General features: G+C 41.4%; 2 protein-coding genes and 1 pseudogene across 9 annotated transcripts; 2 read left to right on the plus strand and 1 right to left on the minus strand.

Moving 5' to 3' along the window:
- The first annotated feature begins 16339 nt into the window (after positions 1-16339).
- Positions 16340-51346, plus strand: LOC112310639 (A-kinase anchor protein 17B). Of its 8 annotated transcripts, XM_053917520.1 has the most exons (9): positions 16340-16604; positions 19825-19890; positions 24410-24468; positions 24660-24721; positions 28528-28629; positions 41509-42278; positions 43332-43462; positions 45044-45275; positions 46870-51346. In XM_053917520.1, the coding sequence occupies exons 6-9, from the start codon at positions 41526-41528 to the stop codon at positions 48496-48498; spliced, it is 2745 nt and encodes a 914-aa protein (XP_053773495.1). In that variant the 5' UTR covers positions 16340-16604; positions 19825-19890; positions 24410-24468; positions 24660-24721; positions 28528-28629; positions 41509-41525; the 3' UTR covers positions 48499-51346. The 8 variants fall into 8 exon arrangements, with proteins under 8 accessions (XP_053773495.1, XP_045056943.2, XP_045056940.2 ...); XM_045201008.2 differs by lacking the exon at positions 24660-24721 and having other exon boundaries at positions 24410-24514; XM_045201005.2 differs by lacking the exon at positions 24660-24721.
- A 2236-nt stretch (positions 51347-53582) lies between these two features.
- Positions 53583-61243, minus strand: PGRMC1 (progesterone receptor membrane component 1). Its single transcript, XM_024567096.4, has 3 exons — positions 60829-61243; positions 57390-57545; positions 53583-54792 (listed from the first exon to the last, which is right to left on the minus strand). Exons 1-3 carry the CDS (start codon positions 61151-61153, stop codon positions 54689-54691), a joined length of 585 nt encoding a protein of 194 aa, XP_024422864.2. The 5' UTR covers positions 61154-61243; the 3' UTR covers positions 53583-54688.
- Positions 61244-61268: 25 nt separating this feature from the next.
- LOC112310868 (prefoldin subunit 6-like) lies at positions 61269-69693 on the plus strand (annotated as a pseudogene).
- The last annotated feature ends 58900 nt before the right edge of the window (positions 69694-128593 follow it).

The raw sequence follows: 128593 nt of genomic DNA on the forward strand, positions 1-128593 counted from the left end.
ATTTCACATTTTTTTCTTCACCTAGAGTTTATCTAATTAGCAATACCATTGCAGTTGTGCAACGTCATTAACACAGGGAAGGGAGGGCAGTGGCACGTATGGAGAGCCTACTAAGTGTCAGATGCATGGTAGATATGCAAAGTGGCCTCTACTTCCTCAGACTGCACTCACTGGTCAATGCACTCCAGGCTGACTTACACCATCTCCATTTCTTGGAAATGCTCTTGACAAGATGGCCAATTACTTCTCTGTCACTAAATTTTAATAGACATTTTTCAGTCCTTGTTCGCTTGCCCTCCTAGTAGCAGTCAGCCAGATGACCCCACATTTCTTATCAAAGACCCTCTTCTTTTAGCTCATTATTACAGGTTTCTGATTCTACTTCCTAAATATTTTTATCTTTCCACTTTATTCCATATCCACTGCCACCACCCAAATTAGTCTGAAACGCCATCGCTTCTTGTCTTGACTATTCCAATAGTATCTTTTTATTTTATTTTTTAAAATTTTTTATTGTTGACACTATTACAGATGTACCCTATGCCCCGTCCCCTTTGCCCACCTCCACCCAATTCCCACCCACTCCCCTGCCTTCACCTCACTTCCAAAAACCTCTTTTAAATACACATTTTATTGTATGATAATTTTCCCCAGATACTGAGGTATAATTAACAAAATTATAAGATATTTAAAGTTTACAACATGATTTGATGTATTTATACATTATGAAACCATGTTAATGTATCTATCATCTCACATATTAACCTTTTTTGTGGGAACATTTAAGTTGTACTCTCAGCAAATTTCAATTATACAATATAATGTTATCATCTACAGTTAAATAGCTTTTACTCTCTCCCATTTCCCACACCCTCATCTCCTGCCAGTCTATTTCCTACACAACTGCTAAAGGTCTCTCCAAACACTGATCACATCACCCCCATGGTTATAACTCTTCAATGCATTTTCCTTGCTATGAAAATTAGTATCGTTACTCTGGTTTACTGAGATCTTCCTCCTCTGGTTCTGGTCTGCCTTGCCAGCCGCAGCTTGGGCCATTCTCCTTTTTCATCTTTGTCATTAAGACTTCTTTGGGTTGCTTGAATAAGCCATACACTCTTTCATTTATGGATCTTTGTACATGCTCTTCCCTCTGCTTGGACCACTCTTGACTTATTTATTCATTCATTCAACAAATATTCATTAGATGCCTACTAGTTGCCAAGCACTATTCCAAGTATTGGGGATACACAAGTGAGTAAAATAAAGGTGGTATTTTAGGAGGAGAAAGATGAAACATAATAACTATAATAAATAAACAAACAAACTGTCTAGTGTTTTAGAAAGTGATACTTGCTATGGGGTGAAAGAAGAAGTAGAGAGCAGGGTAAATGTGATCAAGGCTACAAGGAACAGTGAGTGAGTGGGTAGGTGAAATTTTTAATGGGGAGGACAAGGCAAGGCCCATTGAAAGGGTGATATTTAAGGAAGGACGTGAAGGAGGTGAGAGAAAAAGCCATGTGGCTGTCTGAAGGAAGAACTTTCTCGGGGGGAGGCATAAGCCAGTGCAAACCTGTGAAGGGAAATTTTGTGGGGTGTGTTTGAGGAACAGCAAGAAGGGTGGTGTGGCTAGAGTGGAGTGGGTGAGGGGAAGTATAGTAGAAGCTGGTGACAAAAAGGTTTTTTTTTTTTTTTTTTCTGAGTAAGATATGAGGCTATTGGAGAGTTTTGAGCAGAATAATTATATAATGTAATTTATTTTATGAAAAGATCCCTGTGTCTGCTATGTTGAAAATAGACTGTAGGGAGGAAGATGATAGGGAGGGAGCAGTGAGACTAGTCAGGAGTATTGCAATAATGCCAATGAGAGGTGATGGTGGCTTGGGCCAGAGTACTAGCAGATGAGGTGGGAAGAAGGGGTTGGATTGTGGATGTATTGTAATAGTATAGTCATCTGGATTTGCTAGTTGAATTTAGAGTGTGAGTAGGGCCATACTCTATGTGTAGGGCCTGAAGCTTATATAATTTGTGGGCCCTTGTTTTAAAAAACACAAAATTAAGTACAAAAGTGAGTACAGTAGTCTGCCCTTATCTGTGGAGGATACATTCCAAGATCCCCAGTGGATGCCTGAAGACCCCTAGTGGATAGTACTGAACCCAATATATACTAGATTTTTTTGCTATACACACATAACTATGATAAAGTTTAATTTATAATGGGTACAGTAACAGATTAAAACATTAACTAAAAATAAAATAGAACAATTATAATAATATATTGTAATAAAGGTTTTGTGAACATGGCATTATTAAGTAAAGTAAGGGTTGCTTGAACACAAGCACTGCCATACCATGACATATTGAGATGGCTACCAAGTGACTAATGGGCGGGGAATATATACAGTGTGGAGACATTGGAAAAAGGGGTGCATCATGTCCTAGGTGATGTGGGGTGGGACGGAGGAGTGGGGTGGGACATGAGATTTCATCACACTAGTCTGAACAAGGTGCAATTTAAAACTTATGAATTGTTTGTCTCTGGAATTTTCCATTTAATATTTTCAAGCCATAGTTGACCACAGGTAAGTGAAACTATGGATAAGGAGAGACTACTGTAATATGTTCCAGTTTCTAAAAGGTTTTCACATATGACACAAGCATCAACATAAATTGAAAACATGAGGGCATGAATCATAGGCAGTCTCCAGAGGGGGCTATAAAAGTGATACTGAGTAAAGAAGCAAGGAAAAGGGACAACTACCAGAGAATGGAAATGACTGTTTCGTTCCCCTAGAAAAATTGGCTCACAACCTTTAAGCCTTAACTTGAAAGCAAGCCATATGGGATTTAGATGCAGACATCTTTGGGGGGCCACTATTCTGCTTACCATGATTTCCCATCTCCCTATCCTGGAGAGCCTATTTCTCTTAATCATCCACAGACACTTTTCCGGTGGCATCTCCCATAATGCATGACTCTACACTTTCTGTTTATATTCACAGTACAGTTATATAAGAAAACCTTGGCTTTTGAATTTGTTGTTTTTCTATTTTGGTTTTAGTTAGATGCACCTCAACATAAAAGGGACTTTCTCAGTCTTCATTGGTAGAGAGTTTTCTATCCCTGAATGTCAACTAACAGACCCTAGGAGGGCTCCTTTCAGTCCTGAAATGTCTGGGTCTAATTTTCAATAGACTTTAAGGAATGAAGCTGATGGGTGTTTTGAAGTGGCCTGTTACTCTGGGTTCATGCAAGTCCATCAGGCCCCTGGTCTCTACCACCCCTAGCTTTCCTCTCCCATAGGCCTCCCCAGCTCCAATTAGAGAGCAAGTCCAATTTTTCAGTGTCTCATGCAAAAACTTTCCTCTCATATCCAACATCTAAATCATCAGGAAATCCTGTTGACTCTACCTGCAACACATAAGCAGAACCTAACCATTTCTTAGATCTCCACTGCTACTACTCTGATCTATGCCACCATCATCTTTCTCCTTAATCATTGCATTGGCCTTCTTATTTATTTATTTATTTATTTATTTTTTAATTTTAATTTTTTATTGTTATTCAATTACAGTTGTGTGCCTTTTCTCCCCATCCCTCCACCCCACCCCAGCCAAACCCCCCTCCCTCCCCCACCTCCACCCTCCCCCTTGATTTGGTCCATGTGTCCTTTATAGTAGTTCCTGTAATCCCCTCTCCTCACTGTCCCCTCCCCACTCCCCCCTGTCCATTGTTAGATTGTTCTTAACTTCAATGTCTCTGGTTATATTTTGCATTGGCCTTCTATTTGGTCTTCTTTCTTTCATATTTGCCTTCCTTCAGCTAGTTTTTTTATATCCTCACTCAAGGATATGTCTATTGATTTTAGAGAGAGGAAGGGGAAGAACAAGAGAGAGAGAGAGGGAGAGAGAGGGAGACATCCATGTGAGAGAGAAACATCAGTCAACTGAACCTGCAACCCAGGTATGTGCCCTGACTGGGAATCAAACCCTCAACCTTTTGGTGTACAGGACAATGCTCCAACCAGCTGAGCCACCTGGCCAGGGCCTTTCAGTTAATTTTAAACACAACAGCCACAGTGACGCTCTTAAAATGTACTTCAGATCACATCACTCCTCTTTTTATAACTCTCCAGTGGCTCCCCTCTTTTTCTGAGGATAAGGTAAAATCGTGGCTCCCAAGATCTCATTATCTACTACTTTTCCTCTCCTTCTCTCAGTCCCAGCCCATAAACCTCCTTGCTCCTCCTTGAACATGATAGATAGGTTCTTACCACAGGTCCTTTGCACTTACTGTTTCCTCTGCTAGAATGTTCTTCCCCCAGATATCTGCATGGCTCTTCTCTCACATCTTTCAGGTATTTACTTCAATGTTTCCTTCTCAGTGAATCCTTTTCTGGAAACTATTTCTAAAATTTCAATGCACCCTCTACTACCCCATCCCCCTGTCCTACTTAATTTTCCTCCATAGCTTTATTCATCGTCTCACATTATATGAGGTCTGTCTAGAAAAAGTCCAGCCATTGGTAATATAATGAGAATGGTTTGAGCAACATCAGTGCAACCTGGCAGCCAAGGAAAGTGGACTGAATGCACATGAGTGAACAATGACAACTTCACTGTACTAGTCAGTGGGGGTGGTAGGCGTTCTTGAGTGGGCATGTGTACTCTGTGGTCACCACACTCAAAATGACTGAGCGAGTAGAGCAGCAAATCTGCATCAAATTTTGCATTAAGCTTGAACATTCCTCCGCAGAAACTATTCAGATGACTCAGAAGGCTTTCAGGGATGATGCAATGAGTGCAGCACAAATAAAAGTGTGGCACAAACGCTTCAAAGATCGTTGAGAATCTGTTGAAAGTGACCCATGTTCTGGAAGGCCTGCACCAAGCAGAACACCAGAGAATGTTGAATGTATATGGGCAGCAATCAATAAGGTCCGCAACTCACAGTGCAATAACTAAAACCTGAGCTAGGGATTCCAAAACCTACTATGTCTGACATTTTGATACAGGATCTTGGCATGAAACGTGTTGTGGCAAAATTCATTACATGGCTTCTGCTACCAGAGCAGAAGGAACATTGTGCTGCAGTTACTAATGACTTGATTCAAACCACTACCAATGAGCCAGATTTCCTCAAGAAGGTCATAACTTTGAAGGGGACGAGGTGTCGTTATCATATGTACAATGTTATCTTCCTCAATAAATGTCCCTATTTTTCATAGTACATGGCTGGATACTCTATGGACAGGCCTCTCATATACGTTGTTAATTGTTTCACTCCTCCAATGTAAATTTCAAAAGGGCAGAGATTTTTTCTTTGTTTCATTCATTGATAAATCCCTGTGATTTAAACTGCCTGTTACATCATAAGTGCTAATAAATATCTGTTGGGTGAATGAATAAATTCATGAATTTTACATGTTTCCTACAACCCAGTCCCCCACAAACTATTCTATCACCTAATTCCAATATCACAAACTTCCAACCATTTAATTGAGACATGAGTTCACTTTGCATCTTAACAATGATGTTCCAAAAGATTAGCCCCAGATGGACTTGGGTATGAATGCTAGCTCTGCCACTTTGTAGCTGTGCATAAGATCCAAAGCAAGTCACTTCACTTCTGTGAGCCCCAGCTTCCCCTGTGGAGAGTGAGATTATTACCTGCAGTGCATGGCCCAAAGATGGGATCATACTACACACACTGCTCTGCAAATGTAATACCTGCAGAAATCAGTTTCGTACCCATATCCTTACCTACTGGTCCTTTAATGTCTATAGGATAGACTTTTAAAATTGAGTTGCTGGTCCCAGTGGCATGTGATTTTTAGAATGTAAATAAATGGTGCCAGATTATTTTCCAAAAAGGGTTCTAACAGTTCATACTCCTACCAACTATGTCTGAGAATGCCTGTTTTCCCATACACTTACTAGTACCAGATGCCATCAATCTTTTCATTTTTGCCTACCTGTTGGGGTAAAGTGGTGCCTCATTGTATTGACTTCCGTGTTCTTTATCACTTGTAAAATTGAACATGTTTTCACACACACACACACACACACACACACACACACACATACATAACTTATCTCCATGCCCTCTTCTGTGATTGCCTTCCCTTTGTCCAATGGTCTTTTGAGTTTGTTTGTATTTTTCTTATCAATTTATAGTTTGGGGGTATGGACAGTGACTGCTGATAGGTACAAGTGCCTTTTTGGAGTAATGAAAATGTTTGAAAATTGGGTTATATGATAATTCCACCACTCTATAAATATACTAAAGAGCTTTGGATTTACAATTTATACCAGTGAAATTTATGGTATATAAATGATATCTCAGTAAAGCTGTCAAAAATAAAACAATTTGAAAAGGTAATTTTAATGGTTACATAAAATTGCCTTTTATGTAACTGTCATATTTTACTAATGACCTCCAATTGCTTCTAATTATTTCCAATATTTCATGGTCATAAAGATTGTGATAAAATCTTTGTACATAAATCTCTGCTTTGTCTCAGGATACATTATTAGATGGGAATTACTAGGGGAAAAGATACTATTTTTCAGGGGGAAGTATGATTTCTAATAAAAAATAGGAAAATAATTGACAGTGATTCCATCTGAACATTTTAGAGTTTTCTCATTAAGTTCAAAGTGTCATATTCAATACCTCAAAACTGTTGTTGGCCTGCTCCTTCCTACTACGGTGACACCAAGTGTCACTATAACTGGTGGGAGAGAACAATTTCAGTTCTGCTCACAAAAAAATATGACGTGTACTTCTCTCTTTATCACCAGTTGTTTGTTACAGACCAATTGCTAGAAAAACAAGATGAGAAGCTAAATTGCTTTCCCTGCTCAAATCTGTGGGGAATGGAGTCTATATTAGTGTAATTTTTGAAAAAGCAGGAAGGACTGCCTATCTGGCTTTATCTGCTGTTTCATACCACCTTCACATCCTGCTAATATATGCTGTAGAAAATGCAATAAAATAAGAATAATAAGAATGATGATTGATACTATTGACTAGTAACCATAAGGTCTTTCTGTGGACAGAAAAGAATTTATCTTCTTCGTTAACTGTGATAAATGCTAAGAAAGAAATTCATCCAGAAGGATTGTGAAGAAAAGAGTTTTTATTTCCTCTCTGTTCTCTGGACCCACTCTCAACCTGAGTCCTTCCTACCCCATCAAATCTTTAGCTTTATCTGGGAAAATTGATTGATGGTGGTTGATTTATTGATTTCCAGGACATTAGCAATGTTTAAGAGAAGAGGCTTTGTGCTACACTGGGAAGTTTACTGGGCTAGCAACAAGAATCCTGGCTTTTAATATTGACTCTGCTATTTATCTGTTACATGACTTTAGGAAAATCATGTGCCCTACGTGGCTCTCAGTTGTCCATCTCTAGTTAATTTCTAAGGGTTCTTCTAACTATGGTTTTAAGGAACAATAGAATAAGGAGTCTTCCATTAAAGACTAGGGCAGGGAACAGATTTACAAGTTGAGGTCAGAATAGAGAAACTAAGTAATACCTGAAACCTATTATGATCTAGGATATTTTAAATTATATTCTTAAGGTCATCATTAAAAAATACACTTGAGTTTGCACAACTCCATGCACTTACTAAAATCACAAACTATATGCATTCAGTGCTGGATTTTGTAATATGTAAACTATACCTTGGTAAAGCCTTAAAAATGTACATTTGATTGTCACTTCATCTCCAAAGAATCATAAGTACGGTGTATAAAATCATGTGAATTGAGAATCTGCTCATTTACTTGCATGCATGAAAATGGATTGAGAGCAAAGAGACAACTTAACAGTCCTGGGAATTTTGTTGGCTCACAGAAGCTCCCCGACCTCAGACTCTGGGGAGATTGATGGAGCTAAAATGTCATTGTCACAAGGGAGGCAACTATGATTTCACTGACAAACCCTGTAATTATGGAACACGATGCTTAGTTACATTAATTAGAAGGGAGTGAAAGAGTGGAGCTGGAGGTTCTGCTGGCAGGAGAGAGAAAGTGTGCAGGTCAATCCTTTCTAAAGTGTGCCTGGAACATGCAGGAAATGGAGAGAGGAGAAGCTGAAAAGTAGCTTGGAGGCAAAAGTCAGTTTGAAGGTCTCTAATAGTACGAGATTCACTGTATATCAAATAAAATCACACACACACACGCACACACAGTTTAGCACTTTAGCCCTGGCTGGTGTGGCTCAGTGGATTGAGCACTGGCCTGAGAACTGAAAGGTTGCCAGTTTAATTCGCAGTCAGTTCACATGCCTGGGTTGGGACCAGGTCCCCACTGGAGGCATGTGAGAGGCAACCGCACATTGATGTTTCTCTCCCTCTTTTTCCTCCCTTCCCCTCTCTGTAAAAATAAATAAATAAATTCTTTAAAACTACTTTAAAAACTATAAACACTATATAACTACAAAAAATGACAGACAATACAGGCACATGGTGAAAATTCAGATGGCATAAAGAAATGGTATAAAGAGATAGACAGTAAAAAGCCAGTCTCCTTCCCATCATTGTCATCCATTTGTCCTTCTCAGAAGCATCCACTATTCTAATTCTTGTGTATCTTTCTGAAGATATTCTATTATCCTATACATATACAAATATATGTGTGTGTGTAATCTCACAAATGATAGGATACTATTACACTAATTTTTTGTCTGTGATTGTTTTCACTTAAAAACAAACCTTGAAAATCACTCCTTATATTCATTTACTTTATTCTTTTTAAACATCTATATAATGTTTCCTTGTACTGCAATTTAAGCAGCCCCCTTTGAAGGACATTAAGTTTGTGTCAATGATTTATCTTTTTAAATTGAATTCACCACTCAACAGCAAAATCAGCTTCCAACATGATGTTACTGATGAAGGTTTTAGATTTTTTTTGCTTAAATGCCAATTTATTTTTATTTGTATTTGTTCACTAAGAGTAACAATCTCAGTGTCCTCAAGACATTTTAAAAAACTATTTTAATGATGCAGCAAAGAGGGGCAGGTAAATCCAACTACAAATCACTTCTTTTTTTAATCATTTTTACAATTGTCATTCTATTACAATTGTCCCAATTTTCCCTCTTTTGGCCTCCTCTGCCCAGCCCATCCCTGCTCCTACAGTCAATTCCCACACTGTTGTCCATGTCCATGGGTCACTCATACATGTTCTTTGACTAGTCCCTTCCCCTTCTTTCCACCATTATCTCTCCCTCCTTCCCTCTGGTCACTTTTAGTCTGCCCCATGTTTCCATGCCTGTGGTTCCATTTTGTTCACAACTTAATTTTGTTCAATAGATTCCTCTTATAGGTGAGGTCATATGGTATTTCTCTTTCACCACCTGGCTTATTTCACTTAGCATAATATTCTACAGTTAAAGAGCTGAGTTGGCCTGGCCAGATAGTATCTGTCAGGCTGGACAGAGGTTGCTATATATTCAGGTTCCAGTTTGGAAGAGGAGCTCAAGCCTTCAAGAACACTTCAGAGAGGAAGTGCAATGGCATGGAAAGACTTCAGGGTCTGGACTAGAAGACTTGAGTTCCAGCTCCAGTTTTGTCACTAACTAGCTGTGTGACCTTGAGTAAGTGACACCCTTACAGGTTTGTTTTTTCCTTGTGATTTTAAATAAAGGTACAGAAATATCACACTCTTTTTTAAAAAAGTATTTTATTGTTGTTCAATTACAGTTGTCTGTATTCCCCCCACCACTCCCCCCACCCCAGCCAAACCCACCTCCCTCTCCTGCTTCCACCCTCCCCCTTGGTTTTGTCCATGTGTCCTTTATAGTAGTTCCTGAAAACCCTTCTCCCCACTGTTCCCCCCACCTCCCCTCTGACTATTGTTAGATTGTTCTTAACTTCAATGTGTCTGGTTATATTTTGTTTGCTGTTTTCTTTTGTTGATTAAGTTCCAGTTAAAGGTGAGATCATATGGTATTTGTCCCTCACAGAAATATCACACTCTTAATGCTATTGTAAAGGCTAGATAAATTAATAGAATTTCATAAAGTGCTCTAAGAAACAGACATAATGCCCAGCTAGCCAGAGCTCCAAGTAGATTAAATACACATATGTACACAAATTGTAACCCAAAAGCTAAAAGATGGGCTGAGAAAGAACTTGCCTCTTCTTGGCTAGATAGCCAAGTATATTAATTCAGAACTTAACAAAGAGCAATGTAACTCTTTTTGAAAAAGCTCCTATAACTCTACCATTTCAATGTTCATCCTTGTCATGAACTGTTGGAAAACATACTACTACTCTCTTTAAAGAAATACTTTCTTTTCCCCCCTTCATAACTCTATATTACAACTCGCTGACCAAGGATATAAGTTCATTATTATCAGTGAGAGCAAAAGACAGGATTTACATTTTAAGGGGAAAATGCTCTCTACTTATGTATGCCAGTACTACAGAGAAACCCAGCAGATGTTTTTTTAAAAGGAATTAGACTATTGGACATTTCATTGGAATGAGACCTAGGAATAGTACTAGGAAAGAAAAACCAACCAGCACCCTTTAAGACACAGAAAGGAGAGAGAGGAGGGGGGGAGGGAGAGGGAGAAAGAGACTAGAATGTAATTGATATAAGATTTTTAGAGGGCAATTTGGCAATATACATGTTAAAATTAACATGCATACCCTGTCCTCCCTTTCATTCCTGAAAAATTCAGTTGTAAACCCATTAGGTGAGGCAGAGCAAGGTAGGCATCCTTGCCTACCTTAATGGGGAATGTGGGGGACCTAGATTGGGGTGTCAAAGACCAAGCAGAGTGGAGAGGGTGTCCCTGTGGAGGGCAGCCTGGTATGAGGACCAGAATGCAAGCAGCTTGATGAAAGAGTCTCCTGGATGGACAACCTGGTGTGGGAAGTCAGGGACTGAGGAGGTTGACAAGGACATTCCCTGATGGAATAGCATGGTGGTGGTATCAGAGCCTGAGCAGGATGAAAAGAGAGTCTGTGTTGGGGGGCAACCAGTAGTGGGGAATGAATGGCCCCAAGCAAGGAGAACTGGCATAGTGTCAGGGAGAATGTCAATAGAAATAGAGGATTGGTTACTGTATTACTTATCTATTTCTGTGTAACAGTTTACTGCACAACTCAGTGGCTTAGAACAACAAACACTTATTACCTCAGTTTTTGTGTGTCAGGAGTCTGGGCACAGCCAGTCTGGCTCAGAGTCTCTCACACATTACAACCCGAAGACTCAGCTGAAAGTCTATGCTTCCAAGCACATTCATTTAGTTGTTAAAAGGATTCAGGTCTTCATAGGATGTTGGCTGAGGGCCTCAGTTTCTCCAAGACTGTTGGCTAAAAGCATCCCTCAGCTCCTTTCCATGTGGGCCTTTCCACAGAGCAGCTAGCTTGAGAGAGATAGAGATAGAGACAGAGAGACAGAGAGACAGAGAGAGAGAGAACGAAAGAACTAGACAAAAAACAAAGTCTTCTTGTAACCTAATCTTGGAAGTGACATCGTACAACTTTTGCCAAATTTTATCATTAGAAATGATTCAGTAGATCCAGCTCACACTCAAGGAAAGGTGATTTATACAAGTGGATTAATACCACTAGGCATGGATCATTGAGGGCCATCTTACAAAAATGTCCATACTACCGAAAGTGATTTATAGGTTCAATGCAATCCCTATCAAAATCTTAATGGTGTTTTTTTTTAACCAAAATAGAAAAAAACTATTCTCAAATTCATATGAAAACACAACAGACCCCAGATAGCCAGAACAATTTTGAGAAAGAATAAAAAAGTTGGAGGTATGACACTTACTGGTTTCAAAATATATTACAAAGTGACAGTAATTAAAATAGTATGACAATGACATAAAAACAGACATATAGACCAATGGAACAGATTAGAAAACCCAGAAATAAACAGACAAATGTACAGTCCACAAGAGTGCCAAGAATACATAATGAGGAAAGTATAGTCTCTTCAACTAATGGTGCTGGAAAAAGTAGATATCCACATACAAAAGAATTAAATTGGACACATGTAATAAAAATCAACACAAAATAGATTAGGAATTTAAACATAAGACCATAAACAATACATTGAAAGAATTTATTTGCAAAGATATGTGCAGCCCTATGCTTATTGCATCATTGTTCATGGAGGCCAACACATAGAAACCACTGAATTGTCCTTTGCTACACAATTGTATAAGGAAGAGGCAGTACATATATACAACAGAATACTCCTCAGTCATAAGAAAAGATGAAATACTGCCATTTGCAACAACATGGATGGATCTTGAGAATATCATGCTAACAGAAGTAAGTCAGAGAGAAAAATTATGAATCTTATGATTACTCATATGTGGGATTTAAAATTGAAAGTAACAAGTAAACAAACAAGAAAAACAAAACCTCATAGACACAGACAACAGTATCATGGTTAACAAAGGGAAGGCGGTGAGAGTAGAAGTGGGAATGGGGGGATAAGTGGTGATGGAAGGAGACTGTACTTTGGGTGGTGAGCGCAATGATGCAATATACAGATGATGTGTTATAGAAATGTACACCTGAAAACTGTATGATCTTATTGGCCAGTGTCCTCTCAATAAATTTAATTAAAAATTTTTTAATCTAAAATTTTAAAATTAAAAAATATTGCCTTTATTCATTAAAAAAAGAGCAGCTTGTTAACCATTTGATATATGGCCATCCAATCTATTATATACAGTATTTGCTAGTCTAGTGGAGATTACGTTGTACATATAATTTAGTATTCTGTTTTTCTTCCTTTCCACATGTCATTTTCCTTTTAAAACGTCTTTTCTCAACTCCTTTTAGAAATAGCCCCAGATTCATTTTAGAGAAGAAGCAGAGTCATAAAATCCTTGGAAAAGAAAAGCATGGGAAAAAAAGATTGGAAGAGGAAACTATGGATCTGCAATTACTAATAAATTACTTCCATTTACTTACTTAAAACTCTGAAAATCTAAAGTCTATTTTTTCCTCTTTTCCATATTTGTATTATATTTGTCCCTATTCACATTTGGACAGTTTTGTTGGGGTCAGTATGCTTAAGTGACTGTGTCTGGGGAACAGTGGGACATTTGGGAAAATTTTCCAAAAACCCAATTTTATGGAAACCAAAAGTAAATTATTGCTGTTTTAAGCTACCAAGAAAGGATATAATAATGTTGAGTAGAGTACTAGAATATTAAACTGAAAGTATAGAGATTATCTGGCCTAATTTCCCTCAAATTTATGAATGGAGAAACTGAGCCCCAGAGAAGTAAAATAATTCACTAGGCCACACAGCTTTTGATGACAGAGTCTGGACTAAGTAGGCTTCCTGATTCCTAGATCACTCATTTATAAAACTTCTGAAACCCTTTAAATCAATTAACTAATCCCTGTAAAAACTGAGTGAAGTAGGTTAATGTTATTTATTCTGACTTTAGAGCCATTTACTGAGAAAGTGATTAAATATCTGTAAGCCAAAATGATTCTATCGCAATTAGTTATGTTTTTAATCACTCCAAAAAGCACAGACTTTTAATTGGCCTTATCATCTTAGGAATCAGCTTTCAGTTTCTTGGTAACCAGTTTAAAGATCATCACTTCTACCCTGGCCAGTGTGGCTCAGTGGGTTGAGTGCCAGCCTGTGAACCAAAGGGTCGCCAGTTCGATTCCTAGTCAAGGCACATGCCTGGGTTGCAGGCCAGGTCACACATGAGAGGCAACCACACATGGATGTTTCTCTCCCTCTCTTTCTCCCTTCCCCTCAATCTAAAAATAAATTTAAAAAATCTTTAAAAAATGGGGGGGAGGGTAGAGGTGGGAGAGGGAGGTGGGACTGGCTGCGGTGGGGTGGAGGGATGGGGAGAAAATGCAGACAACTGTAACTGAATAAAAATAAGAAAAAAAGCAGAGAACCCAACACACTCACAAAATAAGGACATACCCTCACATATGCAGAACCCTTTGACAAACTGGGTTTTAATAATTTAAAGTAAATGTGAAGGAAAAGAGTCATAACTTTTAGCCTTCAAACTGCCAAACTTGATGGAATGAGTCTGAATATTATTTAATGATACTTGTGCAGTAGAGAAAAAATTAACTTTCCTTCTACCTTTCTAAGTTTGTTTGGCTGGTCTAATAATTAATTTAATTTGAGACAGATTAACATAAGAGAATAATCAAATTTATTACATATGTACGTATGTGGTTTCCCTAAGAATAAGGGACCCCAGGACAAAACAGGCAGTTGAGGCTTATATGCCATTCTGGACTAAAGAGGAGGCAGGGGTTTTGGGACTTCAAAGGGAAAGTGGGCAATTCATAGGTAGATGAGAAGAAGCAATCATTTGGTAAACATTCTTGACCAGAATCCAGAAACAGTGGGACAAACTTTGTAGATTCCCCCATGTGTCTGCCACACTTAGTTTATATTGTGCTTACATGATAATTCCCTTCCTTTAAGTGGGTTTTTCTATCTGAATTCCTTTAGGCAGGTAAGTGCGAGATACAAGCCTCTTCTTGAGTCTTTTGTTTCTTAAAATAGCCAGCTTAAATAATCAGTATCCCAAAAAGGCATATTTTGGGGTAGCAAACTCTGCTTCCCTTCTCTTGACAAGGAAGAAAATCCCAGTGTCAGTTTCCTCGAACTCTTTAGTTGTTTGGATGAATCTGATGTCCAAACTGATCATTCCAATTGCGTGCCTGATATCTCTGTGGCAATGGGAATGGAAGCAGAATTATTACACTCTACTTGGATGGAAGGATCAAATCAAAAACTTAAAAATTACATTTTTATACCTCCAGTATTTGATGCATAGTGGGTGTTAAGTTAGCTGTGTTCAATGACTAAATAAAATACATGACTGTTGTAGGTCAGCACTAAGAGGGTAAGGAGCAGCTTACTCCAGACTTCATATCAAAGGCTTAGAAGTGTGGGAGACCATAGCTCATTTGAGAAACAACAGGAAATTTAGTTGACCTGAAGTAGAGAGTGTTCTGTGGTGGATGTGTAACAGCTAGAAACGAGGCTGAGCAGGTGAAACCAGATCACGAACGGTTTTATATTCCATGCTGTGGGTTTGGGATCTTATCCTGAAAGCAAAGGAGGAGGGGGTGACAGAAAGGGAGTAGAAAAGGCTTTGAAGCTGGGGTCAGCTCTTTAGTTGGAGCATGATGACATGATTATATTTGTGTTTTAGAGATGACTCTGACTTTTGATGTAACATGGATGAGGAGAGGAGCATTGGGAAGCCAGCCAGGAGGGTGCAAACAAGATGAGGACCTGACCAAGGCAGTGGTAGCAAGCAGAGATGGAAAGATATTTAGGATAGAATGAGGGACAAAAAGGTGCTAGAAGGCAGAAGCTACTACCTTGACAGAAGAAGGTGAAATTAGCACCCTTCATACAAACAAAAGCCAATGACATGTGCCACTAACCAAGTAAAAAAGAGCCCTGTGATAGCAGCAGTGGTGAGAAATAGCTCAGAGGTGAGTTGACAGTAAATCTAATATGTGTCAGCCACGTGATATGGCAGTCGAGAAAGCAAATGTCATCTTAGGGAGCTCAAGTAGAAAGTCTAGTGTCTAGACAAGGGAGGTGCCAGTCCTGGTGTGCTCTATACAGAGGGGCCTGTGCCCTGGGGTTGGGAGCATAGGGAGGGGGGTAGGATAGACTAACTTTCCACCTTCCATTTTCTGGTTGTAAACTCAGAGAAGAAACTTGAACCCAGGTCTTTGGAGCAACACATTTCTCAACCATCCTGCCTCAGGGATGAGGTGAACAACAGTATCCCTCTGTTAGCTTTCTTAAAAAAAAAAAAAAAAAGATTTTATTTATTTATTTTTAGAGAGGGGGTAGAGTAGGATAAAGAGAGGGAGAGAAACATCAATGTGTGGTTGCCTCCGGCGCACCCCCTACTGGGGACCTGGCCTGGAACCCAGGCATGTGCTCTGACTGGGAATTGAACAGGAGACCCTTTGGTTTGCAGTCCCATGCTCAGTCCATTAAGTTACACCAGCCAGGGCTCTGCTTTTTTATACTCGTTTATTCAAAGGTAATAGGTCACGTGGAGGTCCGCAGGCTAGGTATGTTGCAGTCTCTGAATGATTGTAACTTTCTTCAACCGTTAGGGATGGGGGGAGCCAGACAAAGTCTGGCCATCACCAGGAGCAACCAAGCAGTAGGATAAACTTTGGCTCTGGCTTTGCCACACGTTGGAGGCGGGACTACTTGAATGGTATCTCAGGAGAAGGCGATTGGCCCAGTGGGAAATGGAAGGGGCGGGACTAGTCCACTGTTGCCGTGGGTTCTTAGAGCAAGTTGAGGGTTGGCAGCGAGGGGGTGCAGCCTGCGCGGGGCTGCAGCTGGGCGAGGGGCGCACAGGGCGTTGGCACCAGGGTGCGCGCTTACGTCGCCGACTTGGATGCAAGGAGAACGCTTGTGTCATTCAACAGCTCGCCTCGCCGGCCGTAGTCTCGCTGAGCAACGGGGAGCTTTGCTGGTGCAACTGCAGCAGCTGGAAAGAGGCGGCGGCTGCGGCAGACCCACTACCTCAGTGGTAACCTGAGCGGAGACGCAGTGGCTTCTGAGGCTCCGGTAAATGCCCTCAGCTCTGCTTGCGGAGAAAGCGGCCGCGTCCTGCTCCGACCGGCCTGCCTGGCCTACCGGAGCTGTGGGGCCTTGCAGACAGGGCTATCCTGGACCTTCGGTGGGGATTAGGAAGGAGATGCGCAGGAGACCCGGGCCACCCTGTCTGCCCCTGCAGTCAGGTTCTCCAGAGATGCGGCCAGGCTCTTTCCCTGGTCCTCTCCCTTCACCCTAGACCTTGTCTCACCTCCTCTGGCCCTGGCGCGGTACTAGGTGGTGCTTAGGCTGCTGCTCCAGCCGAGGTCACTCAGGGCACCCACCTGGGGTACACTACCAGTGGTATGCCCTTAGGGGAAACTGAAGGTGCCCTCTCCTGTTTGATCCAGAGATGGGGGGCGTTCGCTCTGCGATGGGGACCTTGGCTTCAGGGACGTGTCAAGAGTCTCAGCCTGAGGTTTCTGGTACAGGTACAATCAGACCTTTTCCCATCTGACTAAGGGAGCACGTTTAACCCACAACCTAGGGTCCTGACTTCAGTTGCGGGTGGGCAGTGGAGCTAGGGGAAGAAGCAAGTTGGAGAAGCCCACACTGTAGGAGAAACTGCCATCCCTGAATGCAGAGATATCGTGGAGTACTTGGGTCCCGTGTCTTCTTTATGTTTGGGCTACTGCTTTTTGCAATTTTATTTAAAACCCACAACTACGGGAGAACTTTGCAATGCTGCTAACTCCAAGGAGTGAGTTGTATTGGAAAACCGGGTTCTAGCATGAGAAACTGGTTACCCTTCGGGCCTTTTCATTATCTATTTTTTAGATTGGGAATGAGGTCTCCACTATCATGCCCGTTTTGTACTGTTTTCCTGCCTACCTTTGATCTAACTTTGTAACTTCATGCTGTTGACAATGTGTAAATTTCTACAGCACAACAGGTAGAGAAAACCACTCTATAGGACATTATAGTTGGCCTTCTCAATTTCTGTTTTTTGTTTGCTTTTAAAAGAATAAGACATTCCAGTAGTCACACTTTTTTCTGTGCTTTGTTTGGGAGGGAGGCAATCACTGAAAACACGGGTAACTTGAAGCATGGAGTAACTTGCATGAAGGTATTTTTACTCTGCTTGTTGTTAAGCACAGAGAAGACGTGACAAGGGGAATAGGCCTGCTGGCACTGGTGCCCAAGGGACCCCAGCTGTGCATATCGGAGGATGGGTGGGGCTGACTTGAGGTGGAGTTAACATTTGGGGGACTGGGCCAGCAGAGACCATCTTAGCTCTGGTGGGTCATGCACTTTCCATATAGTACAAGCCAAAGATCACACCTGCAGTTGGCCCATTTATCTGGGTCCCCTATCATACACTTGTGTGGAGAGAGTGGCCTTTTACTGGTTTCATGTGTCATTTCCAGCATCAGAAGGAAAGGTGAGGCACAGAGGTTTGGAAAAGTAGAGATAAGGGTGATGGTGGTGGTGTGTGTGAAGGAGGGAGGGAGGGAGAGAGAGAGAGATTTCCTTTGAACGTTGAAGCAGCTTTCTGCCACAGACACTTGCCACATGTTTATCTTCCCATCATGCACTCCTGCCTTTGCTAGGAAGAGGGACTTTTGCTGAGTTGTTTCAGAGGCAGGGTGGTAGTACGTGTGCAACTCTGATTTAGTGTCCAGTTGGGTCTACGTGAGTGCTATGTTATATCCAACATGCTCCTGGAACTTTAAGAAACTTTGATTAGTCTACATTAGCTGGGAGCTGATGTAGACTAATGCCTGGGGCCCAGTCTGAGCAAATGTGGACCACATGGAATCCAGTCATGCTTTGCTCAGAAAATACAGTAAAAGGGTTGACCCACTTACAGGAGGAGAGGAAGGTCAACCATAGTAATAACAAAGCTCACATTAATTGAGCACTTATTTGGGATTAAGTACTTTATTTGCATCATTTCCCTTAAGCCCTCAAAAATTCTATAAGGTAGGCCCTATTATCATTTTCTGAAGCTCAAAGAAGTTAGACAAATCATCTAGCTTGTCAATGGCAGGGGTGGGATTTGAACCTAGGTCTGCTTGACACCAGCTCTTGAACTCAAAAGCATTTTACTATTTACTGTTGCAGAGAAGGTTTCATAAAAGAGGTGGGAGGGGCCCTGAATCAAGTTCAGCCTTGGATGAGTGTGCTTCAGCCTGCACAATGTTTTAAAAAGCCATTCAATTAGGGGTAAACATTGAAAAACCAAAAGAGTCTTTAAAAAAAAAAATCAGGATTTCCACCTTGTCTTGAAATGCCAGAAGGCCTGGCCTGTATTTCACCTGAGGAAAGTAGAGCTGTGTACTATTGACCCGTTTAGTTGGGGTCTGAGCTAAGGTCATGGCCCCATGATCTTGAGACCTACCTGACCCTGCAGGCTACAGACCCCTACTCTAGGGAAACAAGACCACACTTGCAAGGATTCTAATTCAGGATTAGCTTTTTGTTTTACTTTGTAATTAGGGAATTGTTGGAAATGCGGTAGAACTGACTCTGTGAAATGTAAATAATCTTTACACATGATGCTGTGGACATCACTGGGGAAGGGTTGATGGCCAAGGACTGAGCATTATCCATAAGTGGTACCTGTCCTCCAGGCTGGGGTTTTGATGCCTGCTGTGCTTGGGCCCCAAAGAGACATTCTGGCAAGCCTTGCTATTCTCCTTTAACCTTCATTTGGACTCAGTTTTTCTTTCTGGTGAATACTTGGTGTGTATAGTTTGTGGGTCAAAATGATAACAGTTCAAGGAAAGAAAACAACTCAGAAATGACTACCTAAAAAGTATCCTGTTAAAAAAGGTTAATCTGGAAGTCCCTGAAGTTTCTCCATATGTTCTAGATGGACAGAGAAAAGGCATTTCTGTATTGGTCTTTGGGGTGGAGTTTTTCATTGTGCAGATGTGACCTGCACTGTCAGTCATTTAGCATCTCTGGCTATCTGCCCACCAAATGGTGGCAATACCCCTCCCTACACCAGTTATTGCGACAACTACAACCAGCTCTCTCTGTGCATGTCCCAAGACTCTTGAAGGAGCACTACTAGCACATTGAAAACTACTGAAGCATATTCCCCAAAATTCCAGCACTCTTTTCATGTGAAGGAGCATTAAAACCATTATCAATATTCTGTGGTCCACAGTATCTTATGCTTCTGATGGCATTCACCATTTATTTCCTCAGATTCCAGTTAATTGTCTTAATTTCTTTCTCTTTCTAGTCTCCGTTATCTGAGAGTGACTCATTATTGTGTCCCCTGAAGAGTCTTACACAGAATACATGCTTGGTACGTACACCTGATTGATCTCCAAGTTCACTGATTAGTGTTGATAGCTCTAGGAGCCTGAAAGAACAAAAAAGTCTGCATTAGCATTGCACAATTCATGTTTATGTTCTATTATTACTATTTTCACTACTATGTTCCAGGCACTGTTCTAGGCTCTGGAGATGAAATGGTAAACCAGGCAGATGCAGTCCCTTCCCTGATGGAATTTGCAGACTGGGGGTAGAGATGGCAGACATAAAAAACATTAACAAGTACCCATGTTAATTTGATCATTTTGTTGTTATGGTGAAAGTGAAATGGGCTGACATGCTACAACATACAATATGGCAAGGGTGGGAGCAGTGCTGTTTAAGACTGTGTTCAGGGAAGACTTCTCTGGGCCATGTGTGAAACATGAGAAGGAACCAGCCATGAGAAAATCTTGGGGGAGAGAGCACTTCAGCTGGAGGGAACCACAAGTGCAAAGGCCCTGAGGAGTGATCTCACCTTTAACTGGAACATAGTCAACAAAAGAAAAAAGCAAACAAAATATAACCAGAGACATTGAAGTTAAGAACAATCTAACAATAGCCGGGGGGGGGGCAGTGGGAAGAGGGGATTACAGGAACTACTATAAAGGACACATGGACAAAACCAAGGGGGAGGGTGGAGGTGGGGGAGGGAGGTGGGTTCAGCTGGGGTGGGGTGGAGGGATGGGGAGAAAAGGCAGACAACTGTAATTGAATAACAATAAAAATAAAAAAAATAAAAAAGAACAGTAAAAAAGCCAATATGACTGGGATGGACAGAACAGGGCAGTAGGGAACAAAATGAGTTGAAAGAGATGGGTAGGGGACCACATTTTGAGCATAAGCAGTTTGGATTTTGTTCAAAGCATGGTGGGAAGCCACTGGAGGATTTTGAACAGAGGAGTGACACAATCTGAATTAAGGTTTTCAAAAAAAAGCATTATAGCTGTTGTGTAGCATAGATTCTCTGGGGTAAGGATGGAAGAAGGGAGTGCAGTATGGGAGGCTGTTGCAGTAATCCAGGTTAGAGGTGATGGTGGCTTAGAGCTGGAGAGTAGCAGTGAAGATGGAGGTGGATTTGGAACGTGTGGTAAATAAAGGTGGAGCCAAATGGACTTGCTGAAGGATAAAATCTCGGGGAAGGGAGCAGAACTCCTGGCTTTGAGCTTGAGAATGTGGGTGGAGGGTGGGTCTGTTGGGGAGATGGGAATCACTGGGTGACTTCCAAGAGCTCTCTTGCACTTGTTAGGTTGAGATGTGAATGAAACATTCTGCTTGGAGACGTTGAAGAAGCAGTTGAATATCAATGTAATGGTTGGCTGGAGCTTCACCCTATATAAAAATTAAATGCAAATTAAAGCCACCTTAAGTTGCCATTATATACTAATAAAAGTAGCAGAAATAGAAATGATAGTGATCCAATGTCAGCAGGGCTGCAATGGGCTGCATGGGAATCGGGCATTTAATACTGCTGATACCATGATAAGTCAACCAAATCCTTCAGGAGAACAGTTTGATAATATGTAATAAGCCATATGAACTTATTCCTACCCTTTGACATGGTAATATATGTTGACATGGAAATCATTTTGTTAATCCTCACCCGGGGATATGTTTATTGATTTTAGAGAGAGAGGAAGAGGAGAGAGAGACAAACAGAGACATCGATCAGTTTTTTCCTGTATGCATCCTGACGTGGGATTGAACCCGCAACCTAGGTATGTGTCCTGACTGGGGATTGAATCACAACCTTGTAACCTTTTGGTATACAAAGCGATTCTCCAACTAACTAAGCCACCCAACCAGGGCTAGAAATTGTTTTGTTTTTTTTTTTTTAATTTGGACAAAGATTTTCATAGTGGTACCCTTTCTTTTACTAGTATAGAGTAGTACTGGTACTCTTTTGGAAAGAGTAGTGCTCTTTCAGAATAAAGAATTGGAGCCCTGGCCTGCATAGCTCTGTTGGTTGGGGCATCCTCCCATAGTACCTGAAAGGGTCGGTGGTTCAATTCCCAGTCAGGGCACATGCCCAGGTTGTGGGCTCAATCCCCTGCTGGGGCGCATGCGTTGATGTTCCTCTCTTTCTCCCCCTTCTCCTCTCTCTTGAATGAGAATAAAATAAACCTTTAAAAATAATTGGAAAATACAAATTCCTATGAAGATGGAATATCTAACCAAGTATATAGTAACTCTGCAGAGTCTCTGTAGCATTCTGTCTATATAGAATTTCTACAGAAATTTGTTATAGTCATGAAAAATGAGAAATGTGTTCACAATATCAATATCTGAATTTATCAAGCAGGTACAAAAACCAAATCACGATCTATAACTACACTGTGTAAATCTCAATGCTGTTCATACAGAAAATTGTAAATATACAGTTGTCTTACTTTTCAAACCACTTCATCCACTGTTTTTTAAACACAGCAAAGCAATACAATATTTATTCACCATCTCCAACAACAAAGCTTTGGAACTAGGAAACAACCCTTTTGTAGAAAGCAATCTCCTTCCCACCGGGACCTGGTTATTGTTCACAAATACAAAGTACACAGAACATCTGCTTTATGTGAACAAATTTTAAAACATAGCTAGAGATATACCCCATTCTGTAAAGTATTTTAGGCAGTTAAGAAGGCTTGTACCATCAAGCCTGTTAAATAAGATTCTTCTTGTACTGTCTTTTGGATAAACTGCCGATATCTACCTATATGTATAAGAATCCCCTCCTAGGAAGAATGAATTTGATTCTCCTTCAGTACAGGACAAAAATAAATAAACACATGTAACCTTGGAACTTACAGGAATTTTAAACGGTCTCTGAATATGAAACAAAACAAAGCAAAGCAAAGGGGAATTACAACTTTTTAACCGAGTGCTGCTACCCCACCTCTGGCACAGCAAAAAACAAGGCTGTATTGTGCAGAGAGAAAGGTGAAAGTGGTAACAACAGCAAGGATAGAAACTCAAACCAGAGAAGAAAACAAAGAGAAAGTTAATAAAATGTGCTTTGAGTGCTGCTGGAGATACAACTGGCACAAGGCTCACAGGTCCTTCTTCAATACAATACTTCCAAACTCCAATGAAGCAACATTTTTAGAAATACCTGCATTTTCCCCAAGTCTACCCTCAAATTATCTGTAAGCCAACACACATGGAAATTACTCACATTTTGCTACACTGAGGATACACTGCCAATAGGAGGTCCCGAAGTATGCAACCATACCCCCATAATGGGAGGTCACATTCCAATTTAGTGACATCATCCTGTTCATCTTCAAAGTTATTTTCTACCAGTACCTCAGTTCTATTTCAATACTAGAGCTGTCCCTGGGGCTAGAGGTGCAGTGATTGAGAGCTCTCCTTTGGCTCAGATCAGGGAAGAAAATAATTGCTCTAGATGTTCTATAGTGGAGCATATGGAACACACCAACCTCTAGACAGACTATTTCTATAACCTTACACATAAAGGCTACATATGCAGTACACTTGAAAAGGTAGGAACCAGTACATTTTCACGGGTAATGTATCCTCTTTTTCAGGTTCATCTTCTCCAGTTCTGACCTTAAAAGGCAATTTCTTACAATTCTGAATCCAGAAACACAATGTTCCCCATACCCTTAAACACACTGATTTGTTCACCACTAGTCCAACAAAATCATGTTCCAAACCTCAGCTCAAGAGCTCCGTAAGAAAAGCTTCCTTGACCCCTCTACGTGGACCTCTGTTTTGTCCCAACTTCATCACAGGCGTTCCTCTAAACAGGATAATTACATTGTATTGGTATTTCTTTATCTTAAGAGAATATACCATCCTTTAACTCCCAGTATTCCCAGACCTTCCTCAGTACCTGCCTGCACACGGCAAGTATTAAAAAAGATGTTTGACAAATGAAAAGATTATTTTTTCCAACAGTAACACAAAATGACAAAATACTGTTCATCAATAATCATATACAGCCCTGGCTAGTATAGCTCAGTAGATTGAGTGCCAGCGTGCGAAACAAGGGGTCACTGGTTCAATTCCCAGTCAGGGCATATGCCTGTGTTGCGGGCCAGGTCCCCAGTGGGGGACATGTGAGATACAACCACACATTAATGTTTCTCTACCTCGCTTTCTCCCTCCCTTCCCCTCTCTAGATATAAATAAGTAAAATCTTCAAAAAAAAAAAAAAAACAAGCAATCATATACACAACCCTGGCCAGTATGATACTGGGTGGGTGTTCTGCAAACTGGAAGGGTCACCAGTTCAATTCCAGGTCATAGTACATGCCTGGGTTGCGGGTTCAGTCCCCTGTAGCAGCATGTACAAGAAACAACCGATCAATGTTTCTCTCTCACATCAATGTTTGTCTCCCTCTCCTTCTCTCTCCCTCCCCATCCCAGAATCAATAAAAAGAAAAAAGTCATACACACATACCTAATATCCTAGCTGTTCATTCTACATTCTTGTTATTTTTTGTTATTTATTGCATTTCATCCACTTTTGACTTTGTTACTCTTTTCTCTAGTAGTGTTCTCTTGTCAAGATGGCACAACAGCAGTCCACCATGAAGAGTTGACATGAATTGTGACTTCTCCAGTCTTTCCTCCCTTGAGCACGTTTTCACCATAAGGTATTGGGTAACGTTCTATTCTGCAGGGCTTGTATTCAAATAAGTTTACCTTGGTATTTTAAAAAGGTTGGGAAATACTGCTCTCCCAGAAACTACTTAGTAGTGCCAAGCATGGCCCCATGTAAACGCTGCTTTTGCCCTGTAGGTGGCGACTTGTGGGCAGGAAGTTTGCTGGCAATTTTCAGATTGGGAAGATAAAACAGAAAGGTAACAGTGATGACTTCATGATATGCATTTCCCACAAGTTACATTCTGACTATTGAGTGAGTGAGGCAAAAGTACGGAATATAGCCAGCCACATTCCTTTAAATCCCTGATAGCTTTTGTGTTTTTAGTGTGAAGAAGAGAAAATAATGAGTCTACTTCAGTAATATTGTAGTAAATTAATCCAAGTTATAAATTGATATTCCTGGTCGGAAGTGTCTGAAGAGACATATTCTACAACAAAGATGCTCCTGGTGCTAACAAAGGGGCAAAAGACCAAAAGATTGGTCAGCCAGGGCTGCGACTGCCCTGTGTATATTTTAAAAATTACTCCCTCCCTTGCCGTCATGGAGCGACTCCCATACTCACCAGCAGACTTATGTAAATGCACTTGTGCAGAAAGGCTTAACACCTCTCTTTACGTTAATTTATTTTTTAAACAATTTTTAAAGTTTTGTTTGTTTTTTAGAGAGAGGGGGAGGGTCTAGAGAGAAAGAGAGCGAGAGAAACGTCAATGTGTGGTTGCCTGTCACGTGCCCCCTACTGGGGACCTGGCCTGCAACCCAGGTATGTGCTCTGACTGGGAATTGAACTGGCCACACTTTGCTTTGCAGTCTGGCGCTCAATCCACGGAGCCACACCAGTCAGGGCTATTTTTATTAGCCTTGGAAAGTTAATTTCACAAACATTATCAATAAAGGAAACATTAGTATTATCTTTTAAAATAGGGAAGTAAAAATTGAAAATAAAGTTGCCCAGAAATGAATTAACATGATTCTGGTTTTCTGCATTTCAAGATCAAAATTTCCCATTCTAAACTCTACTTTAGAGCAGGATTTCTTTGAACAGTAGTAGAAGAGGTTTGCTCTCAGTAGAACGCTCATATTTCATGGTCACAAATTCATCATTGCTAAATGGCTGCAGATCTCCAAAAGTCCCTTTCTTTCTGTTTCCAAAGCCCACAGTGCCCCCAATAAACCCTTTAGGACCATCTTAACTAGGGAATTTAGTCATATGGTGGGCCTTATCTTGGCTATATCATATTATTACAATACTGAGAGGGCCACTCATTTTAATAATGTGATTTCAAATTTTTTCAAGATCAGAATGTATGGTCAGCCTCGGCTTTAAAATTGCTTTTCAGGTTAATGATGTGTCAGAACACATGAATGTTTATCCAAGACCTGTTGACTGAAGAGCCAGAGAATAGTTCTGTTTGGTCAAGACTTCCTAGGATTCTGTACTAGCAAAGAATTTGACAATTGGCTAGGTTGATTTGACCCAAATACACCTTGGCTGCCTCATTAACTATAAAAATATGTTGATATAATTTTATACATCTTAAATGCTTACAAAATGACTAATTTTAAGGTTCAAAGGCCTGGAGAAAAAGAAAATTAGCAAAGAACTACTTTGAAAGATGATGTTGAGTTGTGCAGGTGGTCCTATGTTTTTCACTGTTTTTTAAAAAGTGTCTTATTCAAATGTTCTTGCTGGCACTCTGACAGCACATATTTATGAAAGTGAGAAAAAGGGAGAGAGAATGAATGGTGGGTATTTTACTTACAACTCAAATACTTTTAAAGTTTTAAAGTTATATTTCTGATAGTAAAAAACAAACCCCCAGATGTACCAGGAATCTCTGTAATATCTTATGAAATGAAAGAAGATATTGGAGTGACCTTGGATTCAGACTCCACAGAATGTGTTGAATTTTCACTGCAGCTTAAAACAACCATTTTAGGCTTGTGAGAACATCTCAAGATTGTTTCCTTTTCTCTCTTCTCTTATTCTACTGTTATTGAAGTAAGCTGTGCTACTAGGTATAGAGGCAAGGAAGATGAGGTAGAGAGATGATTAGAGAAAGCAGACATATTCTCTGAAAATCTCTTAGAAAAGTTCTGGCATGGGTAGCATGTTGAGTGAAATGTTTTTGTACAGCTGTGTACACAAGATACTGCTGGAATGCACACTGTAAACATTATTGAATAACTATAATTTTTTAAGGTTGGAGAAACTTTCATTTGCCTCTGCAAAGATATTAAAGAATAAGCGATTTCAATGGTGTTGTTTTAATCAGGTGATAAGAAAGATATGTGTATGTGGTGGTAGGGGGTTGGGGAGGTCATAGAAGAACATAACAGAACAGAGGAATAGTTAAACATGTTTAGTTAAAATTTAAGTTTTTGGCCCTGGCTGGTGTGGCTCAGTGGATTGAGTGCCAGCTTGCAAACCAAAGGGTTGCGGGTTCAATTCCCAGTCAGTACACATGCCTGGGTTGCAGGCCAGGTCCCCAGTAGGGGGCACATGAGAGGCAACCACACATTGATGTTTCTCTCCCTCTCTTTCTCCCTCCCTTCCCCTCTATCTATAAATAAATGAATAAAATATTTTTAAAAATAATAAAATTTAAGTTTTTGATAATACACAGAGGCTATAACTTTGGCTTTTGGCATTCTTTGCCATCAAGGCTTGGTTTATACTAGGCTCTTAAACCTTTGTTGAATAATCAATGCATATGACAATGATTGGTGAAAATGATGGGAAAATGTTTAATGAATCCTCCCATTGCTCTGAACTGAAACACAGACATATTAAAAGTGAATTTAGAGGGTTAATTAGGTTGTTCTAAGGAATCAGTTTTAAGTCATAGCATAACTTGGTCTCAGTGATTCCACCTCTTTTGGTATATGTACCTACTAAATAATGTAACTAATTTAAAAAAGATTATTTAAAAATATGTTTATTTTGTTTAAATGAGGTTAAAAACAGGGATTGTGCAGGGATAAGAGCACAGACCATTTTAGATCTATTTTCAAGAGCAAAGTAGGGCCCTGTGTAGCTTTAACTACATTCAAGGATTAGCACACTGGAATTTGGAGTTGAGAAAGTATCCTTATTTAGAATAAAGCATATCTTAAAGTTGAGTGTTGGATGTCACTGAGTATTTCCAGAAACATCTGTCTGTTATTACTGTAAGATAAATCGGCTATGACTTAAACATTCTGCAGCCAGATCAGCGGTTGCTGGGAGTGGGAGAAGGATTATACACGGGCACGAGGAAAACTTTTTGGGGTGATGAGCATTTTCATTATCTTCACTGTGGTGATGGTTTCATAGGTGTGTATACATATGTCAAAATTCATTAAAATGTACACTTTTGGTTACCATTATCAATTTAAATGTACACTTTATGTTACCATATATCAACTATGTTTGAATTAAGCAGTTCTTACAAATAACTTCATGCATCTAGTGTTAAACTGGCCAACTGCTCTTTTGTTATTAAAAATCCTTTTCGAATCTCACAGGGTTCAGTCCTGACTCACACAATCTGTGGTTATGGGTTCAGATGCCTCTCGGCATTTACAATGACGGCAGATAGAGGGGATATCTAATGGTGGAGGGAGTTGCTATTGTATTACTCAGTTTTGATCATTTTTTGTGCAAGTATATATTACCAGTTGTGAATTGCTTCCTCTTAATAGTTTGCTATTATGTGAGTTAACTCTTTTCAATAGAAGAAATTAATACAAAATTAACATGTTTATTGTAAACATTCAAAAACTGAAGCAACGAGATGTATTCAAGAAGGTAAAATGGGAAAGTCCATTCCTCTCCTACACTTCCATTCCATTCCCCAGGGGAAATATTGTTGACAATTTGATGTACATCTTTCCAGACTTTATATGTAGAGGGGTGTCTCAAAAGATAATTTTCCTCCCACTTTCTAAGTTCTTCTAGATGGGTTAATAATGATATTAACGTGAGACAGATTAACAGGAGAAAATGTCCAAATTTAATTACAGATTTACATTTGGGGCCCTCACAAGCTACAAGACCAGAAGACAACATTGGGCAGTTGAGGTTTAGTGCTTTTTTGGACAAAGGAGAAGGGGAACAGAACAGAGGTATGGCACTTCAAAGGTAAAGTAGGCAATTTACAGGTAGACAAAGAGCAAATATGTGGTAAACAAATTCTTGGTGGGCCACTCAGAAACAATACACAGACGAGAGTCTACCAAACAGGCTTTGCTAGATTTCTCCCTGTCTGCCACATTTAGTTTATATTGTGATGTTAAGGAGATGCTCCCTTCCTTTAAGCAGGATTTTCTATCTGTGTTCCTGTAGACAGGTAAGGGGGTGGGTGGGTCAAAGGTTCTTTCTGAGTCTTTTGTTTTTGAATAACCAGCTTAAAATCAGTATCCCAAATGGCTCATTTTGGGGTAGAAAAGCTTTGGTTCCTCTCATGTGTTTTATATTGCTTATATTTATTATATTACATTTATAAGAGCAAGATCATATTACATATTATTATTATTATGCAACTTTTTATTTTTCCCTCCAAAAATACCATGGGTACCCTTCCCTGTCAGGAAGCACAGATCTACCCTATCTTCTCTCCCCTCTTCCCTTTCTTCCTTCTTTTCTTCTTTGTTCTCTCCTACTTCTCTCCACCTCCTCCTCCTCCCTCTCCCACACCTTCTTCTTCATTTTTTTTTGTTTGTTTTGGGCCTGTTGCAAAAGCACCACAATGGGAATTATCACTATTGTGCACCTATATGTCAGGTACTATCAAGTTGATGTTCAGTGACCTGGCAGAAGTTGCCAATGACATTGCTGTAGTATTGAAGCCACGACATATGTAAAAAGCTTACTTCTTGGTACATACTATGTCCTCAGGAATTTTTAAAAATAAGATGAAAAAATTAGTTCTTTATTCTAGAAGAGTATTTTAAGATGAAATATTGATAAACATTTAATTTTAAGATCTCAAGCCCATGAACAACTGGAGAAGATATCAAAAGAACAAATATTTATTTTGTTATTGTTGTTGCTGTTGGGAATCAGGAATTTGAGTTGAGGATTTTAAGGGAAGCCAGTTTTTTTGTTTTTAAAAACAATTGGCTCGGAGAACCAAGATGGCGGCGTAGGTAGACACACTGCGCCTCCTCGCACAACCAGAACTGACCGAGAATCGAACAGCAAGGGGGACCAACACCAAGAAAATAGAAAATAAACATTCATCCAGACTGGTAGGAGGGGCGGAGACGGGCACCGGGGTGGAGAGGACTAGCGTGGCTGTGGCGGGACTGAGACTGGCGGAGTGTGGGACAAATGGCGCAGGCAGTCTGAGCACTAGCAGACCCTGTGGCCCGACATTTGCACAGATAAACCCAGAGGGCCGGACTCAGAGTGGCGGAGAGTGGGGCAGGCAGAGCAGCGGGTAGCACCCCGCGGCACCACATTCGCCCACAGATAAACCGGACGAACGGGGAGAGAAGCAGACCGTGTAACCCAGGGCTCTAGCTCAGGGAAATAAAGACTCAAACCTCTGATTGAAAGCGCCCCTGGGGGTTGGGGCGGCAGGAGAGACTCCCAGCCTCACGGGAGAGGTTGTTGGAGAGACCCACAGGGGCCTAGAGTGTGCACAGGCCCACCCACTCGGGTACCAGCACCAGAGGGGCCCAGTTTGATTGTGGGTATTGGAGTGAAAGATTGAAATCCAGAGGAGAGTGAGGCGGGCGCCATTGCTCCCACTCGGCCCCTCCCCCACGTACAGCGTCACAGCGCAGCGACCAGCATTACCCCGCCCTGGTGAACACCTAAGGCTCCGCCCCTTAAAGTAACAGACGTGCCAAGACAAACAAACAAACAAAAAAATGGCCCAAATGACAGAACACTTCAAAGCTCCAGAAAAAATACAACTAAGCGACGAAGAGATAGCCAACCTATCGGATGCACAGTTCAAAGCACTGGTTATCAATATGCTCACAGACTTGGTTGAATCTATTCGAAAAACAGATGAAAAAATGAAGCCTATGCTAAGAGAAACAAAGGGAAATGTACAGGGAACCAATAGTGATGAGAAGGAAACTGGGACTGAAATCAATGGTGTGGACCAGAAGGAAGAAACGAACATCCAACCAGAAAAGAATGAAGAAACAAGAACTTGGAAAAATGAGGAGAGGCTTAGGAACCTCCAGGACGCCTTGAAACGTTCCAACATCCGAATTATAGGGGTGCCAAAAGGAGAAGAGGAAGAACAAAAAATCGAAAACTTATTTGAACAAATAATGAAGGAGAACTTCCCTAATCTGGCAAAGGAAATAGACTTCCAGGAAGTCCAGGAAGCTCAGAGAGTCCCAAAGAAGCTGGACCCAAGGAGGAACACGCCAAGGCACATCATAATTACATTACCCAAGATTAAACGCAAGGACCTACATCCAAGATTACTGTATCCAGCAAAGCTATCACTTAGAATGGAAGGGAAGATAAAGTGCTTCTCAGATAAGGTCAAGTTAAAGAAGTTCATCATCACCAAGCCCTTATTATATGAAATGTTAAAGGGAGTTACCTAAGAAAAAGAAGATCAAAAATAAGAACAGTAAAAATGACAGCAAACTCACAGTTATTAACGGCCATACATAAAACAAAAACGAGAGCAAACTAGGCAAACAACTAGAACATGAGGGTTGTCATTAAGGGAGTGGGAGGGGGAGGGGGGGGAAGGTACAGAGAATAAGTAGCATAGATGATAGGTGGAAAATAGACAGGGGGAGGGTAAAAATAGTGTAGGAAATTTAGAAGCCAAAGAACTTATAAGTATGACCTATGGACATGAACTATAGGGGGGGAATGTGGGAGGGAGGGGGGCGGGCAGGATGGAGTGAAGTGGGGGGGGGGGGAAAATGGGACAACTGTAATAGCATAATCAATAAATATATTTAAAAAAAAAAAAAAAAAAAAAAAAACAATTGGCTCCTCTTGGGAAAGTTAGAAAATAATGTTTCCTAATCAAGGTGTAGAATCGTCTCACTGGAGAAATGACTGTGAAAACATAAACTATAAAGCAGAGGTTATGGACTGGCAAGCCAATGAGGCCTGCAGATATGTTTATTCACACTTCACAGTGCTTTTAAATTGTGTTGATTGCTAACATCTGAAAGTCAAATTTCACCTAAAGACATTTATCTCTGTCTTCTCTGAAATAATAAGACTCTCTGGCCCTGGCTGGTGTGGCTCAGTGGACTGAGCGCTGGCCTGTGAACCAAAGGATCACTGGTTCAATTCCCAATCAGGGCACGTGCCTGGGTTGCAGGCCAGGTCCCAAGTGAGGGGCATGTAAGAGGCAACCACACATTCTCTCCCTCTCTTTCTCCCTCCTTTCCCCTCTCTCTAAAGATAAATAAATACATAAAATATTTTTTAAAAACACTATCTGGCCACACTAGGCCCTCCTTCTCTCATTGCAGCTAGAGCTGAGGAGCAATGCCCCTTTAGATGCAACATGTCCCTCAGTCTCTGTCAGCATTTTTTGCCCCCTGAGACCATCTTGTTGTTCATGTGGTCGTTAAGTTGTGACCCTTGCTGTTGAATTTACTGCTTATTTTTGCTTCCATGTGAAATGGAAATGATAGCCAACTTTTAATGTAAAAAAAATACAGTAGTACGTCAAACACTATAAAATGGTATTTGACTCATTTCTGTACATGTTTGACAAGAACTTCATTTATACACTTCAGGAAATCAGAGAGAGCTGGCTAAAATACAGAAACTTGTTCTATTCTGTAGAAGTCAACCTTGTGAAGGGTATAAGGCATATCTTTAATCTCAAAAAATTGATGATTTTCAGTAGTCTTTGTGAGTTTAATCTTAAGTAGAATAAGAAATTGAAGTTTTTTGTAATTTTTTTTTCTTTTTTAGAGAAGGGTGAAGGGAAGGAGAAGGAGAGGGAGAAAAACATCCATGTGTGAGAGAGACATCTATCAGCTGCCTCTTGCACACCTCCAACCAGGGCCCTGGCCTGCAACCCAGGCAGGTGCCCCTGGCCAGGAATTGATCTGGAATCTCTTCGGTTTGCAGGCTGGTGCTTAATACACTGAGCCACACCAGCCAGGGCAAAATGAAATCAATTTATATTGAGCATAACTTTATTATTTTTAAGTACATTTTATTGATTACACTATTACAGTTGTCCCAGTTTTTTCCCCTTTGCCCCCCTCTGCCCAGTACCTCCATTCCCTCCAGCAATCAACCCCTTACTTCATGTCCATGGGATGTGCATATCAGTTCTTTGGCTTCTCCATTTCTTATACTATTCTTAACCTCCCCCTGTCTATTTTCTACCTACCATTTGTGCTTCTTATTCCTTGTACCTTTCCCCCATTATCTCCCCTCCCTCTCCCCCACTGATAACCTTCCATGTGACCTCCATTTCTGTCATTCTGTTCCTGTTCTAGTTGTTTGCTTAGTTTGTTTTTGGTTTTGTTTTTTTAGGGTCAGTTGTTGATAGTTGTGAGTTTGTTGTCATTTTACTGTTCATATTTTTGATCTTCTTTTTCTTAGATGAGTCCCTTTAACATTTCATATAATAAGGGCTTGGTGATGATGAACTCCTTTAACTTGACCTTATCTGGGAAGCACTTTATCTGCCCTTCCATTCTAAATAATAGCTTTGCTGGACAGAGTAATCTTTGTTGTAGGTCCTTGCTTTTCATCACTTTGAATACTTCTTGCCAGTCCCTTCTAGCCTGCAAAATTTCTTTTGAGAAATCAACTAATAGTCTTATGGGAACTCCTTTGTAGGTAACTCACTGCTTTTGTCTTGCTGCTTTCTAGATTCTCTCTTTATCATTAACCTTTGGCATTTTAATTATGATGTGCCTTGCTGAGGCCCTCCTTGTGTCCAACTTGTTTGGGACTCTGGGTTTCCTGGATGTGTATGTCTATTTCCTTCGCCAGACTGGGGAAGTTTTCCTTCATTATTTGTTCAAATAAGTTTTCAATTTCTTGCTGTCATTCTTCTCCTTCTGGCATCTCTATGATTTGGATGTTGGTACTTTTGGAGATCTCCCAGAGGCTTCTTATTCTCTCCTGTTTTTTTTTTTTTTTTAACTCTTATTTCTTCATTTTGTTGTGGTTGACTGTTTATTTCTTTTTTATGTTCCAAATCGTTGATTTCAATCCTGGCTTCCTTCCCTTCATTGTTGGTTCCCCATAGATTTTTCTTTTCTTCGTTTTTTTTAATGTCATGAAGCTAAGTCACAGTAATATAATAGGTTGAATTGCAACACTGAATAGTTCAATCAATACATCAAACGTTAAATAGAAGAACTGAAAACAGCAAAGACTGGAGCAACACACTCTGAAAATACTTAAGAGACTGGGAGTGGACTTTTTGTCATGTTTATCATTGCTTAGTAGCTTGTCACATAAATGATTCTTTTTTTGTTGTTGTTCTTTTTTTCTGTATATATATATTTGATATATTTATTGATTATGCTATTACAGTTGTCCCATTTCCCCCCCTTCACTCAACTCCATCCTGCCCACCCCCTGCCCCCCACATTCCCCCCCTATAGTTCATGTCCATGGGCCATACTTATAAGTTCTTTGGCTTCTACATTTCCTACACTATTCTTACCCTACCCCTGTCTATTTTCCACCTATCATTTATGCTATTTATTCTCTGTACCTTTCCCCCTCTCTCCCCCTCCCAATCCCCTATTGACAACCCTCCATGTGATCTCCATTTCTGTGGTTCTGTTTCTGTTCTAGTTGTTTGCGTAGTTTTCTTTTGTTTTGGTTTTAGGTGTGGTTGTTTGTAACTGTGAGTTTGCTGTCATTTTTACTGTTCCTATTTTTGGTATTCTTTTTCTTAGGTAAGTCCCTTTAACATTTCATATAATAAGGGCTTGGTGATGATGAACTCCTTTAACTTGACCTTATCTGAGAAGCACTTCATCTTCCTTTCCATTCTAAATGATAGCTTTGCTGGATACAGTAATCTTGGATGTAGGCAATTGCCTTTCATGACTTGGAATACTTCTTGCCAGCCCCTTCTTGCCTGTAAGGTCTCTTTGGAGAAATCAGCAGACAGTCTTATGGGAACCCCTTTGTAGGTAACTGTGTCCTTTTCTCTTGCTGCTTCTAAGATTCTCTCCTTCTGTGTAATCTTGGCGAATGTAATTATGATGTGCCTTCGTGTGTTCCTCCTTGGGTCCAGCTTCTTTGGGACTCTCTGAGCTTCCTGGACTTCCTGGAAGTCTATTTCCTTTGCCAGACTGGGGAAGTTTTCCTTCATTATTTGTTCAAATAGTTTTCAATTTTTTGTTCTTCCTCTTCTCCTTCTGGCACCCCTATAATTCGGATGTTGGAACGTTTCAAGATGTCCTGGAGGTTCCTAAGCCTCTCCTCATTTTTCCGAGTTCTTGTTTCTTCATTCTTTTCTGGTTGGATGTTTCTTTCTTCCTTCTGGTCCACATCGTTGATTTGAGTCCCAGTTTCCTTCCCATCACTATTGGTTCCCTGTACATTTTCTTTTGTTTCTCTTAGCATAGCCTTCATTTTTTCATCTAGTTTTCGACCAAATTCAACCAATTCTGTGAGCGTCTTAGTAACCAGTGTTTTGAACTGTGCATCTGATAGGTTGGCTATCTCTTCCTCGCTTAGTTGTATTTTTTCTGGAGCTTTGAACTGTTCTGTCATTTGGGCCATTTTTTTTTTTGTCTTGGCGTGTATGTTACTTAAAGGGGCAGAGCCTTAGGTGTTCACCGGGGCGGGGTAATGCTGGTCACTGCTCTGTGACACTGAGCTTTGATGCTGTATGTGGGGGAGGGGCCAAGAGGGAGCAGTGGCACTTGCTCCAGTCTCCACCGGATTTCAGCCACTCCCTCCGCCACCCACAATCAAATTGGGCCCCTCTGGTGCTGGTTCCCGAGTGGGTGGGCCTGTGCACACTCTAGGCCCCTGTCCCTACTGGTTTTTAAAGCCAGAAGTTTTGAGGATTTATGTCCCGTGCGCTAGAACCCTGAGCTGTGTGGTCTGGCCTGGGGCTGAGATTGCTTGCTCGCATGGTATCCCTCCCAATTTTTATCTACCACACATGAATGTGGGACCACCCTTGCCCATTCTGCTGCTGCAACCACCTCTTACACCACACCTGTGTCCTCACCTCTCTGCCCCATCTCCACACCTCCGCCCCTCCTACCTGTCTGGATAAATGCTTGGTTGTTGGAGTTCCATACAGTTCAATTTTCTGACAGTTCTGGTTGTTATTTCTTTTGAGATTTAGTTGTAATTCCTTTTTGTAGTTGCATGAGGAGGCGAAGTGTGTCTACCACCACCTCCTTAATGCAATGTCCTAAATTCATTCTTTAGTCATGTATTTTGTCCAACATTGTTGATTCTAGATAATTTTTGTTGATTTCCAAACATCAAATCCATAATAAAAGAATTTTGAAACTGACTTCCATGAAGGCTATTTAAAAAGAAATGTAACTCAGACTTTGAAATCAATCCAAGAGAAGCATTCAAAATGTTTAAAACAAAAGCAGCATCACTGGAATAAATGGATAGCATGACAAGCATGATTACTTTGAGATGATTTACTATTTTGTGTGTGCTTTTGCTGGAATATTTTTAAAACACTGCTTTCAATTAGATTATATAAATACTTATTGACTATAGATAAATTTGTGGGTTCAGTACATCTTAATTGTATTTCAAATGAATTTTTCTCCTAAAGAAGCCTAGTGTCACCTTTCACTTATGCTGCAAAATGCAGCAAACTTACTAGATTTTTTCTCTATTTTGCTATTTAAATAATGTATTTGGAGAGAGAGCACATGTGTATGCTCATATCATCTCACTTTAGTATTGCAATCATAAGGATTTCTAGAATCTGATATCTTAGATACAACTTTTGGTGACCTTTTAAAAAACCAATTTATGCAAACTTTGTCTCCTAGATAAAATTGACTTGGATTGTCCTTCAAGGACAGTTTTTAAAGAAATACGTACCTGTAATGTTAACCAAGATTTAGTAGTAAATTTGTGTTAGAAATTCCATCATGTGGCTTTATGTATTTGGGTCTAAATGTCCCCAAAGTTGACATTAATGATAAAATCATATGATGTAGATTCTGAATACATCCACTTTTAAGAGGGGAAAAAATCGTTTTTATTGGGAAGTGCTACTTCAAATCAGCAAATAGAAGCAGAAATTCCTACTTCTGGCCAAGATGGAGGCATAGGTAGACACACTTTGCCTCCTCACACAACCAAAAGAAGGATAATAAAAAATTAAAAAATTAAAAATAACCATAACTACCAGAATATTGAACTGGGTGGAAGTCTGACAACCAAGGAGTTAAGGAAAAAACATTCATCCAGATTGGTAGGAGGGGTGGAGACAGGCAGCCAGGTCAGAGAGGAAGTGTGCCAAGGTGGCAGCTGGAGTACCAGGCGGGCAAGGCAGGAGCTGACAGACCTCCGGGCAGTCCCACATTTGCGTGCAGATAAACCGTAAGGAACAACTGGGGAGTGAGACAGACTGTGCAACCCAGGGTTCCAGCACGGGGAAATGAAGTCTCAAAACCTCTGGCTGGAAGAATCTATAGGGGTTGCAGTGGCGGGAGAAACTCCCAGCCTCACAGGAGTGTTTGTTGGAGAGACACACAGGGTCCTAGAATGTATACAAAACCACCCACCTGGGAATTAACACCAGAAGGGCCCAATTTGCTTGTGGGTAGCAGGGGAAGTGACTGAAAGCCAGCTGAGAGCCGAGCAAGTGGCACTGTTCCCTCTCAGACCCCTCCGCACACACAGCACCACAATGCAGTGATGTGGGTTGCCCCGCCCTGGCAAATACCTAAGGCTCTGCCCCTTACAATGTAACAGGTACGCCGAGATAGAGAAATACGGCCCAAATGAAAGAGCAGATCAAAACTCCAAAAATAGAACTAAGCGATTAAGACATAGCCAACCTATTAGATGCACAGTTCAAAACACTGGTAATCAAGATGCTCACAGAAATGGTTGAGTATGGTTGCAAAATGGAGGAAAAAGTGAAGGCTATGCAAAGTGAAATAAAGAAAAATACATAAGGAACCAACAGTGAAGGGAAGGAAACTGGGACTTAAATGAACAATTTGGTGCAGAAGGAAGAAATAAACATTCAACCAGAACAGAATGAAGAAACAAGAATCCAAAAAAATGAGGAGAGGCTTAGGAACCTCCAGTTCCTAAGTTGTCCAGGACAACTTTGAACATTCCAACATCCAAATCATAAGCGTGCCAGAAGGAGAAGAGGAAGAGCAAGAAATGGAAAACTATTTGAAAAAATCATGAAGGAAAACTTCCCTAATCTGGCAAAGGAAATAGACTTCCCGGAAGCTCAGAATCCCAAAGAAGTTGGACCCAAGGAAGCACACACCAAGGTACATCATAATTATATTCCCCAAGATTGAAGAGAAGGAGAGAATCTTAAAAGCAGCAAGAGAAAAGGAGACAGTTACCTATAAAGGAGTTCCCAGAAGACTATCAGCTGATTTCTCAAAAGGAAACTTGAAGGCAAGAAGGGGCTAGAAAGAAGTATTCCAAGTTATCAAAGGCAAGGACCTACATGCAAGATTACTTTGCTCTATCCAGCAAAGCTATTATTTAGAATGGAAGGGCAGAGAAAGTGCTTCCCAGATAAGGTCAAGTTAAAGGAGTTCATCATCACCAAGCCCTTATTATATGAAATGTTAAAAGGACTTACCTAAAAAAAAGAAGATGATCAAAACTATGACCAGTAAAATGACAACAAGCTCACAACTATAAACAACTGTACCTAAAAACAAAACCAAAAACTAAGCAAACAACTAGAAGAGGAACAGAATCACAGAAATGGAGATCACATGGAGGTTTATCAGTGGGGAGGGAGAGCGGGGAGAGAGGGGGAAAAGGTACAAGGAATAAGGAGCATAAATGGTAGGTAGAAAATAGGCAGGGGGAGGTTAAGAATAGTATAGGGAATGGAGAAGCCAAAGAAGTTATGTGTATGACCCATGGACATGAACTATGGGGTGGGGTAATGCTGGTCGGAGGGGGGGTGCAGGGTAGAGGGGAACATAGGGGAGAAAAAAAGGGACAACTGTGATAGCATAATCAATAAAAATATACTTTAAGGAGTTCCGGCCAAGATGGAGGTGTAGGTAGAAACCCTTTGCTTCCTCAGACAACCAAAAGGAGGATAACAACCAATCTAAAATCAATAAACAACCAAAAACGCCAGAAAATCAAACTGCATGAAACTCCGACAACCACGGAATTAAAGCAAAAAATCAACCAGAACACCCACATTGATAAGGCAGACGACTCAGAAAAACCGCGGTGAGGCAGCTGAGGGGAGGGGCTGGCTTCAGAGCTCCATGAGCTGCATGGGAGCGACTGACTTAAGGGGAAAACTAAGACTCAGAGCTGACTGTGGGCCAAGGCTGGGGTTGCCTCGGTGGGAGATACTTCCAATCTGACACGAGAAAGTGCGCTAGACACCAGCAGGCGAGCTGTACTGTTCCCTCTCTGTCCCCTCCCCCACAGGCAGCGCAGGGAGGAGGGTTGCCCTGCCTGGGTGAATACCTAAGGCTCTGCCCCTTACAACTTATCAGGTGCACCAGGGCAAAGAAATATGGCTCAAATGAAAACACAGCAAAACCTCAGAACTAAATGATAAGAAGATTGCCAACCTATCTGATGGAGAATTTAAAGCCCTGGTAATCAAAATGCTCACAGAACTGATTGAGCTTGGTCGAAAAATGAAAGAACCAATCAAAGATACCCAAAATGAAATAAAGCAAAATATTCAGGAAACCAACAGTGACAAGAAGGAAACCAGGATTCAAAGCGACAATTTGGAACAAAAGGAAGAAATAAACATCCAACTGGATCAGAACGAAGAAACAAGAATCCAAAAATATGAAGAGAGGCTGAGGATTCTCTGGGACAACCTGAAACACTCCAATATCTGAATTATAGGGGTGCCAGAAGAAGAACAACATCAAGAAATTGAAAACTTATTTGAACAAATAATGAAGGAAAACTTCCCCAACCTGGCAAAGGAAATAGACTTCTAGGAAGTCCAGGAAGCCCAGAGAGTCCCAAAGAAGTTGGACCCAAAGAAGAACACACCAAGGCACATCATAATTACATTACCCAAGATTAAAGACAAAGCAAAAATCCTAAAAGCAGCAAGACAAAAGGAGACAGTTATCTACAAAGGAGTTCCCATAAGGCTACCAGCTGATTTCTCAAAAGAGACCTTACAGGCAAGAAGGGGCTGGCAAGAAGTATTCCAAGTCATGAAAGGCAAGGGCCTACATCCAAGATTACTGTATCCAGCAAAGCTATCATTTAGAATGGAAGGGCAGATAAAGTGCTTCTCAGATAAGGTCAAGTTAAAGGAGTTCACCATCACTAAGCTCTTATTATATGAAACATTAAAGGGACTTCTCTAAGAAAAAGAAAATAAAAAATATGAACAATAAAATGACAACAAACTCACAATATTAACAAATGAACCTAAAAGAAAAGAAAAACAATGAAAACGAAAACTAAGCAAACAACTAGATGAGGAACAGAATGAGAGAAATGGACATCACACAGAGGGAGTTTAGTGGGGAGGGGGAAGGGAGGAATAGGTGGAAAAAGGTACAGGGAAGAAGAAGCATAATTAGTAGGCATAAAATAGGGAGAGATAAAAAATGGTATAGGAAACAGAGGACTCAAAGAACTTATATGTACAACCCATGGACATGAACTAAGAGGGGGAATGCTGGAGGGTTGGGGGAGCAGGGTGGAGGGGAGATAAAGTGAGGATATTGGGAGAACTGTAATAGCATAATCAATAAAAAGCACTTAAAAAAAAGTAAAAAAAATATACTTTAAAAGAAAAGAAGCAGAAATTCCTAAGTCCTAGTATTAGTGAATATTATTTACCTTGGGATGGCTTACAAGAGTTTGTTTATATGAAATGACTGCAAGCACTCATGTTTTGGGGATTTCCTAGTCCCAAAGTAGAGAACAAATTGACTTTGACACTTCTTAGAAGAGATTCAATGTAGTTAAAATCAGTAGACTGGAGAAGTAAGAATCAGTATGTGCATGTAAGACTTAGAAACCAACCTGGACAAAGGATGCTAAATTAGGTTCATGGGTAGAACAATGAGCTGGGAGCATGTTCAAGAATGTGCTTCATGTATTTCACCCTTACCCTGTTTCTCTGCCACCTCCAGCAGGTTTTATGGGACTTTGCATCTGAGTTCTATTCTACAACAGATTGGAGATTTGGAATCTTAGGTTCTCAATGTATGGGCAACTCATTTAATTTTCCTGAATGCATCTGAATTTCCCTGTCAGTAAAACAGGCATGAAAATACCTGCTCACAGGTTGCTTCATGAATCAAATGAGATAAAGTAGTATAAATAATAGTCATATCTTACATTGAGAACTTCCTGTCTGCCAGGCACTATTCTAAGGATTTCACGTGTACTCGCCCATTTCATCCTCCCTGAAATCCTATTATTTCTATTTTAGAGTTGAAACCAAGAGAGCATATGGAAAATCTTTGAAACATCTAATACACATTAAACAAATACAAAGTATTATCTTTTTAAAGATTTTATTTATTTATTTTTAGGGAGAGGGGAAGGGAGTTAGAAAGAAGGAGAGAAACATCCACGTGCAAGAAATACATGGATTGGTTGCCTCTTGCGCGCCCCCAACTGGGGACCTGGCCTGCAACCTAGGCATGTGCCCTGACTGGTAATCCAACCGTCAACCTTTTGGTTTGTGGGAAGACCCTCAACCTACTGAGCCACACCAGCCAGGGCTAAGCTATTGTCTTAAATCTCCCTATAGAATATTTTCCCCTCTCAATTTGACCTAAGTGCAGCAAATGCTAGCAGCAAAGTCCAAATTTCTGTTTTGCTCCATTTGTTTGAAAATGTTTCCTTTCACCCTCCAGGGTTTCCTGAGGATACAATGACAGTCACGGTGGTATATGATAACTCTGAGGCAACAGAGCTCTGTGCAGCTCAGCACCTCTACCTCAAGCCCATAGCAAAACTGATGATCAATGTGTTGCTCCCAGAACGTACTGAACCTATGAGGCCTTTCTCAAACTGGGAAGTTCTTGACCAGCTGAAGAGCCTGATTTGCCCTGATCAGTTCACCACAGTTCGGCTCTCCAAGAGTACAAAGAACTTCATCCGATTTGAGGGGGAAGCTGAAACGCAAAGTTTGGTTCAGATCCTGAAGGCAAAATTACATGGGAAGATCATCAAGCTAAATGGTTTGAAAACAGACTTAAAAGTAGTGGCTACAGATGCCCAGGGAGAGTGGGAGCACTTACCCCAGGAACAGGAGGCCCCATCAAGTGATGGGGCTGATGAGCTGGACTGCAGGAACAGCCCAGATTCCATACATTTCCAAGGCTTGCCCTGCAAGTGGTTTGCACCTAGAGGTTCCAGTGGGGAGAAGCCATGTGAAGAGATCCTTCGGGTGGTCTTTGAAAGTTTTGGGAAGATCAAGAATGTGGATATCCCTATGCTTGACCCCTACAGAGAGGTAATGACTGGTGGAAGCTTTGGGGGTTTTAGCTTCGGCTTGCAGACATTTGAGGCCTTTATACAGTACCAGGAGTCAACAGACTTCATAAAAGCCATGGAGTCCCTTCGAGGGATGAAGCTGATGCTTAAAGAGGATGATGGAAAAGCTCTGGCATGTAACATTAAGGTAAGAAGTAGCCAGAGTTTCTTTTATTTTCCACTGTTCAGGTGGTCCTAAGTAAAAGCTAGAAGGAAGCATCTAGAATAAATTTCCTTAGACACCCGCCACTAGGCTCTGAACAATATCTCATGTAAAGATTTGTGTTGCCATTAATAAATGGATGTTTAGGGAGGAAAATAATCCTGATTTGAATATTCTTTTGCTGGCAGCATGCTGCCAGCTGGGGTTTTAAAGTGATTGTTGTTAAAATCTGGGGCTTTGCCCTAAATTCTTGAGGGCATGAAAGGATGCTTCATAGCTCTGATGGAAGTATCTTACATGGTTATTCTGCTGGACAAGTTGCTGAGAGAGAGGAATACATGCAGTTTGAAATCACAAATAAAACTATTTGCTTTCTCTTTATTATTGGGATCACAACTTATATTTTCATGGTGTCTGTCAGGTAAATTGCTCAAACAAAATTCCAACAAACTTGGATTCTTCCCTTTCAAAATCAGCCTGTCTGTGTAGTCATATCACCTCACTGATGTCGGGCTGTTTAGTCATCTCCCTGAAATCTTAATCCAGCAGAGGAAAAAAGGCTGCTAAATATTCCTTTTTCTCTAAATTAATCTTTAGCATGAAGTTAGACTTTTAGCTTTAGTAGCTTCCTATGTATGAGTGTGCATATGTGTGTTATGTGTGGAGCTACTTATGTTAAAATGTAATTTTAAAATTATGAGCTATTCAGTGAGGCAAAAGATATGGCATACACTATAATGACCACCCATATACCACTGCCCAGCTTGTGCCTATCAGGACCTGTGCCTGTAATGGCATTGTGATGTCACCTATGACTGTGATGTAAGCTCCTCAAGGTTCTGCCAAAGAAATTTCTGAAGCCCACAGGACTGTTTGGAAGGCTACTAAGAAGCAGTTCAACAGTGTGGGTACTGGGATACAGAGAGAACTTTTTTCATTCATTTGGTTTTGAATTGACTGTGCCCATATTAGTTTTATTTCTCTGGCCTGAGACAGACTGGCAAACTTGTCTAATGAAACTGAAACATTTGGGGGCAGGTTACATTTGACAGAACCAAACACTTCAGTGAAGGAGCTATAAGGAGGAGAAATCAAGAAAGGCTAAAATTACAAGAACTGGAGGAAGAAAGGAGAAAAGAAAAGAAGAAACAAGAAGAAGAAGCTGAAAGGTAAGGAGACCAACTTTAACAAGAGGGTTTTTTAACTTTTGATTTATGGATTTATCCCTTTGAGTGGATGGCTAGGCTTGATAGATCGCGTGGAGGTGGGGAGGAGGGCAGGAATTGGTTCAGACTGGAGAACTCCCTGAAAGCCTGAAAGTCTTTCAACTGTGCTGTTACAAAACCAAAATGACAAAAAACCAGTTGAAAACAAGAGACTTTAAAAGAAAGTATCCTTGTTAGGGAAAACAGGTAATGAAAACTAATGGTACTAGCCAGGTTAAGCTGTCTAGAAAGTGATTTTTTAAAAAGGGCCAGGAACTTTTATAGTGAAAATTCTAGCCTCCCAAATGTTTAAAATTTACCCCTTTACCTAAAATTTACCAACTTTTACATAGCCTGCCAATGTAAAATGTTTTTATTAAACCCTCTTTTTAGTTCTAGAGAAGGTTTTCTTCCATAGGATGGTCAATATTCAAACTAACTCATAGGCAAGAAAGCAGGGATTGATTTGTTAGGACGATTTTTCTTGTTGGCCTAAATTCTTTCTGTGAATTTAAGGAGGCTCCACCTTTATTTCTTTCAGTTTATCATTGTTTCCCAATTTAGGAGCTTGAGACTAGAAAGGGCTATTGGATTGCCAAAGGTTTTCCAAGAAGGTACAAATGGGCCATAATTTCAGGACTCTGAAAACCAGTTTTATCTCCTGGCCCTCCCCCCTTGCATGTTTATTCTTCCAGTTTTTCATGTAAACTACAGCCATTCAAGAAGGAAGATAAACAGTATTCTTCCTTGTTGTGCCTCTCACTTTTTTAGGTGGCAAGGTGATAGGCCTTACTTGAGGTCATGTCTGTGAAACTTGGCCAGAAGTTATGCCTCGTCAATGTAGCTATTCCCCCACTCAAATTTCTGAACCGAACATGTAGTTGAGATAATCCTCTGACTTGTGGCTAAGTTCTTACTCAGATAATTGTCCTTTTTTGGCCTTTCCATGTTTCCATACAGGCTTAACCAAAACAGTTCAAATTTTCAGAAAACAGCAGTAAAGAAAAAGCCCATATTCTTCTAAGCCAGTATGTTTTTATGATGGTGTACTCTGTTGTATAATATGTACAAAGGACCAGTTCTCACACTTAAGATTTTCTGAGTTCCTTGACTTAACCTTTATTTGCCTACATGAAACCAGCTTGTGGAAGGTTTTGATCTCAAGAAAAACCAAAATCATCACTGTGAAAGCTGCTCCAGTAGTCCATGCTTGTGGTTTGAGAAAGTGGGAGCTAGAGGCCCCTCCTTTGAATTATGTAGTCTTTTTTTTGAAATTCTCTGTGTAAGGTTTCCTGTACATGCTTCTAATTGATCAGTGGGATCATGTGTCTTTCTCCTTTGATGGATGTGTCACAGTATTTTTTATCCTGAGTTGTCTCTGTCAGGCCCCGAGGTGAGCTTTGAAAGATTCCTGGAAACCTAAATGATCTGTTGTTTGTCCATGTTGTCTCCCTCCTCTCCCCACCCACAGTGGTGAAGGAGTGGGGAAGAGAGCAAATGGCAAATAAATACCTTCTGAATGGTTGACCTTTAATCATTGTCCAGAAAAAGAAAGGAGGAAGAAAGGAAAGCCCAGGAAAAGAGGAAGAAGGCCAGGGTCAGGAGGCGAGCCCTGAAGGAAAGGGACAGACATCGGCCAAGGAAACGGGACAGAGCCAAAGCTGAGGCGACTCGGGAGCCCAACTCTTCAGAGGAGTGGGAGGAGAGGAAGTTTCTTCTGGCTCAGAGGCGGGTGGAGGCCGTTTGGTTGCTACTGGTGCTCCTGAGGAAAATTGCAGTAAGGCTCTTTCCCATTTGTTCATTGTTCAGTTTCTTTTTGAGACACAACCCTTTCAGTTAAGCAGTCACCTATTTAAAATCGATTCCATGGAAGACACATTGCATTCATTGGGGTTTATTTTCAATAGGCTCATTGATCTCTAATAACCCCAATTGTGGGTTTACATTACAGGTACCCAAATTTCCTCAAGGAGTTATGTCTCACCCTTGCCATCTGTCACACAAGCTTTGTGCTGCTAAACTTCAGGCCAGTTTTACCCAGGGAATTATAGCCAGCATATCTACTTTTCTAAGTTCCTAATGGATGTAACAGAAAAATACCAGGAGGAAGAAATGGATGGTGTATGTGTTAGTTTTGTAGTCTTCCATTAATTTTACTTGTCCATTTTTCTGCATCAGATCTGAATAAGAAGGGAGAGCTTTGAACAGAAAACTTTGTGTAGCAAGCTCACATTAGTCTAGTTTTTGAGTATTTGCTAAGGAATTTTTCATATTGCAGAGCAATTGTTTTGTTTGGAAAGTTCCAATTTTAGAAGTTCTTTTTTCCCCACTTACTGACCTCCTAAAGATAACGAGACTCAGCAGATGTTCCCAAGTAAAGGTCAGAAAGTCTCTCAAACTGTTCATTTAAAAATCCATATTCAGTGTTTTTTTAATACTGTACAAACAGTAAATGGCATTAGTAGATAGAGCTCATTTAAATGTATATTTGTAGTCTCAGTCTTTTTCTCATTAGTGTGGCCAAACAGTGAAATCAGGATCAGAAAAATATTACATTTTCATTTATAATAAGGCTACCTGGATCTTTTTTAGTTTACTTTAATGACTACCAAGGGTGATTCCTTTTAAAGAATTTATCTCTTTAAATATGTATGATGCCTAATTCTTGGTCCCACTGATACCTTATACTGATTACACAGTCTCCACATTCTAACCCCAGGTAATGGGTAAGTGCTATACCCTGATTTGTAGCAGGTGTCAATAGAAGTATGCTTCAAACTCTTCCAGCAGGGTGGGACTGTGGGCAGCACTTTTCACCTGGCCTGTGGTTGTGCAGAGCAGATAGCACCACAGACAGAACCATTGCCATGGCCACATTTTACTTGTGGTGTTGTCTCTGACTGAGGGTGGGCAGAGACACCCTGACCTGCAATCCATAGGAAGGAGCTGGAATGAAAAACAGAAAGACAGGTTATCTTTTAAGCCTCTTGACTGTCTTGCAGACTCACATTTTACCCACCAGTCTTTTCTTGTTTTATGGTTATTTGGGAGGGCTATAGACCATTTCTTATTCTTCTTCATGTCCCCAGTTTGTGAACAAATAAAAAAAGGGTCATGTGCTTTGAAGGTATGTAAACCATGGTGCCTCGTAACATAGGGATGGGCACAGACCTAGTAAAAGCAGCTCATATTAGACTAAAACATTTAGTTTTGTATCTTCTGTTTCCTCACTGCAGTATTCTTCCTAATTTGAATCTATGCTATGTGTTAGTAGAAACCTCTTACAACAATGTCAGAAATCCCAATATTCTTTGAAATTTTTAATCTGTTTAGTTTTTTATGTCAGATTTTTAACCTTTTTTTTTTTTAAGGAATCCACACAGTTTAACCCACAGGAGGTAGAAGTTGCAGACTGTAAAGCTAAGTATGGTCTGGGGAACACATTGGAAACTCTGAAGAAAGAAGAGTTAAATACTCAGTATCTTGAAAACCAGGAAGAAATGCCCAGATATCAAGTTGCCAATAAACAAAAACCAAAGAAAGGGAAAAGAACTCAATTACATAAATCTTCCCACTACCACTGGAGGAAAAAAAGAGAATATTCAGTTAGAAGAGAGAAAACGGGAAAATTATTAACCAATGAATACAATCACAGTGTCTCTGACCAGAGTACCTTGCAAATTTCGTTAATTAAAGATCAACCTCTTGAAAAAGAAGACCACCTCTATTCTAATGAATACTATCCTTCCAAATTTTCTGAGAGAGACCATGGCAGAAAAGATAAAATCTATGAAACATATGACTTCATTGACTTTCCATTAAACCATTATTATCAGACTTCAGAATATCCCTCTGTCTGCCTAGAACCAAGTCACCCAACAAGTACATGTCAGTGGCAGAGGTCTGTGCATGCTAAGGGAAACGGATTTCAAGTCAATTTGAGAAAGTGTAGTTGTCACTCAACCATGTTGAGCCAAACACAAAAGCTGCAAAGGAAAGAACAGGTTCAAGATGATTACTGGGCAAATAGTCATACTCAGGATCTTGTGCATAAACCACAAAAAAGAGCAAAAGTGGATTATGCCAAAGAATGTTCTAAGGAGTTTAAAAATCATCACACGGATACAGTCAGTGAAGCTCATGATCAGCTGACCCCAACTTATAGAAAGGGCTATCTGTTGGAAAAGACCTATGCTTACCAGGTCAGAGATTCCAAATCCAGAAGTCCAAGTCAAGTTTCCTCATTCAAAAGGTCAGCAAACTTAAAGTTGGAGTTCACAGATTCCTTAGAGGAAATTAGTAGTGATTCTGAATGGTTCAGTGAAACCCTTACCATAAACAAAGAGGAGAAGGAGAAATCTGTGACCACATATGAAAGTACCCCAGAAAGAGGATCTCTTGATACTGATGAAGTCATCACTTACAATCAACAAATTGAATCAAGTCAGCCTACCTTGTATTCAAAGTGGAAACATTTTGGGGAGGAGAAATTCTCTAAGTACCAGCTTGGGAAACCTGGTAAGAGGTCCAAGTATGAACAGAGATGTTCATGGCTTGAGGATGAAGACAATTCCATGCAAGCCAAGAACAACAACAGCAAACAGGAGGAAAGGCGAACCCCCAAATACTTGTTTTATCAGGGCAACTACCACAAATCCAATTCCAGTGACATATTAGACGACAGCACAAGAAAGAAGAGGAAGTTTAGTGATAATACATTTGACCAGAAAATTAACTACAGGCCCTTTTATGTGCCAACAACATCATCACAATGTGCTAATGCTTTCTATTCGAGGTGTTTTCCTCAAAGAAGAGAGATTCTGCAGAAGTCAGAATATAACCAGGATGTAAGAATGTTCAGAAGACATGAGAATTCCACGGATTTCATGCTGACTTTGGATAATTATCCTATTAGAAGTAACAGTCAGGAGCACATTGACTGTGGAAGCTATAATTTAGGAAAGAACTACACTAGCTCTGTATATTTTCAAATGTTTTGAAGGTCTCTTAGATCAGGAACACCCTTATTCACAATAAACAATTTGCAAGAAGAGCATTTAAAATTAAATATAGCTATGTAGTCAGCAACAACAAGATCTAGAGAGCAACATTTAAAAGCTTGAGCAAGGTCAAATGAAAAACCTTATTTCTCTTATCAAACTCTAAAGTATAGGTCAAAATCACTGCAGGTGTGTTGGCAAGCTTTAGAAATACAAAACATCCAGTTTCTGAAGCTCAGTAAAACAATGTACTTGCAAAAGTTCTTCATCCCCCAAATCGACATTTCTACAGTTCAACTGCAACTTTAATTTGGTGCCAGTGAAGGAGCAAATTATCATTGAGAGGTATTGAGATAAAGCCTCTTTGGCCCTTTAGCTATCCATAAGGTCATCATTTAGCACCATTTATCTTCAAAGAGGACAACAATGGATAAGGATCTTTTTACATGTTCTTCGATTTGGTCAGAACACCACATACAACAAACTTCCCTCACTTTCATCTATCTAGAAACAACTATGGATAAAAGAAATGAGACAACGGCTAGAACATAGACTTCTTCTTGACATTAGAGGGTTTCATGAGCATCCATTAGAAAGAAATTAATGTTATTAATATGTTCATACTACTCAAGGAATTGTCCTTTTAGAAACAAAGTCTTGGAAGAAGAATCTAAAAGAGGCTCAGACAGCCCTTTGAGGCTTAATGGGACAGTGGACAATTAGCAGAGGTTTTTTGAAGAACCTCATGTCATTCCAGCCTAGAAAGGCAACAGGACTGAAGTGATACACCAGTGGGACTTGCAAAAGGAAACATTGAAAGATCCTTGAGCACCAATAATGGCACTTGGGAAGAGAGGAGATGACAGTATTCCATTTCAGGTTATCTAATCCTTTCACTCAGGGTTGGGTGATATCAGTTTGTAAGAAACCACTGAATATCCCCAATATGACTTTTATTATACGGTAACAAGTGCCTCCTCAATACTCAGTAATGCCATGGGGTTGGAAGAGTCGAGGGCAAGGCCCGTAGTTTTCTAGTTAGGGAAAGTCGCATATGTGCAGGATTTGTAAACTCTCAACATAAACGATTTATCTTTTTACTTACTGGTTTTGGACTTCTTGAATATGTTTTTAAATTGAACTATTTTATAGATTCGTAAAGACTTCATCTTAATGCAGTGCATGTTCTATTGAAAGCTTGGCTGATTCATTCTGCCTTACATTGGATTTAGGACCTCAGGGGCGGTAGATGGCCTTTTTTCCCTAACAAAGGTATACCTGACTTGGCGATTGAAGACATCAATGGGATTAGACAATCAGCAGCAGGAAAAGATGATTTTAATTGACAGAAGTATCGGAAGGCAACATTTTCATATCACATGATTTATTTCCAACAGTCCTAACATGACAGAAAAGTACCAGCTGGTAAAGCCGAGGTAGAATGCCAGTCAGCGTGGTTGCCCAGAATGATGAGTTACAATGTGTGCTCATAACCAGCCTCTTGAGCAACCTGATACCTGAGGGGGCTACACAATCTTGTAATTTCTCTAAAGCAACAGCCACGGTTTGTTTCATTGATCTCTTGTAATCACATTCAACAGACGTCTGCTAGTACATGCAAAAGTTCAGAAATAAATGTAACAAAGCAGATGATGTTTATTATTAAGATAGTAACCAACAAATGATTTGTTGGCTCTCTTGTCTTCAATTCCACTTTTAAGCCAGTGACTCTGCCATCAAAACTAGGTTTGGCTTGTCAAATCTGAAAAATTGCTAATGCGGGCAAATGCCTTTTCTCTTCTAAAAACTAGCAATGACTATTAATGTTCAAAGTACTGTTGTCCAAGCAGCCTTTTAAACTATTAACGACTTGTGTTTTGTCAGACAGCTATCAGAAACTAGACATTATTCTCCTCCGCTGGGACTCTGCCTCCTTATTTTTTCATGTTTCATGCCATTAAAACAAAGAATGTTATGGAAAGCAGCTGTGCTTGTTTTGAAAAAAAAACCTCAAATTCTTGTTATGTGATAATTTTTTCTTTGTTGGGATTTCAGTCACAGAAACAATTTGCTGCTCATAAAGACATAAAATAATAAAAAATAAATTGCCTAAAACAGCATGTGCATTTTTTTGTATAATATAACTGGTGCTAAGTTTCGTCTATGCAATGTTTTTGTCTTGTTTTGTTTTGTTTGCTAACTACATACCACCCTGGGACCTAAAAGAAAGTAAAAATACTGGTTTTATGGTTACTTCCTATACAATCTTCGGTTTTTATGTCTTCTGGTAACACCTTCTAGATCTCAGTAAACCTCTTTTTTTGTGTAGGACTTAAATGAAAAGGGAATCATTGAACTTTTCAACTGAATGGCTTAGCAAGGAATGAAATAGAACTGAAAATATTGTCATCACTTTCTATTAATTAACATTATTCTTTGCTGCACTGTTATTTAATTAACTGGGGCAAAGGTATTTCTTTCTGTGTCCTATTAAGTAAGGCCTGAACTTTAAACTGTCGTTTTAAATAAGTGTTCTCATGTTTTTCCTTGTATGTGCTGCGGATGGTGCTTTAAGAAAGCTCAAAATTTGTCCATGTGGTTTTGTTCAATTTGTTTCAATTTCTCGGGTAGAAAGCCATGTAAATTGGTAGTTTTGAAAATAACAACCAAATAAATGTATTTTTGTTTATTCAAGACAGTTTAAAAGTGTTAACTTTTACATAAATGCTGATGATTCCAAGATGGGGGGTAAGTTTCTGCCTATGGTATGCTGCCTTGCACTTAATGTTGCTGATCCTCTCTCTCATTTGTGTTGTTAGAGAAGTAACACGTTTAATTTTCAGATAAATTAAAAATAAAATTGTCATAGTGAATAGAGTCTTGGTTCATTCACCATACTCTTAGCTGGAATGTTGGACATCTACAATAACATTTTCTTGGAAAATATACATGTGTACTTTCAATGTTGTTTCTTTGCAACTTTTCCCTTTATGATGCTAGTTTATGGGACTTGACTGTCAGAGATGACAAAACCACAGCTTTATTCTGGATAAGTTGAAATTGGGATATGGGGATTTTTGACTTTTCTCCCTTCAGCCAAGGTTTTATCAGTGCTATGGAAGAGTAAGAAATGGACTCCACGGTAGCTCATCTCATCCCTTCGGCCCGTGGTGGAAGTGTTAAACTTACACAATGCTCCAAAACCAGTGTGGCTGTGGGATGGGGAGTCTAGTCTGAGAAGTTAGGGGCCTCAGTAATCACCCTTTGACCATTTGTGAGTTAACTGTATTTTCACATGAAATGTACAGCAAACTGCCTCTAAGTATTATTTATATAAGGAAGGCAGACTATATATAACTTAGAGTTCAATCTGGGCACTCGAGAGGTGAAAGGGTGCTTATTGGGTTCAAAGAGCTCCTTCTGAGACGGAAAAGGCTGTATGGATTTTTGTTGGATCTCAGGTTTGCGTAAGTTTGGCCCTCCGAGGTAAGGTGCATGTGACATAACGTAGAGAAGTCAGATTTGGACAGATACTGAAAACACTTAGGGAATGCTGCTTAGGACCCAGAGACACTGGCACTGAAAACAGTGTCTCTGCAGGAGTTTGATGAAAGCAGGTGGAGAGCAAACATGTTCACCTGCCATTTTCCCCACTGGCCTATGGTGGCTCCTTCATCTTGAATAGAGCCTTTTACACAAAATGGCTAATGAATATGTGAGCTGCATTTGTGAAGTTTTTAGACCAGTCCTGCCTTATGGTAATATCTTTCACATGTGATCAAACGATGTTGATTTAGTTCTGAATGGAGGAAAATCAGGATATTGGGGATTGAAGCTTTAACCAGGCTCTGGATGTTTTCCTCTTGGCCTCAGACAAACCTGTTTAACTTTGTGAGAGGAGTAGCCTAATCTTAACATCTAAAGGACATTTCAGGCTGCAAATGTGGCCCAAGTTCTTTTCTTTCCCGCCCCTTCCCCAAAGCATATGGCGGTATAACAGGTTGTCTGGCACAAAACAGGCAACTCGATTATTTGTTGACTGAAACCTAGTTGGGGAAAGCACATTTAAAAACAAAACCAGGCAATAATACCTTTTAACAACATAAAACATGCAAAGCTGTGAGCCCTCTTTGGTTCAGGAAGTACGTATCTTGGAATAAAACTGCCAACATTAAAAGGGCAAAACACTAATATTCAGAGTAATCGGTTGTCTGTTTATACAACTGACTGTACATGCAAATCTGATATCCCCCTTTTGACATGAAGTGAATAACTTTGCTTCTCTAAGGATTCCTGACTATTTTCCTGATCAGATGGTACATTAAAACAAAACTATGCCTTGGCACTTAGTAACAATGCCTTCAGTAAAATTATCCTTTTAAAATGTTTTAAAAATCCTCATTGATTTTAGAGAAAGGAAGAGAGATACAGAAACATCGATATGAGAAATATGGATTGGTTGCCTCCCATACGTGCCTGATGGGGGACTGAACTCACAATGTTTTGGTGTGCGGGGAATGCTCCAACCGAGCCGCCCAGCCAGTGCTAAAATTATTCTTTTATATCCTTGCTATGTATAGAACTAAATGGAGGTCTGAGTTTAGAAAAGTTCTGATTTAAAGAGGCAGAATTCGACAAGTCACAAAAAAATCAATTGAATCTATTTTTTAAAGATTTTACTTTTAGAGTAAGGGAGGGAGAAACATAAATGTGAGAGAATCATTGATCTGTGGCCTCTCTGCCTCTCATATGCACCCCCACTGGGGACTGAACCCACAATCCCCACATGTGCATTGACCAGGAATTGAACTAATGACCATCCTTTCACTTTGCAGGACAATGCCCCCAACCCAACCTAGCCACACCAGTCAGGGCCCAATCCACCATTTCTAACAGCTGGTATATGGGTTTGTGGTAGACTTCTATGATGTTTTGCCCATTTACTTGTTCCTTTTGGAATACAAAAAAAAAAAATCTACTCAAAAGCTGAACTCTTAGTATTTAGCTAAAATTAAATGATTTAATCTGGTTCCTGAGATTGTTAAAAAAAAAAAAAAAAAAAAAAACCAGAACTCACCACAATATATTGGGTAAAACCATTTTATTAACTGACCAAAGCACTTCATTTTGTTTTATGATTTGAGGTAAAACCATTAAACATGGTTCACAAGAAAATACAAGGAAAATACTATTCAACTACAAGTTTGAAACCTCACTAGTTGTTCACACAACACTTACGAACTTATACAACTGTACAGTCTACTTAAGCTAAGTTTATTGTTAATAAGACCAATATCAAAGACCTAGACACTTGACTACTACTCTTGCAGTGGCTCTAGTTTTGCAACAACTTAAGAGTTTAACTGTTACCTTATGAATATACTTTACTTCAAAAACCACTTGGCTAGTGATGTGTATTGTTTCCTCATTATTCAGGGGTGGGTACAGGCTCTTAGGGGAGCAAACACCTGTTCTATATGCCCCTCCTGTCAAATCATGTAAAATAACCATTGCCCCACCATGAACATGGATATTGGGAAGATAGCCCTATGATCTTCATGTATTTGGGTTTTTAGGCAGGCCAGCTGATTTTCCCCAAAGCTCCTTTTGAATGTTCAAATCGTGTTTTAATCCTCACTATAGAGAACTGTTAGTGAGGGTGTCCAAGTGTCTGAAGGAGGACAACAATGTCATCTAGAAACAACTAAGCCCAGCTTTGAGATTTCGTTTTCTCACTGGACAGCTCTGTCTAATGTACGTCAAAACCTTTGGGACACTGCAGATTTGTTTTAGTTCAGTTGAGAATAACCATGACTAAAAGTTGATCCTCTGTTCTTTGTGCTTGAAGGACTTTGCAAATTGTACATTTCTACCTGTTTGGGAGAAGTACCCAAGTCTTAACCTGTCTTTCAGGAAAACCAAATTTAAATTCAGCCTGTAAATACAGATAGAAGGAAAACAGTACTCACATTTGCATTACAGCACTGTAGCTCACTTTCTGGATTTATGACACACAATCATCATGCAGTCTAAGGTAACTTTATCAGTGTCACTAGTGATGTTAATTAAAAAAAATTTACAGCAAGTTCAAAACTTTTCTAAATATTGAAATCACCACATTTTAAGACAGACTGGAATGTTACAAATGGTTCTGCAAAATACAAAAATAGATATGCTTCCACTGAATGCTTTAATCGTTTTTCCGAGTATTCTCATCTTTTGGGTCTTCGTCATCGGAGTACATGGTAGGCTCCTCCCCCTCCTTTAGCAGTTTGCCCACATGATGATACTTGACTGGGGGTAAAGAAAACACAGAAGGTCACTTTCATGCTTAATAGGAAATCAATACCACAGTTCATATGAAAGTTCTGATTAGAGGCCAACAATCTACTCAGCAATGTGTCCAGCTTCTCAGTTTTGTTCAGAAGAAATATAAAACAGGTGGTGATGTGTGACAATGAGTGTGCAATGAGTGTTCAAATGTGATGCATTAGGGTTTAGAAGGCTTCTTATGAGTTAATTAGAATATGCTTTAGAAAATGTGCAGAAGGATTTGGGGAGGGATTTCCAGAAAATGAAACCACCACATACAAAAGCATGCAAGTGAGAATGAACATATCTGGCACGTGATAAAGAGACCAGGTCAGCAGGAGTAGGAGTACGGTTGGCTAAGCAGTGTGGGAAAATATTATGAAGGATGTGGAAAGGCAGCCCGAGGAGTTTGGACTTGTCCTACAGGTGGCAAAGGGCACTGGAGGTTTGTGACAAAGGTATCACCAAGTAAAATAGTGCTTTGGCAACAATGGTATCTGTGTGGTGTTGAGGGCAGATTACAGTAAGGAGAGACCAGGAGGCCAGCAGGCACGCGAAGGAACAAGAGCCAGGAGTAGTGGGGCGTGTCAGTGTGGGAGTGGAAAGGGAAGAATATGAAATAAATTTAAAGGAGAACTGGAAACATGAGTTAATGAAGTGAAAACTGGAGATTCCATGGATTGAAACGGGGACTCTGGAGGGGAACATGACATTACAAGGACTGGAGAAGTTAGTATTGGCAAGAAGCAGATCCTTGGAAACCTCAGAGACAGTTCAATCACATTGTGGGGATAGAAATCATACTGTTGGGAGCAAGGAGGTACAGAGAGGCAAGGAGGTACAGAGAGGAAACGAAGCAGTGGTTAGGAACAACCACTTACTAGACAGTTGTCTTGACAGTGGAGGGAATGAATGATAATCTAGTAGATGGAGAAAATAGTAGATAGAAATTTTCCCCAACATGAGGAAAAAGCTATACATTGTTAAAGGTAGTGGTCAAGAAGGCAGAGCACTGGAGATGCTGGAGAAAACAGATGTAAGAGGAGAAACTGGAATGCAAGACTTGGGCAGGAATGGAGTTAGCAAACCACCAACACCATAATGGCTGTATCACTGTGGCCAAGCTAGTGCAGGGTTAATCATCTCAATGTCAGAGGACAAAAGGACAGAGCCTCCTCTTTCTGAATATGGGTAAGAATTAAAGGAATACCCAACCTGTCTAACCAGGTAATCAGACCTGCTTTTGTGTGAAATAATCACCAGGAACAATTGGAACTTCCCTATCTAAATATATTATAAAGGTTTCTAGGGTGCTTGGGGCCTGTGCAAGACAAAAGCTGGATGGTACTTGAGAAACCTGCCTTAAGGGAAAGCTCCACGAACCCTAGGTATAGCTGAAGTTTCACAAGAGTATTAGGGGCTAGCCTCAGTTCATGAGGGGAAAATCCAGTTTTTACCCTACCAATGAAGGGAAGCCCCAGAACATAGAGCTCTGTAAGTTGTAAATTACAGCTCACTGGTTTCATATAGAAGAATCTATTGTTACAAAGGCATCTTGAGGATGCAAAAAATGAGGGACTATTTTAGATAGCTGAATTGTGTTTTCCAAGTAAAAAGACTTGCCTCTAGAATTGAAAGCTACACTTAGTCTGCTTGGGATCCAAACTCTAAAGGTAGACCCACATCTGGCTAATTATTAACCAAGAACTCTCTCTGAAGTCAGCTTTAGTTGCAAAGAAAATGGTTAGATTTAGCCAAAAAAGCCAGTAATATTTAACTGATTATAGGGAACAGCAAATAGTAAAACCACATTTTAAATGAAAAAAAAAAAAATCTTCCTTAAAAGAAATGATCGTAGTCTTCATATACTGCTTCAAAGCTGGGAAAGATTACTCTTCAAATTCTTAACAATGAAATATTGCTAAAGGAATAATTAAATACTTAGATTTGATAAAAGCCAATGTCTCAGTGCTCAGAATTTGAACTTAACATCCAACCTTACTTCTCCCCAAGGACCGCAGCCCTTAGCAGAAGCCAGGAAACAAGTGTCTCCTTCGCTTTTTCTTTTTCAAAATGCGGACCCCATTGTTGCCGGGCACATTATAAGCATCATTTGCAGAGACGAGGCCTATAGTTAGGCTCAATTAGATTCAAAGAGAAGCTGTTTTGTATAATACAAGTCTCCCATTCTTCAACAGAAATGTGGGCTGCTTTTAAACGGCAAGCTCTACAAATGAGGACTTATGAAAACCCCTTTCTGTAGCCAAGATGGCCGCTCTCCTCTCCCCTCACACCAACCACCAAATCCTAGTGTGGAATCTATGCAAACCTCTCAAACACTGAAAAACCAGAAACTCAAGTTTCCATGGAGAACGAGGCTAAAAGTTGATATGCAACCATGGCAAGTGACTCAGCACTGCTGCAATTACTTCAAGCCATAAATTTGATCCATCCAAGATTCAGGAGCCTATCAAAATGCTCCCAAGTTTCAGGCTGTTTAGCAATAACTATTGGACTGCCCTGAATCCTATTACTCGTTGAAATTTGATCCAGGCACAATTTAGAAAAAAAATGCTTACAAGTGAACTGAGAGTCCCAGTCATTCAGGGTCTCCTGCTGGGCAGGAGTGAGGTCAGAAAGGTCATCATACTCGTCCTTCAGAGCTTCCTTATCCAGGCAAAATGTGGCGAGGCCCCTGGATGCATCTCTTCCGGCAAAGACCCCATACGGCCCCTCTTTAAAAAACAAAACAAAACCAAAGACCAATTCTTTATTGCAGTTCATTTCTCTGTGGCTACCACACAGAAAATGGCTTCCTTACCATCAACACAGAAGGACCACTTTTGAAATATCCAATTCCTTTTGGAAACCGTAAGTGATACTGGTACTTTGAATCATTATGCAGTGGATACTAAAAGGCCTGTCATTAACCTTTTAAACTAAAACAATCAAAATATGCTATACATTATCACCCAATTCCTATGATTTTCAAATAGCTAATAAAAACTATGACTATCTCCTGGCGAGGAGGCTGGTAGGGACTGATCCAAGATAATCTGAGTACACAGGTCGGAATTCAGCTTTAGGGGACTGAACCCAGAGTCTGGCTCTGTTCTAGGCACCTGGGTTACACACCAGTGAAAGTCACGGTTTCTTAAGATAATATATCCTAAGGTTTTCTTAAGTGAGAACAAAACACTTCCTTAAAATTGTCCAAGTATCTTTGGTTGCGAGACTGCATTAAATATTAACATTTGGCATCTGCAGGAGAAATTCTTTTATGACTATCAGTGGTTCAGAAATCTATCCACGTGTTACATAATCTTCACTGTCAATAAAGAGCTAGCTGAGACCAGCTGTCCTTGTTTTTGGTGGGCTTGAAGAAAATCCTAAAACTTTCATGGAAAATAGAGGCTGAATCAATACCACAAAATAATTCTATAAAACATTAGAATGCTATTATATGTATTATGCTGAACTTTTACCTGAGAGGTGAATCATTCTGTAGATGAAGTAGGTGTTTAGACTCATTTAAATATTGCACAAGTAAATGAAAAGAATCTAGTGTAAAGTGTTTCCCCCAAAGGTTGAGTAGCAACCCTGACATTAAAGTTCGTAGGTAACCACTGTGCCAAGTATGAGTCAAGTTTCAATATAGCCTTATCAGCTGAAACTTCAATCCATTAGGATTTTTAAAATAATGAAATTTATGATCAACTTTAAATGCAAACAAGATTCAAAAAATGGCTTTTAAATCATTATATGCTATTTCCGCCAAAGTATTAAAAAAAAAAAAAACCCTTCAGTTTTTCAGTGGAAATGGTAGCATTTAGTGCTTGAAAATAGGCCAATTTGTATGGGCTTGGACCTCAGTTTCAGAAATTATGGTCACAGAATAGTCTGAGGGGAACATTAAGACTTTGGAAAATATTCATCAGAATGTATATTCATTGTAATGTACGTTCCACAAGCAGAGATGGGGGGGAGTGTGGGTTCACTGCCATAGTCCCAGTACCTACATAAGTGCCATGCAGAGAATAGGCACTGGAATGCATAATTCTTAGGAATCCTTTGTGGCATTAAGTATCTTTTCCACACAATGTCACATATTCATGGGCTCAGAGGATGACAGTGCAGGATAGAGACTTAGAGAGATCCCACAGGGGTCTCATCATTTTAAAGAGGCACAACTAAGGCCCAGAGAGAACAATGCTTGGCACCAGGTCACACAGCTGGTCAACAATCCAAGGCCAGAAACCAGGTTGCCTGTTTTGTGCTTTTTGCACAGGCCTACATCCCTCTCAATGACTTTGCAAGCTAAAATTATTTGACCGTGCCTCACATGCACATGTTTTTGACTGCTTTATGGTGTGTAGCTCAGAAATAACAGCTATTTGCGTGATTATGTTTACTGATAATGCCTCTTGTTGTGCCACCTGAGTGACAAATAATATAGGTGTGATTTTCAAATTATTCTGACAATTACACGTCTGCAGAAAGTAGGTCTTCTAAATGATCCACAAAGAAAAACTGCTAAGTGGGAGAGTTCCTTAAGAATCTTAACACATCTGATTTTGATTTGTTGGACTGTGAGAGTAAAACAAAGTGGGGGTGGGGATGGCCAGATTGCTGCCTTCTATACTCTTCCCTCTCTCCAGAGCAGCAGGGAAAAGAGCATGGTCAGTGTGTACATACTCGCTGAGCTCCCCGGCTTTGGAGGAGTCCATATTGGAAGCGCTAAAATCTCTTCTTCCTCTACTGCAAATATGTATTCTATTTAGCAGGACTTTCCAAACCTGGCTGCATCTCGAACTGGCCTCAAGAAGCGTGTTAAATGGGATCTTCCCCACCTCGAGTCTTCGGTTGTTATAGTGATTAGGCCGGAAATCTGTATTTTCCTCAGGCGCATCAGGTGATTCTGATCCAACCTGGCTTGAGAAGCCTCATCTCAAAGGCCCCCTTCAAGCCTTCCCCTTCCAACAGCTCAGCAGTCTTCCACCCCTCATTTCCCTTCTGGTCGGCTTTTCCTGAATCTCCACACCCAGCAGCCTTTATAGCCCTATCCCCTTTGTTTCTTAGGATCCTCCCACTTCTCCCTCCCTCCATTTTCAATATTTTTGGTTTGTAGTCCTTTCTCTCCTACTATAGACTAAAATACTGTACTACCTTTTCATTTTCCTGCATTCCCATTGTCCGCCACACTCAGCTTTTATTCCTCCTCCAACCAGCTCCTTTCTCCCTATGGAACCGCCCTTGTTCACCTTTCAGCTTTCCCCCATCTGCTAAACATAGTGCGCGCGCGCGTACACACACACACCAAACACATGCCACACACATACCTGACACATGCCATGCTCCAAGCGCCCGCACGCGCAGGCACACAAACACGCCTGACAAGCCACATACACTGACTACGCACACACAGCGCACTCACATCACTCACCCCGCACACACGAAGCTTATACCTGCTGCTAATCCCATCTCCCTTTCCTTCTCCCACACCCTCACATTCCACCAGGGTTACTCCTGGCGTCATCGGCTTTCGCGTTGTCTCCAAGCCCAGGCCTCCTTTCTTCTGCAACCCCCCATGCCGCCCTTAACATCACCACCCCCTCCTTTCAGAAATCCCCAAACCCAACACCTTCGAACCCCCCCCAACATTGCATTCTGTTGTGTCCCCCACACTCCATTTCCAGCCTCGTGATCTCACCCACCTACCCCCACCCTCCGGCTTAAGACATCAGCCTCTCCACACACACCCCCATCCCGGCGCTGGCCGCACGGGGCAAGGAATCTCCGTCCTCACTGGCCCACAGCCCTTCTAGAGCGCCCCTTGTCCCCCGTCCGCCAGGGAAGCCACAACGCCGCCACTGCCCGGCTCTCTGCCTGCCCGCCCTCACTGGTTCGGTCTCCATTCCCCCCTTGAGGGTGCCCCGCTCCCCCCGTGCCCCTCCCGGATCCGTCCTCGTGCCGGGGCCCCATCTTTTGTTTCCGCGTCCCCGGGGCCAGCAGCCGTACCGGGCCCATAGAACTTGCGGCCTTTGGTCACGTCGAACACCTTGCCGTTGATGGCCATGAGTATGCGCGGGTCCTGGATGCCGTCGAAGCGCCGCAGCTCAGCAGGGGTGAAGTCGCGCCGCTTAAGGCGGGGCAGTGGGGGCGGCTCGTCGTCGTCGCTGTCGCTGCTGGCCGCCGGCTGATCCCCGCGCACGATCTTGTAGAGCAGGAAGATGCAGAGGCCGAGCAGCAGCAGGTTGAGCGGCGACGTGAAAATCTCGTTCAGCAGCCCGCCCTCCAACTCGCTTGGGTCGGCGCCCGTCGCCACCACATCCTCGGCAGCCATGATCACTGAAGTAAAGGTTGGGCCGGATTTGGGAAGGCTCCGGAACTTGCTGCTTTCTCCTCCCTCTCCGCGCGAGCAAGTGGCGCGCTCCGCTAGGCGAACAGGGACTAATCAGGAGAGGAGGCGGAGCCAGGAGGGGAGGAGGCGGGGCTGAAATAGGCGGAGTCTCCCAGCTCGGTCTCTCCCAAAGCTGGCGGATGCGCACCGCCCGGCGGAGTCCGTCCCTGCCCAGCTCAGACCCCCTACCTTCCTGCGGGTCGTGGCTCCCCTCCCCCACCCGGATCCCTCCTCCCCTGCGGCTGAGAGCTGAGTCCGCTCCTCAGTTTCACCTGCGAGGCCCCAGCCCTTCCTGGCGCCATCCTCACACGTCCGCCGGCTTACCGAGACGCTGCGCGCAGTCCTCCCGCGCACCCGGCTAGTTCCAGACACACCGACCCCCTCGGAGAGGTTTGGCTCTGCTGCACTCTGTCTGAGGCTCCCCTGCGCCACCTGATGCGCGCCAAACACCGACTCCATTTCTCTTGCTTTAGGATTCTCCCCCGCCTCCCATTCCAAAGCCCCATTTTCCCCCGCCATCCCCCAGGACCAGGAGGCTCTCACAGGAGACAGAAAACTTACACTTCGAGCTCCCTTTTCCACCTTCAAGACCCACCCTACCCATTCTCGCCTTGGGAACCCCCATTTGCCCTCTTTGACAACCTTTCTCAAATTCTCCCCCCTGTGCAGTGGGGCGGATACCCCCAGGACAGGTGAAGGAAGTCACGCATTAGCCCCCTTCTGACAATTGTAATATATGGGGAAACTGACCGGATCGCCCGATTTACTCTGGGCTCATTCTCAGAAAACTAAACTCTTTATAATCACCAATTTTCTCAGTCCCAACGCATCAGCAAGCAATGTTCTGGTGCTGCTCTTTTTTTTTTTTTTTTTTTTTTTTTTTTTTTTTGAGGGGGTGGTGCTTAGAATAATGAGCAAACTTTCTTTGTTTGGCAGCGTTCTTCTGTTTGAATTCTGTCGAGCTACCCTTGGCGGTCAGAATAACCCTGTACTGAAGCCGAGAGGCAGGAGGTTTGGTTTCTTTTTTTAAGTATTTCACTCGGCCTTTGATGTGCGTAACCGTCTGCACAGGAGCAGGCCTTATGGAGGCCGTCTATACCCTTTAGAGTCAATCTGGCCTCCTTTATGGTGGCAGAGGGAGGGGAACGGAAGAAAGGATTGGGGGAAATAATTAAAACCAAGCCATGCCCACATCTGCAGCCCAGAGCTGTACTTTTCCATCAGGAATTCTGTTCACTTGCTCATAATTTACTCCCCGTCCCAACACGCAGGAGACTTGAGAGAATTGGCTTCTTACTTCAGAATTCTAAAAATTTCTGGCACAAACTGCTTCCATCCCTGCCACCCACCCCATCTTATTAAATTATGTAAAAGTGCATGTGAGCTTAACAGTCTTTATGTTGGCCCATGCATTTTTTTTTCACAGATCTAAATTTAGGATTAGCTGAAATGGTCCTCTCAGATCTTTTGTCAAACTTCTTCAATTTAATCAAAGGGAAACAGGCTCGAACTCGGCTGTACTTAGAATCTAATTACCTTAAAAAAAACCCAAAAAAACAAAAAAAACCCTGTGTGGCCAAGACAATTTACAGACCAACAAACCTGTGAAAAAATATTTTCGTTTGTAATCAATATACGAAGTATAGGTAGATATCTTTTAAGAGCTCATTTTAATTGATAAGAAAATCCAGACGGTTCTAGTCAATAAATGGGCAAAAATGGAAGTAGGTATCTCACAGAAAAGGGATACCAAAGGTGAATAAGCGAATGAGAAATGTTCATTCTCTTTAGTAATGAAAAATAGGGATACCACTGTCACCGACCACTTTTTCTCATAGGTAAGATAAAAGAAAAAAAGGATGATATATAATGCTGGCAAGAGAGTGGTGAGACTCTTGTCATACTTTTGGGGACAGTAAAAATTGGTATAACCTTTTGTTATCCATAAAAATATTTTCTATCCATTACTCTCAATTCTAGAAATCTACTCTTCATTCCAGTAATTCCACCCCTAGGACTTTATCCCCAGGAAATACTCAGAAATGCAAACAAAGATTCCACTACTAAGATGCTCACCAGAGAATTGTTTTTAATGTGGAAAAACTGGAAAGAACCTGAATGTTCAACTTTAACAAATAGATAATTAAGTGGCTTGAATTGTGACAAAACCATAAAATAATGTATGACACAGCCATCTAAATATTATCATGACGTGGGAAAATGCTTATGTTTTAATCTTAGAGAGCAAAACAGGATACGAAACTATATACAGTATAAACTCAACTATGTAAAAAAATGCATAAAAGGAAGCCTGAAAGGAAACATGCTAAAATGTTAACTGTTGTGATTGTTAGTTTCTTCTTTATATTTTTCTAGTTTCCACAATGAACACATGTCATTTTTAACCTCAGAGCGGGGGGACAGTTTATTATTTCTTTTCTGAAAAAATGTAGAATGGTGACACATGTTCACTATAACAAACTTAAACAATATGTATGTGAAAGTAAAAAGTGAAACATGTACTCCCTCTCCCACTCCCCCAATAATCTTTAAATCAGGCCCACACATTAGTAGTTTGGTTTATATTCCTGCAGACATACAAAAGACACACACAGATTTTGTATTAGCAAATTGGGAAATTAAAATAATAAATGATTTGTCAGTTTTTATTCTAATATAGATACAAAGTAAAAAAAATAAGAACAAATCATTAGCTCTACCCAGATTACCCCGCTGGAATTTTTTAAGTCACATTTATTTAAGGTAATAACATACAAACTATAGAGAGATCCAAAAGATAAATCGAAGTCCCTCTGCCCACCCTTGGTTGTCTCTACTCAAATTTAACCACTATTAAAAATGGAGAAAAGTGGTCAAAGAAATACAAATACTATATGATACCTCTTATATATGGAATCTAAAAAAAAACCCCGAACTGAAAAGCCCAGAGAGTGGAATGATGGTTACCAGGGACTGAGGGGTGGGAGAATTGGACAGATGTTGCTTAAGGCTACAAATTTACAACTAATTGATAAGTCCTGGAGCTCTAATGCATGGTACAGTGAATATAGACAACAAAACTTGCTAAGAGGCTAGATTTGAATTGTTCCCACCAGGAGAAGAAATGATGATTATGTGACACTGACAGAGGTGTTAGCTACCTGTACAATGGCAACCGTAGTGCAAGATAAAATTATCAAATCAATATATTGTACACCTTAAATTTACACAATGTTATATGTCATTTTAAAATTATGTATTAATTTTTTAAAAGGGGAAAATATTTTTATGGTGGGCTACAGGGGATTTATAATTTTCATTTGTCACAGTTCGGAGTACATTCTGCTACAGTCCATAGTCCCTTGGAGGGGTAAGGCTAAAGTAAGTCCCGCTTCACACAGAGGCTAGAAAATTTGTGCAATTTAAAACCTCAAGAATAGATACAGCTTGCAAATACGAATGCTTTCAAACCAGATTTGAAGTTAAATAAAGCGAGCTCTTAGGTAACACTGGGATGCTGAGATTGTTGAGGAAAAGCATCTCACCATGCTGCCATATGTCACAATATTGGGCGGAAATGTCTTGTCCAGAGTGGCAGTTGTCAAGTTCTCGGGAAGTAAGCAAGGTGCTTCTGACCAACAAGTCCTCTGCAGAACATGGGAGTTGCATTATATATGTCCTTTGGCTTCAAATTAATTTGTAAAGCCTATGTACTTGACCTGAGGGCTACTTATTTCCAAAGATATATGTTGTCTTCTAATGTTTCCAAACTTCCTGCCTCCCTTAAATTATTTTCAAAGGTTTTTAAGAGCTTTTAAAGAGGAATAAGACAATTGGCTGATTAGCTACGAAATGTGTGGGAAGTAATTCAACCTCACTAGTAATCAAATAAACCCAAAGGAACATGTTAACAGCATACCATTTTTCATCATTCAAATCACTGGAACATTCTTGTTTGCCTTTTGTTTCTTGAAGCTTTTTAAGAATGGTAATACTCAGTGTTAGTAAGCACGTAGCAAGAGAAGCACTCTGACACAGTGCTTTCTGGAATAAAAGATTCATTTTGTTCACCAATGTGTTTAAGCCCCTAGACCAGTCTGCCGTGTATTAGGTGATCAATAAATATTTGTTGAATTAAAGTATATTGTAAGTGGGTACAGACCTTTTAGAAAGCCCCTTTCTCAATATACATCAAGAGCTTCAAGTTATTCATAATCTGTGACCAAGAAATCTAACTTCTACAAACTTTTCCTAGTGAAGTACTCAGAGATGTGAACACAGATTTGTATAGAAAAATCACAAAGTTTAATATATATTTTTAAAGGTTTTATTTATTTATTTTTAGAGAGAGGAGAAGGGAGGTAGAAAGAGGGGGAAAGGAACACCAATGTGTGGTTACCTCTCGTGTGCCCCTTACTGAGGACTTAGCCCACAACCCAGGCACGTGCCCTGAGTGGGAATCGAACCAGTGACCCTTTGGCTTGCAGGCTGGTGCTCAATCCACTGAGCCACACCAGCCAGGGCGGCAAAGCATATTTAGTAGTAAAAAACTGGAAACAACTTAAGTATTCAGAGGTGTTCATCATGTCACTTAGAGTAAAAGCCCAAAGTCCTTATGGTAGCCTACAAAACCCTGCAGGATTTGCACTGCCCCACACTACCCTTACCTTTAGGGCTTTAGGAGCTTGATTTCCCACTTCCTTCCCTTGTCACCCTACTGCAGCCACAGCGGCCTTTTTACTGACACTCAGTCAGGCACATTCCAATTCCTCTGTATCTGTGATTCCTTTTGCTGTAATGGTCTTCCACAGATATCCCCATGGATCATTCTCTCACTGCTTTTAAATCTCAACTCACCCAACTTCAACTCTCCTTCCCTTTCCCTGGCTTTGTTTTTCTCCATTGCATTCACTGCTTTCTAATATACAGTATCATTTACTCACCTTTGGGTTATCTTCTCCAATTTGAACAGAGAACAGAGACTTCATCTATTTCCCTCATTGCTGTACCCCCTGTATGAGAATAGTGGCTGGCATATAGTAGGTTCTCAATAAATATTTGTGGTCTTGAATTGATTTGTATATGGAAACCCATTATTTTTTTACATATTTATGAAATCTATTTTTATTTGTTATTGTATTTTTTCCATTACCATTTATCACCCTTATACTGCCCTCCCCCTGGAAACCCATTATTTTAAATATACATGCACAGATTATGCAAAATTTTTGCTTTCATTTTTATACAGTGAGCATAAACTACTTTTACCATTGTAAAAAACAATACAAAGTTCACATTTTTAAAGCATAAAAAGCAAAGCTCTAATGTCTTGAGTAATAGAAAGTATATGGATTCCATTTTTTTAATTCTCACCCAAGGACATTTTTTATTGGTTTTAGAGAGAAAGGAAGGGAGAGAGAAAGATAGAGGAACATCGATGTGAAGGGGAAACATCGATTGGTTGCCTCCCCTACTCACCCCGACTGGGCACAGAACCTGCAACCTAGGTATGTGCCCTGACCGGGAATTGAACCTGCAACCTTTTGGTTATGGGACATGCTCCAACCAACTGAGCCACACCAGCTAGGGCTGGGTTCCATATTTTTAATTTCAGAGACTAGCGTAGACAATACTTGGTAATGAGATTTTGAAGAGACTCAAAATGGGCCTGTTCATCCACATCCACTTGACCATCCTCTATTGATACTTGCTCTGTGCTAGGCTCTGTGGCAGATGCTAGGGATGCAAAGTCTTGCCCCTCAAGGAAGGAGATCACCGCTAGCAAGAGGAGACAGTCAAAAGGTAATAGATTCTGTGGTTGAGGTCCACACATCATCGAGGGAAGGTAGGCAAAAGAAAGATGGAGGTCTGATCTAGGAAGATTCATACAGGATGTGACATTGGAGATGAGTCTTTAAAATATTCACCAGGTAGATAAAGAATGGATGAGTTTTCTGGGGAAACCAATGGTTCTCAAACTTTGGTGAGTATCAAAATAATCTGGAGGAGGGAGGGTACTTATTAAAATGTCTGTTCCTAGGATCAGCCCCCAAAGATTCTGACCCATTAACTTTAAGGTAAAGCCTGAGAATCTGCATCTTTAGTAATAGCTGTCATTGTTTGAGCACTTATTATGTGCTATGGATTCCTGCTAAGTGACATAAGTCAGAGAGAAAGACAAATACTGTATGGTCTCACTCCTGTGTGGAATTGGGGATAGGGAGATGGAGGGACAGAACAGATGTTGTTTAAGGGTATGAACTTGCAATACGTACTAAATAAACCCCACAGAGTTAATTCACAGTATTGTGAATATAGAAAACAATATTGTATTATAATCATCAAACTTACTATAAGACTATTCTTTAATTATCCCAACCATTAAAACTGTTGGCTGCTCACTATTAAGCTATTTTACTTCCAGTTCCAACAAGTGCACAAGCACCCGAGGTGATTCCAGTCCAGGTAAGAAACAGAGAGGTAGAGGAAGCAATCTGAGCAAAGGCACAGAGATACCAAACAGCATGCCCCATTCTGGGGAAACCCTTTAATGACTCATTATCAGTGAAATCAAGTCCACAGTCTTTAGCATGGTTTACCACTGTAGTGGACTACCCAGACCCAAACACTCAGTCATTTCCCCTGTTTCACAAGTGCTGAAGTGTTAGTAGCTCACAGCTTGCAACAAATCTTCCTCCTGAGGTTGCATTGGGCTGAAAAAAGCTCCCTAGCCCAAACTCACATCTCCCTCTCAAGATAGCTTGAAGGCAATGAATGGTCAGTACAAGTGCATAAAGGTCTGTCTTCATTGCCCCAACTGAGAATGACTCTGTGGGGCCAGCCCAGCCTCAGAGCTCCCTGTCAGATTGACTGAGACTGTATTGTGACTGTATCGCAGCTCAACTTCTCCCTCTGCCTGATTCTGATTCCTTGCCTTACCCTTCAGTGATAGATTCCAAGAGTACTCCCCAGTGAACTTTCAGTATATTAACCTCCATCGCAGAGTCTGTTTTCCCAGGGAACCTAACCCAAGACTCTAACCTTCCATGATCTGGCCATTGGCTACAGGTCCAGCTTTATCTCTTTCTACTTCCCCCTTATTCACAATACTCCAACTCATTAGGAGTGATGTGGCCAACTTCACATCTAATGTGTAATTTATCGAGTGCTACAAATGCTTTACATATATTGCCCTGTTTATCTCACAGTGAGTTAGGTTCTATTACCATCCTCTTTTTATAGAAGAGGAATCTGATACACAGAGAGGTTAAGTTACTTGCCCAAAGTCATACGGTTAGTAAGAGGCAGAGCTGGGATTCAAACCCAGAAGTCTGGCTCCAGAGTCCAGGCTTTACATGAGATCATTTTCTTTTTTCTTTCTTTTTTTTTAAATTAAATTTATTGGGCTGACATTGGCTAATAAAATTATATACGTTTCAGGTGTACAATTCCATAATACATCATCTGTATATTGCATTGTGTGTTTGCCACCCCATCAAGTCTCCTTGCATCACCATCATCTTGCTTTTTAAAAGTATCATACTGGTAGCATGAACACTTTTGTCTCCACCATGGCTGAGCTGATTCAGAAGAAGCTAAAGGGAGAAGTGGAGAAATACCAACAGTGACAGAAGGGTAAGACAGCAGGGCAGGTGTAGCCTCTCCCCAACCCCTTCTCTCACTGCAAACGCAAAGCCATACCAAAATCATATTTTCTTCCCTACTCCCTGACCTGCTGCCCCACCCTTGTCTACTTCCTCAGCTCCATTTTCTTCTGACTAGGATTGTGGGGTCGGGTACCACATTTGATGTCTCTAATCAAGTCTTTCTTCTCACCCACTCTCCCTTACCTCCATCCAGATTTGAGTTAATCTATGTCAGGGCGGCAGAAGCTTGAAGCACAACTAACAGAAAATAACATCGTGAAGGAGGTGAGACTGGGATTTGTGGGGCCAAGAGGGACCTGTACTGTCAAGGATTCTGATCATATGTGTTCCACTCCCTCATCACAAACTGGCCCTGCTAGATGGGTCCAACGTGGTCTTTAAACTTCTGGGTCCTGTGCTGGTCAAACAGGACCTGGGGAGGCTCAGGCCACAGTGGGGAAGAGACTGGACTATATCACAGCTGAAATGTGAGTCTTTGTCCCACCACCCTGTGATGTGTCTGACACCACCAGAGTAGCGATGTTAAGGAACCATTGTAGAGTATCTCTCCAGAGTAACCCGATTGTCCACTTCTCCATCCTCTTCCCCATTAACCTCTCCCCACTCTACATCTCAAGTTGTCCACTGATCTTTTTTTTCTTTTTAAGTCTCATTAATTTCTTATTTGCTTTTTTGCCTCTCCTCAGTAAGAGATACAAGTCCCAGCTCCAGGACCTTGAGCAGCAGTCAGAGCAACAGAGGGAAACCCTTGCTCTGCTGCAGCAGGAGTTCCAGCGGGCCCAGGCGGCAAAGACAGGGGCTCCTGGGAAGGCCTGACCCCGTGGTTGGGGGGAGGGAGGAGAACCAGGCAGCTCTAGGGTCTATACTGTAGCTAATAAAATGTGAAAATACCTGGCTGTTTTCTGACCAGCCAAAAAAAAAAAAAAAAGTATCATGCTGGTAGGAGCACTGAGGACACATTGGAAGGGTAGATACTGGAGCAGGGGCACCAATGAGGAGCCTTACTGCAGGGGAAGACAAGGGCTTAAATCAAGGTTGTGACAGTGAAAACATAAAGGCAGGGATAAATATGATACATGTTAAGGGGTTGGATGGGGCAAGGCTTCAGATTCTACCACTACTTCTCCCATTCCTTCTATATCCACTTTATGCCCAGCCTCTTGCTTGAGTGGTTGGGTGAATGGTGTATCATCCACCAAGAGGAGGTAAACAAGGGGAAGAGCAAACTTGCAGACAGATGAGGGTTTTGTCTTAAAGTGTGGCTCATGCATCAGCAGTGCTAACATTAACTGAGGGGTTGTTAAAAATGCATGATCTTGGGCAGTATCCCAGACCTACTGAATCAGAATCTCCATTTTTTAAAGATTTTATTTATTTATTATTTGAGAGAGGAAAGGAGGGAGAAAGAGAGGGAGAGAAACATCAGTGTGTGGTTGCCTCTCATCTGCCCCTACTGGGGACCTGGCCTACAACCCAGGCAAGTATCCTGATTGGGAACCGAACCAGTGACCCTGTGGTTCACAGGCCAGCACTCAGTTCACTGAGCCACACCAGCCAGGGCAGAATCTCCATTTTAAAAGACACCCATATGAGTCACATGCACATTCATGTTTGAAAAGGACAGGCATAACGAACATCCTGGTGGAGATATCCAGTAATGTGTCCAGTTGAATATTTGGGCTTGGATAGATATCTGGGCTGGAATGATAAAGACAGAAAATATCAACTCATGAGTGGTAGTTGAAATCATTGGCATTGAAGTAGATTACCAGGAAGAATATAGGACAGATAGGTCTTGCCAAGGCGCATTGCACAATACGCTAAGCCAAGGCTGAAAACTGTAGGCCCTGGTGACAAGAGCTGATTTGAATGATTGTTTATCTGACACACATTATGTTAATTTTAAAAACATTACATGAGAACATTTAGCCAAAAGATTTTTACATAAAGCCCTTATTTCTGATTTATCTTAAAAGCATTAGATCCTCAAGTGTCAACAATTACCCATAGCTGATTGGCAGCTGCCTCCTTCACAGGGCACACCTAAAGGATGCCCTCTTCTCCCTACTGTATCCCCCAATGCTGAGACCAAATACCAGTTGTCTTTTTATCATATTTCTCTGTTCTTTAAAAATATTAACAAAGATAGGCAAATGTTTTTTATACCCATGGTCCTATGGAAAGTAGAAAAAGAAAGACAGAAGAGGGTTACTATTTCAAAAGAGGTGCGGAGAAAGCATCCACCATCATTGCATTACTCATTCATATTACTTGCCTGGCATCAATAGGTTGTTAGATGGTTGCAGAGAGAAAAAGGGGGTCAAGATAGAATCTTTAGGGAAGATTAACCTTGTAGGCATAGGTGGAGGAAGAGGAACCCACGAAGAAGTTAGGGGATAAAAATTCCTCATCGATAAAAGGTGACTGGGAGAGTGTGGTCAGATAGAAACAAAGAGAGGAGAGAGAGTTTCCAGGAGGGAGAAGTTCACACTGTTGAAAGGTAAAAACTAAAGAGTAAGTTGGACTAGACCATTTGGAAGTCCTGGACTACCTATGCCAGAGTCCTTTGGTGTGGCATGAGAAGCACTGAAGCCTGTTTTCAGTGGCTTAGGGAGTAAGTGGCATGTGAGGACTGAGGAGATCTAGCTGTCACAATAAGCCTGAGAAGCTCAACTAAAGGGAGGAAGAATGGAGGATGGAGGAAACTGGATTTCGTCATTTGATTTGTTTTTCAGAAAGCTCTAGTAGACTCAGGCTAAAGTACACAGCCAGGAGATGGTTAGAGGTTGAAAATATAGGAGAGAGGGGATATTAACCAACCCTGTGGCAAGAAGTGAGATAGGAGAGGATGAAATCCAAATGACAGGCAGAAGGATTGTACCTGTTCTTTAAGAGCAGAGGAAAAGACATGTGGGGAACTCAAGGTTGAGGGAACTTAAATCCTGCAGCCTGAATGTTTTTCATGAATTAGGAGGCAAGGTCAACTGCTGGAGGACAGGAGTGGGGATGGGGAGGGGTAGAGCAGGGACTTGAATGCTGGCCAAGGTTAATATTTTCACCATTCCTTCCATAGGGGCTTTTAGAAACAGGAAGAAGCAGGAGAAATACAGGCATTATGTTGCCTAGGAAACTCAGTGGTTTGCTAAAGCAATAGTAGGTTGTTTTTTTAATCTTATTAACCCATTCATATCCATTGCCACCTAGAAGAGAACTGGTGAGTAGGGGTGGAAATAGAATTGTGCCTCATAGAGCACACAGTGGGCATCTTCTGTAGTCTAAGGAAAATATGGGGGTATGTGTAGCCTTGGGACAAGAGACTAAAATAAAATGGGAGGAATCATCAACTAAGTGACAGGCAGTAAGGTGTCAAAGACAAATTTCCATCATCTCCTTGTGTTTGTGCATGTGCACAGGCACACACACACACATACTGCCCATACCTCTGCATGGTGTAGGTGTAATTTCACTATCCCACCAACCAGAAATATGTGGTGTTAAAATGCTGGAATTATTCCTTCTTTGATGGTAGGATAATCTAATTAACTATCACCTGTTTTCTCTGCTTTATCACTAAATAAAACTTAGTTTTTTCTCCTTTATTCAATGTTACCACAAAGAGTGGCCAAAGCTTGTGGCATGGAGGTCTGGATTCTGCATGACCCAGGAAGAGAGTAAAGAGGCTTATGTTTCAAAAAAAGTCTAGGTTATTGAGAGCTTAGAGATGGGTTGTCTGAGGGTGGAGGCCTCTCAGGGCAGGAGGAGTGGAGTGTGTACCTGCCCCAGTGAGTGCCGGTTCACTTGAGCATGGGCACATCTTGAGGAGGGAAGTAGAGTATCGGGGTGTCTGGGGTCTATGCCCTGGACCTCTCCACTCTCCAGAATTCCAGAGCAAGTGTATAAATTCTACTGAGGGAGTGTTTTCCTCCAGACTCAATTGTCTTCTTCAAGCTAATGCTGGTTCATCGTTCCTGGCAACTTTAACATCAACATGGATGACTTATACCCCTCCCTGGCTGTCCACTTCCTTGATGTGCTTCACCCCAGCCACCTTTTTTCTCAACCCCACTTTGGCCACCCTCTCTCTTGGTCACACAGTAGACCTTTTCAAAAGCCCAGCCCTGGTTAAACCCAACTGTCTCTCATTCCCTAACTGCACATAAACAACTGAACATTGTAACAGAAAGCACAGTACTCTACTGGATGACTCACATGAAAAAGTAGAATTGTTTGTATTCACAGATGACATGATCACTTACATAGAAAATCCAATGCATTCTACAAATAAGCTACAGAATTAACGAGAGAGTTCAGCAAGGTTGAAGGGTACAAGATTGACATATATATCAATTTTATTTCTATTTAATAACAATGAACAATCAAAAATTGAAGTGATAGAAAGAAAAATACCATATGATCTCACCTATAAGTGGAACCTAATCAATAAAACAAACAAGCAAGCAAAATACAACCAGAAACATTTAAGTAAAGAACAAACTGACAGTAACCAGAGGGTGGGGGAGGAAGATAGCGGGGGAAGGAAGGGAAAGGGTCGTCTAGGAACATGTATAAAGGACCCATGGACAAAGCCAAAGGGGGGAAGGATGGAGGGTGGGAGGTGGGAGTGGGTGGGGGAGGAGGGATGGGGGACAATGGAAATAGCTGTATTTGAACAACGATAAAAATGATTTAAAAAATTGAAATGAAAAAAATACTACTTACAATAGCATTGAAAACATGAACTTCTTAGGGACAAAAAGTTATACATATTATAATTCCAATTATATAAATCTCCAGAAAATGCATTCTACCTTATAATGACAGAAAACAGAACAACAGCTCCCTGGGGAGAGGGAATGGAGTGGGGTTTGCTTGAAAATTTTGACCACAATTTACAAGTGGACAGTGTTGCCCAACAATTATACGACATAGTCAAGGTCCATTCTCTCTCCCACTCTCCTTCTCTGTAAGCCTACCATCTCCATTCTTTTCTTTTCTTTTTTAACTTTTTAAAAATTTAATTCACAGAAATGATTTTTAGCTGGTGTGCCACAAACCTCTTTTCCCTTAGATTGTCACATAAGAAAATGACAGCAGCCAACACAATAGCTGTCTGCTGTGAATGAATTAAAATTATACCTATTTTTCATCAGATAAGCAAAAAAATACAATATAGTGTTTGGTGTGCCACAGAATTTTAATAATTGGTGTGCATGTGCCAGGAGATGGAAGGGGTTGAGAACCAGTGAGGTAAAGCAATGGTCTCACTGCTCATTGAAAGTTGAAAGCCTCCTGGCTTCACCCATTACAACACCTTTGTGTCTCTGGAGCGCCCTCCATGTAGAAGTCTCATGATGTGTCTTCTGGATGAGCTTTTGGGATTCTATTGAATAAATCCATCTGTGCGATTAGGGTTCTATGATTTATTTATGTGATTTTAAAACACTGTCTTTTAAAAATGCAAATACTCCTTGGGAAAAAGTACAGTTTAAGCCTGACTACTCATTTGTATTTCAATATGTGATTTTTTAAAATATATATATTGATTATGCTATTACAGTTGTCCCATTCCCTCCCCCACTCCACTCCATCCTGCCCACCCCCTCCCTCCCACATTCCCCCCCTATAGTTCATGTCCATGGGTCATACTTATAAGTTCTTTGGCTTCTACATTTCCTACACTATTCTTACCCTACCCCTGTCTATTTTCCACCTATCATCTATGCTACTTATTCTCTGTACCTTCCCCCCCTCTCCCCTTCCCACTCCCCTATTGACAACCCTCCATGTGATCTTCATCTCTATGGTTCTGTTCCTGTTCTAGTTGTTTGCCTAGTTTGCTCTTGTATTTGTTTTAGGTGTGGTCCTTAATAACTGTGAGTTTGCTGTCATTTTTACTGTTCCTATTTTTGATCTTCTGTTTCTTAGGTAAGTCCCTTTAACATTTCATATAATAAGGGCTTGGTGATGATGAACTTCTTTAACTTGACCTTATCTGAGAAGCACTTGATCTTCCCTTCCATTCTAAATGATAGCTTTGCTGCATACAGTAATCTTGGATGTAGGTCCTTGCCTTTCATGACTTGGATTACTTCTTGCCAGCCCCTTCTTGCCTGTAAGGTCTCTTTGGAGAAATCAGCTGACAGTCTTATGGGAACTCCTTTGTAGGTAACTGTGTTCTTTTCTCTTGCTGCTTCTAAGATTCTCTCCTTCTGTGTAATCTTGGGGAATGTAATTATGATGTACCTTCGTGTGTTCCTCCTTGTGTCCAGCTTCTTTGGGACTCTCTGAGCTTCCTGGACTTCCTGGAAGTCTCTTTCCTTTGCCAGACTGGGGAAGTTCTCCTTCATTATTTGTTCAAATAAGTTTTCAATTTTTTGTTCTTCCTCTTCTCCTTCTGGCACCCCTATAATTCAGATGTTGGAACGTTTCAAGGTGTCCTGGAGGTTCCTAAGCCTCTCCTCATTTTTCCGAGTTCTTGTTTCTTCATTCTTTTCTGGTTGGATGTTTCTTTCTTCCTTCTGATCCACACCGTTGATTTGAGTCCCAGTTTCCTTCACATCACTATTGGTTCCCTGTACATTTTCCTTTGTTTCTCTTAGCATAGCCTTCATTTTTTCATCTGGTTTTCGAACAGATTCAATCAATTCTGTGAGCGTCTTGATAACCAGTGTTTTGAATTGTGCATCTGATAGGTTGGCTATCTCTTCCTCGCTTAGTTGTCTTTTTTCTGGAGCTTTGAAGTGTTCTGTCATTTGGGCCATTTTTTTTTTTTTGTCTTGGTGTGCCTGTTACATAAAGGGGCGGAGCCTTAGGTGTTCACCGGGGCGGGGTAACGCTGGTCGCTGGGCTGTGACGCTGTACGTGGGGGAGGGGCCGAGAGGGAGCAATGGCGCCTGCTCCCCTCTCCACCGGATCTCAGTCTTTCACTCTGCTACCCACAATCAAACTGGGCCCCTCTGGTGCTGGTTCCCGAGTGGGTGGGCTTGTGCACACCCTAGGCCCCTGTGGGTCTCTCCAATGACCTCTCCTGTGAGGCTGGGAGTCTCTCCTGCTGCCGCCCCAACCCCCACGGGTGTTTTCAATCATAGGTTTGAGGCTTTAATTCACCTCGCTGGAGCCCTGGGTTGCAGGTTCTGCTTTGCTCCCTGCCGTTTGTCCAGTTTATCTGTGCGCGAATGTGGGGCCACAGGGTGCTACCCACCGCTCTGCCTGCCCTGTTCTCTGCCACTCTGAGTCCAGCCCTCTCGGTTTATCTGCGCGAATATGGGGCCGCCGGGTCTGCTAGTGGTCAGACTGCCTGCCCTGTTGGTCCCACACCCCACCAGTCTCGGTCTCACCACGGCCACACGAGTCCTCTTCGCCCCGGCTGCCCGTCTCCGCCCCTCCTACCGGTCTGGATGTATGTTTATTTTTTATTTCCTTGGTGTCGGACTTCCTTGCCGTTTGATTTTCTGTCAGTTCTTGTTGTGCGAGGAGGCGCAGTGTGTCTACCTACGCTGCCATCTTGGTTCTCATACGTGATTTTCTTTTTTAAAAAAGATTTTATTTATTTACTTTTAGAGGGGAAGGGAAGGAGAAAGGGAGGGAGAGAAACATCAATGTGTGGTTTCTCTCACGTGCCCCCAACTGGGGACCAGGCCCACAACCTAAGCATGTGCCCTGACTGGGAATCGAACTGGAGACCCCTTGGTTTGCAGGGCCATGCTCAATCCACTGAGCCACACCAGCCAGGGCCCATCTCCATTATTTTCAAATCTTCAATGTCTCCTTATTATCACTCTCAACTGATCACCTTGCAATTTATTTCTTTTCTTTTTTTTAAAATTTATTTATTTATTTTTGTTCAGTTACAATTGTCTGCATTTTCTCCCCTTCCCTCCACCCCATGCCAGCCAGTCTCACCTCCCTCCCCCACCTCTACCCTCCCCCTTGATTTTGTCCTTGTGTCCTTTATAGTAGCTCCTGTGCATTTTATTTCATTAAGAAGATAAAAGTGGTCCTGGCTGGTATGGCTCAGTGGATTAAGTGCAGGCCTACAAACCAAAGGGTCGCCAGTTTGATTCCCGGTCAGGGCACATGCCTTGGTTGCAGGGAAGGTCCCCAGTGAGGGGCACATGAGAGGCAACCACACACTGATGTTTCTCTCCTTCTCTTTCACCCTCCCTTTCCTTCTGTCTAGAAATAAATAAATAAAACCTTTTTTTAAAAAATAAAGATTAGATGGAAACTCCCTCATCTTCCCACCACCAAACTCACCAACCCCAATCAGTATCTACATATTCTATTTTCCTTCTTGGTACAATCCAGAGTGTCCTTCCATCTATCAAGGGCCCTCCCCTTTGACTCTGCATCCATTTGCCTCACATGCTCTGAAGACCTTGGCTTTCACAGTTATCCCCTCTATCTCCTGTATATTAATACTATCCTCCTTACTTGAACATACGCATGTGCAGATAAACATGATCTAGTGTTTCTTCTGCCTTGCTTTCATCTCTGAACATTCCTTTGTGAGAGTTTTTCATGTAACTAAAAATCTTCATAAACATAATTTTAGTGACTGCATAGGTTACCATCATATGTAATAACCATAACTTATTAGACCATTCTCTATTTGCATATTTAGGCTTATTTCCAGTTTTTCTCTATGAACAATAACTCTGCAATGAGCACCTTATTGCAAATTATTTTGCCTCTTTCCGATCATGTCCTTAGAACAAACTCCTTGAAATTCAACTCCTGGGTCAAAGGCTATGACAGCTTCTAAAAATAGAATTAGTGGGTCAGAGGTTATGAATGTTTTTCATGCACTTGGTTGTCATGGTTGATTTTTATGTGTCAACCTGACTAGGACACAGGGTGCCCAGATTAAACATTATTTCTGGGTGTGTCCATGAGGGTGTTGCCAGATGAGATTAGATTTTGAATCCATGGACTCAGTAAAGTAGATAGCCCTCCCCAATGTGGGTGGGCATCATCCAATCCATTAAGGACCAATATAGAACATGAAACAGAGGAAGGAAGGATTCGCCAACCTCTTTCTTACCTGCCAGCTGAGGTGGAACATTGATTGGAATTACTCTGCCTTGGACTGAGACTTATACCATTAACTCCCCTGGTTCTCAGGCCTTTTCCAGACTCAGACTGAACTACACCATTGGTTTTCCTGAGTCTCCAGCTTGCAGATGGCTGATCATAGAACCTCTCAACTTCCATGATCACGTGAGCCAGTTCCTATACTAAATATCTTTATATATATATATATATATATATATATATATATATATATATATATATATATATATATATAGTTTCTCTGGAGAACCCTGACTGATACACTTTGATATACTAATGGATATACCAACTGGCAATGACTTGAGAGTATTCATTTCACTATGCTCTCCTCACCTAAACTAGGCATGATTGTCTTTTCGAGTTTTTCCATGAGTATTTTACATACAATATTTGCATACAAATACTAAAAAAAAGTGCTCATTGCTTTTCTGAAGTTCAAATTTAGCAAAATGTCCCGTATTTTATCTGACAACTCTACCTGAGGTGGATATCGAGACCCTCTTCTAATTTGGAAAATAGGAGAAGCACATGTTGCTTTTTCACATACCCTGGCTGGGTAGGGCATCAATAAGGGACCCAGGAGCTCATCAATGACTTTGAATCTTGAGAGATTTATACAAAAAGTGGCAGTTTTGAATTACAGCTGGCAGAGGCCCCAGTAGCCAATGTTGGATCACTGTAGTCCAGAGGCAGCAGTGTTTTGTGGTGGTGATATCTAGAGGTGGTAAAAGTAGCTGTTCCCAGTAGTGACATATTAACCAAAGTGACCCTGTGGTATGACCTTAGCTAAAGTACTCATTGCCAAGCCTCCCTTGTTTCTTGCTCATTTCCCTAGCCCAATTTATCTGCTTTCCTGTTGACTTTTTGAAATGCTCAAAAATTTGCTTAATTCAGGCAGTCAGTTTCTGTTGTTTGCAATCAAGAACCCTGACTGTTATAAATACAAGCCCAGGTAGAGAAAAGAAAATTTGAAATCATGATACTCCCACCAATTTTTGTATTCCTAAAAGTGAATCTTATTATTATTTTTTAAGATATTCTCCCAACCAAATAAATGTTGCTTGAAGGATAGATTTGGAATTTCTGAAAATAAGCAATAGATGATGCTATGAGGTAATATATTCTTAATTGTGCACCCAAATAACTAGGTTTAACACTATCAGTAACACCAGCACCAAGGGCACTGTCAATAAGAATGGCTAATATTAACTGAGTGACTAATACATGTCAGAAACTATTCGAAGTGTTTTATAGGATGAACTCATTCCTTTCACCCAATAAAACTGGTACTTTCATTAACTACATTTTGCATAAGAGGCAACCAAAGCATGTTCACTTGTCTAAGATCAGAAAATTAATTGGTAGTGAAGATAAAATTTGAACCCAAAATCTCTGGCCCCAGAGCCTGTAGTCTTAACCCATATGCTCTACTACTTCTTACAATTATGTTACAGCAGTCATTTACTAATTGCCTACTCTGAGCCAGATTCTGAGCCAAGCATGTTGCATGATGAGGTCATTATTGCAATTTTACAGATAAGGGAACTGAGACTCAGAGAGGCTAAGTAATGAGTTCATATTCCACAGAGACAAATCCAAGAACATTTATAGATGTAATTCCATAATGTTAATAATAAAATTAAAGTACATTAAATAAAAAAGACATTTGTCACTTGAGAGTGTAATTCCAATTTGGAGAGAGGGAAAAATGACTTTGAAAGTGGTTGGCATGGTAAACTATTCCTTTTCATTTCAGCTCTTCAGAGAAGTGTGGCCAGATTATTCTCCCTCTTTACTTCCCTCCCTCTAGGAGCTAAAGAAGGGATGTAAGCTAAAGGCACTATTGGAGCCTGGCTCATCTGGCCTTTTGCATTGTTCATTCTGAGGATGTTGTCTAATGCTAATGAGCAAAGGAGGTGACTTAGGTAGCCCCTAAATTCGTAACTTAGGTGGACTCTGGGAAGGAAGCAGCCTTCCTGGCAAAATGATTGTAATATTTATGTGTAAGAGTGAACTTACATAAATAGCTAAGAAAAGTTTGAGTCAGAGGAGTAATGCTATCAAAATATACTATAAAATCACAGCATTTAAAACAGTGTGTTAGTGGTGCAAGAAGAGACAGCTCAATGGAACAGAATAGACAACCCAGAAAAACAAAACTATATGTGTGTATGTGCATATGTATACATACAAATATGTGAATTCATAAGATAAAGGAAAGACCACAGAGCAATGGGAAAGGGAAGGGTTATTCAATAAACAATGCTAAGATGATTTATGACTCAGGAAAATAATCACATCATACACTAAAATAAATTCTGCATGTGTAAAAGAAAAAAATTTTTAAGGGAGAAAATGAGATTGTCCATCCAATTCCTGGATGAGAAGTGCTTTTTTCACATACACAAAGTGCTTTGTGATAGAAGAGATCACAAAGAAAGAAATTCTTTCTATGTAGACTGGCATGCCTACATAAAAATTAAATGTTGTGAATATAAAAAAACCAGCATAAATAAGATAAAAGGCAAAATATTCTGAAAGTTTTTCCAATATTATAAAGGACACATGGACAAAATCGGGGGGGGATGGTGGGGTGGGGGAGGGAGGTGGATTCAGCTGGGGTGGGGGGAGGGAAGGGGAGAAAAGGCATACAACTGTAATTGAATAACAATAAAAATTAAAAAAAGAAAAAAATAGACAATTGACAGAGATGATGTAAAGCAGTAAGAAAGACACTAAAAGAGCAAATGACAAATGGACAAAGAACTGAACAGATGGATCACATATGAAGAAATACAAATAGGTAATGCAATATTAATAAACATTTGCCTCACTTGAATTTTAAAATGACAACTAAAAATAAAATAACACTTCCCACCTACCAAATCAACAAAGATGTTTAAAATCATAACCCCCTAATATTATAAAGCTCTTGCATGTACTGGTAGGGAGGACAAATTGGTCTGGCCTTTCAGAATGGCAATTTGGCAGGATGCATTAAGAGCCTTCAGAACAGTCAGGCCTTTTGTTGTAGAAATTCTATGTCTACAAAATTTTTTAAAGATTTTATTTATTGATTTGCAGAGAGAGAGGGAAACACAGAGAGAGAGAGACATGGATTTGTTGTTCCACTTACTTATGCAACACTGGTTGCTTCTTGTATGTGCCCTGACCGGATATGGAACCTGCAACCTTGGCATATCAGGATGACACTCCAACCAACTGAGCTACCTGACCAGGGCCTCCATGCCTATGAATTTATCTTAAAGAAATAGGCATACAGATAGAGATTTTTGTACAATGACATTCATTTCAGCCCTAGGAGAACCATTAGGAAAATGACTAAGTACATTATGGGACAGCCATGAAATAGAATGTTATGCAGCCATCAAAAGTGATGTTTCAACACTGCCTGGTATGGCTCAATGGACTGAGTGCCGGCCGAACCAAAGGGTCGCTGGTTTGATTCCAAGTCAGGGCACATGCCTGGGTTGCAGGCCAGGTCCCCAGCTGGGGGTGCATGAGAGGCAAACACACATTGATGTTTCTCTCCTTCTCTTTCTCCCTCCTTCCCCCTGTCTAAAACAATAAGTAAATAAAATCTTAAAAAAAAAAACTTGTTAAAAGTGGTGTTCCCAAAGGATTTTAAATGAAAGAAAAATGTATGATAATAAATTAGGTAATCTAGGTGAAATGGATAAATTTCCAGAAATTCACACATATTAGCAAAATTGACTCAAGAAACAGAAAAGGCCCCAGCTGGTGTGGCTCAGTGGATTGGGCGCCGGCCTGCGAACCAAAGTGTCACTGGGTTGATTCCCAGTCACGGCACATGCCGGGGTTGTGGGCCAGGCCCCCAGCTGGGGGCATGTAGCAGAGTATCTCTCACACATCGTTGTTTCTCTCACTCTCTTTCTCCCTCCCTTCCCCTCTATTAGTAAATAAATAAAATCTTTAAAAAAAAAGAAACAGAAAAGTTGAACAGACCTATAACTAATAAAAGGATTTAATCAGTAATCAAAAGCCTCTGATTATCACACAGGCACTCCTACTTCCCATCTACACTTTTTATAAAGAAGAACCATTTTTTAAAAAGATTTCATTTATTTATTTCTAGAGAGAGGAGAATGGAGGGAGAAACAGAGGGAGAGAAACATCAATGTGTGGTTGCCTTTCATGTGCCCCCAGCTGGGCCCGCAACCCAGGCATGTGCCCTGACTGGGAATCAAATCAGCGACTCTTTGGTTCGCAGGCCGGCACTCAATCCATTGAGCCACACCAGCCAGGGCAAGAAGTATCATTTTTTTAATGAAAAAATCTATAAATAGTTTAGTGTTCAGGTTTCAGACTGAGGCAACACTGGAGTTGGATATGATTTGTTTTAATCCCTCTCCTCACATGCTTTTGGATCGTCTTAAGGACAATATTTTGTCTTTCCAGTGGTCTCCTGGTATTATCATTTCCACTTTAGAAAAAATTTCTCTAAGGCAAAGGACAAGTAAATGAATGTGTACGCAATTGGACTTAGCTGATAATACACATTTTTCCTAGGAATATTTGCATGTTGATAGAGGCTAAAGCCTTGGCCAACAGAATGAATTCCTAAGTGGCCTGGTATTCAAGGCCATTCCCTACGTCCTCTGGCCTGTCCTCTATCTCACTATCCCACCCCTTCCATACAAGCTGAGCTGCAGAAACAGTCTCTTGCTCTTCTGGCTAAATGGATGTACTGGCTGTGTTTCTCTGTGTACCTCATACATGCTCAGGTTTCTCAACATTTCCTTCCATTTGGAAGTCTTCTTACCTATCTACTCAACACTTAGATGTCCGTGGGGCCGCCTACATCCCACATGTCTCCTGAATTCTTCTTTCATTTATGCATTAATTCAATGACTATTTCTTGAGCACTGTTCCAGGTACAGGAGATATAGTGGTGGTGGTGGTGGAAACATACATGAACCCTGGCCTCATGGAGCTTAGTTGATTGGGAAAGGCACAAAACAAGTAAATAAGTACATATATAATAACGAACTGTGATATGTGCATTGAAAGAACAGAACAATACTGAGACAATACTGAGAGACAATACTGAGGTCAGAGTAAACAGCTTCTCTGAGTAGCCCAACTGTGTCTGACCACTCCCTAATTCAAGCCCCTAAAACCTTACTGTGTGAACCATTTAGATACTCACTCAAATATGTATTTGGCATTCTTTATGTGTCAAACCCTGTGTAATAATCATACTAAATACCACTGATTGAGCAATTACTATATGGTAGGCATCAAGCTGTGCACTTTATATATAACTTCACATTTAATCCTTAAAATGATTCTATGAGATAAGTATTAGTATTATTTGCATTGTATAGATGAGATTTCTGAGTCACAGAATGGGTTAGTTACTTTCCCAGGGTCATTCATTTAGTTAGTGATAAAGCTAGGTCTCAAACTCAGGTTGTGTGGATCCTGAGTTCACCTATTTAACCACAGTATTGTTCTCTGTAAGATGTGTGCAGATGTGGGTGTGTGTGTATGTGTGTATTTGGGGAGGGTACGTAGTTGAAGAGATGGGCCTAGCTGGGGAGTCTGCCATGCATACACTGACCATACCATGCCTTACCTCAGTTTTCTCCTTGGTGCCCAAGAGGAAAGGAAAGAAATCAAATCTGGTGGTACCAAGGGAGAGGGGTGCAGGGGCAGTAGGGTTTCACAAGATAAAACCACAGTATATGACCTTGATCTTGGCTGAATTTGGAATTTTTTCTGTGGAGAAGGGGAAGAGAGTGAGAGGCCTTGAGAATATCCTGTCCAAAGGCACAGGGATGGAAAGAACATAATGCATTTGAAGAGTGGGTGGGCTGTTTTTGACCCTGCCTGGGGCCAGAGTGAGGGCAGGAGAAGAGGGAGGCCAGGCTGTGCTAACTTTTCTTCCTTCCATTTTTGGAAATACATATCCTCTCCTGCCTGGGAAGGTGTCCATTTCTTCATTCTGAAGGCAAAGCCTGGTATGGAGATAGGGAGTCACAAGCCATCTCTCTGCTTTCCAGAGAGGGAAAGATGGTAATTGCAGGAAGCATGATAAAACCTTTAAGGACACATTTAATCTTCTGCATATTGCAAGAATTGAGTCATGGTTCTCTTTGGTCTGGAACAGTATAAAAATTTAATCTTCATCCACAGACTATGAAATGAAAACTTACCATAGCCCTGGCTGGTGTAGCTCAGTGGATTGAGCACGGGCTGTGAACTAAAGGGTCACTGGTTCGATTCTCAATCAGGGCACATGCCTGGGTTGTAAGCTGGGTCCCCGGTGGGGGCCACGTGAGAGGCAACCGCACATTGATATTTCTCTCCCTTCCGCTTTCTCTAAAAATAAATAAACAAAATCTTTTAAAAAAGCTTTAAAAAAAAAGAAAAAGAAAACTTACCACAAGCAGACAGTCTGTGCTCTCCTTCAGTTCTTGGGGATCCTTTCAGTGACTTTATCCTAGATCAGGGGTGTCAAAGTCATTGTCACTGGGGGCCACATCAGCCTTGCAGTTGCCCTCAAAGGGCCAAATGTAATTTCAACTCCTTAACAGTGAAGGAGGAGTTACATTTATACAGTCCTAAAATTATTTTGTCCATATATAATTCAGAACCAGAGCTAATGAGACGTATAAACTGAGAAGGGTACCCAGGAGCTAGCTAATGCTGAGACCAGGATTGAAAATCAGTGGGATACTTCCAGAGGCCAAGAAAAGAGGGGCAGGAAGCAAGATGGTGTGGCAGGTTCAGTTTCAAGTTTATACAGGCCGATTTCCATGGAGAAAGAAGCTGGTGATTTGGAGGATATTTATGCTTGCCCTAGATTAAGAAGCAAGACAAAGGAAATGGGGCTTATTTTGGTGACTGTTTAGGAACTTTTCTTAAGCTCATAATGGTTAAAATAACCCCAGGGGGTTGACCTCAGAAGTTGTCTGTGTTTAAGAGTGTTAGGAACAGGAAAACTTCTTTGCCCCCATCAAATGGACAGGCTACAGGCTAGGAAATGAAAACTTACCACAAGCAGACAGTCTGTGCTCTTCTTCAGTTCTTGGGGATCCTTTCAGTGACTTTATCCTAGACCAGGGGTGTCAAACTCATTTTCACCGGGGACCACATCAGCCTCGCAGATGGACAGACAGGTCCATCTATAAACCATAAGATGGCCAAGTTGGAGAGACCCTTAGATAACAATTAGTCACACTGCTCCCCACCATTTTACAAAGGACATGTAGCAGAAAGGGGGTGGGATGTGGGGCACGATTTAACCCAGGTCATACATTGAGTTAGTAGCAGAGCCATGCCTGGGGCCTGTGGCCTTTGCAAATACAGTTTTGCATTGGTTCTCTAGGTTTTTGGAGCAGACCCCAGTGTTGGCAGCAGTGTCAAAATAAACATTTGCTGAGCTGAATTTCATATAGCTCTGAGGGGAAATTTCCACTGCTGTATGGATGAGGACGTGTGCTGAACCATGCATTAAAAACAACCTTGATGGCACATTCAAAATAGGGAGGTGACTCAAATGTTGTCCAGATGTTGAGGAAAAATATGTTCATGCCTAGAATCTCAGGGAAATGGGATGAGCACAGTTTACTCTTGTGTCAAGATTCCTTTGCGGTACTGTCAAGGCCAATGAAACCAGACGTTATCTTAAGTATATGCACTAATCACTTTTATGGGATTTGTTGGGCTTTTGGTTTTCCTTTGATGGGTTTCATCTAAACCTTTTCAAAACCCTCATCATCAGAGTAAACAGCCCTCCACCTACCCATCCTTATCCCATCCCTAAGGTTTCTTAGTTTTAGCAAAGGAGAACTTAGAAAACATAAAAGCAATGGCTAAGGATTAATGTAGTAATCCCAACTCTTAAGAAAGATTTTACAGTGAAAATACAACCACGCCTCAGTGTATACATTTATATGGGCTCTATGTGAGACATGAATGCAGAAATCTCCCTGATCTTTTAAAAAGTAACAGCTTTATTGAGTTATAACTCACATGTAACGCTTATTCCTTTAAAGTATACAATTCAGTGTTTTTTAGGATATTCACAGAGTTGTTCAACCATCACCACTATCTAACTCTGAAACAGTTCATTACTCCAAAAGGAAAGCCTGTACCCATTAGCAGTCACTCTCTATTCCCTCCTCCCCCTGTTTCTGGCAATCACTAATCTGCTTTCTGTCTCTATGGATTTGTCTATTCTGGATGTTTCAGATAAATGGACTCAGACAACATGTAACCTCTCTGCTCTCTACATCATATCCCAGTAACAAGCCCTCTACATTAGCTCTGAGCACTTTTATCTGCGTCATCTTCTAGGCAACAAGTATAAGAGAAGATGCCACTCAGGCCATCATGACAGGGGCGTTAGGAATGTATCCAGAGTAATAACGACCTGAAATTCAGTATTATGAAGGGCCTCTTTCTCTTCCCTAATTCAGGGAGAACTGGGACAGTGGAATCATGGTGCTGAGCCCAGGACCAGTACTACAGTATGGTATAGGTGAGGCCTCCCAAATCTACTTCTAAAGCCTGTCAGGTACAGTCTCAGGTCCATTCCTCACCCGGTTCAGACTATTAGGCAAATAGAGCTGCTCAGAACATTTGTTACCAGGCAACACAAAGGAACACAAGCCTAAGATATGCTCAATGGCAAAAGCATCACGTTCCTCATCCTCGTCACCATGGCAATCAGACAGTCTCTAATCTCAAGTCAACATCGAAAGCCACGGTCTGCTTCTCTCTCTCTCTCTCCTTTTAGGCAGGCAGATTTCTTCTGTTGAAAACACTGGAGGATCAGAAAACTGGACATCTGGCCCTGTGTGATCTGCTCTGTCTCAGTATTCCCTAAGGATATGCAACCTTTTCAGTGGCGTTCTTTCCATTTACAGGAATCAGTCTGAAGCTACCTACTCCAGTGGAGGATTTCACTTCACTTAGATGTCTTGCTGACCCAAGGACACAGCTGCCATGTACCACCATATTTTACCCTCCAAACTTAAGTCCCCTCCCTTGTTCTCTTAAAAGCAGTATCATAGCTCCAGTCACCCTGGCGGGCAGCCCTTTGGTCACATTTAACTGATTGCTTTCCTCCATCCCTACCAAGGCACCAGGTCTCTGAATCTGTCACCTCAATGGCAATCCTTACTGGCCTCTTTGCCTCTAGTCCAGCCTCCAAACTGCTCTTATATGAATCCTGACAAACATTAATTTTACGACGTCGTGGTCAGCCCCATGAACTGTCAAAGATCTCTTACCCTAGTGGTGAATGGAGAAGCTCATCCCCAAGGATTCAGCATCAGCTTCCATACATAGGTAATGTCCCCATCTGGTCCCCTGTCCCCTCACTGCTCACACACCTTAGAGCTCCTGAATCTAACCATCAGTAGTCCTTCTAACACACACCCCTACCCCCCCACAGTCTTTATGGGCCCAAATTTTGTGTACTTGTTCCTACAAAAAAGTATAATCAATCCACTTTTTGAGCACCCATTGCATGCCAGGTGCTGCAGTTTCATCATTTCATCTAGGCCTCCAAACAAACCCATTGTAGCAAATGGTTATCCTTATATTACAGTGGGAAAAACTGGACCTCAGAGAGGTTACGAGAATTCATCAAGCAACCAGAGCTGACATTGCAGCCTAGATCTACTCTGACATGTGAGACATTTACACCAGGTAACTGAAGACCAACAGTATTGAGTTCAAACTTCTTCTGGCATTCAAGGTTTTCCATAATGAAGTCCCACAAATCCCCAATGTACCCCCACACCTACCAGCCATTTATTTTATATGGGCAGTCTTGTGTCCCTAGTTAATGAAGAAATTTCCTTAGGGCAGTGACAAAGGCTTTACTTTACTTGGGGTCCCTCACTGAGCTTATATCAGGGTGCAAAGCATTAGTTCTTATTGGCTAGGTTCAAAGTGCTTAAAATACAGTCCAAGCAATAGCAACCTTGCAGAGTAGTACTTTGCAAAGGAAAGACTTGTTTTGGGGACCTCTTATCACAAGTGAAGAGCAAGCACTTCTGTGTTTGCAAGAACAAACTCTAGAAATGCTGAAAAAAAATCCCAATCCAAATTTGTAGAGGACATAATAAAGAATAAAGCAAAGTGTCGAGGAAAGACCTAGAAAAAGTGGATAGTGTTGGCCTCCAGTAAGGGAACCTGGTTGGGAATAGACATGAAGGCTTTTCCCTGAATGCCTTTTTGTACATTTTGAATTTTGAACCATGGAGATATCCCCAACAATTTTGAAAGTAAATGAAAATTTGAAAAATTTAAAAGAAAACCTGCATAAGCTGAGTGAGATATAGATGGTATGGATTTCAGCTCTTGTCCTGTAATGGTTTCATTCACAGTACACTATAAAATGGACCCTATTGTGCCTTATCTGACTCCAAGGTCTCAGGCCAGTACCCTAAGGCAGTGGTCCCCAACCCTTTTGGCACCAGGGACTGGTTTCATGGAATTCAATTTTTCCACAAATGGGTTGGGAGGCTGGTTTCGGGATGATTCAAGCGCATTACATTGAAGCTCACCTCCTGGTTCCTAACAGGGCTGGACAGTACTGGTCCACAGCCTAGAGGTTGGGGGCCCCTGCCCTAAGGTACAAGTTATATGTCTTAAACATTCCAGGGCATCACAGCATCCAACTGCTTCCCTCAGCTTGACCAGAGAGTCTTTGTTTATGCTTCATGGCCAGTAGAGCACAGAAGTCAATGTGTGGTGAAAATACACATACATGGGCAGGAATCTGATGCAATAGCCACTGAATCTGCAGAAAGGTGGATTCTTTTGTCACCTTCAGAGGTACCTCCTAGGTCCAGGAGCTAAAGCTACTTGAGTACAACTACTTGTATTACTTGGGCCTAAGCAGGGAGCCTCCTATTTGGGACAACAATTACTGAATAATCTGGATGTGGCAAAAGGAAGAGATCAATGCAGATCAGGCCCTCAATCTGACTTAGCCACAGTCCTTGGAATCTTCCTGAGAAAATGTTCAGTCAGATGACAGGTGAGATGGAGCAGGAGAGCCAAGTCAAATTTTTTGTTCTCTTTGCTTGATAAAACAATCAAAAGATGGTCTTGGTTGAGAAAGCCAGTTAAAGGGTATAAAGTAAGTGACATCGTAAAATGATTTAAGATGCATTTCAGGGCCCAATGCATTGCCCCTATAGGATAAACAGAAGTTACTTCAAGAGGGATTCAAAGCCCTTACCAAATGCTCTTTTTCTCCTGTCACACCCTAAGCCCAATATACTTGTAAGTTCTAAGTTCATTTGCTGCTGCAACCAGATTCAAGTTTGCAGCATCTTTTTACCCTTGTGACTAACTCATTATATCTTACTTTGCACAAATCTGAAGTCAAGAAGGTACCCTAGTCATCAGGATCTGTTTCTAGACGTAGTGATACCTAAAAAAATCAATGGATTTTGCAACTTGCATATAGCCCAAATGGCAAGGGACTGGAAATACAAATCAATGAGATCAAATGTGGGGTGATGGGCACAGCACCAGGAGAGGGAATCCTTCTTTGGTGATCGATCAAGTGCTAGGTAAATAACTACTGCTATGGCCTTACTGTTTGCCTATTGTCTTTTTTTTTTAATTGTGGTAAAATACATTTAACGTAAAATTTACCATCTTAACCATTTAAGTACATAGTTCAGTGGTACTAAATACATTCATATTGATGTGCAACCATCACTATCATCCATTCCCATAACTTTTTATTTTATAAAACTGAAATTCTGTATCCATTAAACAATAAATCTCTATTTCCCATCCCTCTAGCTCCTGGCAACCACCACCTACTTTCTTTTTTTAAAGTATTTTATTTGATTATGCTATGACAGTTGTCCCATTTTTTCTCCCCTTTACTCCCCTCCAACCTGCACCACCCCACCCTCCAGCAATCAGCCACCCCCTTACTTCATGTCCATGGGTTATGCATGTAAGTTCTTTGGCTTCTATATTTCCTGTATTTTTCTTAACCTCTTCTTGTCTGTTTTGTACCTACTATTTATGCTTCTTATTCTCTGTACCTTTTCCCCCATTCTCCCTCCTCCCCCTCTCCACCAATAACCATCCATGTGATCTCCATTTCTGTGATTGTGTTCCTGTTTTAGTTGTTTGCGTAGTTTGTTTTTCATTTTGTTTTTAGGTTCGGTTGTTGATAGTTGTGAGTTTGTTGTCATTTTACTGTTCATATTTTTGATCTTCTTTTTCTTAGATGAGTCCCTTTAACATTTCATATAATAAGGGCTTGGTGATGATGAACTCCTTTAACTTGACCTTATCTGGGAAGCACTTTCTCAGCCCTTCCATTCTAAATGATAGCTTTGCTGGATAGAGTAATCTTGGGTGTAGGTCCTTGCCTTTCATGACTTGGAATACTTCTTGCCAGCCCCTTCTTGCCTGTAAGGTTTCTTTTGAGAAATCAGCTGAGAGTCTTCTGCGAACTCCTTTGTAGGTAACTGTCTCCTTTTCTCTTGCTGCTTTGAAGATTCTCTCCTTCTATTTAATCTTGGGTAATGTAATTATGATGTGCCTTGGTGTGTGCTTTCTTGGGTCCAACTTCTTTGGGACTCTCTGAGCTTCCTGGACTTCCTGGAAGTCTATTTCCTTTGCCAGATTGGGGAAGTTCTCCTACATTATTTTTTCAAATAGTTTTCCATTTCTTGCTCTTCCTCTTCTCCTTCTGGCACCCCTATGAATCAGATGTTGGAACATTCAAAGTTGTTCCAGAGGTTCCTAATCCTTGCTTCATTTTTCTGAATTCTTGTTTCTTCATTCTGTTCCAGTTGAATGTTTATTTCTTCCTTCTGGTTCAAACCATTGATTTGAGTCCCGGTTTCCTTCCCATCATCGTTCGTTCCCTGTATACTTTTCTTTATTTCACTTTGCATAGCCTTCACTTTTTCCTCCATTTTGCGAGCATGCTCAGTCATTTCTGTGAGCATCCTGATTACCAATGTTTTGAATTGTACATCTGATAGGTTGGCTATCTTTTCATTGCTTAGTTCTATTTTTGGAGTTTTGATCTGCTCTTTCATTTCGGTCATATTTCTTTGTCTCAGCACACTTGTTATGTAGTTAAGGGTATTCACCAGGGCCAGGCAACCCACGTCACTGCACTGTGGCACTGTATGTGGGGGAGGGGTCAGAGAGGGAACAATGCCACTTATTCGGCTCTCAGTGGGCTTTCAGTCACATCCTCCACTACCCACGAGCAAATTAGGCCCTTCTGGTGCTGATTCCCAGGTGAGTGGGCTTGTGTACATTCTAGGACCCTGTGGGTCTCTCCAACAAACTCTCCTGTGAGGCTGGGAGTTTCTCCCGCCACTGCAACCCCCATAGGTTTTTTACAGCTAGAGGTTTTGAGGCTTTCTTTTCCCATGCTGGAACCCTGGGTTGCTCAGTCTGTCTTGGTCCCCTGTTGTTCCTCCTGGTTTATCTGCACACAAATGTGGGACCGCCATCCACCGCCTTGCCACATGTCCTCTCTGCCCTGGCTGCCCATCTCCACCCCTCCTACCAGTCTGGATGAATGTTTCTTCTTTAACTCCTTGGTTGTCCAACTTTCATACAGTTTGATTTTCTGGCAATTCTGGTTGTTTTTTTAGTTTAAATTTGTTGTTGTCATTTTTTTGGTTGTGCAAGGAGACAAAGTATATCTACCTATGCCCCAACCTTGGCCGGAAGTCCACCATCTTTCTGTCTTTATGATTTTTTAATAGTCTACCTCATATAAGTGGAATCATATACAGTATTTGTCTTTTTATGATTGGCTCATTCCACTTAGCATAATGTTCTTAAGGTTCATTTATGTTGTAGCATATTACAGAATTTCCTTTCTTTTTAAGGCTGAATAATATTCTATTGTATGTCAATATCATATTTTTCTTATCCATTTATCCATCAATGAACACTAAGGTTGCTTCCATGTTTTAGCTATCGTGAATAATGCTACTATGAACATGGGTGTTCAAATGTCTTTTTGAGACCCTGCTTTCAGTTCTTTTGTGTATATACCCAGAAGTAGAATTACATACAGTAATTTTATTTTTATATTTTTTTTAGGAATTACTATACTGTTTTCCACTGTGGCTATACCTTTTTATGTCCCCACTAACAGTGCACAAAGGTTCCAATTTCTCCACATCTTCACCAACACTTGTTTTCTGTTTTGTTTTTTTCTGATGGTAGCTATCCTAATAGGTGTGAAGTGGTATCTCACTGTGGCTTTGGTTTTCATTTCCCTAATTATTAGTGATTTCATGCATTTTTCATGTGGTTATTGGTCATATGTATATCTTCTTTTAAAAAAGATTTTACTTATTTATTTTCAGAGGAAAAGGAAGGGAAAGAGAAAGAGAGGGAGAGAAGCATCAATTGTTTGTTTTGTGTACACATTCCGACCAGGGACCAAACCTACAACCTAGCCATGTGCCCTGACTGGGAATCAAACTGGTGACCCCTTGCTTTGCTAAACGGTGCCCAACCAACTGAGCCACACTGGTCAGCTTCATTTGTATATCTTCTTTGAGGAAATGGCTATTCAAGTTCTCTGCCTATTTTTGAATTGGGTTTGTTGTTGAGCTTTATGAATTCTCTATATATTCTGGACATTAATAAATTATCAGATACATGATTTGCAAATATTTTCTTCCATTCTGTGGCTTACCTTTTTACTTTGTTGATAGTGTCTTTTGATGCACAAAACTTTTTAATTTTCATTGAGTCTACTTTGTTTATTTTTTCTTTTCTCACCCATGCCTTTGGTGTCATATCCAAGAAATCATTGCCAAATCCAAGGTCATGAAGCTTTTGTCCCATGTTTTCTTCTAAGAGATTTATTTTCTTAGGTCTAACATTTAAGTACTTGACCATTTTGAGTTAATTTTTGTATATGGTGTTAGGTAATGGTCCAAATTTATTCTTTTTGCACGTGGACATCCAGTTTTCCCAGCACCATTTGTTGTAAAGACTGTTCTTTCCCCCATTGAGTCGTTTTGGCACCCTTGTCAAAAAGCATTTGACCTTTTATGTGAGGGTTTATTTCTGAGCTCTATTCTATTGCATTGGTGTATACGTCTGTCTTTATGCCAATGCCACACTCTTTTAGTTACTCTGGCTTTGTAATAAGTTTTGAAATGAGGAAGTATGAGTCTTCCAGTCTTGTTTTTCTTTTTCAATATTGTTTTGGCTATTTGGGTTCCTTAATATCCTGCCTATTTTGCCATTGGATATAACCATAAGACATCATCTTGGCCGCTCAAGAAGATAGAGGAGATGCCTTAGGGGTCAGAAAGAATGGCAGTTTTTTACCACCTAAAGGGGAAGAGAATCTATAGGTTGCCACTTCCTCTAATTCAGAAGTTCTTAGAGTGGGGGCTAAGGACTCCTCCTCAGGGATTGCAAACACCTCAAAACTGAAAGCATAACTGTGGGTCTCTCCCAAAGTAATTTTTTTTTCCTGAGGAGAAAGTCCAAAACTGTCTTATCAAATTCTCAGAAGACTCTAGGACCCACTGATAGTTAAAGACTACTGCCTTTGACTGCTTTGTCTTCTGGTCTTCTCTTCCCCTTCCTGTACCTGGCCCCCTTGGGAACCTATACCTGTGCTCTAACCATACTTTGGGAGGAGGGAAGGGAAATGAGGAATGGGAGAGCTGGATAACGCTTGGAGTTCTTCATGCACCTCTCCCATTTCCTCACACTTTAACCTAGAGAAAACTGTAGCAGGAAATGTGAGCCTGGGGCTTGTGGAGCCCATGCTTAGACAGGAGGAGAGGGCAGTGTGCTTCTTGGGGCTGGAACGAACAAACAGAACATGCTAGGAGGAAATTGTGGCCCATACTGCTGCTGCTTCAGGGAAGAAAGGAAGGGAAGTGCTTTCTTTGATCCATTGGCTTTGATCTTCCAGGCAACCTGTACTCTGGAGTGCTGTGCCCAGATGAGCATGGGCATTGAGCTGGGCAGGACCATTCTGAGGTGAAGGTCCACGCCAGACTAGGCAAGTTGAGGAACATCAAGGTTTTCTTCATTCCCACATGCCCTGGAGCTGCCCGCATTCTGATGACTTTCACAGCAGGCTCCCACAGGCTTTCAGAGTCAGGGGTGGGCCTTGGGCAAAATTGTAATAGGAACAATTGTAATAGAAACTTCAGTGTAATGCTTCACCAGCTTGTGCCCCCTCTCCTGAATCAAAACTGTCTTGTAGGCCAATTAATCTTAACAGCCTGCTCTGTGGGTGGAAAGACTTCATTAGCTAAATGTATCTAACCCCAGGTGTTTGGTCCCAGGGAACGTGGAGTTTTAAATCAGTGAAAGCCCTTCTTTTCTGTACCTGTGTGGGAGAGACTTGGGGTCAGGGTGTCCTTTTTTCCTGTTGGCCTTTAAATTAGACTTTCATCATCACTTATTCAGTCCCCAGAGCAGTGGATAGGTCTCAAGTGAAGGCTTTATTTTACCAAATCTGATTGAAAATGTAGATGCCTAAAACAAAGTCAGCAAAGGTATAGAACTCAACAACATCATCATCCAGCTAGATCTAATTGGTATTTCTAGGACGTTCCACCCACTCCAACAAAATACATATTTTTTTTAAGGGTACATAGAACAGTCACTAAGATGGTCCATATCCAGGGTCAAAAAACAAACCTTGCCCAAGCTGGTGTGGCTCAGTGGATTGAGTGCTGGCCTGCGAACCAAGGAGTTGCCAGTTTGTTTCCCAGTCAGGGCACATGGGTGGTTTGCGGGCCAGGTCCCCAATTGGGGGTGTACGAGAGGCAACCACACATTGATGTTTCTCTCTCTCTTTTTCTCCCTCTCTTCCCCCTCTCTAAAAATAAATAAAATCTTAAAAATAAAGAAGAGCAGACCTTTAATAAATAGCAGTTTGTCTTGCCATATAGGTGGGCGGAAAATGTTATTGCAGATAATCTCTTGTGCGCAAGGCTTCTAATTCTAATTCCTCTAGGCAGTTAAGTTGGGGGTGGTGCAGAAGTTTCTTCTGAGCCTGCAGCGAAAGATGTTTAGCTCAAAGCAATCTGCATACCACAGGAGCACATCTTGGGGTGACTTGTTCTGGACCCCCACAACTACAACCCTTCAAGAGCAAGAATGCCCTTCTTAGATGTCATAAACAGCCCTTCATGAACAGGCTCTAATCTTTTATCTCTCCTCCCCTAAAGCTGGGGAAATACTCAACAACTTGGGGTTACCATTACTCTCTGCACACAGGCCATGCTAGTCCATCCATTTCTTCTAGATTCCTCTCTGACTTAGCCTAGCCCAGCCTAGCCCAGCCCAGCACAGCACAGTCCAGCCTAGCCTAGCCTTTGCCTTGCTAATTTCAATTCTTTTTATAACTGAGCTCAAATATCACCTCTGGGGCCCCTTCCCTGACCTCCCATGCTTGACCAGGTGCCCCTTTTGGGAAACCCACAGTATCCTTGGGCTTTTCCTTCTCAGACTTCTAGTCAGACTGTATGGGGATTGTCTGTTATTTCTCTCCCTGAGCCATCTCTTTAACCCAGGGCTACCACAGAGCAGGTGCCCAGTACTGAGTACTTAGACAGCTGGGAGGCAAGGGTCTCATCTACAATTGTCAGGCAAAGGGAGTTAAGCAAAGCTCACTTCTGGAAATCCCTCAAGGCCAAGGGGACAGTGATAGATACCCAGAAATCCTCCTCCACTGCAATAGGTTGAAAGGGGGAGGTTGTTCTGACCCCTGATTCCTTCAACTGCTCCTTGGTTTGAGGTGGCTCTTTCACCTGTGTGGGGGCAGCAATAGGCTTAGCGTCAAGATTTCAGATGATACTCCATTATCTATTTTAAGTGAGTGAGGGGGGGGAGGCAAAAGAGTATAGAAGGGCAAGTCATTTAGCAAAACAGTGGGCTTAGAACAGTGATTCTCAACTGGACGATTTTGACCCCCAGCAACATTTGCCAAAGTCTGGAGACAATTTTGATTATCACATAGGTGTGTGAAGAGGGGATGTGCCACTGGCATCTAGTGGATAGAGGGCAAGGATGCTGCTAAACATCTTATAATACACAAGACAGACTCCCCCAATCCCCAAACAATTGTGCAGCCCCCCAATATCAAAAATGCAAGGTGGAGAAATGCTGGATTAGAGAGGAGTGAGCTATGGGGCTCAGAACTGCCCTAGTAGTGAAGAGTTATGAAATTACTTGTTTGCCAAAATGGCCTGAATGACTATATTGTCTCCTGTGCCTTTGCCCCATGAATGAACTGAAGAACCCCAAACGTATGTGATGGGTTCTTGGTCTCACTGTTTCTAAATAATTAGTAGCCGAAGGCCCACTAGTAAGAAGTATGATTCATAAGATGTTTAAAAATAATTTATTTTCACCCTGGTAGGTGTGGCTCAGTGGACTGAGCCCTGGCCTGTGAACCACAGGGTCACCAATTTGATTCCCAATCAGGGCACATGCCTGGGTTGCGGGCAGGACCTCAGTAGGGGGTGTATGAGAAGCAACCACAGATTGATGTTTCTCTCCCTCTCCTTCTCCCTCCCTTCCCCTCTCTCTAAAAATAAATAAGTAAAATCTTAAAAAAAAAGTTATTTTCAAGTAAAACAGCAACTTCAACTAATGCCTAATAGAATGTAACTAAATAGAGTTTCCCTCAATCTCTGTTAACGAATAAATAAGGTAATTAGCACACAATTAACAAGCAAATGATGGTGCTTCTAAACTAGTTGAACTAGCTCCAGTCATTTTGATTCAGAAGATTAATTTTCATAGCTTACTCTTTTGGTATAGCTGAAGCAAAGTTAAACTTCAGCCACCTGTGCTCCTTGTGTATAGCTAATTATGGCTGTTTCCATTAATGAGATTTCGCTCTTTTTCAGAGGTCCAACCAAGGCTTCATCTTAATGTTAAATGACAAGTTTAAAACTAACACTAAATCATGTAGGAAAAACCTACATGTGTGAGATACCCTTATGTCTGTTTATATATTTCTATCACACACACACACACACACACACACACACACACTCAATTCACTCCAGCAGCTAGGAAGAAAGGAAAAATCAAACTATCAGGAGCCACAGCTACAGCAAGAAGACAGTAGAAAGTGCTAATGGGATTTGGACTCTGGATTGGATGATATTAGGAAGCAGAGCCAATTTTATGACTGGGTATTTCAATAAATCTTATCTGGAAGGAGGGTAGATTACAGCCAGGCCAAAGCTACAGGTGGTAAAGAAGCAGCAGCTACTCATATTAGCCAGGAGAGGGCGATGTTTGGTCATTTCTGTGGTTTTACAATGTTCACGTTTTGTCTCAGTTCAGATATGATTAAGGAGTGGTCTTGTTTTTCCCTTGGTCCACGACTATCACAGAGAGACCTTGTCTGATGTTGATGTTCATGAAATTGTTTATGTCCAACAAGAGAAGACCAACGATGAGTTGTGAATGCAGGGTCAGCTGCTAGCCACACCAAGACCTAACTGATAGTGCCAGGCCAACTCCTGGATAGTAAGGGATGTTTCGCTCTTTGTCATTATATTATATTATATTATATTACATTACATTATATTATATTATTAATCATATTATTGTACTATATTATATATACATACATATTTATGTATACACAACCACATTCCCATAACCAAAAGTCAACTATTGTTAACTAAGTGTTCTTTGTTTTAAAGATTTTATTTATTTATTTTAGAGAAAGGGAGAGAAACATCAACGTGTGGTTGTCTCTCACACACCACCCACTGGGGACCTGACCCACAACCCAGGCATGTGCCCTGACTGGGAATCAAACTGGCGACCTTTTGGTTTGCAGGGCAGCACTCAATCCACTGAGCCACACCAGCCAGGGCTAACTTAGTGTTCTTACTTGTAGTCATTTCCTTAGTGCTCAGGTTTTCATTTGTTGGTTTTCTTTTGCATAAAGACTTTAAGCCTGGCCCTAGCCAGTGTGGCTCAGTTGTTGGAGTGTCATCCCGTACACCAAAAGGTTGTGGGTTTGATTTCTGGTCAGGGAACATACCTAGGTTTTGGGTTCAATCCCAAGTCAAGGCACATATATGGGCAACCAATTGATGTTTCTCTCTCACATCAATCTTCTCTCTTTCTGTCTCTCATTTCCTCTCTCTCTAAAATTAATAAACATATTTTTAATTAAAAATACTTCAAGCCTACTCTTTGTCTACTTTCACAGACATTGACTTTTCCCTCTGATTCATCCACAAAGTTAGTAACCACTAGCACACCACCATCATTCAGCCCTGCCCTCATCCCAGCCTTGTCTTTCTCCCTGCTAAGTTGCCCTCCTCTCTTCATCTCCACATCCATCAGAAGTTTTTTTCCTATTTGAGATTCACTTCGAATTCACTGTGAGAACACCATAGCATGCTTCTCCTGGGTGGGTTGGGGTGCATTTCAGCAGCTGAGGGAACCTAGCTATTCTCTTCCCCACACAGGAGAACAGGGAGCCATAGCTAAAGGATAGATGGAAGTTCAAGTTTAGCAAATGAACGGAAGAACAGGCACTCTGAAAATATACTACTCAGATTTTAGGTCACCTAGGTTTCTGGGTGAGGGTTAGGGGATACCCAACTTGATAAAGCAAGAGATTTGAAACCAAACATGCACCAGCATGGGATTCTGATCATCCCCTGGCTCTTTATCTGATCTCTAACTTACAGCCTGTCACCAAGGAAATGGGAGCCTAAAAGCTGTGGGTGAGCAAGTTCTGGCTGGCTCCCAAGCATGGAGGGGCTATCCAGAGAAGAGTCCTTTGGACTCTACCTCTGAGAAACCTTCCCTGAGTCATTTACTGGATGAGGTCCTCCCTATTCTAGTCTGTTTCAATGTGGTCCTTTGGGGTCAGACTAGACCTGGGTTCCTAATCTGGCTATACAAAGTTTCCTGGGCTCTCTGAAGCTGCTTCTACATCTTTAAAGAGGTGCTAAAAATAGTACCTTCTTGCCCTGGCTAAGTTGGTTAGAGCGTCATCCCGACATACAAAGGTTGTGGGTTCGATCCCTGGTCAGGGCACATAAAATGAATGCATAAATAAGTGGAACAACAAATTGATGTTTCTTTCTCTCTTTCTCCTTTCTTCTCTCTCTTTAAAATCAATCAATAAATTTTTTTAAATAGTACTTTCTTTGTAAGATTTGTTGTGAAAATTAGAGAAAATGTATGCATAGTTCCTGACACATAATAGGTACTTAAAACATGATAGCTCATATCATCACCATCATCATCATTATTATCATCATATCATCATAATAGGACTGCTTGATGTGCTCTACTGAAATGAGCTCTCAGAGGTGAAAAAAATGGATGGGCAATGTGCCTTGACATCATCAGTTGTCCTTGAAGGCCACAAAGGGAAGACTTTTCCCTCTTCTTATCCATATCCTCTATTCCCTTTTTCCCTCAACTGAGAGCTTTTATAGTTTCTCCCTATTAAAATCTATGCTTAGGTAAGATTAGGGTTGTAACAGGGCATCTGGTCTTAAGCTGAAGGACTGAAAGTCTAAGGGGGAAACACCAAGCAACAACCAATAGATAGGAAAGAACTGGATGGGAAAGATTCACCTCTGTGTCCCACCCCCTCTGAATCCCAACGCACTCCACACACAAGAAAAAAGTGTGTTTTTCGTCAAGAGGCGTTATTAAAGAAGTAACATGGTCCTAGTAGGACACAGTCATTTCCACTGACATGCCACCAAGGGAGCTTTCTATGCTAAGACTTCCCTGACCTTCACTCCTCAGACTTTCAGTTAAAGAGTTAATGATCTGTAAACAAATTCATAAATGCAGTTTGGTCTTTCAAAGTCCTTTAAAGTTACTTCTTGTGTAATCCCAACTTCTAATTAGTCCATTTGGTACTTTTAACAACAAGCCTTTGTGGATTCCCTTACTCTCTCTTCCCTCCTTCTGTTTCCTCTATTTAACATAGCCTAAGTCTCTCAGACTCACGAATGCCACCCTAGCCACAGGCCCTTTTAGTTTCCTGCCCACAGGGAAACTGAAAACAGGGGGCAACATCTTGTTTTAACAGTTGCTTCATTTCATCAAATGCTTTCTACATGCCTGGCACCATGTTTGGTCTCTTTGTTTTCAAATATTTATTTTTATTTTTTTTTCTTGATTTTGTTTATTTATTTTTAGAGGGGGAAGAGAGGGACAAAGGGAGAGAAACATCAGTATGTGATTGCCTCTCGCATGCCTCCTACTGGGGACCTGGCCTGAAACCCAGGCATGTGCCCTGACTGGGAATTGAACCTGTGGCCCTTTGGTTCACAGACCGGCGCTCACTCCACCGAGCCACACCAGCTAGGGCTCAAATTTTTTTAAATTTTGAAATAACTATAGATTCACAGGAAGTTGTAAAAATGAGAGTTCCTGTGTATTCTTCATCCAGTTTTTCCCACTGACTAAATCTTATGTTAATATAGTTCAGTATTAAAACCAAGTACAATTGACACTGGTACAATGTGTATACGTACTTCTATGTCATTTTAGTGCATGTGTAACCACCACCATAATCACAATACAGAACTACTCTATCACCACAAAAATCTCCCTCAAGCTCTCCTTATATAGTCACATCCACTCACCGCCCACCCCCAACTCTTTCTTTTAGTCCCTGGAAACTACTAGTCTGTTCTCCATCTCTATAATTTTGTCACTTGAAGAATGTTATAATGGAATCATACAGTAATGTAACTTTTAGAGGTTGGTTTTTTCACTGAGCATAATGCCTTTGATATCTATCCAAGTCCTTGCATGTATTGATAGTTTGATTCTTTTTTTCATTTAAGGAAAGTGCTTTTGGTGTATCTAAGAAGTCTATCAGGCCCTAGGTTCTGAAGATCTTCTCTTATATGTTCTCACCCTGGACTCTAGACAATGAGACCAAATCATCCTTTCTCAGAAGCTCCATAGAAAATGCACCACCATGTCCTGTTGATTCTACTTCCTAAATGCATCTGGACTCTGTCCACTGCTCTCCATCTTCACCACGCCCCACTACTTGAAGCTTCTGTCATCATCTCCCACCTGAACGACTCTAGCAGCTTTCCAAGTGTCTTCCCATTTCCACTCTCGGCTGCCCCCTAAAGCCATTGCAAACCTGATTCTGTCTACTGTCAGAAGCCAATTAATGGCTCCCCAAAGTTCTTCAGCTGCAACTGAAATCCTTCTCATGGTCTGTGAGGCCCCATCTATTTCCCAGAACTCACACTGAGTCTCTTTCTTTTAACTTTAATCAGCCCCAATCCTGGCCTGCTTTCTGTTCTTTGGAAGTGCCACATAATCTGGTCTCTGGGCTTTTGCTTGCTGTGTCCTCTGTAATACAGCACTTCTCCCTCTCCTGCCTCTCCACCTAGCCAAATTCTGCTCATCCTTCATGTTTCAGCTTTGAATGTCACCTCCTCAGGAAAGCCTTCCTTGGCCCCTCCATTGATTGAGGTTCTCCCTATACTATTCTCTTTCAAAACATTGAGCACAATAGTAATTAGTTAGTTGTTCATGAAATTAATTAATCCCTTTCACTTCCACTGATTAGACTTTAAGCTCCCCAACAGGCCATGACTATCTAGTTCACACTTGAATCTCCACTTCCCAGAAAAGTGTCAGTGTTTGTGTCTGCTCAGTGGATTCTTCTTGAGCATACGAGTGGAGGAAAGTAGAACCAACTGCTCATAAGTTACTGTGATTTTAAAAAACAGAGAGGAACTTTATGGAGCTATTGGGAGGAAGGGATTACCGAATGACACACTGACTGAACAGCTGGATATTCCAGAGGCCTCACTGCAAACTCAGCCCCCTTTTTCTTCCCTCTTCAAACCTTCCTTTACGGATGAGAGGCCCTGTGAAGGGAGAAGGTTTTTATGAGGTGCTAGGGACCCATTTTTGAGTCTTATACGTCTGCAAAATGTTGGCAGTTTCTTCAAGACACTCAGATTTCAGGTTTGGCAGCGCTAACTGGAGAGCATCTGTGGATCTTTAAGAGGGAGGGTGTGGCCTCATAGTAATGAAGGCCTTTTTTAGAGAGAGAGGGGAAGGGAGGAAGAAAAAGAGAGAGAAAAACATCAGCTGCCTCTTATACCCCCAACCAGGGAACAAATCTGCAATCCATACATGTACCGTGACCAGGAATTGAACCAGTGGCCTTTCACTTTGTGGGAAGATGCCCAAACCACTGAGCCCCACTGACCAGAGCTGAATGCCAATTTTAACTACCCTATCTAATGGACCCCCCTCCCTTTTTCTCCCCCATTAAGCTGTAAGCTCCAGTAGGACAGAGTACCTGCCATGTTTACCACTGTATCTCTAGTGCCCAACCCATAATATGTACTTCATAAATGTTTATTAAGTGAAGGAATGGTTCATGAGTGAATGAATGAATGAACAAATGAATGGTTAGGCGAGATGCTGAAGGTTCCACAAGTTGCCTGGAAGCCAAAACTGACTGGCTGAGCATATGCTCTTGTCCTCATATCTCTTGCCTCTTGTCTTCCCTGAGAGCTCTGTCACCTCATGCTAGACTGGAAGCAAATGTAGGGCAGCAGTAGTGGCCTCAGGGCAGAGCACTGGGCCAGAAAGGAGGAGGTACTCAGTAAGGAATTGCCAAATGATTTGCTGACTGCTCAAGAGTCCCCCGTGCAAACTCTCCCCCTCCTCCTCCTCTATTCAAACCTTCCTGGCATCAGAGCTGCTCTCTGCTTTCCAAGTTGGCAACCTGCAAATGGATGAACTAATTCAAGCAAATGGCTTCCATTACTCCCCCTCGCGAGCAGTATGTGCATTCTCACATTTCAGTTTTATCAGAGATGTGGTCTGGGCAGCCATGGAGTGTTGGAGCCCTTGCAGAAAGGTTCCAGAACCTGGGCAGGGGGCTGCTACCTCCTTCTTAGCCTGCCTTCCAAGGAGGCCCTGACTTGGCTCTCTTCTGTCTCTGAGTGAGCATCCAAGTGCACTCTGAGCCTTTGGGAGAGGTAAGAAGAAAAGTGCCCTCCCAACTCCACCCCCAGCCACCCCTAAGAAGAGGCTGGATGAGGGAAGGTCTTGGAGTGCCATCTATGAGAGGCACTAGGATAGATCTAAATCCCAAACTGTTTTCTCTGCCTTTAATTATTTCTCTGCCTTTTATTTTTTAAAAGATTTTATTTATTTTTAGAGGGGGAAGGGGGGAAGAGAGGGAGAGAAACATCAATGTGTGGTTGCCTCTTTCTTATGTACCCCCTACTGGGGACCTGGCCTGCAACCTAGGTATGTGCCCTGACTGGGAATCAAACCAGCAACCCTTTGGTTTGCAGGCCAGCACTCAGGCCATGGAACCACACCATCCAGGTCTGGTTTCTCTACCTTTAAGTAGGTCACCGAAAGCTCAGAGCTGGAAGGGAGGGAAGCCATCTCCCAGTGCAGCACCCCATGGAGATTTCAAGGCCTGTTGTGACAGCAACTTCTTCATATAGGAAGTTGTGTGGAAAGGTATGGTGAGGCCTGGACACAGTTCCCTCAGGAGAGGATCCAGGCCGGAGCAGAGAAGAGCTGCATTTTCTCTGTCTTAGCTTTTCCATTTGGACATCCTCGATGCTATGGGAAGGTCTGGCCCATGAGTCTGCCCCAGCAGTACCACTGACTCAATCACGGTGCAAGCCCTGGGTTTGCAGATGTAGACCAGGGATGCTCCTTGCTATCTATACCTGCCTCAAGAAGGGTGGTGAGGAGGAAAGGTAAAAATGGAAAGTTCTTGGTCAAAGTGAGATGCTTTTCTTCCCTGCAGTCCTCTGTGATCCCCCAAACTGAAAGCTGACCTGTTCTAGGGGTCCTGGCCCTCCATCCCATGATATCTCTGAGTGGAATTATCCCCAAGCCAGGAAGCTGTCTACATGAGATTCTCCTTCAAAGGGTTTTTCAAAGCCTCACTGAGCAAAGACCTCTGTCCTGCTGGGGGCTGAACTTCCCTTTTCACCCATTATAGCCAGCCCCTGATTTTAAGCATTCTGCCATTATCAACATTATCAAGCACTTCCTAAACACCTCTTAGGGGAGGGATGTGAGCTAAGCCATGGGGATAAAAGAAGGCCTAGGACACAGTCCCTTCCTCCAAATATTTCCACATTTTCATTTAATCTTCAAATTTTGTTATAGGTGATGAAATGGAATCTCAGAGAGGATAAGCAGTTTGTCCAAGGTCACACAGCAGAGTCTCAAGGTATCCTGATTTTAAATTCAGGATAGTTTCTTCTACCAAATGTAGCCCTTGTATGATCTCCAGGAAGCCCCTGTTGAACTGTAAGTGGGAGGTGGGGATAATATCAGTGCCTTGACTGCTCACTAACACCTCAGCATAGATTTCTATAGCAAGGCCCAAGAGAAGGGGATAAATAGTAACACAAAAAGGTCTTTTTAAAAAGTTTTACTTACACTTTGGGGGGAAGATGGCAGCGAGATAGGTGGGAGCAGAGTCCACTTCCCCTCAACACCAGTGAAATACCTAGCTGATCTGAGGAGCAGAGCGAACAGCCAACGGTATTCCAGCATATATGAAGATCGGAGACCAAAGATAGAGGACATTGAAAGATCTGAGGGTAAGAAGAGTGCTTAAGGACAATAAGGATTCTTGCGAGAGAGCCAGGCTGAGCTGTGTAAGCAGTCAGGTACTTGTTTGGACCAGGGGGTCTTGAATAGGAAGAATTTCTCAAAACGAAAAAGAAAATAGAGGCACTCAGTGGCTAATTAGAGAAGTCCCGGAAGCAGCCGCGGCCTCTGGCGCCCCTCCCCCCTTAGCCCCTGGACGGTGAACGCTGGATAAGCAGCCCCAGAGCTCACCTGAAGCCCGGTTGCCCGCACCCAGATTAGCGGACTGGGGGCCCACACCTGAAACCCCGGCGGGACGCACACACCAGAAACCTCTGGTGGGACCGCACCGGGAACAGAGGCTAGCTGCCCCACCCACAGGCCCAAAGCTGCTGACCCCAGGGCCACGCGACTCAGGCCCAGAGCTGCGGACCAGCCAGCTGCGCACGACCCAGGCCCAAAGCTTCAGATCGGCTGATCTACGGCCTGGCTGCCTGCGAGGGATCACACCTACAACTCCTACCTAGCCCCTGCGCATAGAGCCCTGCAGGGCCTACTGGCTCTCTAGGAAGACGGCAGAACACCCAGCAGAGGGGAGCTGCAGGACTAGGGGAGACTGCATTCCCCGGAAAGACTCAACCTAGTAGGGGGCTGAACTACCCCATAGCAGCACCCAGAGCCCCTAGCATCTAAGACAGCAAAGAGCAAGAAGGTGGAGTGTGAGTTGCCCCTAATTGGTGCAACTCAAGGACAGCACAACTGGTGAACTAAAGGCCTACTGGGGAGCAGAAGGACCATGAGGAACTGAACTGGAGGCTGAACAACAGCGAAGAGTGTGGCTCAGGAAGGGAGAAAAGTGAAACCAATCCTTCCAACCACCCCCTCCCGTTCCACAGACAGGAAGACCAGCAGAACTAACCTGACCAGTTTAAAGCCAGCAGAAGACCTTTTTTTTTTCTTTCCGTTCCTCCTTTCCCCCTGAATTCCTTCTTCCTTTCTGTCCTTCTGTCTTTTTCTTTATTCCTTCTTCCTTCCATCCTTTACCTTTTTTATTCCTTCTTCCTACCTTCTTTTATTTATTCTTTTGTTTTAATTTTTGTTAAAATTCCTTCTTATCTTGCCTCTGAACTTTCTTTATTCCTTCTTCCTTCCTTCCTTTCCTTTTCTATTCCCTTTTTCCCTCCGTCCCTTCTTCTTTTTTTCTTTTTTCCCCCCTTTCTCTTTTTCCCACAGGTGAGACAACAAAACCTGGAGTGCCGAAAAGACCAGAGTTAGACCGTGTTACACCCATAAATGTCAGCTCAAGAACAGTGAGCACAGGAGATTAAGGAGACAGCACCACTGAATCCCATTGGCATTCTACCATAGAATTTCATACCATAAACCCAAGGAGTCAGAACAGATCAATTTAAGAAGCAGAGGCTAACAAGAAGAGTCTCACAAGCAATGGGAAGACAAAGAAACAATTCCCAAATGAAAGGAAAGGAGGAAGCCTTGGAAAGAATGCTAACTGAAAAAGAGGCAAGTCAACTATCAGATACTGAGTTCAAAGCAATGGTTATCAGGAGGCTCACTGAGCTCTCTGAGCTCAAAGAGAACTACCAGAAACTACAGGGAAACTACAATGAACTCACTGCAAACTATATTAACATGAAAAAGGAAAGAGAAACTATCAACAAGGGCCAAGAGGAAATGAAGAATATAATTTCTGAATTGAAGAACACAGTAGAAGGAATGCAAAGCAGACTTGATGAAACAGAGGATCGGATCAGCGAGCTGGAGGACAAAGTAGAAAAAAACACCCAGAAAGAGCAAGAAAAGGAAAAGAGGCTCAGAAAGAATTAAGAGGGATTAAGGGAAATGCAGGACAACATGAAACGTAACAATATCCGTATAATAGGAATACCAGAAGGAGAAGAAGAAGAGCAAGGGATAGAAAACCTGTTTGAAAAAGTAAAGATGGAAAATTTCCCTAATCTGAGGAGAGAAAAAGTCACCCAAATCCAGGAAACACAGAGAGTCCCAAGCAAGAGGAACCCAAAGAGCCCCAATGCAAGACACATCATCATTAAAACGGCAAAATTCCAAGACAAAGAGAGGATCTTCAAGGCAGCAAGGGAGAAAAAGGAAGTAACATACAAGGGAGCCCCAATAAGGTTAGCAACTGACTTCTCAATGGAAATGCTCCAAGCCAGAAGAGAATGGCAAAAAATATTCCAAGTAATGAGAACCAGAGGCCTGCAACCAAGACTACTTTACCCAGCAAGGCTCTCAATCAAGATAGAAGGCCAAATAAAGAGTTTCCCAGACAAAAGAAGTCTAAAAGAATACACTTCCACCAAACCAGATCTGCAAGAGATGCTAAAGGGACTGCTTTAAGGAAAGGAAGGAAAAGAGAAAGAGAGAGGAACACAGGTAGGAAAAAATGGCAATGAATAACTACCTATCGATAATAACCTTAAAGGTAAATGGATTAAATGCTACAATCAAAACACATAGAATAGCTGAATGGATAAGAAAACATGACCCACACATATGCTGCCTACAAGAGACCCATCTCAGGACAAAAGACCTACACAGACTGAAAGTGAAGGGCTGGAAACAAATTTTCCAAGCAAACGGACAGGAAAACAAAGCAGGGGTAGCAATACTCATATCAGACAAAATAGACTTCTAAAGAAGGGCCATAAAGAGAGACCCAGAAGGTCACTTCATAATACTCAAAGGAAGAATCCACCAAGAAGACATAAACATTGTAAATATATATGCACCCCACATAGGAGCACCCACATACATAAAGAAAATATTGGAGGACTTCAACAAAGATATTGACAGCAACACAATTATAGTAGGGGACTTTAACACCCCACTGTCAAAAATGGACAGGTCTTCCAAACAAAATATCAACACGGATATTGTGTCACTTAACAATACCCTAGAGGAAATGGACTTAACTGATATATATAGAGCTTTTCATCCCAAAGAAGCAAAATACACATTGTTTTCAAGTGTACATGGAACTTTTTCAAAGATAGACCACATGATAGGACATAAAGCAAGCCTCAACAAATTCAAGAAAATTGAAATCATACCAAGCATTTTCTCTGACCACAATGGACTGTAACTAGAAACCAACCCCAAAGGAAAAAACCCCAAACACTCAAAATCATGGAGACTGACTAGCATGCTATTAAACAATGAATGGGTCAAGAACGAGATTAGGGAAGAAATCAAAAACTTTCTGGAAACAAATGAAAATGAACTCACAACAACCCAAAACCTATGGGACACAGCAAAGGCAGTCCTGAGAGGGAAGTTCATAGCAATACAGGCCTACCTTAAAAAGATAGAAACATTTCAAACAAACAACCTAACCCTACACCTACAAGAACTCGAGGAACAACAACAAAGACAGCCCAGAGCAAGCAGAAGGAACGAAATAACCAAGATCAGAGCAGAGTTAAATGACATAGAGACTAAAAGCACAACTCTAAGGATCAATGAATCCAGGAGCTGGTTCTATGAAAAGATAAACAAAATTGACAAGCCTTTAAGTAGGCTCATCAAGAAAAAAAGAGAGAGGATCCAAATAAACACAATTAAAAATGAAAGAGGAGAGATTACAACTGACACCACAGACATACAAAGGATTGTAAGAAATTACTACGAAGAACTGTATGCCAAGAAAGGTGAAAACCTAGGTGAAATGGACACATTTCTAGAAAAATATAATCTTCCCAAACTGAATGAAGAAGAAGCAGAAAACCTGAACAGACCAATAACAGCAGAGGAAATTGAAGCAGTCATCAAAAAACTCCCAACACACAAAAGCCCTGGACCAGATGGTTTCACAGGAGAATTCTACAAAGCATTTAAGGAAGAGCTAACCCCTATCCTTCACAGACTATTCGAAAAAATCCAAACTGATGGAAGACTCCCAAACTCTTTTTATGAAGCCAGCATCATCCTAATCCCAAAACCAGATAAAGACACAACGAAGAAAGAAAACTTCAGGCCAATATCTCTGATGAACATAGATGCTAAAATTCTCAACAAAATATTGGCAAACCGCATCCAGCAATACATTAAAAAGATCATACACCATGACCAAGTGGGATTCATCCCAGGGATGCAAGGATGGTACAATATTCACAAATCGATAAACATAATACATCACATCAACAACAGCAAAGACAAAAATCACCATGATCATATCAATAGATGCGGAAAAAGCATTTGATAAGATACAGCACCCATTTCTGATAAAACCACTCAGCAAAGTGGGAATAGAGGGAGCATTCCTCAACATCATAAAGGCCATATATGAGAGACCTACAGCCAACATCACACTCAATGGACAAAAACTTAGAGTTTTCCCACTAAGATCAGGAACAAGACAAGGATGCCCTCTCTCACCACTCCTATTCAACATAGTATTGGAAGGCCTAGCCACAGCAATCAGACAAGAAAAAGCAATAAAAGGCATCCAAATTGGAAAGCAGGAAATGAAACTGTCACTGTTTGCAGACGACATGATAGTGAACATGGAAAATCCTATAGACTCCACCAAAAAACTACTCAACCTAATAAATGAATTTGGCAAAACAGCTGGATACAAAGTCAATACTCAGAAATCAAAGGCATTCCTGTACACCACCAACAAAACTGCAGAAACAGAAATCAGTAAAAAAATCCCATTTGATATAGCAACAAGAAAAATAAAGTACCTAGGAATAAACCTAACCAAGGAGGTAAAAGACCTGTACTCAGAAAACTACACAACACCGAAGAAAGAAATTAAGGAAGACACAAACAACTGGAAGCATGTACCATGCTCATGGATTGGAAGAATTAACATCATCAAAATGGCCATACTACCCAAAGCAATTTGTAGATTTAATGCAATCCCTGTTAGAGTACCCATGACATATTTCACAGATATAGAACAAACATTTCAGAAATTCATATGGAACCATAAACGACCCCGAATAGCTGCAGCAATTTTGAGAAAGAAGAACAAAGCAGGAGGGATCACAATACCTGATATCAAACTGTATTACAAGGCCACGGTAATCAAAACAGCCTGGTACTGGCATGAAAACAGGCACATAGACCAATGGAACAGAACAGAGAGCCCAGAAATAAACCCAAGTCTTTACAGTCAATTAATATTTGACAAAGAAGGCAGGAGCATAAAATGGAGCAAAAATAGCCTCTTCAACAAATGGTAATGGGAGATCTGAACAGCCACGTGCAAAAAAATGAATCTCGATCACCAGCTAACACCATACACAAAAATAAATTCAAGGTAAGTAAAAGACTTAAATATAAGTCGTAAAACCATAAATGTCCTAGAGGAAAACATTGGCAGGAAAATCTCAGACATTCCACGCAGCAACATCCTCACAGACATGTCCCCTAAAGCAAGGGACATAAAGGAAAGAATAAACAAATGGGACCTCATCAAAATAAAAAGCTTCTGCAAGGCTAAAGAAAATAGCACCAAATTACAAAGAGAACCAACAGTATGGGAAACCATATTTGCTAATGATACCTCAGACAAGGGCCTGATCTCCAAAATATATAAAGAACTCACACAACTGCACTCCAGGAAGACAAACAACCCAATTAAAAAATGGGCCAAGGACTTGAACAGACACTTCTCCAAGGAAGACATACAGAGGGCCCAGAGACATATGAAAAGATGTTCAACATCACTAGCCATCAGAGAGATGCAAATTAAAACCACAATGAGGGACCATCTCACACCAGTCAGAGTGGCCAGCATAAACAAATCCACAAACAAATGTTGGAGAGGATGCGGAGAAAAGGGAACCCTAGTGCACTGTTGGTGGGAATGCAGACTGGTGAGGCCACTGTGGAAAACAGTATGGAATTTCCTCAAAAAACTAAAAATGGAACTGCCCTTTGACCCAGCAATTCCGCTGCTGGGATTATACCCTAAGAACCCTGAAACACCAATCCAAAAGAGCCTGTGCACCCCAGTGTTCATAGCAGCACAATTTACAATAGCCAAGTACTGGAAGCAACCTAAGTGCCCATTCAGCAAACGAGTGGATCCAAAAACTATGGTATATTTACACGATGGAATTCTACGCAGCAGAGAGAAAGAAGGAGCTTATACCCTTTGCAACAGCATGGATGGAACTGGAGAGCATTATGCTAAGTGAAATAAGGCAGATGGTGAGGGACAAATACCATATGATCTCACCTTTAACTGGAACATAATCAATAGGAAAAAAAAAGGAAACAAAATATAACCAGAGACGTTGAAGTTAAGAACAGTCTAACAATGGACAGGGGGGAGTGAGGAGGGGACAGTGAGGAGAGGGGATTACAGGAACTACTATAAAGAACACATGGACAAAATCAAGGGGGAGGGTGGAGGTGGGGGAGGGAGGGGGGTTTGGATGTGGTTGGGTGGAGGGATGGGGAGAAAAGGCACACAACTGTAATTGAATAACAATAAAAAATTTAAAAAAACAAGAAAAAAATTTTATGTAAATGACTTGATTCTTGATTTGTAAGATGTAAGGACGAATAAAAATTTAAAATAAAAAAATAAAATAATAAAAAGTTTTACTTTGAGCTCTGGCCAGGTAGCTCACTCAGTCTGTTAGAACACTGTCCTGATACACCAAGATTGTAGGTTCAACCCTGGTCAGGGAACATACAAGAAACAACAAATGAATGCCTAAATAAGTGGAACAACAAATCAATGTTTCTCTCTTTCTCTAAAATCAATCAAGAAAGTTTTAAAAATAAGAATAAAAATAAAACTTTTTATTTTGAGATAGGTTTGCATGCACTTATAAGAAATAATACAGAGAGGTCCCAGGTACCCATTACCCCGTATCTCCCAATGGTAACAGTTTGTAAAAAAAACTATAGCACACTATCAGAACCCATTGTATTAACATCAATACAATGAAGATATAGAACATTGCCATCTGTACAAGGACCCCTTATATTGCCCTTTTATAGTTACACCCACTTCTTTTTTTAAAAGTTTTTATTGTTATTCAATTACAGTTGTCTGCATTTTCTCCCCACCCCTCCACCCCACCCCATCCGAACCTCCCTCCCTCCCCCACCTCCACCCTCCCCCTTGATTTTGTCCATGTGTCCTTTATAGTAGCTCCTGTAAACCCCTCTCTCCACTATGCCCTCCCCACTCCCCTCTGGCTATTGTTAGATTGTTCTTAACTTTAATGTCTCTGGTTATATTTTGTTTGCTTTTTTCTTTTGTTGATTATGTTCTTATTATCTTTGCTGTTGCAAAGGGTATCAGCTCCTTCTTTATCTCTGCTACGTAGAATTCCATTGTGTAAATGTACCATAGTTTTTGGATCCACTCGTTTGCTGATGGGCACTTAGGTTGCTTCCAGTACTTGGCTATTGTAAATTGTGCTGCTATGAACACTGGGGTGCACAGGCTCTTTTGGATTGGTGTTTCAGGGTTCTTAGGGTATAATCCCAACAGCGGAATTGCTGGGTCAAAGGGCAGTTCCATGTTTAGTTTTTTGAGGAAATTCCATACTCTTTTCCACAGTGGCTACAGCAGTCTGCATTCCCACCAACAGTGTACTAGGGTTCCCTTTTCTCCACAACCTCGCCAGTACTTAGTGTTTGTTGATTTATTAATGGTGGCCATTCTGACCGGTGTGAAGTGGTATCTAATTGTGGTTTTATTTTTATTAAAATATTTTATTTATTTATTTTTAGAAAGGGGAAAGGAGGGGGAAAGAGAGGGAGCGAAACATCAGTGTGTGGTTGCCTCTTGTGTGCCGCCCACTGGGGACCTGGACTGCAACCCAGGTATGTGCCCTGACTGGAATTGAACCAGTGACCCATTGGTTCACAGTCTGGTACTCAGTCCACTGAGCCACAGGAGCCAGGGCTCATTGTGGTTTTAATTTGTATCTCTCTGATGGCTAGTGATGCTGAGCATCCTTTCATATGTCCTTGGGCCCTGTGTATGTCCTCCTTGGAGAAGTGTCTGTTCAGGCCCTTTTCCCATCTTTTAATTGGGTTGTTTGTCTTCCTGGAGTGAAGTTGTGTGAGTTCTTTGTATATTTTGGAGAGCAAACCCTTGTCCGAGGTATCATTGCCAAATGTATTTTCTCACATGGTTGGTTCCTTTTTCATTTTGCCCATGCTTTCTCTAGCCATGTAGAAGCTTTTAGTTTTGATGAAGTCCCATTTGTTTATTCTTTCGTTTATGTCCCTTGCTCTAGGGGACATATCTGTGAAAATATTGCTGTGTAGAATATCTGAGATTTTCCTGCCTATGTTCTCTTGTAGAACTTTTATGGTGTCGCGATTTATATGGGATTGGGTTTTTTCAATCAGCATAGTTCTTTGGAGAGTCATCCTGGTTGTTACATGTATCAAGACTTGTTTCTTTTTCACTCTGACTGGTGTCGCTTAGTTGGTTGGGCATCATCTTACAAAGTGAAAGGTCACCAGTTTAATTCCTGGTCAGGGCACATGCCTGGGTTGCAGGTTCAATCCCAGGTTGGGGCACATACAAGAAGCAATGAATCGGTGTTTCTCTCTCGCATAGATGTTTCTCTGCCTCTCTTTCTCCCTCTTTTCCGTTCTCTCTAAAAATAAATAAATAAAATATATATTTTTAAAGACTTGTTTCTTTTTGTTATTGAGTAGTACTCCATCACATGGATGTATCAGTTTGCTATTGGAGGACATCTGTGCCAAATCTGATTTTTGGCTGTTATGAATAAAGCTGCTATGAACGTTCATGTACAGGTGTTTTTGTGAACGTAAGTTTTCATTTCTCTGGGATAGTTGCTCAAGAGTATAATTGCTCGTGTCTCATTGTGGTTTTAATTTTTATTTTCCTAATGGCTAGTAATATTGAATATGTTTTCATGTACTTATTGGCCACCTGTATATTCTCTTTAGTGAAATGTTTGTTCATGTCATTTGGCCATTTTCTAATTGGATTCTTTGTTTCTCTGTTATTGAGTTTGAGAATTTTTGTTATATGCTAGATACTAGACTATTGTTGGACATGTGGTTTGCAAATATTTTCTCCCAATTTATAGCTTCTCTTCATATTCTTAACAGGATATTTCACAGAACAAAAGTTTTTGTTTTCATAAAGTCAATTTTATAATTTGTTTCCTTTTATGGATATGCTTTTGGTGTGAAGTCTAAATTTTGCCTAGCCCTAGATCCTGAAGATTTTCTCCTATGGTTTTTCTCAAAGTTTTTTGGTTTTGGATTTTACATTTAAATCTATCATCTATTTTGAGTTGTTGTGGTTGTTGTGGTTGTTGTCGTTGTTGTTATTATTATTATTATTTCTGTAGATGCCTACTTGCACCAACACCATTTGCACCTTTGTTAACAATAAGTTGGGCATAGTTGTGTGCATCTTGTTCTGGGTTCTCTGTTTTGTTTATTAATCTATGTGTTTATCACTCTGCCAATACTACCTTGTTTTGATTTATGTACTTATATAGTAAGTCCTAAAGTGAGGTAGACTAATTTCTCCCACTTGTTATTTTCAAAAGTGTTTTATCTATCCTAGTTCATTTGACTTTCTATATAAATTTTGGAATAAGCTTGCTGGGATTTTGCATTAAGTCTATACATAATTTGGAGGGAGTGTTGCCATCTTTATGGTGTTAAATCTTTTCATACATGAACACCCATTTGTCTCTCTATTTATTTAGATATTTTATTTCTTTTATCACTGTTTTGTAGTTTTTAGCAAACAGGTGTTATATCTGTTAATTTTTTAATTTTTGCAATTTTCTGTTTTTAAATATTTTATTTATTTATTTTTAGAGAAAGGGAGGGAGAAAGGAGACAAACATCAATGTGTGGTTGCCTCTCGAATGCCCCCTACTGGGGACCTGGATCTCAACCCAGGCATGTGCCCTGACTGGGAATTGAACCAGTGACCCTTTGGTTTGCACGCTGGCATTCAATCCACTGAGCTACACCAGCCAGGGCTATTAGTTTTATACTTATTTTATTTTTTGAGTGATTGTAAATGGTCCTGTATTTTTAAATTTTTGTGTCTATATGTTTATTGCTACTGTGGAAAAATAGATTTTTCTATGTTGCTCTTATTTCCCATGGCCTTGCTGAACTCTCTTACTAGTTCTAAGAGATTGTTTGTAGTTTGCTAGGGATTTTCAATTTGACAATTATATCATTGGCAATAGGGACAATTTTATCTTTTCCTTTTATATATATATTTTTAAAATCCTCACCTGAGAATATATGTTTATTGATTTGAGAGAGAGAGGAAGGGAGAGGGAGAAGGAGAGAGAGAGAGGGAAACATCATTGATGTGAGAAACATCGATTGGTTGCCTGCTGTACATACCCCGACTAGGGATCGAACCCAAAACCTAGGTATGTGCCTTGACCAGTGATCAAACATACACCACTTTATTGCACCAGATGACGCTCCAACCAGCTGAGCCACTCAGCCAGGGCTCTTCCTTTTACATCTACTTGTATACCTTCCCATGTGGTGGAGCCTCAAGACTACTGGACAGCAGTGAAATTCCTCATTTTCCACAAGGCCTCCTCTGATACAACTCTAGTGGGAGGTAGGGACACTTTTTATAACCTCATGAGGGTAACACTGTGGGCTCCCCACTAGGCCTTGCTGGCTTTAGTGAAGATGGGTGCATAGTCTTTCTGTGTTGTCTGGCTGATATACAGCAGTTATTAAAAAAAAATTTCTATCTTATAGCCTCCCTCTTCCCTGGTCCTTTGGCTAGGGAAAGCAGACTTTTCTTGGATCTTTTTTTTCTTTTTGTGACTGTGTCTCTTGTCCTTTTACAGTTGGTTTCTTCCAAAGTCTGAGATATGTGAAGCAAAAAGAAAAACCAGAGAACTCATCACCAGTTGTTCCTCATGTCCTGAGTTCTCTAGTCTGCTTTCTTCTCTGCAGCTTTTAGTCATCTCCTCCACCTTCTCCTCCTTTTTTCTTCTTTTTAACACATAATGTCCATCATTACTTAGTGGAAGGAATGGAGAAAAATACATGTACTCCATCAGAAAGGTTTTGTTTGGCAAAGAAGACAGGAGGGAGAGAAAAAGATCTGGAATGCAGATTTTACAACCTTGCATAGGTGTGGTAGACCTGCCTCAGAGCTGAGTGCCACCATGGGTCCAAGTTAAAGGCATCCCAATGGTCCTGGTGGCCTGAGGAAAATGGTGTTGAGAGAGATGCATAAAGGGGCAGTGGAGGGGCACAAAACATAGCCTAGATCCTAGTTATCCAAGTGGATCACACTGAGAGAACAGAAGGCTTGGGCAGGCCCTGCAGCAAAGGCCAGGATTCCTAAATGAGTTGGCCAGACTCCCATCAGCCTGTAGGTGGCACCTGACATCAAGGAATTTACATGTGGGTCTTCCAGACAACCAAGTGGCTGTGTGGCTGTGACCATGACTAGTTGGTCCCAAGTGTGGGCTCATCTGATTCAACCAGTTCTCATTCCTCTGAGCCCACAGGGCCCTCAAGTGAGACTGAGCCCTACCTCAAAACGCAGAGACTGCCCTGTACATAGCTGCTCAGAACATAAAATGTGAGGTTCTCATAAAGCATTGTTGGGTAACTAGTGGTCAGGAAGAAACAGCTTTTTTTTTCCTGTTTTTATGAAAGTTTGCTTGAGAAAATTGTGGTTCATTGGAAGTTAACTCATTGAACATCAGGACCTATGTTTGTGCCAGCTACCATTCATTCATTCACCAGATACCATTTTGTACCAGGAACAGTTCTAGGCACCATGGGTACAAAATAGACAAAAATCCCTTCTCCCAAGAAACTTTCTGGTGGAATTATTGTTAGAAATCTTTCTCTTCTCAGTGAACAATGCTTACTTAGCACAGGTCTGCTCACCGAAGTAATGTTGCAGGTCTCAGGGTTACAGTTCTGAATACAGTGTATTCTGGGGATTCTCAACTGGACCTGTACCTCAAAATCATGGAAGACTTATTAAAAATGAAGCTTCATGACCCTTTTCTAAGATCTACTGATAATGACTCTCTGGACTTTCTATCTATCTGTCTTTATGGCCTTGAGTGAATCAAGCACTTTCCTATCTCACTAGGGTTTCTGCATTTACTCTTCCTTCTGACACAACAACTTTTCTGTGGCTGGCTCCTTCTGTTCAATCAGTCCTCGGTCAAATGTCACCTTCTCTGAGAGTCCTGCCCTGATCACCCTCTCTAAAATCATAACTGCACCCTAGCATCTCCATATCACATCCATATTGTGTCTGCTTTATAGCATTCATGGATACTTGCAGTTATCTACTCTCTTTCTTGCCTAGCTGATCCACTAAACTGTAAGCCTCTTGTGGACAGGAACGCTGTCCTGTTCACTACTGGATTCCTAGTGTCTACAACAGTGTCTGGCACTTAGTAAGTGTTCCCTGAATAGTAATTGACTCTCCAGTTGAGTGACTGGAGGTCTACCTGTTCAGCAAGAGTCCCAGATTAATCTGGTGCCCACTGACAACCAATGGCTAAGAACCAGACATAGAGAAGTAGGAAACTTGGCGAAATATGGATATGCTCAAAATGATCCTCAGTTAAAAATTTTCCCTACTATCCTGTGATTTGAGTCATTTCTTTATAAGCGGCTGGGGCAAACCAGGAAAATTGCTGGTTATTTGAAGTTGCTAGTCAAGACAGTTTAAATTCATCGAGGTTCAGGTATGGCTCCAAAGGGATCGACATATTTCTATATTTCAGCCCTGGATGGTGTGGCTCAGTGGAATGAGTGTTGGCCTGAGAACCAAAGGGTCACCTGTTCAAACCCCAGTCAGGACATATGCCTGGGCCGCAGGCTAGGTCCCCAGTAGGGGGTGCACAAGAGGCAACCACACACATTGATGTTTCTCTCCTTCGCTGCCTCCCTCCCTACCCTTCTCTAAAAATAAATAAATAATTTTTTTAAAAAAAGAAATATTTCTGTATTTCAGTCTAAGAGTTCATTACAGCCCATATATGCCTTTTCAAGCTATTCCTCACACTCATCACAAAACTAGTGTTATATCCCTGTATGCACTGCAGTTAGCAACAGAGTTTTGAGAAGCAGAGGGAAGCCAATGTAGAATTGTTGTTTTTAAAATTCATCACAGTGATCTGCAAAGCATAGAATTCCAGGTGCTTAAGGAAAAATTGACTTTGCTATGTTTCTTGCCCAGCTATGCATCCTCTCTCATAAACCCCACATAGCTGGATCCAAACTGGTCAGAGGAACCAGCCGCTTTGCTGACATGTGAGCTCCTGGTTCTGCACCACAGAGTGGCTATCATCAGTGTGGGGGTAGAGAGGTAGGGATACAAAAAGGCATCCCTGCCCTAGCCAGGTAGCTCAGTTGGTTAGAGCATTGTCCTGACATGCCAAGGTTGCTGATTTGATCCCCTATCATGGCACACGCAAGAATCAACCAATGAATGCATAAATAAAGAAAAAATTGATCAATGTTTCTCTCTCTTTTATTGATAAATTTATTTATTTATTTAATATTTGGTTTTATTTTTAAAAGATTTTATTTATTTATTTTTACACAGAGGGGAGGGGAGGGAGAAAGAGGGAAACATCAATGTGTGATTTCCTCTCATGAGCCTCCCACTGGAGACCTGGCCCACAACCCAGGCATGTGCCCTGACTGGGAATTGAACCATCAACCCTTTGGTTTACAGGCCAGTGCTCAATCCACTGAGCTACACCAGCCAGGGCTGATAAATAAATTTATATTTTTTTAAGTAAAAGCCTTGGCTGGTGTACCTCAGTGGGTTGAGCGTGGGCCTGAAAACCAAGGGGTCACCGGTTCAGTTCCCAGTGAAGGCACATGTCTGGGTTGCAGGCCAGGTCCTCAGTGGGGGTGCAGGAGAGGCAACCACACATTGGTATTTCTTTCCCTCTCTTTCTCCTTCCTTCCCCCTCTGTCTAAAAATAAATAAAAATCTTTTAAATTTTTTAAGTAAAAAAAGGGGGTGGGATACAGAGTCATTGGACTACATGGTGGGTGGTAAGTTGGTAGCAGAGTGGCTCCTCAGGAAATCACTTTTAAGGCAGAGCCCTGCTCTTTTCCTGCAGTGGTCAGATGGCTGGGGTGCTGAGTGCCCCTGCTGTAAAGCCCTCTGTAAATATGGCTCAGAGTGCATATGCCACCATTTCCCATTTGTGGTTTCTCACAACCAAGTCTTGTTATCAAAGACAGCCAGAGCCTGCTCCTGAAACCCTGCGTCTTGGGCAGAACAATGGAACAAGGAGAACAATGGGGCCAGTATCACCCAGAAGGGCTATTGTTAAGGAGATATTAATAAGCTGTTTGGGCTCTGGGCTGCACACAATTTGTCATCTGTTGACCCCTGCTCACCAGGTCCCAAAAGCCTGTGGCTCTTTGCAGATGTGGTTTCCAGGATCCCGGAGGAATGTAGCCATGACGAATGGCAGTGGGGCCTATTTTGTTGTGTAGAACTCACCCTGAGCTTGCCAGTTATTCTCTCCTTAGAGTTTTTGTTACAGCCACTAAAGAAGGGCTTGTTGCCACTCCATCATCTGCAACGTGAAAGTCCCCGTGTGGGAGGGTGACGTGCTCACCCTACTGGAGTCAGAGTGAGAGGCTCAGAGGCTGTGTTGAGTTGGCTTCTGGGTCCTGGATGTCTAGGTGGACGACATGGCCCTTGGGGATGGCATTTGACTGTTAATAAAACGTTTCTATGGTATGTGAAAAAAGGGGGGCTTGTTTTTATTTTTATTTTTTAAAACAATTGTAGTTTTCCTTTTTTAGACTATGTATTTATTTATTTATTTATTTTAGACAAAGGTGAAGGGAGGGAGAAGGAGAGGGAGAGAAACATCAATGTGTGGTTGCCTCTCATACGCCCCCTACCGGGGGGACCTGGCCAATAACCCAGGCACATGCCCTAGACTGGAGATTAAACTGGTGACCCTTTGGTTCGCAGGCCAGCAGTCAATCCACTGAGCCACACCAGCCAAGTTGGGCTTGTTTTTATTTTTAAAAATTCATCCAAGAGACACTCAAGATTCTATTTAGGGAAAATCGAATGCTCCATGTTGCTTATTTACTACAGTTGTAGAACTGTCTTTTGGTTTTGTTTGTCAATCTGACATCCTTGTTGAGTACTACTCATAGAGAATCAAAATAAAGAGCAGAATGTATGTTTAAAAGAAGATTACAGGGCTCCACTTACAGTGTTAGAGACTGGTTGGATTTCAGAGGACATCCTTAGAGGGGTGGACTGGTTAAGAATGCCTTAATGCCCTTTTGGATAGAAAAATTATTTAAATAAATAATCAAAGTTATTAAAAACAAAAGTAATTAAAGCAAGAGAATAGAGAAGGAGTCGGCCACAGGAGGCAGAGCACCACTTCCCCACTTGTGGTTAATGTAGGACTTCCATTTGGAGAATTTGAGAGAGTAAACAAGTGCCCACTTGGATGTGTGGGGCTGATTCAGTGTAATCCATGAGAGTTTAAATCATTGCACTTTGTAGTCTTGGTAAATAAATGGCCAGCCATGGGTGAGGACTGGAATCAGGATCACACTCTGCTCTTTTCCCCTCTGGTTTAGTGCACACCCAGATGAAATTTGGAGGAATGGTTCAGCTTGTATTGCAACCATCTAAAGAAAACAATAGGGGTGTTCTGGCCATGATGGAGGCATAGGTAGAAACACTTTGCTTCCTCACACACGTAAGGAAGGATAACAGCCAATTTAAAAACAAAAAAACAACTAGAACTGCCAGAAAAGCAAACCGCATGGAACTCCGACAACCAAGGATTTAAAGAAACATTCATTCAGACCAGTAGGAGGTGCAGAGACAGGCAGCCAGGTGGGTGGAGAAGACCCTTGGCAAGAGGGCTGACTGCTCCGGTGAGGAGGGTCTGGCTCACCGGAAAACTAAAGACTCAAAACCTTTAGCTGTAAAAAACTGTGGGGGTTGCAAAGGCAGGAGAAACTCCAAGTCTCACAGGAGAGTTCGTTGGAAAGTGGGGCTAGAGCGGAGCGAGGAGCGACATTGTTCCCTTTTTGACCCCTCCCCCACAGACAGCACCACAACACAGCAAAGAGCGTTGCCCACCCTGACAAATACCTAAGGCTCCTCCCCCTAACAATTTAACAGGAGTGCCGAGACAAAGAAGTAGGGACCAAATGAAAGGACAGATCAAAATTCCAGATAAAGACCTAAGTGACAAGGAGATAGACAACCTATCTGATGCAGAGTTCAAAACACTGGTAATCAGGATGCTCAGAGAATTGACTGAGCTCAGCTGCAAAATGAAGGAAGAAATGAAGGCTACACAAAGTGAAATAAAACAAAATATACAGGGAACCAATGGTGAAGGGAAGGAAACCGGCACTCAAATCAACAATTTGAAGCAGAAGGAAGAAATAAACGTCCAACTGGAACAGAATGAAGAAACAAAAATTCAAAAAAAAAAATGAGAAGAGGCTTAGGAACCTCTGGGACAACTTTAAACATTCCAACATCTGATTAATAAGGGTGCCAGTAGGAGAAGAGGAAGAGCAAGAAATTGAAAACTTATTTGAAGAAATAATGCAGGAAAACTTCCCCAGTCTGGTGAAGGAAATAGGCTTCTAGGAAGTCTAGGAAGTCCAGGCAATCCCAAAGAAAGTGGACCTAAGGAGGAATACACCAAGGCACATCATAATTAAGTTACCCTAGATTAAAGATAAGGAGAGAATCTTAAAAGCAGCAAAAGGAAAGAGTTACCTACAAAGGAATTCCCGTAAGACTATCAGCTGACTTCTGAAAAGAAACCTTACAAGCAAGATGGGACTGGAAAGAAGTATTCAAATAGATGAAAAGCAAGGACATATAACCTAGATTACTCTATCCAGCAAAGCTATCATTTAGAATGGAAGGGCAGATAAAGTGCTTCCCAGAGAATGTCAAGTTAAAGGAGCTCATCATCACCAAGCCCTTATTGTATGAAATGTTAAAGGGACTTATCTAAGAAATAGAAGAAGATCAGAAACTATGAACAATAAAGTGACAACAAACTCAGAACTATGAATGACTGAACCTAATAAAGAAAAACAAAAACTAAGCAAACAATTAGAACAGGAATCACTAGAATCACAGAAATGAAGATCATATGGAAGGTTATCAATGAGGAGGAGGAGGGGTAGAAAGCGGGGGAAAGGTACAGGGAATAAGAAGCATAAATGGCCCCGGCTGGTGTGGCTCAGTGGATTGAGCACAGAACTGTGAAGCAAAGGGTCGCCGGTTCGATTCCCAGTCAGGGCACATGCCCAGGTTGTGGGCCAGGTCCCCAGTATGGGGCGAGCGAGAGGCAATCATACATTGCTGTTTCTCTCCTTCTCTTTCTCCCTCCCTTCCCCTCTCTCTAAGAATAAATGTTAAAAATAAAAAAAAGAAGCATAAATGGCAAGCACAAAATAGACGGGGGGAGGTTAAGAATAGTATAGGAAATGGGGAAGCCAAAGAACTGATGTGTACAACCCATGGACATGAACCAGGGAAGGTGGAAAGCTGGAGCGGGGTGGTGCAGGGTGGAGTGGGGATAAAGGGGAGGAAAATATTGGGACCGCTGTAATAGCACAATCAATAAAATATACTTTAAAAAATAAAGAAAGCAATATTAACGAGGATAACTAACATTTACAGAATGTTCAACCTGTGCCCAGGCCCTGTTCTGAGGGTTTATAAGTAGATAATCTTAAGCCTTACATTAAGCCTCCAAGGTAGGAATCATTGTCAGCCCCATTTTACAAAGAAGTTACAGTGGCAGAAGGACATATGCTGTAAAAAAAAAAAATGAAGGTATGGTTAAGCCAACTCTGCATATTGCTGTAGGCAAGCAAGAGCCATAATATTTGGGAGGTCCAAGGGAGGTGGCCCCTTCAGGCATCACTGGCACCAGGGGGAGGAAGGGACTCTTAGCAGATGTTTGCATACAGGCAGTAATGTCACTTCTCACCCTACCCCCAAAGCCTCCTGTATAGAAAACCTGTTGGTGATTATTCTGGTCTCTGTCTTGTTAACAAACCTCATCACCAGTTGCTAGCTTCAAGAACTTTTAAAATCCATTCAGGAAACCTCTTTCTTATTCTAAGCTTTAGACAGCAGGGAAGTTGGCTTGTTAATGGCTGGCTGCTATATTTGGGGGGCTCTTGCAAGGGTATTGGTTACTCTCAGTTAAGTTTCTCTTTGTAAAGTGCTCTGAACATGGAATGTAAGTGATAATTATCATTATTATGCTCATTATCAGCAGAGTAATGCTTATTAGTGGAGGCAATTAGGCCTCCAGCTTGTGGCCCTTCATATGCAACAACTAGTCTTCCCAACCCCCAAAGTAGCCTGCTTAGCAAAGTGTTCCTGCATAGCAAAACCAAGATGTTTTGACTAACTGTTGTTGTGACCTGAAGGATGAGCAGGCAGAAAAGTAAGTGGGTCTCGCTTGGCCTTTATTGTGTCCATTGGCAGATTTAAGCAGCTCCAGAATAGGAGGTTGATTTAAAAAAAAAAAAAAGCTTTGTTGAAAATATAACTCATATACCATGCGCTTCAACCAAATTTTTATAGCTTTTTATCATAGACATTTCTTTTTTAAATTATTTTATTGTTGTTCAATTACAGTTGTCTGCACCCCCCCCACAACTCCCCCCCACCCCAGCCAAACCTCCCTCACTCCCTTGCTTCCACCCTCCCCCTTGGTTTTGTCCATGTGTCCTTTGTAGTAGTTCCTACATTTCTAAACAGACATAAAAATATATAGGACAATAGAATGAATCTCATGAACCCATCTCTCAACTTTAACAATGAACGACTCATGGCTATCTTGTTATATATCTATCCTTTCGCTCCCCATCCCCCTCACCCCCACACGCCTGGGAGCATTTTAAAACAAATCTCAGATGACATATCATTTCACCTGTAATACTGCACTGTGCATTTCTAACACAGAGAACATTATAAAAAACATAACCACGGGACATAGTCTGAGTTCAGATTTCTAGATCAGAAGTTTCTGTAATGTGGGGTCCTGGGGCTGGGGGGGTAGGATGGTTTATGAAGGAGCTTCAGGGGATCTACATACCCCCTAAAACTATGCAGAGGATTGTATATGTGACTATTTTGTGAGGGGCCACCAAAGGAGTGCAGGCCTCTATGTGGGAGTGTCTAGGGGATGAGGGGGAAGATTCAGAGGATTGGACAAATTCTCAAAGAGGTATGTGACCCCATAAAGGTGTACAGTCCCTGGTCTAGGTAAAGGGGCTAAGTTGTGCTGATCTGACTAACAGTGTCCTGGTTTTTAGTGACCAGTATTGGGCAGCCGAGGTGCTGGGAAAATCACTAAGCAAAGTCGGGCCTGGCATGGAGGCTTTCGCATTCTAAACTTCTCTGTGTGCCATACCAGGAGGCAGAGTGTCAGCCAGCATTCTAAAACTTCCCAGTGCCTCAGAACCCTGTGGTGTGATTCAAAATATGCATATTCCTGGGCCCAACCCCCAGGATTCTGAGACAATAGATATGAGGTGGGGCCTGAGAATCTGCTCATGTTAGGTAAGCTCCTGCTTTGAGAAACAGTGGTGCAGTGGTTAAGAGCCTGGGCTTTGGAGTTCCATAGCCCTGGGTCTGAATTTTAGCTGTGCCTCATATTAGCTGTGTGGCCTTGGGCAAGTCATTAAACCTTTCTGTGAAGTGCACCTACTTAGCACCTCTGGTCTAGGGTCTTGTAAGGGTTAGGCTAGATAATATATGTAACACATACACACATAGTGCTCTGTGGGAAAAATAATGCCCAAATGCATGGTAGTTCTTTTTATTCTTGTTTAAAATGTCCCAGAGAAACAAACCTTGGAATGGTTCCCCTTCTTTTCCCCAGCATTATAATGGTTTATTGTCCTTCCCATAGAATTATAGAGATTTTAAAAGTATTAGAAACTTTACCTGATTCATGAGACTTCCAGACTCACTGACTTCAGCTGACAATAATAAAGCCCCCAAACCAAAAGGGCTCAGATGGTATTATCAAGTTATATGGGCCTGGGTGGAAATGGCATGTTTCTTTTCCTAGGTGCCTTCTGGGCATTGGTGGTTTTTTATTCAGTTGTTTGTAATGGGAGGCATCAGTCAGGAAACCCTTGAAGCCGGCCTGATTTGGTAAATACGCTTCCTGAGCGAAACTGAAGATGTAAGGATAGAATGTAGATGACTCAGGGCCATATCATCTCACTTGTAGGAACATAACTCAAAGCTCACATGCAGCTAATGTGGGAGTGGTGACCACTCACATGCAGGAGGGCTCACTCTAATGCCCATGACTTTTTCCAGCTTCAAAACTGTGGTGGTTTGGGGGGACCCAGGGCTGGGAAGCACCATTGCTGGGTCTGAATTTCTTTCTCTGAGGGAAAAGCCCTGCTAGACTTCAAAGTCCATGAGGGCAAGGCCCTGTCTACCCCACACGAGAAAACTGTAACATCTATTCTTTAATCCAGGATGATCTGCCCATGAACCCAGGCCTCTGATTATGGTCAACTCCCCTGCTTCCAACCCTCTTCAAAGTAATTGGATTTTCTGACCTTATTTTCCAATCCTACCTCCATTCTAGTGTCTACCTGCTGTCTGACTTTTTATGTCTTATTTCGTGTTTCTATCTATGCACTACCCCTTGGAAATTAAACACTGAACATGGGCTTCCCCATGCAGACCTTCTGGTCTCCCAGGATACAGCAAATACTTTCTTAGAGACTTAACATAATTGTCTTGCTGCTGGGCCTCCTGCTCAGGAGAGCTTGTCTGGTTCTTTCCACCACCAGAGAGTTCACTGGCAAGCTGTGGATGCAAATGAATATTAATGGGCTCCAGAGAGCATTTCCTGTCCATGCTGCTGCAAATGGATGACTAGTCAAATGACTGAGGTAGTGAGCAACACTTCCTTCCTCTACCTAGCACTCCCACCTGTCCAACTGTGCTCAGAGATCCAGGCACAGTGCAGTGGACTTTGGGTAATGGAAGAAACTTTGTGCATCAGGCTGAGGCTGGTCTTGTGTCTGTTCATGATGGCTGACAAGCATGTAGGCCATTTTTTTCCCCCAGGGGCCTCTGGTTGCAAGGTAATTGGAATCAGTGGGGGGCTAGGGACCTTCTCAGCTAAATGAAACCTTGACTGGTCAGAATCTTGGGGAAGGGACTTAGTAGGAAATTCTGTAAAACTGAGGCTTGAGCAGAAAACCTATTTTGTAATCCTCCTTGCTGGCTAGAAGAGTTACCAAAGTGTCTGAGGCTACTTTGCTGCCTTAAGAGCTCATCCTCATGACTGCAGTGAGCCTTTGTGTGGTAATTAATCATTCTATCTGAGATCACTGCCCAGGCTGGGGATAGACACCAACAGATGTGAGATTGTGTCCCCAGTGGATGTTCACGTAATCCTGCATTTGTATGTGTGTGTACGTGTGTGTTGGAATGTTGATTTTTCTCCAAAAAGAAGGGTTAAGAAAATGTTTGAGGAAAGTCCAAGTAATTAACCCTCTATCCTCCTAGAGAATAGAATTTTCCAACCTGAAATCATTTTGGTCAGGAATGACCTTGGCACTTTGAAAACTAAACAGAAAGCAGAGTTTGGGGGGGGGAGTTGCCAACACTACCTCTTCCTCAGTGTCCTCAACTAGACTAACTTCAAGTTTAGCTTGTTTGTTCATCTGAGCTTTCTTATGGGGACTAAACACTAAAACAAACAAACAAACAAAAAACAAAACACACACACACACACAAAACTTTATAGTGCTGGATGCTATGAGGGACACAGCTAGGAAAAATGATCCTTTGCCATCAAGTAGCCCCTGGTGAGCCAGTTGAGGACACGCAATGTAGATGTAGCATAGGGTAGTTTGGGGCTTCTCAAATGATATCTCCCAGACCCTTATTTCTGATTTAATGGGTCTAGAATGGGACCCAGGAATCTGTATGATCACATTCCCTAGAAGACTTCGGATATATGACAAGCCACTTTTCCCTCAAAGCTGCAGGGCCCTTGACACAATGAGAAAGTCAGACCACATGATCTTCAAGGGTTGCTCCTATTCTGACATTCTGAGATTCTCTGGATCGCCAACTATGCTAACTGAGCAAGGTAGTCTATAATGGGTACCAGACTTGCTCAGGCAAATAGCAAGTACTTCAGAAGAGGAGAAATCTTTTTCTGGGCTGGGGAAAGAGGACTTCATGGAGAAGCTCCAAACTAGGCTTCTGGGATGGGGGAAAGATTTGGAGAGAGTGGAGGAATTATGTGACCAAAATCTCAAGAACATGTGGTACTGCTTCTCTGTTTCTCCTTGTGCTTCTTGTCTGGGGGGGTGGATATCAAGGAGTTGACTTAGCAGTAAGGAGTCACTCTGAGCACCAGCCAAAGCCAGACTTCAAATTCCTTGAAATTTCTCAGATCCTGTTTTGGTCAAAGTCAAAGACCTCTCATCAGGCATTGACCTGTTGTTATTGGGGATATAGACTCAGTAAGGCCATTAATTCATTCCATAAACCTTTATTAAATGCCTACTTTTGGCTAGGTGTGTTGAGTGCTAAATATACAGATGTGAATAAGATATTATTCCTACCTTGGAGAGGCCTCAGCTTGATCAGAAAATTACAGTGTGACAGGTGTGTTCAAGGCCTTATATGGAACACTTGTGTGCAAAAGAGGGGCTGTACTGGGGGTGGGGAGGGGACAGGGAAGACCTCACAGAAAAGGTAGGTAAGATTCACCAGGTTGGAGGAGGAAGAGGGGGAACACTTTCTGAGTACAAATGGTACAGAAGAAGTAAGTAAGAAATTTTGCCCTGGCTTGTGTGGCTCAGTGAATCGAGTGCCAGCCTGCAAACCAAAGGGTCACAGGTTCAATTCCCAGTCAGGGCACCTGCCTGCGTTGTGGGCCAGGTCCCTGGTGGGGGGTGAATGAGAGGCAACCACACATTGATGTTTCTCTCCCTCTCTCCTTCCCTTCCCCTCTCTCTGAAAATAAATAAATAAAATATTTGATAAAAGAGGGTCTTAAAAAAAAAGAAATTCTAAGACACATTAATAATGAATTAGGACAGTTAATAGGCCTATAATATGTCCCTCTAATTGGTGTAAACAGTGTGAGGCCCCCAGGGTTAAGAGGAAGTGATGGGAACAATTCAGCTGGGGCTAATGCTTGTATCTCACCAAGTGTTTCCACCTCACTTTTAAGGCCCGGAGGAGATAGGGAGGAGTTTTGAAGGCAGTTAACTTGGACAGATTTAAGTTTTAGACTTCCCTTTGGAAGTTTTATAGATGGTGGGGATAATGAGTTGAGTAATAGCAAAAGAAATATTGAGAACACTATTTCTGTGGTCTAAGGAGAGTGGATGAATTGGGGATGTGCAGTGGAGAGGATGAGCTATGGGTGGATTGGAGAGTTATGCAGGAGTTGACATCTATAGTTTGTTGATTAGTTGACAGTGCAGTGATTAGGGAGAAGGTAGAGAGCTGAGGATAACTTCCCAGTTTTTGACTTGAAAAACTGGATGGAGGAAAAGGTTTAGAGGATTGTGGATTAAGGAGACAAAACAAGTTCAGTTTTAGAGAAGCTGAGTTAAATTGCCCATGGGACATCCAAGTGGAGATGTCCAAGAAGCAGCTAGATAACAAGAGAGAGGTCCAGCTTAGAGGTCTTTCTGAGGAGGGATTTACGGATCTTGTACACTCCTTTCTGATGCATTTCTTTGTACTCTTAATACACTTCCAACAACAGATTTTGGTGATATCCAAGGTTCTGTACTTTCTCCTTCCCAACATCCCTGTATTCACCAATTCTAACATTCATAACACATCACACATTCACTCATGAATTCCCATTATTCATAAAGACATTTTTCTAAATCATGAGGGCAATTAGAAGAGGTTCTTAGACCATCACTTCCTGACTCCTTATAGTGACCTGTACATATTCCAGAAGACAAC

Source organism: Desmodus rotundus, chromosome X (genome assembly GCF_022682495.2).
Source record: "Desmodus rotundus isolate HL8 chromosome X, HLdesRot8A.1, whole genome shotgun sequence".
Lineage (NCBI taxonomy): Eukaryota > Metazoa > Chordata > Mammalia > Chiroptera > Phyllostomidae > Desmodus > Desmodus rotundus.

Coding starts and splice junctions, on each gene's coding strand:
- LOC112310639 (XM_045201005.2), top strand. Junction 42,279..43,331: donor CTCTGGCATGTAACATTAAG/GTAAGAAGTAGC, acceptor ATTTGGGGGCAG/GTTACATTTGACAGAACCAA. Junction 45,276..46,869: donor TGCTCCTGAGGAAAATTGCA/GTAAGGCTCTTT, acceptor TTTTTTTTTAAG/GAATCCACACAGTTTAACCC.
- PGRMC1 (XM_024567096.4), bottom strand. CDS start 61,153: ATGGCTGCCGAGGATGTGGTGGCGACGGGCGCCGACCCAAGCGAGTTG. Junction 57,546..60,828: donor CCGCAAGTTCTATGGGCCCG/GTACGGCTGCTG, acceptor TGTTTTTTAAAG/AGGGGCCGTATGGGGTCTTT. Junction 54,793..57,389: donor CTGGGACTCTCAGTTCACTT/GTAAGCATTTTT, acceptor CTTTACCCCCAG/TCAAGTATCATCATGTGGGC.